The following is a 144179-nucleotide window of genomic DNA, read 5'->3' as shown; positions in this document are numbered from 1 at the left end:
TAGCATGACGCTAAAGCTAAATGCTAGCTGTGTTGGTGCCTTACATGATGTAAACATATTGATTTTATGTACATACAAACTACAACCGAAGTGTAGAACTTGTTAATTTCCAAGTTGTCTCTCGCTGAGCTGCACAGATATGCTGAAGAGAATTAATTAGACGGCTGAACAGCAGAAAGTGAAGCGTTATGGCAACCTATAAAAATGTTTGGAAGAGCACCTGACAGCTAAAGCTGGACGGCAGCAGGGAGACGGAGCCGTCGAGCCTTGCCAGCTGGCACTACAGCAGATTCAACAACACAGCCTGAGTGAAGGCTTACTTTCAGTGTTGCTAGACGCCGACTGTAAATGCGCTAATGTGTCGACGAAGCTGAGCGAGCGAGGGGAAGGCAATAACATGGGCAGATATAGGGTGACGTCTCAGACCAAATTCAACCATTTTAAGGTAAATCAAACAAAAAGAAATGATGTTAAAATGGCCTCTTTAACTGATTAACCCTGAAACTCTCACTGTTTTGTCTTGTTTACTACCAGCTATATTCTTTTATGTTTTATGCAAGCAAACCAAACTTGCATATACATACAAAATCATTAATCATAAACTTACATTTTGATCTGTAAATTCAGACTCTCTTCCATTCATGTGTCAATCAAGTCTTTCCTCATAAAGTGAGACAGGTTCATTGCAGCCTATATGATTTCCAGCAGGTTGTGTGACCAGCTGCAGGGTGAAACAACGCTGAAAAACATGGAGGAGTGAGTGAAGTCAACAAGGAAAGTAAATGAAAAAAAACCAAATTAATATTATTTTTTCTAGCAGTTAAACAAAGCAGGAAAACACGATGATCACCACTGCTGCTGTTCCAACTCTGGCCACCTGGGCTACAACCGCACAGTTACTCGTCTTCATTGGTGCAGCACACTCACCAGTGCTCATCATTACAGGCGCTGCCTTCTCCTCTGTGGACAGGAGGGGAAATATCAAAACACACTTAAGTGTTGGTTCAGAGGTAAACCCGCACGGCTGCACCTCAGCAGTCGTTTGGCGTGTTTTTCGCTCGCCTCTGAACACAGATGGAGATTCATCTGTTGCCTGCTCCCTCTTGACTCGTTTTCCCTTTCCTATTCCCGTCTTGCACCTCTCTTTCTCTTTTCCTTTCTCTCTCTCTCTCTCTCTCTCTCTCTCTCTCTCTCTCTCTCTCTCTCTCTCTCACACTCTCTCTCTCTCTTCCCCCCTCCTCTCAGGAGCCTGTCTGCCAGCAGAGGCCCTGTACCTCACCGTGCACTTATCAGACAGTTTATCCTCTTCCTGTGGGCGCCGTCGCCCATCTGTGTCCGTGACAGCCAATCGCTGCGCCGAGGGTCCATTCCAAGCCATGATTTAGTCACGCAGCCTTGCCAGCGCTGCTCTATCACCCCCCACCCCCAACCCCTTTCACATGCAAGACACTTGGTGTTTATTCTGCCTTTCCCTTAACTTCAACACCGGCAGACAGAGACATTAATTTGTTCTTCCCCATCCATGAATTTTTCCATACAGAAGAAGAGAGGTGAATTCCTGTGTTCATTCAAATAGCATAAAACTTATAACACAAGGGAAGGATATCTTTAGGTGATGTCTTGCAAGGGTCTGAGGGGAAATTGTGTGCGTTCAACTAAGAAGGACATACAAACATGATGGTAAAGTCATCAGCATAGAGTCACAGTTTTATTATTGCCTCTGGCTTCTGAAATTGTGCCAGGAACACAACTCTGCAGGCTCCAGACGAGGCAGCTGTGCCAGTTAAGGAGTCACTTTATTAGCCAACGTCGCCTAAACCGACTGGACTAAGCGGACCTACTTCATTTAAAATTAAATAATCACCATAAATGTCACTCAAAAACTGAATCGCCAAAGGGACTTCCAGGCTCCTTCAAATAAAACCAATAACCAAGACTGTCCACCGGATGGCGCAGTAGCACAGGCCCTGTGGAGGGAGCTTCTTTAGAACATTATCATACAGATATTTTTGCTTCACTTTAGTAGATTTCAGTAAAAGTGGTATTTTGCCCTCCGAGCTTTAGTGGTTAAAAGTGCGAGGGCCAGAGGAGCTCATTGACTTCACTAATAGGAGTCCTCACACTCCATTACTATTGCGCTGCCTCTATTTTATATTAACGTATGTGGGCGCTCACATAAAAACAGCTCTCTGTACTTGCTGGAAGAGCTGGGGGAAATTAATCCACCGTATGAAGGAGCCAACCGATTGATCTCATGTGATCACATCCCCCAAGTGCTTAGGCTCTTCTCCCTAATAGGCCGGCTCTCGCAAACATCCTATTTTACTCGGCGGAGATAGTAAATAAGAAGCGAGAGAGGGAGAGGGAGAGAGGGAGAGAGAGAGAGGGAGAGAGAGGTTGTCTCCAGGGTGTCAGCCTCAATTGCCTCCTCATTTTTAACTTGTCAAGCCGGCTTCATCTGTTTTATCGCCAATAACTCTGAAATGCACCAAAAGGCTACGGCGCCTCAACGGAGCAAATACGGCTGACACCAAATTCCGACGGGTGCAGCGATAAGGAGATTTCAGTCAAACGGCGGTCATGCATCATCCGCCTACAAAAAGAGGAAAACAAACAAATGGGCTTTCATACCAAACTGCGCTAAATGGCATTGATGCATGGCTAAATGGCGACACAAACAGGTGCGCGCTGGCTGTGACAAAATACAAGGATGAGCAAAGTAAAAACTGAGGGGAGGTTGAAGTGCAAACTCCAGTCCCAGCACAGCAGGTGAGCGGGAGATAAACATTTGTGCAGAGTCGGCTGGGTCTAGTCAAGCGGCTGCTGCTCCTGGTTCATTTGCAGTTGCCAGCGATGTGTTAAATGGCCATCTGCGACTGGGTGAGAGCCCCTGTAATGACTTCCTGTCTGGGAAGAAGGAGTGGCGGGCAGGTGGGGGAGGGAGGAAGGAAGGATGAAGTAGGAGTTTGCAAATAGGAAAGGGTTGATGGCGGTTTGGACGAATCAGAAAAGAGATCTGGAGAGTTTCAGATCTGCTGGTATACATTCTGCAGAGGGCCGACACATGTATGAGAATATGAGCTTTTTAATCTAAAGGCAGGGATGAGAATAGAATTGCATTTCCTCTCATTAGCATATCACACTCATGCCTCTCAGCAAGTCTCCATCGTTTAAGAAAACAGACGCTGCCAACACATACGCGTGGGCGATGCTGCCGAGCTCCACGTGGCGTCCTTTTAACTTAACACGCCAGAAGAAGAAAGTTATGATTCTAACTAAAGAAGGCTGCGCTGTGATCTAATATTCGCTCCAAATGGGAAACCATGGGTGCAAATTGCTGGAGTTAAAAAAGATTAATTTGTTTTTATCGCATCCCAAAAATATGCAGTGTGTTCGTTGTCGTGAGGCGTTTGTGATGATCAAACGCGTCAGATGATGTTTGAAGAGCTGATTTGAAAAAAAAACACATTTTTGTTCAGTGTGAACGGCCGCATCAATCAAGCTGATGTTCCCTCCAGAAAGAAATCGAAATTAACTTGGTCAAACACAAGGACAGTTTGAGTGGATTGACCTGGAATGCAGAATAAAATATATCCAATCCATCATTACATTACGATCATTTGGCAAAGGCTCTTATCCAAAGCGTCTTACATTACATTACCACCCTTCGCAGAGGGGGGTTAGAGCAATTGAGGGTTTGGTGCATTGCTCAGGGGCACCTCGGCAGGGACTTCAACCGGCAACCCTCCGGTTCCCAAGCAGAAGCTCTACCCACTGAGCTACTGCCTCCTCCATGTTACACATGTATGTTACACATGGGCTACTTTCTTTCTCCACTCCTCTCTCTGGGCGGCGTAATTGCCCGTAATCATCTTTTCACCAGCGCTGGCTGTGTAATTTCTCTCTGATTTTTTTGTGCTGCGTTCAGCACCGTCAGCACTTCCGGGTTCAGATTGTCCTGGCGGTAATTTAGCTTTCACTCACTGTGACTCAAAGTGGAAAAACGGCAAATGTGATTGACGGACGCTGACGCTTAAAATGGCACAGGAAGTAGTTATGGACGTGAATTTATCTAGCTACACTTCCCAGCAGTTCTTTTAAATGTGTTAATGTTTCTAACTTCAGCAACCGATTTTGACTTTTTTATAATTTATGAACGATAGAATATAATACATAAGGTAAGATCTTACTTTGTTTGTCCAAAATTCACATTATAGATAGATAATAAATATTAAAAAAATTAGCAAAAGGGACGTGGCCAATATTAATGGACGCAGGTAGACCCAAGGAAAGAGAAAATGTTGATTTATGGTTTCAAAGTGCTGATACTATAAACCTTGAAGTGATAATTACAGCGCCACCATCAGGCTGGATTGATAGTGACCGTTCTGACCCTTGACCCTGACAACGTGACTGATTTGATCCAAATCGTATCACAGATGTCGCTGTGACGGACAGATCAGATTTTCACTCTGTTTTCCGTTTATGCTCACTGACAAACTTGAGTGTGTTTGTGTGTGTTTATGTGTGTCATGTGTGCAGCAGAGGCGGCCGGGGCGAGTATATTCTCTGAGAGAGAGGCAAAGTGAGGACAGGCAGGCTTCCCACTCAGCCATGAAAACGCCATCAGTGTCCGCTCGCCACTGAATCAGACGCCGCTAATGGCACATGACCCTGGAACTGAAGGGGGGGTGGGGGACCGGCCGGTGGCTCACCTCCATCGCTTTAAGCCTCCTAATGGTCGCCATTACACGCCGCCCTCCTCTGACTTGCTTTCACACACACAGCAAAAACGGCCAAATACGCCAGGCGCTCACCTGTGGGGCTGCCACTGTTAGTGAGGCATTCTGGGAGATTTTGAGGATTTTTGATGTGTTTTCTGCAACATTATTTCAAGAGGAAATGAGACAGGAAGTGAATGTTAATGAACACGCCGAGTATGGATGAATTAGCAGTTCCTCTAATGGCCACTGGATGCTCCGGGGCAACATCAAGTGCACTAAAGTCAATGAGACCACAATCAAACGTTTTCCTCAAAAAGAAAAGTTCCCAGCAACCTAATTTCACTTTCGCAGCATCGATTTTCAAACATAGTTGCTTTACGACCAGAATGTTGCATCATGGCCTCGTCAGTTTGCTCAGACTTTGTTATTGTGGCTCAGTGCAGATCCTCTGTCAGTCTGACTCCAGAATGCTTTGAAAACCTCAGAACCCATTTCTGTTTCCGCCTTCCTCGTTATTTTCCCGGACACAAGTAAGTGCGTAGTTCTAGCAGAACAAACCGGGGCCACAAAAAGACAAACAGAGGAAGAAGCACGTGAAGAAGAAACTCAGCGACTGCAGCTGGCGAGTACGAAACACAGAAGCACTTTGTCATTAATAACTCACGCATAATTAACTTCCTCTGTATTCATGAGCACCTGCTTGAGTTTGACCCCGGGAGCAAACAGAATCCGCTCCCATCTCCAGACGTTTGCAGGTTGATGGCATGAGATTTGGGATTTTCAGCGTCTTCCCCAAACGCTCTGACATTGTGTGTGAAACAACAGCAGCGTATTTGTACGGACGCGTTACAACCTTGATTACCATATCTATTGTTTACTTTGTGTAACATCGTATAAACACAGGAATGAGGCTGAAATCGGTGTAAATCAAAGTCAATGTCAAAGTCAATGATTTGAAATGGATTCATTCACATCTGTGCAGATTTGGATTCTGACTGCGGCTCGTTTTGGGGGATTTGATGGAGCTCGCTCGTTTATCTTGACCTTTTGCCACAGCGCAAATTGCCTCGCTCTTCTGTAACAGAACACCTCTCCACACACACTCACACACACACACACACACACACACACACACACACACACACACACACACCTGCTCTCACACCTCAAACCACCTCAGCCAAAACGCCGGCTTCATCCACCTTTGTAGAAGAAATGGAAAGAATCCAGTCGCCTCTGATTACATTTACATTTCCAGACCACATGCTGGAAATTAAGTGAAAAGAAAGAAATCATCTTTGTAATCTCACACAAAAAAGTCAAGATATGCAAATGTATCAATATTAATGACGTGGACCCTGACTAAACTCACTAAATGTGACCTTTTCACGCTGCAGTAATCTGTGCATCGTTGCTTCCCAAATCTCATTTTGCAGAGTGTACTCGCTCTGTTAGCTCAGTTATCTAATTGGCACTTAAAGGAGACGTAAGAGTTGAGATTGGGGGGCGGGGGGCAAAGTAGAAGGAGTTTGTGTTGAAAGCTGGAAGTGGAGGTCGTTAGAAATGCGTCCAGGACAAACTGGTCGTCCCTGAACTTCCCTCACAGCTTCGTTTGGATCAGTTTGTTACTTACCCTAAATGTCAATAAGAAGGTGGAAATGTGAGCAATATGTCAATATAACTTCCAACAAATCAAACGACAATGAGGTTAAGGAAGGAAAACCATAGTTTGGGGGGAGCTAAGGGTTAATTTAGGGTACAGCTGAGTACTATATGGAGAGATCGATCTCAAACTGAAGTACAAGCACATAAAACTATACAGCCTGTCTCTAATATTTTGGCATCCTTGCTCCTGGTTTTAGGATTCATCATATATCAAGGTTTTCTTTGAGACTTGGGCCCTGCCAGACTATTCCGCTCGTGTACAAACATTCCATCATTCCCTTCCGTCTGCTCACAGCGAGACCTCCTTTAACTCGGTCATCCCCGGGACCCGGCCCTCCGTGTCGTGGCTCTGTCCTCCTCCAGGCTCGTTCTTTATGGTTAATTAGGTTCACCGGGGCGTTCAGGGCAGCCAGGTGTAAATCAGCTCCTTATTAGACGAACGAAAGCAACCGAGAAACAGCTGGGAAACTTTAAAACGGGAGGGAATTAGTGACTCCGAAGCTACGCCATCAATCTGTGGCGCCTGACGTGTTCCTGGAGTTATTTCCGGCTTTGGGCGATTTTTTTTCCCGGTGCACCCACTTTCCCCTCTTCGTCTCTTTACTTCCTCCATTCGTGATTTCCTACAGTTCCTCAAACCCCCCTGAGAGCCGGGTGCAGACCTGTGTCCCACTTCAGGAGGAGCTGCTTCTTCCCAAGTCTGGCATCTCAAAACTGAACACTTGGCCAAAGCAAAGTTGTGCTATCTTAGCCGTGCTCACAATGGAGGCTTCTTTAAGAGCCTGAGACCTTTTCACAGGGGTCGTTTCAGCCAGAAGGAGCCCTCCTGCTTTCTATCCTCCCTCCCTCCAGTATGGCTAAGGACCTCTTACAAACCCTGCAACTCAATTTGAGAACCATTTGCTGGACGAACTCATCCTGGGTGAGAGCCATTTGTGGCAGAATCGCCTCCAGTCCAGCGGCTGAGCAGTTACAGAAGATACTGTGGGGTGATTTTCATGTTATCGCTGCGAAATTTCAGTAATGGAGCCACATTTTTGGTATTAGAGCTCATTTGCTGTAATGGCTCAAACAAACACTTTCTTTCTTTCTTTCCTCTGTAATGAAAGGCAACAATGTCACCGTGACACACACACACACACACACAAAAGACAAAACACACAAAAGAGGCTCTGGAGGGAGGTCGTCTCATTGTGTAGATGTTTGTGTTCTCTTCCCGGTCTGCAGGTCTTTGAATGGAACCTTATGGATCAACAAACTCCTGTTAAAGCGTCCAAAAGCTCCTCTCCTGGAAGCTTAAGTTTACTTACTGTACAAACAAATGTGTTCATCATTGCCTCAGGTGTTTTCCTATGACCTTTGACCCTGACACCGTCATTTTTTCAGTATTTCTTTTTTAGAATTAAGTTTGTACTTCTTTGATTTCTCACGCTTGTTGATTCTGGCTTCTTATTTGATTGCATTTGTATTGTTTTTGTCTTTGCTATCTCTTATTTACTTTGTCCTGATTTTATCTCCACAGTCATTGGTCTCTGTCTGTTGATGTATTTAAACTTGATTTTTGGTTGCTCTGTGGTTTTTATGTTTGTTTTGTCAATAAAAATGCTCCTGGAAAGCTTGTCTGTGAGAAAGGTGCTACATAAATAGAATTTGATTGATAGAAACTCAGAGATACAGTAGAAAAGGAGCATTAGAATCTGTTGAGGCTTTAATAATGACACTAAGTTCTTCCCTACAGAAACGTGACTGCTCGTCTTTTCAAAGCTTCTTACCGCATCACTATCTCCTCCGTTATCTCAAAGACTTAAGTGTTTCAGAATTTCTTTCATGTTCAGTCAACAGGGCGCCATGGCAACAGCTGGGATCACAGCATCCCTCCCTCACCGACGCTGGGTGCAGGAAAACGGTGCAACATGGGCACCACCCCGTGGCAGAAGAGATGTAACTACACACAACACTGCAAGAGCCAACCAGGATTACAGCTTTGCATTTACCTTTAAAATGTATAATTTAAAATATGTGTATAAAGAGGAAAGCTACAAAGCTTCATGTGAGATCTGCGTCTGTCGTTCAGATCAAAGGGATTAGAACTATTTCTCTTTAATCTACGACATGGGAAAAAAGCAGGTGTTTGATATTTATGACTGCACAGAGATCAAGGAGGTGAGAACGAGCCAAACGCGGGCGGCGACAGATCACACAGCCTCTCTACAGTACAAAGTCAGGACTTTATTTAAATTAGGCCTCGATTTTATCAAAACATTTTCAAGTTTTCAGGAGGAACAGCAACAGTGCAATCAGTAGTGACAGGGACACAAAGCTCTCATCACATAAAACAGGCAGCGCTACAAACACACGCACGTGCCGCCGCGGCTTCAAGTATAGAGAACAGCACCGAACGCATCAACGCGGCCGCACCAAAGCCACAGGAAACGCCGTTTAAACGCTTCAATTCAGAAATCTCATCAGTGAATCTAAAAAAATATACAAAAATCTTCTGCGTTTCTGCATGCGGTGACTGAGTGAGACGTCTGGAGGACAGAACATCTGTCCAAACGCAAGAACACGCCTTTTTTATTTTCACCAACCAAATCCAAAATGTAAATATCAAGTAAAGAGTGAAAATATTTCACGTAAAAGGTAAAAATGTCAATATTCAAGTTAATTTGTTCACATTTGGCCCGTGGTCTTTGCAGCTATGACATCATTGGCTCCTTTGGAAGAACACTGGAGGTCTGACCAAACAAACTCGCCCGCTGAACTTTCATTCATTCATTCATTCATGGATTCAGCCGAGCAGTGAGCTCAATCAGGGAAGTAACCAGCGGATTAGTGTTGATTTTCCTTTCACTTAGTGTCCATGGAAGAATCCTCCACACGGCCCACAATCCTTTGCAGCTCTTGAACGCAGGGTGCGATGGACTGGCTGTGGACCTGAGCGATCTTAAACCTGCGGGCGGAAGCGGAGGAAACCATTTCAGTGGTGTTACATCACTCAATGCTGCATGAACGCAACTCTGCTGCAGTGGTTTGAGACATGTCAGTGATATCTGTAACTATCATCTGTTACCTTCTGAGGAGGTCACGCCCCCTGCTGGCCTCAGGGTGGTAGTGCTGCAGGGCGGTGAGGCAGTGGGCTGCCAGGATGTTGTAACATTGCTCTCTCAGGGCGTTGTGGCTCGCCGTGTCCCACTGCGGTAGCTCACCGGTGTAGCGCCACGCCATCAGGGCGTGCTCCAGGGCCGAGTCCCACTCCTTCCTCCTCAGGAGCACCTGGCCCCATTCCTGACACGAGACCTGAGGGGGGGCAGAACCAGAACGAGGGCGATTAAGACACGGATCAACTTGAGGCAGCGGCACACCGGCAGGTCACGTGACTCCCACACATACTCACTTTGAACGCCAGCAGGTGTGGATAGGCCTTCCTGTAGCAGTGAGCGTCCCTGTTGGAGCCTAACCGGGAGTAAGGGATGGACCTGTAAACGTTGGACTTCTTCAGCTGCAGATCCTCCTGGAGGTACTTCAGGTCTGACGTCAGGATTCTGGGCTCTTGGCTCTAGGAGAACACATCACATCATGAGTTAGAGCACATAAAGGTCGCCTGAGCAACGCAACCTTTCAGACTGGCTTTAACGTCTTTATCTCCTCATGATGGTCTGTACCTGTTCCACTAAGATGATGGATCTGATCAGCTGCACCAGCTGCTGATTGGACAGAGGGGTGTGCTGCTCCTCCATCTTCTCACACTGCTCCTCCAGCGTGCCGCTCCACGAGCCGCTGATGTCCGAATCCACTGCAGAGCGACAGGATTTCACCTCATCATTAACACTTCTTTGATTGGATTTGATTTGTTTGTTTGTTATGATCTTTGTTCCAGTTTCTTATCAGCTCTTTATAGCAGGACACTGAGTTAATCAGTGTGTCTGTGTGTGAGTCTTTAAGGCCCAAACGCTACAGAAGCAGAGGTGATTGTGCCCTTTGACCTGGTTAACACCCACAGTGACTCGGTGAGTAGATCAGGTTCGGTACTTACGGGACTGTGCTCGCCTTTGGCTCGTAGCCGCGTTTCTCGCCCTAGGGAGCGGGGACGAGGGAGACGTGCGGCCGCTGAGGATCTCCAGGTAGGACCTCCTCATCCGGGCTGCAGAGGGACAAACGTTCAAACATGAGCAACAACCTGGAATTACTACACTCCTAAATGCTCGACTCATATGTGACAGCGGTGGTGCATTCAATCGAAACACAAGGAAGAAAACAAGCTTAAAGTACTAACACCAAAGTTGACACAAAAAGGAATTTAAACTGTATTAAGTTGATGCGCGGCTAACAATCTTAGCTCATCTTAGCTGTTGTTAGCTCTTCACATCAGAGGCGCAATTAATGACAAACTGGCGCCTGTTGCACAAAAACAAAACGACTGGTCGGTTTAAAGTAACTTTTTTAGACATACCTGCGATTTTAGGTTGCGGTGCAGGGATCTCCACCAAGGCGCGTCGTGACTGGCACACAGCTGCCATTGTAGCCGAGCTAATCAGGCTAGAAAGTGGAGCTAACTACCTGCTAAAGTAGCTCCGAACGCTACTGAACTTTAAACCCCGCGGGGCGCCCAGCTTGGTTCGATTCCCACCGTGTTTGTGGGCTCTGGCGGCTTCACTCGGGTGCAGTTCGCTTGCTGAAACGCACCGACGCCGTTTCAGAGGTCGAGTTCGTGGAGGAAGGAGTCAAAATAGCTGGAATGAAGGGGTTTGAGCGTCGTTGAGAAGTTGTGTGAAGTAGCGAAGCGGAAAGTGACGAGAGGGGAGCTGCAGGCGGCGACACAATGCAGCCGAGCGAGCGCGCGACGCGAGTTGCCGCGCGGGCGGGGTTTGGAGAATGTCTTGAAGCTGATTGGAGGAAGGCCGGCACGCGTCACCGCGGGCGCGTATTATGCAAATAAGGCGGCAACGGCGCTGAGGGAGGACAATTTTACACACACACACGCAACACAACACAACACAAAAATAAGGTATGTTCACTTTCCTCTCTCCTTCTCTTTCCCTATTGCTCTCTCCTTTCCTTTTATCCTCCTTTCTTACTTTCCCTCTTTTTCCTTCCTAACAATTATACACACACACGCACACACACACACACACACACACGCACACACACACACACAGCTATGATAGAAATCAGCAAACTAACTGACAAACAACTGACTGCACCCTGGCAGTGAAAGACACAAGGAAGGAGACATTTGTGTTTATGTAAAGTGTTTAATCAGTTGGTGGACAATTGAAAAAAAGGGAATTAAATGTTTTCTCATGACATAGCTGCATCTTGATACATAGTGTGGAATCATTAATCATTCAAACACAAAAATAGAAAATAAATAGATATAACACAGTGCTCAATCTTTTATGCTCTTTAAAGAATAAAAAAAAGTCAATTATTTATTTATAGTTTCTGAGGATTTATATAATATTATTTACGACTCATTTATCTTAAAATATTAAAACAACTAGGATGATAGAATTATGATGCAGGGTAAATGCAGTGCAAGATTAGTGCCACTGTAAGTTTACCATTTCTGATGCGAAAGGGATGAAATTAGTTCACTTTATGTACATTTTGTTCTTACAATTTTCAGGTTATTTCAACAGTTTATTATTATTTGTAATTATAAATAACTATAATCACTACAGTGTAGTGAAACTGCACTTTACTTCAGCCCTGTTCAACGTCAGCGCAAACTAAGCAAAATACTCCATGGCTTCTCCAAACTGCTACAGCAAATAATATAAGTATATGTCTTTATATACATTATATACATTTTGAATAAGACATATAATGCACAGGTCAAAGGGTGTCTATAAGGTTCTATCATATTACAAAGTTCTGTGACTTTATGGCTTTGTAAATGTATATTACAATATCATCAGAAAAGCAAGTGCAGTTAGTGAGGATTGACTCTCAACATCTTACTCATGTTTTTGAGTTTAAATCTGATGTAACTTTAATGTATAGCGTCTATAACTACGAGTCTGACACGTAATTGATATGTAAACAGTCCAGATTTTACAGGAAATGGCCTCAAAAATACTAAGATTATTCAAGACAGACTTTAACTGACTGCGTGAGCTTAATAAGTATAAGGATTTGACTCTACTTGCTAAGCAGCGTTTTAAGGGAGCGGGTGAGTGCGTTAGCAATGGCCGACATGGTGCTTGAGTGGCGGACCAGGGCTTTGACACTGTGCTCCCCAGGTGCTCCCACGGTGGCTGCCTCAGCCGCTTTGAGCAGACAGATGTAATTCATGACAACCTCGTCGACCTTTGCCACAACCTCCCTCTGTTGGTGTGAGGCTGAGGGCCCAAGCCCTTGAACCAGACACATGCACGCTTCGCAGAGGCAGCACAGCACCTGGAAGCTACAGGTGACAGCGAGCAGCATCTCCTCTGGACTACCGTGGGCCTGCGCCATCCTCCGGCATGCCCGGCCTAATTCTTTCGATTCAACAGAGAGAAGCTGCTTGAACTGGGATACGTCCTGAAGATGAGGCATCTGGACTCCACGGTCGCAGCGACCTACACTGGATCTCACCAGCGCAATGAGTTCACTGGCGTCACGGCGGACATCTGTGAAGCCGGCTGGGAATCCATACATTCGGTCCTTGAGTACATTGATTCTTGCCAATTGGTCGCTCAAGCTCATGTTGTTGAGTACCTCCCTGAAGAGCTGCTCGTCAGAGGTGTCTGCTCCTGGGCCACAGGGCAATACAGCTAATGCAGTGCCACCCCCACTGTCTGGAGCATTACCACCATGACTCCTACCAGACTTTTCCAATTCCGTCTCATCCTCTTCACCCTCGCTCTTACGCTTAAAGAAACAGTAGCTAAAAGGCCCATTGCATCTCCAAGCATTGGGGTCTAGTTTTTGAGAGCCCTTTATGTGTTTAGAGTCCTTCTGCAATGGAAATACTACAGATGCTCTTCTGCCGTCTGCCCGACTGCTTGCAGACCAACATGTCTGAGAGGACACCGAGCCTTGGGAGTAGCTCTTCGAGAGCCGCTTCCTGGTTGGCCTCCGCTGGGCTTTGGTGTCACTTTGTTGTGCTACAGATGGTAACAAAGGCTGCTGGCTCCGGCTACGGGTGGGCTTCTCAAACAGAACCTCCACACTGGCAGAACTGGCAGTCACACTGCTACAGCTGCGCTTGAGCTCCCGGCCCCGCTGGAGGGTATTGCTGAAGTGATCCGGAGGAACCAGGGTCTGGGTTATAGCCTGAATGTGATTTTGATTTTGCCGGGTCTGGGCAGAAAGGATGGAGTCCTGCTTCGGAAGAGTACTTGAGTTGCTGGAACTTTTGTTGGTTTGCACTGAGAGAGACAAAGCAGGAGGTAGAGGCGGTGGTGGGAGTAAAGATTGCAGGTTGGTAGTTGGAGATAATCTTGTGGTAACAGATGACTGACTCATAAAGCCTGATGGGTCTCCCCTTCTTGGTGATACAGTGTTGGGTTCTGGTCTTTGACCCGTTGCAGTGGGGGCAGTAGAGAAACGAAGAGAATCATTAGGATGTGAAGGAGGAGACAGGCAAACTGCATGCTTTACCCTGCTCTGCTCTGATTTCACCCAATCATCTATGTGACCACCAGGCTGGCTTCGCGACCGAGGTGGGGGACGGTGGGTAGCACCCATACCATCATGGTTTCTACCTGTGTTAAATCCCCCATGCTGGCTGACACAGCCTTCTCCCAGTGATAGGAAGAGTCCTTGGTCTCTACCACCGTCTGCGGAGGGAAAGGAACTTCCCTTATCAATGGTTGCTGATCTAAACCCTGTGCTGACACTTGATTTCTCAGCAAGCATAACAGGACTCCTCTTAAGTTTGGCAGGAAGTGTGGCTGAGTGATATGTTCGGGGATTTTGGTTTGCCAGCTGCATGGTCCCTGCACTTGTGTTGGCTAAATTCGGGTTGAGAAATGGGGATGATGATGAGGAAGGTGTACACGGGCAGCGAGCAATGGTGTTTCCCCTCTTCAGCATTTCCATAAGCTGAGGGTTGCTTGTGATGTAGCGCCTACTGTCCTTTTTCACTGCCCCTCCCATGCCTGCACCATGGAGCTTCCCTCCCTGATGCATCTGGCTGATTGTTAAATAGTTTATTAGTTGCTTATAGGCGTCACTGCCTTCCATTTGGTTTAGTCCCTTAAAACAGGCTTGCTGCCTTGCATTCAGATCATTGTGGAGCCTCTTGGTTGAGGCGCCAGAGGCGTCTTTATGCTTTGGGAGTGTAGCGGAGGAGGGGCGAACTGGCTCAGCTCCACCAGCAGTAGAGTGGATGTTGGGCAGCATCTTCCGTAACAGGGTAGGGTCTGCATACTGGCGGAGGTCTCTCCCCTGAGCAGTCTGGCCAGGGATGCTGCGAGAATTTCCAGGCTTGGTATCCTCACAGTTAAGCACCCTGAGTAACGAGGAGGAGGAACTGGAAAGTGGGTGCCTCTGCACCTGGTGGTGTTTTGACTCAGGTGGACCCTGGCCGAGGGGTGAGTCAGTCGACGTGGCACAGGCGCTGCCGTTCATGCTGCCACCCCCAGCATCCAGCGAGGAGCAGACAGAGCTCTGCAGTGAACTCTGGGCCTCTCCTTGTAAATTTGAAATCCTCTTGGCGAGATGGTACTCACAAAGCCGCGCAACACTCTGCTGTCTCGAAATCATTTGATGGTCAGGTTGTGCATCTGAGCCCTGGTCAGACCCCCCCAGTCTGGGTTTTTTGGTTGGGGACACCAATGATGCCACGGCCAGGTGTTCATCTGGCTCAACGGCTGAAGCTCCATTATCTGAATTGCATTCCCCCGAATTATGAACTTCTAACAGGCGATCAGAGGTTGAGGATGGGGGTTCAGGACTCCTGTTGTGGTTTTGGGGATAGTTGCTTGCTCCAAAGCCTTCTGCTATAAAACTTTCTCTCAAAAAAGCACTCTGTCTGCTTTGACCCGCCCCTCGCTCACAAAATGAGGTGCGCAGCTCTTTGACAACATGGCTCATGCTGCGACCACTCCGGTGTGCATCCCTCGTGCTGAAGGTGTTGTACTTCCCATTGGAGTCTGCAGACTTTTTGTGGTGCTTGCCTCCTGGTGTGGTGGAGTTGGGCCGTACGAGCGTGGCTGAGAGGTTGGTCTGGGGCCTCAGCTCCAACCTATCTGGTCCGATTGCCAAAGGGTCAAATTGGGGGCTCGGTCTCGGAGGGACTGGTGGAGGCTGGAGGAGTCGTGAAGGACTACATCTCCTCTGTATGGTTCCTGTACTGGGTGAGACAGGGAATTCAGTTTTTTCCTCAAGTAGGGGTTGATATCCTTCTCTTGTGGCCACCAGCAGACGCAAGTGGCTCTCACTGAGCCTGTGGCTAGCAGCTAGCTCACAGATTTCAGTCATTTCTGAGGAATTGGTCTCATTGCCGGAATCTGAGGAGGACTCTAGGCTAAAGCCTTGAGATGTAAAAACACCTAGAAAAGAAGAGATGGAAAGGCAGATATACGTCAGTCACTATGTGTACACACTCAATAGACCAATTATTGTTCTATACTGCGATTAAGGCCTAAATACAAGTAAGACATACACATGGACAGACTTTCTAGAATTCTGTTCCCGGCGTATAATGCTTTGTGTAATTGCAGAATGAGTTAAGGAAATGCATGCAGAGATGGTTTACTACCGACTGAGACGTTTACATGCCTGATTAGATTTGCGATCGCATAATCAAAGTCTGTTAATCCTTACACACCTATGAAACTGATATCAAAATAACACAATGTAATAACAAGTACATTTGATAGATAGATAGTGTGATTGAATGTGTAAAATAATGTTTAAGTAATACAAAACTTTTCATAGCATTTACAGTATGGTTGTAAAACAATCGAAGAGAACACAGTGATTTCTGTCTAAAAATTAGAGCAGTTCAAACACAACTGATTTGTTTGTGTGGACTACATTTCACTAAGTCCCTAAGTGGCATAACTGAGAAGAGTTACTGCAAAATCAATACTGCCAACAACTGGAGACAGATTTGATCCAATCATTCAAACTGATTGTGTTTCCAGTAACAATGATCAAACCTGGATTGTGGGTGCTGGGCTGGGGCCGGCGACGCCTCTGCTCAGATACCGACAGCGCCTCCAGTGCCTGCAGGGTGTTCATCACTGTGTTGTCCAGACTTTCCTCCTCTGCTCCCCTGCTCCCCTCACCTTCCTCCTGCGTCAGTACGGCATCGATCAAAGATACAGGAATATCACTGTCGTTGTCATGCATGTTCTGTGGCCTCGCGTCAGGAGCCACATCCTCATCTGAGCTGTCCCGAAACCCTGGAGGTGGAGCGGCAATAGCGAGGTTCAGCGTCTCAAACAGTGTGTCGTCTTCGTCGTTGTCGGCCGCTTCGTCTCCCTCAGGAGGAGGCAGCGATGTCAGGTCGATGATGTCATCAGTCGAACAAGACAGTGTGAGGAAGGTGGCCTGGCTGGCTGCGGTGGCTAAACCCTGGTTACCACAGTTTGCGTTTCCCCCTCCTCCTTCGTCACCCACTGGTGTCCCCCCGGTGGAGTCTTCTTCACAGGAAGCGTCGTCCTCATCCTCTGCCTCATCTGTCGTGTCAGCGTAACAAAGGTCTCTTAACAGCGGCTCCTCTCCGCTTTGCAGACAAATGTTACTGTACACATGTGGTCGACCACTGTACTGAAACGGTGCCCTGTCTTGAGGTGGATACTGGGTGTTGTGCAGGTACGGTGGTCTGTCAGGCCCATCAGGGCTCTCTACCAGCATCTTGTAGCCTAAGCTCTTAGCCTTGTTCAGAGGTGGGTCACCCCCGAAGATAAATGACACTTTGGCGCTCCGCGGCGAGTCCTGAGGTGTGAGTCTGGTGGATGGAGGAAGAGGGCTTCTCCTACCCCCAACGTCTCTGTCAGGGGGTTGGGCTTCGTGGGAGAAAGGGGAGGAGCTGTTCTCTCTCTGCCCGTTGCCCAAACAGTTGTGGCCCTGGTCGTGGGTGCCTCCAGGGTTGTGCGGCGGCTCCTCGTTGTCCCCCAAAGACGAACTATACGGCCACTCTAGCGCGCGATCTGGACCTGGAGGCAGCAGCAAGTATGAACAGTATTACATCATGTGTTTTACATTTTTTTTATACAATTTGAAAGAAATGGGATTTTAGTGCTCTGCTTCATGACAAAGGTCATTCAATGCTAATTATCATCTACAAAAGTGGTGTCAGGCAAATTGAATATAATTAGTAATATTAATGTTTTCATGAATATTTAATGATGAATAGAGATTGATAACTCACTAGTCTCATCCCCTGCAGTGCTGTTGCAGTGAGCCATGCTGAAGATGGATCTCCTTGAGTCCACTAGGAGGCGATAGTAGCCTGCTGTCAGACAAGCCAGGTTCATGGCGTCACTTGAATCCATGATCAGAGAGATGGGCTGTGAACCGGTAACAGAAGGAAGTGGAGGAGGAGAGAGAACAGACGACATTCAGGCGGGTGTTTGATTTGACATCGTCTCATTCTGGTTGGTGTCCTGCACTCTGCTCACCCTCACGTCCAGAACGTGGAGCTCCAGCCGCACGTCTGTCTCGTCCTCGGTGAGGATCTCGATGCGGTTGACGTGGCTGAAGTCCGCCAGCAGGGCGACCAGGTTGGTGAGGGCGTTGATAACATGGCTGATGCCGTAACGCGGGCCCACCAGAAGTGTCACAGCCGTCTGCTTCTCTCCTTGCTTCAGAGGAAGTGTGTGTGTGTGTGTGTGTGTGTGTGTGTGTGTGCCAGAGAGACAGGACAGAGAATGAATCATCTCACACATTTGTCCTCACGAATAATTTAAGTCATGAGAACGCAAACTCTCTTATTCTCGCTGTCGGCTTACCACCAGTGTGGATTTGAACTCCCTGCCTCCGTAGAGTTTGAGCTCGCTGAGGTAACGCAGGTAATGCACCTTGGCCTGCAGAGCCGTCAGCTGCACAGAGAGAAGTGAGCTTCATCATCATCATTAAGTCATCTTAAACTCAAAACTAGAGAGATTTTAAAGAATAAAGACGAATAATCCGTAGAAAAAGATCTCAAAACGACACAAGAATTAAGTTGCTGTGAAGTTAAAAGTTGTGCAAATGCTTTCCTGTTTTTCTAAGACGTGAAGTTGGAACAGAATGTGACGATGTAACTGTGATGTAACTGATGAAGAGGAATCTTCATCAGTTACCGGTAAATTTGACCTCATCAGCTCCTTTGACAGATGTGTGACTGCCTCATGTTCAGCATTACATACAACAAACACACACACACACACTTCTTAATGTACTTTTTGCCTCATCTGCAAGAGTTTGTAATTCAGTTTTGGGTGCTTTGGGCTTTTGCAGAGACAACAATAGCACCCCCTACGTTTCTAATTGTCAAACTGCCGATCGGTTGGAGCCAAACCCGATTTGTCTGACAGCTGATTGTAAATCACCCGCTAACGTTAAAACCGGCACTGCGGCTAACTCGCTGCTGATTAGTATGTGACAGCGATGTATGGTGAAAGGAGTGATAAAGAGATGAGAGGTCCAGACTGCAGACAGACGCCTTGTTTGTGTGAATTATTATTCACACGGCAGATTGCGTGTTGTTATTTACATTAATATGCACGGTTCGTCTTGACGAGGGGTCTTAGGGCTGATGACAAGGGCAGGGGAGCTATTTTAGGAGGTATCAAAAGAGAGAGAAACAGATGGACCGTGTGTGTGCGTGCATGCGTGTGTATGTGTGTGTGTCAGGAGTTTATTAACAAGGGCAAAGTGAGACCAAGTGCGACTGCTTACTTTCTTCCCTGGAGGCACAAGGTTCTGGTTGGTCTTGAGGATGTGCGTCAGGGCCTTCTTGATGTTTTTCTCTTTCATGCTGGACAGCACAGCGGGGGGCAGGAACAGCGGCAGGCCCCACTCCTTTCTGCGGAGAGAGGACACACTTCAGCAAAAGGACTCAACAAAGAACCTGCAGTTAAATACTATTAAATCTAGTGGGAGACATGGTTTGGATGGATGGTTGTCAAATATCCTCACACACACACACACGCACACACGCACACAAACTCACTGGATGTATTTGAGCGAGACCTTCTGGGTCTGCTTGGTCGTCACGGTGAGGATGTACATCTGCAGCGCCGCCAGCCGGAGCGCAGCGTCGTACTTCAGCTCGGAGCCGAAACGCTCCAGGACCACATCGTTACAACTCTGCCAAGGGAAACTTTGGTGAGAATCGAGCTGGAATGAGTTTCTCTCAGAGCGGAGACGTGGTCATGCCTCCTGGTGGACAGTATGTTCTACGAACAAATGGCTCTTAACCTGAATTACACAGAAATTGACTTGAAAGCTGAAAAAATACAACATAAATGAAACTTTTAGTGATACAAAGTAGTGAGTTTTTCATTCATTTTCAATAATAAGTGTTTCCTTTTTGCTGTTGTAGGTTCTATCTGGGCATTTTTATCTTAATCTAAAAGCCCTCTAAGCTACAATCAACAGTCACAAACACGATTAAGAGGCTGTTTACTCCTCATCCTACTCACCTGTACGTAGAGGTACTCGAACGCCACTGCGTCTCTCCGCAGCAGCTCCACTGGGTCCCGCGGCACGAAGCTGAGCCTGAAGAAGCACTTGGTCTTATCAGAGCCGGGCCTCTGGGTCACCTGGGGTCACAGTGGGAGGAGAGTATTTTTATTAGTAGTAGTAAAACTTTAATCCTAGTAGTAGATCTAGCTGGTGCAGTAAGTGCTGTAGTTGTGGCAGCAGTTGTCATTGTTATTCAGAAATGAAGGACATGAAATTGTGTATTTAATAGGTTAAAATGTTTATTTTGGCACACTTTAGACCCTCGTTTAGCCTAAAGTTCTTAATAATCTGACTTTCATCCGCTTGAGCCTGAGGAAGAACATTTTATGTTTTGCTGTTATTTGTAATTTAAATGATTGAGCGTAGTTTAAAAATACTTTTATATCCATGTGTAGATGTGTGTGTGATGAGTTGTAGTTTTGTGATTTGAGATGTGAACTTCTGGGTAATGTTGCAGAGTGTTTTGTGAAGAATATTAGATTAGAGATTCTGCCATTGTGCACCCTCGCTTCACGTCTGAGCCGTGCGGTGTGAATGTTAAAATTGTCCTCCTGTGATCCCTGCAACCTCATTAAAATGTTGTGTGGAGCTGCGGAGGAGTGCGAGTGTGTGTGTGTGTGTGTGGGAACGGAGGTGTAATGTGAGCTGTCGCCCCTGCTGTGCCGGTACTGATAAATGACACTGGGGTCCTAAATGCTGCCTGAATACTGAGTAGAAAAGCGTGTATGTCTGCAAGGAAAGGTAGAGTGAGTGATAAAGAGCGAAAGAGAGAATGGTGTGTGTGTGTCCTATGGAAAAGAAGAAAAGGAGGAAACTTCCTCGGGATAGGCAATTCCTACCTTCATGAGCATCTCCTGTTCGTGCAGGAGGAGCATTCTGCTGCCTGAGTTCTCCGACCGCTGCTCCAGCACGAGGGAGAAGTGCTCGATGCATTTAAGGGAAAGCTTCTCCTGCAGGGTCAGGATCACATCCTGGAGTGGAGAGCCAACAACAAAGGTACACGTGAAGTTGTGTTTGTTCCTCTGGATTGGACATTTGCGTTGGTTCAGAACTGACAAAAGCTGCCAAAGCTCTGTGGCGTCTTTTACAATTTATGAGCGGGTGCAGTGGTTGAAAAGCTCTGGGTAGGTATGAGGGACACCCGGGAGTTATTAAGCTCTGAGGATCAGAAGAAATACCGCTCTAGATTCTGTTCTTGTCTCAGGAGCAGCAAACACCTGACACACACACACACACACACACCTACTCAGCAACACACTGGAGACAGATTGTGGGATCCCATAATCCGCCTAATTAAGTTTATAGGCTCTCATTTGTGTCCACTAGACTGCCAGGTGTCCCGTTTGTCATTTACGAGGTCAGAAGGTGTCAGGCGAGCCTCCCCAGCATCCTCGCCTTCTCTTGGCTTATAGGGAATTAAATGTAGCTTTATGTGACACACGAGCACGCAAGAAGATCATGGTGCTAAATTTTCCTTCATTTCCCAGCATTCCAGACACACACACACACACACACACACACACAGACAGACAGACAGACAGACAGACCTTGATAGAGGTGCTGCTGTCAAAGCGGAATGATTTCGTCTGCCCGTTCTCCAGGTAGACCTTCAGGACGTTTGGCATGAACAGCAGAGAATTGTCCTTTGCCGAGTTCTGCGAAGGAGAAAAAAATCAGAGTTTATCTTTCCCTTAATTTCGTGCACCTGGGTTCACTTTGATGCAGTGCATGATGGGAATTCGGACTGTCATTCACAGAAAATGACAGCTGAGTGACTGTGATGCCGTCCTGTGATGGTCTCAGCCTGCTGGAGTCCATTAAAGTGTGTTGAATGGTAAGTGTCCGCCATCTGGTGCCGGCAAAATAGGTCAAACATAAGTGTTTGCCTGTGTGTGTGTGTGTGTGTGTGTATGTGTGTGAGTGAGTGTGTGTGTGTGTGTGTGTGTGAGATACAGATCTTACGGGGACCTGGCCGTTGATGATAACCTCCTCTGCAAATCGGACTTTGACTGGGTTGGACTTGAGCTTGGCCTTCTTGGCGGCACTGATGAACGCTGACTTAGGGGACTGAGAGAGAGAGAGAGAGAGAGAGAGAGAATCAATACCCTGTTTGAGATGCAACAGATTTATGTACATACTGATTTATACCTCAGGGCTTGTATGGTCTCTGTTTATCAGAGAAGCCAAGAATACTTTACATATAGATATTTACTACATATTTATATATTTTGCTGCCAGATCACGATCACATCATCTCTCTCATCATTGCACAAACATTTGGTCGTCGGGCAGATTTGAGGACAGACTGAAGCTACAGTACAAGACGGTGCAAAGCTGAAGCGAGCAGACATTCTGCAGTAGAACTTCTATTACATGATCTTTTACACCCTCTCCAACCAGTGGCACCATTAAATAATCGTATATTACAAATTAACGGTAAAGTGTAAATGGTACAACTTCCAATCATCAGTGATGAAGTTAAGATTTCAGCCTCAGCACATTTCTTTATGGTTATTACATCTGACAGATTATTTATGTATAAATATATTAGATTGAATCCTCCTGCAGTGAAGCTCCCTCATCTGGAGCTCTGGAGATCTATAGAATGTTTCCCTCCACAGGATTTATAGCTCAGATCTCATCTACTCACGGGATACGGCTGCACGACAGTCAGCACGATGGATTCTTTGCAGCTCCTGAAGTGAGACGACAGCCAATCAGAAGCCACCAAACATGAACAACCCCCCCCCCCCATATAGGTAAACAAGATAAACCACAGGAGCTGGATTAGCTGGGATGAAGTGAGACGAGACGCCCCCGGCTAACACAGTCACACACACACACACACAGCCACACACACACACACACGAACAGTCATAGTTTATTAGTTTTTAATTTAAAAAACTTGCAATGGAGTCTCAATTGTAGCAAAAACCTCATTTCACTCATTTTGAATATGATAATGTGTGTAGAAGCTTATTTTTCTGTATTTTATGCAAATCTGGCCACAAAGCATTAAAAATAAATAATTGGTAATAAAAACACAGTTTTATGCAGATCTGTGACAGTAATGGGAACACACAATGATGAGTTGGATTTTGATTTTTTTCTGGATTTACATAACGACAGCACCAGAATCCAAAGTGTTTGTGTGTGGGTGTGTGGGTGTGTGAGTGTGTGTGTGCTGTGGGTCTACCTGACGAGGTCGATGACGCGCTCTCTGGGGGCGGAACTGACGGGCTCATCGTTGATCATGATGATCTCGTCGCCTGGCAGCAGGTTCCCCTCTGATGGACCACCTGCAAACACACACACACACACACACACACACACACACACACACACACACAATCCATAGTCTACCAAAAATGCAGGACGCACTGGGTACAGATCAAGGGGGAATAGATATGGATATGTAACTGCACCTGGTGTTACGGACCGGACCACCACCGGTTTCTCGCTGCCCGCCACAAAGCCGAAGCCCAGGACAGGGTCTCGCCTCATTTCCACCAGACGGGGGACCGGGGGGACGGCGTCCAGGTGGACCTCCTCCAGGGAGCTGCTCTGGGACACTTGACTGGACGGTGGAAGAGAGGAGGAAGTGAGAGACTGAGATCAGAGAGTGTCTGTGCAGATCAGAGTGTCGGTGCAGATCAGAGTGTCGGTGCAATGCGGTGGGGTGAGTGAGAGACACACTGACTGTCAGGGGGCTCAAACCTGTGACCTCCTGCTGATCAATCTCTGCTTTGGCTGACATTTTCTCATCAGCACATTTATGCCTATAACAGCCTTTTATAAGGGACGCTGCAGGTCATAAAGTCACTAAAACCCTTTAGAGCAGCAATCTGGAACCACTCTCCTGCTGACTTAACTGCAGATGATTTCAAATTAGAGTTTACTAATTACTAAATCAAGATCCGTGGTTTTAACACTGAATTTTCTCCTCTATTCCTGCTGCATTTGTTGAATTACTAATCTTTCATTTTAGAATTATTAATCTTCTTCCTTGTTATGATTTTTCCATTGATCTGCTCTTTCCTGAAGGCTTCTGATGTATTTCCATCTGATCTTATTGAGTCCAGTTCCACGTCTTTCATCTTAATTAGCAGATTATTACACCCTGTTGGTCAAAAATCATCATTTCTGCCTCATTTATTATTGCATCTATAGATTCTAGAGTTTAGTTTCTTGCACATTAAACATTGCAAAGTTTTCCTCTGAATGTAAAGTAAGAGCACGGAAATGCGTCATAGGCCTCCTTTAACACGATTTCCTGGAGATAAGAGTGCCAGGAAGATGCACGAGAACTTTGTTAAGCGTAATTCGAGACTCTAACATCGTCTTCACACTTCAGATGTCTGTCTACAGAATGCAGAGTGCCTGTTAATGCAGAGGTGATATACAGTTTCAGCAGGGTTAACTCATCCTCTATCCATTTTCTCTCTCTCTCTCTCTGTTTTGCCGCTCTTCTTCGATGCTTCATCCCTCATTCCCTTGAAGTTTAAAAGCCTCTCACATAAAATCGAGTACAGTGCGTCCATTGTCGATCGAGCCAACATGCATTCTCAGATTTTCTCTGTCTCTGCAGGCCACACAACACTGTTTAGGAACGTCTCTATAATCCTCACACAACGTTTGGCTCGTCTGAATTTTCCTTCATTGAAGCCAACAAAGGACCGTATACCTGCAGCTTCTCCTAAATCTGCCCCCGATGATGAAACACAACAATCCAGGATTCGCCTTCATCTCCAGCCAATCCGGATCAGCTTCAACCTCTGCCCCTCCTCCTCTTACACTTCCTCCCCTCTCTCTCTCTCTCTCTCTCTCTCACTGTCTGTCGCTCTCTGTGAATCTTTAGCGCGTTGCTTGGTACTCTGACAGTAAATCTGTCCGTAATGAAGCATGTTTCCAATCTAGGATGCGTGGTCTCATCTTCCTCCTATCAGGAGCGCTGGGGTTAATCCCACGAGAGGGCAAAGCAAAGAGCGACGGGGGTCAGGCTGAAAACACAAGGTCACGTGGTCGTTGGAGAGTTGTACACGTTAGGGGTGAAGAGAGGAAACTGAAGAACAGGGAGGGCTGAGATGAGATGAGATGAAAGGACAGCAGGGGAAAGTCTTCTCTCTAACTGAATTTGAAGATTTTGTTTCATTTAGTGTGAAACAAATAAGAGAATTTGCAGATATAATTGAAAAGATTTGGACATTATTTTAACGCAAACTCCATTCTGAGCAGCATCTCAGGATATTGCCACTGGGTTTAATACAATTACACGTAAAAATACAGCACAGACTGTTCAAATAAAGTCTAATTACTCTATTCCAGCATATGATCTCCTAAACAACAATTACACAAAAGGTTTCAGGAGGAGAATACGAGTTTAAAGTAATGTGTGTGCATGTGTGTGTGTGTGTGTGTGGATAGGCTTCTCACGGTCACATTCCCAATTAAATTTTATATTCAATATTTGTTTATGCTGTAGAAATGTGCATCCCGATACTAATGGGAATCCGTGTGAAGCACCCGCACTTTGCTGACTGATCAGGGGCTGAAGCCAGGAATGATCAGCATTTGGAAAGCGTCCGAAGAAGCAGAAGGAGGAAACGGTGTCAAGGAGGCCAACCGGAGAGAACGGCAGAGCGATGAAGAAGAGATCAGACCAAAGAAATGTCAAGGAGAAAATGGAGGAGAGTAGAGCCTGCAGAGAGAACACTCACGAAGAGAAGAGGAAGCAGGAAAGGAGACTTACCGGGTAAGGAGAGAGGGGATGATGTAATGATGGGTAATAAAGGGTCATTTAAAAAGAGAGGAGGACAGGAGAATGTGAATAAGAAAAGGAGGAGAGTTTGCTGTGTCACGGTGTGTGTGTGTGTGGTGCGTACTTGCTGAAGCAGTCCCGCCCCTCCCGGCTGTTGGTCATGCTGTCCCAGCAGAAGGGGGGCCCCTGGAGGCCCCAGGAGCCGGGGCCAGGGGGCGGCCAGCCTGACGCTTTGTTCTTATGGCTGAAACACAAAGACACAACGGTCAGGATTTTATCATTAGGTGTTATTATTATTGTTACTTGCGGGGAAATGCCCTAACTGGTCTCATAATCTGAGAATATAGACAGAAACTCAGAATATGGAATGAAAATTTGTAAATATCGAATATAAATCTAGGAATATTGAATAAAAATCAGAGAATAATGATATTTCAGCAGATATCCAGCTTCCTTTACGATCTTGAGCTTCACTGTGGAGCCTTTCTGACAGTGATCAGCGGCTGATGATGAGGGGCAGATCATAACGCGCCGTAATTCTAAACAGGAACCATTGCGAGCGAAGAGAGAGAGAGAGAGAGAGAGAGAGAGCTGCTGGTGGAGCCAGAGAAATGCCACTGCATGTAAGAGTCTAATGCTGTTTGATTTACTCCGGATAACAGCTTTACTTCCTTCCACAGCCATAAATCCCACACAAGTTTATTATCTCCACCTGCAGTCTTGACCTGAAGTATTTGTCACACAGAGCTACGGGATCAAGGAATGAAGAGAAGTGTGTGATGTAGCAGATTCTCCAGAGCGGCTCATTCCTACAAACAGATCATTTTTCACTGCGCGTCCCCGTTAACATCAATCAAAGCTATCAGCTGTTGTGTATGAAATACAGCCACATACTAGATGATGACGTCGAGTCCCATATTGTGCCGCCGATGGGTTGGAAACATCAGTCAGAGCTTTGAGTGCGTGTGTGTGTGGAGAAGCACAACTGTCCTCGAACACACAAATTAAAAAGTGTGTGTAGCATGAGCCGATAGCACATCCATTACCACAGAAGCTGCTTAGTCAGCCGTCACTGAGGAAAAACAGTTGACCAAACCCAACACACTCACACACACACACATACGTGACTGTAATGAGTAAAGACTTGACACACACACACACACTTCTGCTTCAGATGGGAGCAGCAAAGCCTTGGGAAAACTCTAAAAATGTGCAATTACTGGGATCAAAAAGTCTGACATTCCAATTAGAAGGAACAAATCCATTTTAACGTTGTCCCGTTAGATGACTTTGAGAAATCCAGATGGCGGCAAATGAAACAGGTGGATCCTCTGCCATTCCAGAATCCCAATCAGTCTCCTTATGTCCCAAAAGGTGCCGGAATCGCAGCGTTAATAGATTTCCTAGTTTGCCAGGGTCTCATTGTGCTGCTGAAGCTTTGGTCTGAACTGAACTAAACTCGCCTCCTTCATCCTATAATCCCTCTCATCAAACAGAAAACAAATCCACGCCGTGTGTGTATGTGTGTGTGTGTGTGTCTTTGGATACGTGTGAGAGAGAATACGAGATGGAGCGGCTGTGTGTGTGTGTGTGTGTGTGTAGTAAGAGGATTGTCAGAGAGAGCGACAGTGTGTATGGTATGGAAACAGCTCCATGTTAGAGCACGAGCTTCACAGCAAGGGGGAGGAAGAGGAAACTCATCCATTCATCCATTTTCCACTCTTTAGTTTAGTTTGATTGTAGGATAGACATACATACATTCAACCTAATGAAGCCCTGATTAAAAATACAAGTTTCATTCTTCATTTGGGCCCTGTGATGTGTTTAGGCGCAGCAGGAATCCAGATGTCTGCACAGAGGGAGACGGTGGCCTGCTTCCGTTCACCAGGTTTCTTTTTGCTGAAAATGCCAAAGCGGCGTTGACGTCAAAAAGTACTTTTTTCTTTTATTTCAAAGCGATTGATTAGTCTGCCTTTGAAACCCCCCCCCGAAGCTACAGGGACCGATTTCTCTGTGTCACACTGCAGCTCCACTCAGGAAAAGCACCGAAAAGTCACTGGAAGCACAAACTCCATCACGGAAACAAGAAGACGATTAATGAATGAATGCTGATAAATGTACGTAAAGGCCCCTGAATGCAACGCATGGAGGCTTACATGCAAATCTGAATGCGCAATAACTCTAAATTCCTGCTTAATGTGGGAGAATTTCATCCAAATGTGGTGTTTTATAGATTTTCTGACTTTTTGACCGAGATGTCCTGTTACTTTTGTCTGTTTCTTGCTGTCGGTACAATAATATTTTAGCCTACTTAAGCGATTATTGGACTAAATTAGAACACTGATGTTTGTTTTCTGTGTAAAAAACCTGCGGTGGCCGGATTGATCCATCATGGCTGCTCCTTCATAGACCTCCATCACACATATTGATCCTCTCCTTCTTTTCATTAGGTTGCTTGAATCCCTGAGATTGACTTGGGGTAGCGTATTTCACGTCTACCAGCACCGTCAGCGCGTGAGAGCGACACACACGATGACACAGGCAAACTGTGCATGTGTGTGTGTCAGGTTGATTCTCTCACAAATGCAAAGATAATGTGGATCTGTGGTTATTTAACCCTTTAGATAGATGCTGTGCAAATGAGCTGTGATCGCTGAAAGGTTTTGGCCGAATGCTGAAGAAGTGCCTGACAGATTGAAGCCTGAAGGCCTGAAGAATGTCCAAATGGTTTCTGTACATGAAGAAATGAAGAGGTTCCAAGCACTTGGACAGTGACAGTGACAGCTACAGCCAAAATCATTTGAACCTGCCGATTGTTTGTAAACAACAGGTGCAGCCAATTAAGCAGAGACACAGAGCTGAGTTTGATGTTTGGATAAAGTCTAGGCTGAAAAAAAAGTTGTTGTTTTTAAAACCTACTTAAGAAAACAGAAGAACACTTACAGAAATAATAAAAAACAATAATACAGTTTGTTTTACATACATTCAAGATGAGAATTTAAAGGAATATTTCTGACCTTAGCTGCCATTACAGTCAGGGGAAGGAGAATACGCTTGACTTGTTTTTTAGTATCTACACGCATGGAGGCACATGCAACACATTAGATCTGGAGAAACCCCCTCAAGATCTTTACCCAGACTGACTGAATTTGCACAAAAGCAAAAGAGCTGTGACACAAAGCTTTAACCTACATTTCAATAATGGCTCCACAGGCCAACGACCAGCAGGCTCAGGACTTCCTTTATGCCTGCAGTAAATCTACCGTTGTGGAAAAACTATGTGTAACTTTTCTGTTCCAAATCCATGTCTGGGTGTTCTTTGTTGTTTTTTAAATTAAAAAGCCCCCTAGGGATAATAAAGACTCACTTGTCTTGACTGCCTGGTGCTCTAAGGACCTCGTCTAAGTGGCAGCCAGAACATTGGGTATTATGAAAAGCTTCCCTGACATGGAAGTGATGAAATACGGCAACTTTCAAGGTAATATCGGGTAAGAAAAAGAAAGAAAGAGGAGCTGAGAAAAGCTGAGTCTGAGTGGATTTCACAGTCAACCAACTTTGCAAACTCTTTTTGATTTACGGACCAATGGGAACAAGGCTAAGGCATTGCTTTAAAGTCGAATATACAGCAAACAGACAGAGCGAAGAGTTGAAATAAAGACATAAAGTCAGCGGTCACGCCCTGTAGAACTCAGAATAGATCTGATAGAAGATGATGTCTGCTTTATTAATTGTTATTACAGTTAAAGCTCAAAGTTAAAATGCAAACACTGTGCCGCTTCTTTCACGGGATGTGGCCTCACAAATTAACTGGATTTGTGCTGCTGTCATTAAAGCGGGATTATCCAGCCGGGCATTGATCTGTCACAAGAAATGTTCTAATTGGCCGGCTAATGGAGCTCCGTTCGTCTAAGTGTTCCTCATTAAGCTCAATAAAGTTCCAAGTTATCGCACTGCAAGCTCCTTGCCTCGCCGTCCTCCTTCTCCCCTCTGCATTCTCCCTCCTTTCCTTTTCTGTCCCTCATTAATGAAACATGGCGAGTGCTTTTACTTAATATAGCTAGAATAGGTCAAGAAAACACGCTTTGGCTCTTCACATGCACACGTGCATGTACACAACCCTACACATGTTCTGGGTGCTTTTAGAAGATCCCACAGAGTGAAGACCGCTGCGGAACGAGCACAAAGGACAGGAGAACGCTACGAAACCCGCACAAGTTGCTGTGAATTCCTGTTTCTATCCTTTTACCAAATTCTCACATGTATCATTTGAGACCTGGTCCACTTTACAAAACACGTTGCAGAGACAGGACGGTTGTGAAATGTGTGTAGAGTTGAAATACTGAACATACATTCATTTATAAAAACTGAGTTAAAATGAGCGCAGCTATTTTACTTTTCTGTTGATTGGATCTAAATTTGGGCCTAAACTAAAGGGAAATGTCTGATTGTTGCTACCTTGAGCTTCACTTTGTGCTCTAAACTCTCCTCTTGTGCTCTCCGGGATCATAATAAAGACTTCACTCTACTCCAGTTGATTAGCCAGATTCAGGTCTTGGTATCCTTGGGAGATGAAAGCCTCTCTGTAACACACTTCCTTCTCTTGATGATGTGGAATCGTGCCAACAACAGTGCGCCCGTGTGTGTGAGATGATGGGATTAATTAAAGGCTCAACGTAATGAAAAGCAACTTGCTGAGAAGAATCAAAGCGCGAGTGCAAGTCGCTTTCATTCACTGTCTTCGCTCGTTATGCCACGGAAGGATCTGTGACTGTAACATATCCAGGCACGGAACATTGGCGTCCATGTTTGCCAAGAGACTTCAGGCAAACCCTTTAATCCCAAAGGTTGTTGGATTTGTAGAGTTGTTCAAAGTTAGGATCATAGTAAAGCATGATTGTACATTTACTGCTCTTTTGTTCACAGACAGCAGTATTTAATCCTGTGGAGTGTGTGCGTTTCGATGCTTCCGCTTTGGAACGAATTCTGCGCCGGCCCTGCGGGGAGCCGGCGAGTCCTAGCTCCGATTGATTTGTGATTGATTAACTGACCGGCCAGGCGTGATGAAAACAAAAAAATAAATGAGTATTATGACCCTCATAACGCTGTGGTGTTGTTCGGCTGGAAGTACTGCGTGGTGTCATATATCAGCTTTAAGTCTTTAAGTGCTCGCTAAGTGGCTCCAATTGATGATTTCACATTAGTCTTTAGATTATTGGAACTGTTCTGTTTATCCAGACAACATTTCTAGACAGTTTTGTAGCTATAAAATTTTAATTTGTTGTTTCTGGTTGAATAATAAAGCTAATTGTAGTGATTCAAAAGGAAATTATTCATCGACGCATGTAGAAAAGCTAAATTACCGCTAAATTAGCTGGATACTGTTGTTCTGCCATAACCAGTGGTTGATAAAGTAGTGATTCTGTACTTGTGGTGCTTTGGTTGTGGTGGTGTTGAATACGGTATATCCTCCTGCTTGCACTCGTCCTAAAGTACTTGTTGGTTTGGGTTTTCGACCTTTGCAGCACAGCAGCAGTTCATCTCTGTGGGAAAACACAAACCTGCAGTGGCGCAACGTTTCCAACGATTCTTTACAAATGTCACCTGACACCTGCTGGAAAATCCAGCCGCGCAAAACACAAAAGTGCAGCGTCATAAGTGGCGGGCTACGTTTGTGCGCGATGTCACGTTGCTTGTGCGTTGGCTTAAGTATCTCCATCTATTCGCTTCCAGTCAATCGTAAAGGTCAAAGATCGGCCTGTGTGTGCATGACTCTGTTTTGCCGTGTAACATATGGAAGAAACTCACCACAGCTCCAGTGTGTGTGTGTGTACGCTTGTCAGGTCAAATGCACACACACACACACACACACACACACAGTCTTAGGTACAGCTGGAAGAACATCTGCATACATTTGGAACAAGTGAAGCTCTAAACGAGAGGAGACAGGGACATGCTGATCATTGGTTCGCGTCTCCCCCGTTGAATTTGAATCTCACACAAACAAAGCGTTACGTCTTTTCATATCCCAGTCAGTCTTCGCTAATGAGCAAATTAAACCACATCGCCAAGGAACTCGAGCAGGATTTTCCGGACAAGGTGGTTTCAGAGCACACTGAGTGAAAACACACGCTTTATTTTTGTATCTACTGTATCTTGTGTGTGTGTGCTTGACGGAGTGTGAGTGTGTACGTGGCGTCTCTTAAGTATTGTGCGGAGGTATTTGGAGCAGAAGTAATTCCTTCGCTTCCTGTAAGCAAGCGGCCGTTGCCTTCGCTGTATGCTCGCCAGCTGGACCGTGACACGCTTATGAATGTAAACCATGAAATATTTATCCACCTTTTCAACCTCAAAAATATAAGACTGTGGGTTGTACAACACATTCTGTATAAATACATATTAACTGCAGGGATCAAACACACACGTTTGGACAGAAGACATTACTGAAGACTGAAGACTTATTTGTCTCTGTCCTGTTGTAGACCTCAACTGAGATCGAACGAATCACAATCTTTGAGCAAAATGCAAAATGAAAGCAAAGAAAAAAGGCAATAGGTACTTCCACATTTGATTCTTCGCTCCTGCAAACCTCAACCTCTTCCTCCTTTCCTCTAACACGGACCTGTCAATCAACCAATAATGGACTTTGTGTTGACTAAGTTTAGCTAAGTGGCCTTAGTTTATGGATTCCTATCAGGATGTCAAGATGTTTTCAACAAATTGTACAAGTAAAAAATTCCATACTGCAGCTTTAAAGGCAATTTTTACAAAATGTAAACATTGATTCACAAAAATGAATCAACTGTAACCAAACTTGGTGTGACCTCACTACTTGTGCAAAACATGAAACATCAATTAACCTGATAGTGGTATAAAAACATCAACAGTTAAATTTTGTCAGTGACTCTGGAAATTTTTAAGTGAAAATTTAGACTGAGATTTGGTCTTTAAGAGCGTTTTCACTCAACTCAAATGTGACAATCCTGCACCAGTATGTCGAGGTTAATGGATTTGTTCCAGTGGGTACTGGAAAAAACCAAAAGGATGTCCGAACATATGGAAATGTCTAAAAATGGACCCTGTCACAGCACTACAAGGCATTTACCCATCTGTGCTATAAAGGCCTGCGTAGGCGCCATTAAATAATGCAATGAGCAAAGCGTCCATGCAGAATACATGAGACAAGAACATGTTAACGGATGTAACAGAAACACACTGCACGTCAAACTCTCTCAGCGTGTACACAACCTGCGACACACACACACACACACATGTGCAAGCCACTGTATGTGCGTTGCCGTCGCCTTATAGTGTAAATTAAGAGACGGCTGCTCGGGCTGAGAGCTTCATTGTTTTTGCCGAGCAAAGACGAAAGAATGAAGGAATGAAGGAAGGAAGCAAGGACGGAAGGAAGTGAGGTCTCTATATCGAGCGGGAGACAAAATGGGCTCAGTTAAATTTGCGTCGTCACAGGCGAGCGGAAGCATAAAGCCAGAGTCGACGTCATAGTCACAACAAAACAGAATATCAGCGACGCAGTGGAAACGACTCCCAGAAAAGACACAGATGAGAATGTACGACTGATTAGAGCATCTGTGCTTAATAACATCATTCAGATTACACACACACACACACACACACACACACACACACACACACACACACACACACACTTCTCTCTCTGCCAGGTCAAAAATAATTTCAATGTGTTTCTTAGTTTGGCTTCGAACCAAACTTGCTCTTCGCTCCTTGAAGGAAGCCGAACCTGTATCCTGCCCTGGAATTCATATTCAAGGGATGAACAGACTATACTCATTTTAGATTACACGCTGGGATAGAATGATAAGTGGATGGATGGATGGATGGACAGGTGAGGGAGGGAGGGAGGGAGGGAGGGAGAGAGAGAGAGAGAGACATGTGTTGTGATTTGATATCCTGAATGAAACGGGCAAAACCAAGTGAAGCCATGTGCAGTGATCAGCCGACAAATCCCTTAGGAGGATTATCCAGTCAACTTTAAGGGACATGGGGGGGCTGGGGGGGAGAGAGAGAGAGAGAGAGCACCACATCTCTCTGCAACATAAAGCTTTGGCCGTCATGGGAAATTCCAACTCTTACAAGGTGCCGAAAACATAAAAAGCTAATCTGTCCTGACGTTTGCTGATGAACGCGCGATTGCACCATAAAACGGCGAAGCGTTCCTCCATGAGGACGTACGGCCCGGGGCACTCGCACACCTTTGGATTTGCCAGCTTGAATTTGTGAAATATAATCACATGCAATTTTCCCCGTTTATGATCCTCAGACACTCAGTTTGTGAATCTGAGGGTTGTTAAAATGGAGAGAACTTCATTCTAATGACAGAAATCAAAGATATAGGAAATTATGGGAGAATTGTGCGTAACATCTAATAAATTTCAAGTGGATGTAAGGGTGAAGTCAATAGATAAGGACTATTTGTAAGCAATATAATGGGAGCATCATAGAAAACTTCCTTTTATAGTTTCAGGGCATAAATGAAGACTTAAGGCTTTAATTCTCAGTTAGTAAAAGGATCACAAACAGAATCTCGAATACTAAACTTAATTTTAACGTTGCAGTTGAATAAATTTTAGTAAATACATTGGTAACATGGAAGTTGACTTTGTTGAATAAATGTATTATAGTTTGACACCAGCCCTGCAGAGCGCAGCAGCAGCAGCGTGCAGGAGGAAGCTTGGCGAGCAATCTGTCATTCTAACAACGCAAACAAACCTGCTGACCGGTGTCACTGCCAAACCAAACCGTGACACGCCGTAGCCAAAATACAACAAACACAGAGCCCCGATTCCTGCCTCGCCCGCAGGCTGAAACGTACTGGAGAGTGTCGTGTTAACGCGCGGGCGCTCACGGCTCTCCTGAGGCTGCGGTTGGAGTAAAAGCGGTGAGACGTGGCTGACCCCTCTCACACAGCCGCCTCACCGTTATTGACCATCATTAATCTTACAAAAGAGGCTTCATTAGGAGGATTAGATGATGATGAACGAGCTCCAGTTTCTCCAGCATTCCGATATGTAAAGTACTTCTTGTTCCTCTCGTAGTAACAGCGGGACAATATCTCATTCGCAATTCATTCCTTGACCTTGGAATGTGAAAGCAGCTTGAGGTGTGTGCTTCAGGATGCGAGCTCATCTCATATTTAGGCTCTGAACAGATCGTTCCCTGTGTTTAACACGTCGCTCTCTCAGCACGTAGTCATCGACAAAATATATGAAAATCATGCAGGATACTTATAAAAAACGTTTTTCTTGCATAATAAACTGTGGTGATGTGTTTTTTTATTTCTGTATTCTCTGTGACCTTGGAATTCTCATTATAGGTCCTTCCATTCCTTATTTCCTCTTTCGTTTACTTCCCAGCTTCTTTCTGTCTTTGATCCCTTACTCTCCTTTCCTTACTTCCTCCCTTCTGTTCTTCTGTGTTCTCTTTCCAACCTCTCAAAGCTCACGGAGCAAAAACAGAAGGCTCTGGAATTTCAGAGAGAGAGAGCTCATAGTTAAACATCCGTCGATGCCAAACACTGTGGGCGTGGCTTACGTTGCAATGGAGAAGACGGCCGAGTCGCCCCCCTAAACTTTCAGAATAGCAGGAAATTCTATACATCCAAATCAGTAATCGAGGAAACCTGCTAACATTCCTGTGGAGCAGACTGTAACCGGATGAATTCTTTCGCTCAGAAACGTGGCGAGGGTTTTAAATCCACTTACGCCACGCCGTCATCTGTATCAATATGCGAGGAATGATTTCGGAACGCTCATTGAAATTCAGCAAAGGAGAAAAGTCAATTAAAGGGGGCTTTTAGAACGCTTTATCTCACATATGTAACAATTGAAGGGAAATGAGCAGAGTCATAATCGGAAGGGAAGAGACAATTCTCCACGTGGCTCTCAAAGGATTCTGGGTATTAAAGGCGCCATCACAAGCAGAATGGAAAGAGGGAATTACGTTAGAACACATAAAAACCTGAACCACGACAGGCAGCTGCTCCGCCGAGCTCAGTGTTAGTGGGAAATCACACAGACGTAGAGACCAGAACGCCGACTGATTACAGCGCCACCATCAGGACGAAGTAATGCGTTCTTCCCTGGTTCTGGTCCAGAGGCAATAATCGATCAATGTGAAACTTTACATGCATCAGTGCCGCTGGGTTGTACAAAAAAATAAGATGCACTCCAGATGCTAACCTCTGTCTGTGTGTGTGTTTGTGTGTGTGTAGATTTAAAAGATTTGTCTTGAGCCATGTGTAGTGGGCTTAGCAATGTGCCCCCACTCGTTAAAGATCATCCAAGCGTTTGTGTGTGTATGCGTGTGGGCGCGAGCGCGTGGGGGGGGGGGGCAGGGTGAGCGGCGTGTGAACTCACAGCCAGCAGGGATTGTGGCGCACTGAGCTCTTCATCCTTCCCTCCTGTCTTGGCGTTTCACTTGTAGAAGAATGATTCAATGTACACATAACTTGACTCAAAGCCAATCGAATCAAAAGTAAATAAGACGTCTGAACTGTCGTTTTTCTATGGGTTAGAGCATTCTTGGCGATCTTTGCCAGGTCCATAGATCCATGAACACTTGTCAAAACCTCTATAACCTCCTCTACATGAATCCATATGTTTAGTTAGATATATTTAATCATTCACCTATGATCTGTGACCCTGAAATCTCTGTATGTTTTCATGGATCTCTATCCTATAGTTACTTCCGGGTGCCTTCTGCGAGTCATAACATGAAGTAGCAGAGAGAATGTTATGGGGGATATAAATGCAGGGGCGTGGCTGTGATCCAAGGTACTGTACGTCTTCAGGTTCTGCATGTATAGTTTGCTTTCCGTCCCTGTTGTTACGGCTGTCACCGCCCATATCTCAACCGCGGCGAGGTCGATACCTTATTGATCCCGTCACGGTAACATTTTACACTCAAACCTTGCAGATGGCATAAAGGAAAACCACAATCAGGACCTCGAGCTGCTCACACAAGCTTGGGAACACTTTAGATACCACAGATCGAAACGCTACTGTACACCACATAAACTCACAACTACTCTGTTCCTACACGTCTTATTCTTGATGTAAATCTCAGAACCTTTCCAGTCTCAGTGGAGGTCCAGTCCTTTCACCTGAGCTGTCACTTTGTAGTCACTTTATCCTGAAGCATTCCTTATTCCCTGGCAGCCACTTCTTTACAAATCTACAACTGAACAGGGGTTTGTTTTGTTCTAGCTTTTTCCCCCCAATATTGAATATTCTGAAACCGTTTGATTGATAACAAATAATAATCAGTCAATGCAGTATTCAACTTCCAACCCAGGGGGTTAATGGGCTCTGGTTACGTTTACAGGCGAGCTGCGATAGGCTAGCAAATGCAGCAATCAGGTGGGGATTGTAAGCCAATAACTGTAGCCATGTTTCCAACATGTCCGTGTTGCTGCCCTGGAGTCAGAAACAAAGAAAAGAGAGTGACAGCTGGGTGAAACAAAAGATGATCTACAATGATAAGAGTGGTAGAAAAGTGTTTGATAATCACTGAGAAGCTTCAGTTTGTTTTCCACAGACACAGGAGAGAGGAGAAGTGAGGAATCGTCTTCTGATTGGACAAATTGTGGACGCATGAGAGTAATTTATGCAAGAATCTCTCTCCCTCGCAAAGTTCCAACTCTATTCTTGTGAATTCTGGTCAAAAATGTTCCAGGGCTTTTGTTTGGAAAAACCTGGGAAAACCTGACAGACACATGACTGAAGGAGAGACAGACATCGTCACAAAGCTACATGCATACATACTGTACACGCTTTGACAGTTTGGAGTTTTCAGAGTTCATTGGACTGGAGTGTATTGGACTGGAGGCTAAGTTACACAGCATTTATTGCTTTGGCATCATATCTGGGTTCATCAAAGGCAAACACAATTTGTCCACACAAAAAACCCCATCCGGAGTAATAATTTTGTACTTTTGTACCAACACAACATACCAGAAGAAGACACACACTCACCCCGAGAGCTTTGCCACCTTAGAGAAACCAAACATGTCCATGCGTCCTAAGGCTCAGCCACTCCAAATCCACATTCTATCCCACATCCGATTCCAAATCCTTTCTGATGCCAGTCACAGTTTCAACCCTGATCCATATCAAAAGTCAACAGAAGCCATTTGAAGGACAGATTCCTAGTTTGTACAGAGATAAACTCAGGTGGCAGGTTCACCCCTGTTGACTGTCCCGTCCTGTGCGCAGTCCGTCCAATGTCCCGTCATCCCAGGATGCTGCGTTGTTAAGTGATGAGAGAGGCAGTGAGGGTCACGTCCCACCCATCAACTCTCTCCCTCCCTCTCTCTCTCTCTCTGGGACAAGTCAGCCCTTTCTGTTGCTCTCTGCCGGGATCGGTGGGGCTGCAGCGAGCCCTCTGTGTTCCCTACCCATCACAATGATGAGAGGAGTGCAGCGATCCTCCCCGCGGCAAGCAGGGAAGAAGAGGAGGAGGAGGGAGAGAGGGATGGGATAGGGAAGGAGGGCGGGACGGATGACGGATGCTCTCTGGCTCCGGCTTTGCCTTCCGCTGATCGGCGTTGCGGAGCACAGGATGGAGGGGAGGGAGGGGTGTGTGAATGGAAAGCAAGGATGAAAGAGGAAGGGGACAAAAGGGAAGCAGAGGAGGGAAAGAGAGGGGGAGAGAGAGAAAGGGCAGAGAGAGGGGAGGGAGAGACAAGAGGGAGAGAGAGGGAGCAAGAGGGAGCAAGGGGGGGGCAGAGAGAGAGAAAGAGGGGGAGAAAAGAGAGGGAGAGAGAGAGGGATAGATAGAGAGAGAGAGAGAGAGGGGGGAAAGGGAGAGGGAGGGAGTGGATGGGAGAGAGGGAGAGAGAAGAAGAGAGAGAGCAATGACGGGCAGAGGAAAGCTGACTCTGCAGAATGGGATGCTAGTGGGAGCAGGACCCTCTCTCAGTTTTATTCCCATGTGCACGCACACACACACATACACACATACACACATACACACACACCCCCATGCAAGCGTGCGTCACACTCCACTATGTCCAGAATGAACATTTGTGGCTTTGCGGGCTATAAATTTGATCCCGACTGATCGAGTGAACAGAAAATCTTCCGTTTATCAATGTAAACAAGTCACTGAATCTTCCTTGAGAAAGACTGTCTTCATGTCCTGACTTAGAGAGAGTGTGTGTGGGAGTGTGCGGCAGATGGCTAAGCCTTAGCACGGTGCTGCTGCGTCCTGCTGGCCGTCTGCCACAGAGGCCAAGGTTTGGACCAATCCTGAACCTCCGTGCTGACCAGGAACATTCCGTCAACGCAAAGCAAGGACGGCCAATAACACGTTCCCGAGATCCTCATAGAGATCTCCAGTAAAAGTCTTCTTAGCTGACGCATAGTGATGTAATGTATGTGTTATATGTTCTGTAGTGAGGCACAAAGCTGCGTCACGTGATCAATACATTCAATATTCCTGCTCTGCTGCCATTCAGACAGACTGATGACGTTTAAGTGAAGATCTCTTTGCGTTTATCGATCGGAGGATCCAGCCCCTCGTTCAGCAGAAAGGGCCGATTTTACGTCAGCCAGTGGCGAAGGCGGCTTTGATGCAAAAAGAGTCTTTGATGACCTTAAACTCCTCACACCAAAGCACGAGAACACGCACGCACACACACACACACACACACACACACACACACACACACACACACACACACACACACACACACACACACACACACACACACACACACACACACACACACACACACACACACACACACACACACACACACACACACACACACACACACACACACATCAAAGGGCCGCCCTCTTATAGTTTCACCATGGTTTGGTCACATCCTGTTGATGAAGACAAATGGGTGAAGATTTGTTTTCTCATCAGCGTTTCACATATGAGCGTTTTTCAATGTTTCTGCGATTGTTGAGCTAACAGAGGTAAACAGTTACTCCACCAGGCGGCCCAAACATGAAACACACCTGTATGCCGTGAAGGGATATGGTGTGATATGGTCAAATGTAGCCAAAAAAGGTCAACGCTAATGCGCCGCGGCAGCGAGCGGCGGGGCTGCAGCGACCTTTTTAGTTCGGTCCATCTGATTTAAAGCAGCGGCACTTATGACGGTGAGGACGGACAGGAAACGCTGCTGGCATCTCGCCGCCAGTTTGTGTCCCCGTGGAGATAAGAGTGAAGTGAAGGCAGCGTGCCCGCCTCTGTGCACCCATGAATAACAATGCAGCCCAAGGTCAATGTGTGCGTGAGTGTGTGTGTGTGTACGCCTATGTAATGGTTGACACACACATGGAGTAAATCATGAACCTGCATGTATATGTGTATGTGTATGTCTATGTCTATGTCTATGTGCATGTGCGTGTGTGTGTGTGTGTGTGTGAGTGACGAAAGAACATGTCAAAAATACTAAGTAGCATATCAACGCCTTTCAGAATAATACGCTCACACACTTGAAGAGTACAAACACGGGCGATAATAAAATGTGGAATTTGGCTCTATGGCGTTCCGTCTCCTCATGGTAGCGCTTCGACATAAATCACTGTCGCCTTTGCTGCAGTGATTTATTGCTCGGCGCCTTGTGCGCTTTGCACAGTCAGACAAACGTTTATTTGGAACAGGCGAACTTAGTGTCAGAGCATAAACTGAATAACGGCGGCGGGATAAACGCGAGGGGTCGATTGCACTCAGCAGAATTCTGTTGGACAGGAACGACAAAGAGACACTTCCTCACGATGTAACAGAGTTATAAAACGTCCAGATTTCTTACATTATTGTGGCAAAATAGCTAAATCAGGCTGTTGGGCTTCGCTGGAGGTGTGGACTCTCTGAGTGAACTCTAATAACTCAAAAGTACCTGTAGAAATTATGTTTGAAGTAAATATGAGCAAAATTGCACTTTTACATCGGCAATTGGCTCTAATTTAGTCATTTAGTCTTTTATTTAGTTTTGTATGTTGCATTTATTCTGTGCCTCTGCTCTCTCACACACAAACACATGCGTGCCGATTCAGTTTGGTGTCTTCATAGATGCCATCATGATGAATGAATACAATAAAACCTTGATTCAGTCCACACGGCCCTACCGTTTCCCAGAATTCCACAGTGTGCAGCGAGACGTTCCTGGCCGGCTCCCAGCCATCGCAGAGGATAAAACCAATGCTACCCTTGACTCACACACACACACACACACACACACACACAAACACACACACCACCTTTATGTGACTTGGTTAAACAATGAGATCATAGAATTTCATTCCTACACCACCTTTAATCCCACCAGCAATCTCACTCTCCCTCCCTCTCCCTCTCTCTCTCTCTGCCTTATCACACGGTCCTAATCCGCTAGCTCAGACAACCCCAGAGCGAGGGAGAGGGGGATAGATGGAGGGCGTGAGAAAGAGGAGTGTGGACAAGATTGATAGAGTGGGGAGGAGGGAGAGATGATGAGGGAGGGAGAGAGAGAGAAAGAAAGGTCAGGAGGGATAAGTGTATGGAGAGAGAGATGGCTGCGAAAAGTGTCGGGCGTGATGTAGGGTTCGACGTGCAAACAGAGGAGCGAGGGATTATATAAGTGAGAGGAGAGAAGAAGAGAAGAAGTGAGGGCTTCTGCTTCTCAATCAGGTTCTATTCTCTTTGCCGTCAACGATCAGGACAATTACGTCACATTTGGAAATAATAAACTAAATAAAAGCAGTTTCGGGTCATTCATGACAAATTAGGACGGATTGAGTTTCAAATTTTAATATCTATTTGGTATCTCAGCTTCATGTCATATTGTCTCACATCGTAGTGTCTCTTCATCATATTTCCGTTGTTTGTTTTGGTTCGTGTCGGCGTCCAGGCGGTGGGATTTGCCGTATCAATGCAAGCACAGACAATCACAGGGAAACATTTGCGAGCGGATTTACTTGCATCACAGCGACTTAAAGTCAATAAGAAACACAAACAGAAAACGTCTGAGGAACTCCAGACGATAAACCATACAGGAAAAATGCAATATCAACTTCATCTACTGACATTTCCATGAAATATTACAAAGGGGGTAAAACTGACCCTCATGTTTCATATGAAATGTTAAATTTTATGATTCTTCAATGACATTCAAGGCCACAAACTGGCACACTCATATATTTAAACTCTAAGAAGGCGCTTTCAAGGACATCCTTTACATTCTTTTTCATGCATTTTGTTTCCTTAGACCCATGAGATCCCAGATTTGATCATCTATAGCAGCTGGGTTTGAATCTAAAGCACCTGGCATCATTAAACGCGTCGACTATCCCAAACAGGGTTAAAACAAACAATAGATTTGGCCGCTCCTCTTCCTCTCGTCTCCTGCTGTCGGCTCGCTAAACACTCCCCCTCAACAATGCGGCGTGCCATCGCTCTCTCATGAGATAAGGAGCCATTTGTCACCTTGCCTGCTGCCCTGAGAGCGACCCCCTTTTTGGTGGAGGCCACGCTCATGTAGGTGTGCATCAGCTGTGAACACGCACAAATAAACAACACAAGCCGCTCGCCAGTTGCATATTGAGCGTGAGTTCTCATCAAGCATGGCGTGCACGCACAGAAACGTCTCAAGGGACCCTCGTAATGACTGAGCCACCTGGCTCAAGGCTATTAGCTATTCTTCAAGTGGAGTGTGACATTTGATTACACACACAAGCACACAGCTCCTCTCCCTTTAAATAATTTCATTACTGTCAAGAAAATGCTACATTGCTTTACAAATGATGAAATTTAAAGATCAAATTTAAAGAGCTGGTGTTCCCTTCATGAAATATAAAATGAAATAATTCTACAAAATAAATATTAATCACAAATTCTGCTACTCACCGATTGCAGGGACGTATCATGTGATTGATTGATTGCCGGGCCAACGATCGATCACTTTTTGCACAACAATGGGATCAAACTCTTCTTGCTTCAGGGGCAAAGAGAGTTCCCTAGAGAAACTTGGGCGGCGTTCCCGCTGACGCCAGGGAAAAGCTGCAGAAGGTGAGAGCAGCACTAACAAATCATATTACAGAAGTGGAAAGGCTGTATCTGTATTCCCCGTACTTTCCAGAGTAAATTTCCCTCCTCTGGATCAGGACTCAACTGTATTTATCCAAATCAGCTCCTTTGAAGCCCCAGATTGTTTATTTACAACAGGTGCAGCCAATAAAGACAATAAAGACACAGACACAGAGCTGGGTCAGTCTCATATAGTCTGAAGAAAATTTGATGATACTTGATGAGCTTCTATAGGGGAATTTTCAACTGACAAATGCTGAATATTTCGGAAAATATGAACGACATAAACACCAAAAGTCATCGCAAAAATGTCTTGAACATTTTAATGAGGTGGAATGGTGTCGGTTTAAGTATGCAGAACTAGCTTACTGCCAAAAAAATAACAGACGAAAACAGAAGATGGAAGAAATACATCAATTAGTAGCTTTTGAGAGTTAGTAAACAAAGTCAAAATCACACCTGATGCTACAGTGCACTTTGTTGATAGTATCCAGTTCGTCTAAGAGGAGTAAATTCAACAATGGGAGTGTAATTTAATAGTAATGTGTATCTCTGACTGCAGCTAATTACTCCAGAGCTTTTGTTTGCTGTATTTATTCATTTTTCTGGGCGAGTCGCCATTTTGCGCTCCGTGCCAGCACACTGGGATCCTGTCCAGAGTTTCACGCTGACGCCATCAACCAACTGGTAACAATATCGCTTCGGCTCGTTCCAGATTTGCCGGATTTAGGTGAACAAATAAGCCAGCATGCTAATATTCACAGCTGTGGGTGATTAATGTAGAGATTCAAACCCGCATCTCTTTCATCTCTTTTATCTCTTCGCCCTCTGTGGGGAAATCTGCAAAATCCACACAGGATCAACCGGGATGGATGGATAGATAGATACATAGATGGATGGAAAGATGGATGGATGCTCTACTTTGCAAGTGACGTTATGCTTCTCTGGTGTCATTCATTGACATGTCCACTGGGGGCAATGTGTCTCTTATTTGTTTATAATGTATAGATATGTACATGTACGTATATGTCATGATGTCATCAAGCGTGGGTTAAGATGATTAGTTCACTGCTACATCGCTGCCATACATTCATAAGTCATTAACGGATTTCAGCTTTACACGTTTATGAAAAATCTCAGACTGTTTGCAAATAGAGGACGGATTTGCACCACAAATCCCACTTAGCGCAGCATGTCTGGTCCATACACACACAAACCAACACTGTGTGAGTGTGTGTGTGTGGATAATATGTGGTATCGATGTCGGTTGATGTTGTGGTCAGCGCTTTCAGTGGTTGTGTGTTACGAGAAAGCTCTTGTGTACAGGATGCACACACACACACACACACACACACACACACACACACACACACACACACACAGCTAAGGAAGTTGTACAATGGTTTGCTTTTCCGTCTGATATTGTGATTTTAAATTGTGTGAGAGGACATTGTGGACCTTGTTATGCTAGAGAAACCGTTCTTGTTTCATCTCTTTCATTATAGGAAGTTTTGGCAGGTTTGGAATCGTCCCTCGGAAACCTCAGGAATACAGCTGTCATGACAGTTCTCGGAATGATGAGCACTCTATGCTGATTCTGTTCTCTGATTGTAAAATCTCTGTATTTTTAGTAAACTGAGGCCAAATGTATGCATTTCATTTGTGTGTATTGGTTTGGTTTAGGAATTCCTCAGGCATTCACGGGAGCAAATGCACCGGAACATCAGCAGACAGCAGCTGACAGCCCATTTCTGCCGTAGGCCTCATCTACAATCCTGTCGTGTACCACTGAGCAAACTATATGTACATACAAAATTTGAGAGATGACAATTGAAAGGATGTTGCAGTGTAGATTTCACCTTGGAGTCGCTGAAATCTGAATTGGAAGAGCGAGCGAGGCGATTGTCACTTTCCATATCATTTCTGTTCCCCTTCTCATGGGCTTCTGCATTTTCACGCTCTTTCTATCAACACACCATTTTAGTTTCAAAACAATTTACGATCTGGGATGAGGAGGAAGAAGCGGAGGAGGAGGAGGAGGAGGAGGAGCACGATGACCTGAGTTTGAGTCCCTGCCTGCCAGCAAACGAATCAACTTCTGACCGCGTTCCAGCTCAACGCAAACAATCCCTTAACGCAAAAGTCCTTGAGCAGGAAATAAGCAATACACACAACTTTTAAGGCGTGATTATGGACACACACACTGTCACACACTGTGCAGCAGCCGGCGAGCTAAACCCCCTGAATCTATGATGTAATCACTGAGTGTGTTCAGTGATTTGGCTCCTCTGCTTGGAGGATCCTTGGCCTTATGTAACCACCCTGAGAGGTCGTCTGCTCCCGACCCACGGCGAGGCGACAACAACTCTACACAAACCACCAGTGTCTGCCTCAACCCCATTCGGTACAGATGAGCCAAGATGAGGATGAAGGGAAAATGTTTTTAAAGCTTTCTAGGTCTTAAATGTAAACAACCAGTAGCATTGTGGGATAAACGGTGATTACTTCATGTTCCTGAGAGGAAGAGGAAGATGGAAGAGGAAGATGTCCTGTGCCCTTCCCACTAAAAGTCCCACTTCCTGTGAACCTCTGGGACAGAAATCCAACCAAGTTCTAAACCAAACTCAATTTTCTGTGTGTCTGTGTGTGTGTGTGTGTGTGTGTGTGTGTGTGTGTGTGTGTGTAAGTGAGTGTATTCCTATCTTGGTGCCAAATGTTCCAGCTTAGCGCTCTCTGTGCAGCACTGCTGGTGATGGATTTAGTCGGGGGCATCTGGGCCAGCGGGGATAAACTATATTCACACACATATACACACACACACACACACACACACGGACATCAGCACACACACACACAAACGGAGATTGGAGGCAACGCTCTTGGGGACAATGTGGGAAAACCTCCCCCAACAAAGTATCATTACACACACACACACACACACACACATCCACACACACACACACACACAAACACACACACACACACACACACACACACACACACACACACACACAGTGAGAGGGTGATGAGGGGATGACAACATGTGTGATATGTTTACGCGCACAAACAAACTCATTGCACATGAAAGAATGGATCCATGCTGGAACAGCTGTGTACCAACTGTGGTCCAGACATCAGTAGCCATACTTAAATCGTGAGTGTGTGTGTATTTATTTTGGTACCACAGGGCAACATGAGTCTATGAGTCATACATGGATGGGACAGGATGTGTCTTTGTGTGGGTGTGCATATACGTAGTCACAACACAATGACCTTACTGCTCTACCTGAACACTCCATGTAGGGTGTGCGCATGTGTGTGTGTGTGAGCACTCTGTGAGCTTTGGCGCCGTCCCACATTGCAGGTCAGAGGGTCACAAACACACGCACATGTTACAAATATGAACACAAGGTCAGAGTCTGCAACATTGTTAGAGATTACACATAAATCTGGATTTATACTGCAGCGAAGGTAAACTACAGCGAGGAGAGAGAGAGAGAGAGAGAGAGAGAGAGTGTGAGAGAGAGAGAGAGAGAGAGAGAGAGAGAGAGAGAGAGAGAGAGAGAGAGAGTGACAGTGACTGATTCAAGATGAGATCGCCGCCCTCATTCCTTGTGTCCTCCGCAGTCGCCCGTAGTGATCGAGTGCGTCGTCCTGACACCTGTATTTGAATCTGTGCATCCCAGAACATTTACTACGTGTTTATCACAGAGGACCCCGGTTCCCACGTCAACATCTATCATGGTAAAGTGGGTGTTGTTTGTTGTTCGTGTTTTAACGTTTCTAGCCAAATGTTTGCGTGTTGTGGCCTCGATTTAGAAACAAAGCTTGGGCCCAGTTTGCCTGGCGCTGCGATGCCACCTGCTCCCGAGCCACAGCCAAGTCGCTATCTATAGCCACCACGCCGAGAACATGGCCGATGATTTGTACACTTAGGTGACCTGCGTGTGTTACATCCTTTGGGGTTGAGGATGTGAAATCAAAACCACTGAAACAATAATGGATGGATTGGTTAAGAGAGTCAATACTCGCAAATGGGGAAATTGTTGCATCAAATTGGATGATAGGCAGGAGTGAGAATGCAAAGTCACCGCACAGACAATAATGGATGGATGGAGAAACGTAAACAGGGAAGGAATGAGAAATGGACGACGGAGGAGCAGATGAGTGCATAGACGAAGGGAGGGAGAGGAACCACAACAACGGCTCGCTGCACCATCTGGACCAATGTAACATTGATGACACTGCAAACCAGATTATAAATTGAAGGAGGGTAGGTGAAAATGTGCGCGTGTGTGAGATGTGTTTGCTTCTGGGTTTAACACAACAACTTCCAACCAGCGATTATCTGATCATCTGCAGCGGAATGTGCCTGGTTGTGTAGCTATGATGGAGCTGCACCAGAACTCTTTACTCTTTCATTACAAACAGAATAGAGAAGCGATCCCTGTCTAATTGCTCCCTGGCCCGTAGGTCCTGACGCAGCCTGACCTGAACGACCCGGCTGGAAGAAGTTTGTGCGCTGGATGAGTTTCTGCGACACTGCTGCTGGTTTGTATCGTGTAAACTTTATGAATTTTCTGTACACTTTGTAAACTTTTCTCCTCGTCTAATTATCGCCTGCTGTAGTCTATGAGAAGCTCTGCAGGGGTCTGCAGTGAAATTTCAAATCCACTTCACACTGGCAGGTTGTTGTTGTTGCTGCAACAAACATGTAGGAACATTTAAACAGAAATGTAAAACTGTTCTAAAATTTTACTTTTTTTTTTACAGTCCAATTAAATAAAAACATATATTTACGAGTATAATCTTGTTTTATAATCTAATTGAATTAAAGGTATTTTTTTCAGTTTTACTTTATTCTATTCCAATTTAACTACTATTCTTTTTATCTCATACAATATTTATTTTACATTAATTTGTATTTTATCTTGTAGTATTTTATCATTTATTGTTCATTCCATTTTAATTATTTTTATTTCATTTATATTTTATTTCCATTTTTATTTATCTCATCCAATATTTATATTAATATTTATATAATTTTAATATATTTATATTTCTTTGAGTTGCATTGAAGAACATTTGATGGATCACTGACAAATAAGAACAAGCAGGCGGTGACAAAGCTGAGCGACAAGCTCACAGATGAGCGACACACTGAAACCTGATGTCAAATCTGCTCTGAGAACTCTGAGGGCTCAGATCAGAGAGCCTCCTCCTGCCTGCCTCACACTGTGTCCGTCTGGAGAGACAGAAACAAGACCTTCTGCTCGCATAACAAGACAGCCGAACAGACGGAGTCAAACTAAACCACAGAAAACGACCCACATCTCTGGATCCATAAGTGGGTGAAGTGGGATGGAAAGTTCACCATGTCAATATGAAGAAATGAACTCAGCTGATAAATTAAGTCCCTCTTGAATAAATGTCAAAGTGTTAAGAATGAGGACAGTAAAGAGATTTTTCCATATTTCGTCAAGCATGTGAAGCTTTGAAGCTGCAGGCGTGACACGGCACACACAGTTAAGACAAGCACAAACATATACACATACACACACACACACACACACACACACACACACACAAACACACACACAAACACTGTAAACTCCTCCATACTCACAAACCTTATCATCACATTGCACAGAAGGAGGAGTAGTCAGTGTAAATGAAACATTCTGTCTCACCTCATGATTCAGAGTGCCATCCTGCTCTGCTCCGCTTTGCTCTGCTCTGCGTGTCTCCGCCTGACTATCTCCTAATCCACCAGGCTCCGACGGCAAACAGCACAACTGCAGCAAAAATCACTCTGGGCTTGGGTCGGTGGGGGTGGGGTGTGGGTGCGGGGGCGTGGGTGCTGAACGCCAGGATCCCATACATGCGAGCGGGGAGGGAGGGCTGGGCTCAGTGGTGATGGGGACACTTTGGTTCAGAAACAACTGTAATGTATCCATTTATTATAGATTTAATGAGGGATGGTGTGGTTGAGCTGGTCTAACCTCTCTGGCCAATAGGGTTTAAGCATACTGGACACTGGGCACACTGACACTTACATTCTACTAATCTAACAGAAACAGATTTGTGGTTGCTTGAGGCTGATTTTGTAACATTTAAGTCCCAGAACGTTACTGGATCATGTTTACGTCTCCATCTTTCAGATCTGATGCGTCTGAGGCTGACTTTTTGCATTCTAATATTCAATCCTGTCTGAGGACACCAACAAGGACACATCGCAGATTACACACGGGAACGACGGTGCAAATGCTTCCTAGGTTAGTTATTGCTAAACTTTATCACTGTCAAAAGGACGGCGATGAAGTTTGGGGCTGAATAAAAAAGTTTTGCTAATATTAAACGTCTTGCTGATAACCGCCGCTTCCACTCAGCGACTCCAAATTGACGACAACAACACAGGAAATGACAGAGAGAGAGAATAAAAGGAGCGGAATGGATTTTTATTCCCCAGTCGAGGTTTAATTAGCGTTCGTGTGAAGACGCTGAACACTCCTCAGTGTCTGCGGAGGCAAGGCTGTGTAAAGGTCACGGCGTGAGGAGGGAAAAAAGGCAGGAAGCGGCGCTCCGACACGATAAACACACACCTGGGGTTTCTCGCTTGTCAGAGACTCAGATTCCCCTGAAGACTTCCAGAAGCAGATGTGATTTATAGCCTCTGTCCATACTAATGCGGCGTGTGTTTAATCCTCTCTCACTATTTCGTGTTTGGGGAATCGCAGACTCGAGACAGATAAATGTTCCCGCGGCGCCGTGGAAGATAAGCAAGACTGTATGTTTGGTTTCATTTCCAGTTTTGTGAGTTTTCGCTCATCATGAAATTTGGATGATGTCAGATGTCAGCACTTTTGATTGGAAACCAGAGGTGCAGTTTGAGATGTGGGTCGCACCCACTTAAGAGAAATTGATACTGGTATAATCCATAATCAATGCCTTATGCGTCGATGTTGGAAGTGATCAATCTGCCTCATCAGTCTGCCGTCGACTGAACAGGCGGCATATTCGGCATATTTGGCACTGATTGGCCCACAGGGAGTCTTCATCAAGGGGGGGAAGCGACCATGATTACATTAGAATTTAATACATACGGACATGAACGGGTTTCATCAACACGACGGGCAGATGAAGATGAGCGATCCAGAGCCAGACAAGATATTATCTGATCTGATTATCCTCAAAAAATCCGTACAGATTCAAACACAAGCTTAAACACAACACAATATGGCTTGTATAAATGTTTACAGAAGAAGCGTACTTACTCATCATCTCCGAGGAAAGACGTCTCCTTCCATCCCACTTCCTTGGCTCGCGCGCATGAGGAACGTTTGGACGAGGACTTCTTTGGGTTCAGCTCCTCCGGGGGTATGGCGCTGATGGGATCTGTGAGCGGTGTCAGGATGAGGTCAGAGCCAACCGAGGTGACATCGGTGCTGATTTCAAACGACGCCCAGGAGGAGTCGGACGAGGCGGACGGGCTGGAGTCCAGCACCTTCTGCTCCCCCAGTGCATCTTCAATGTCAGCGGGGCAAAACAGAGTAAACATGGAGGATGACAGTGGGCAAGTGATGAAGAGAATAGCGCAAAGTGATGCAGGTGGAAGGACAAAGGGATAAAGAAAACCACCAAAGGGATGGAACGGAGGTGTGCATGTACTCCTGCCTCCTTGGACTCGACCAGTCTTGTCACTCTCCTTTCCTTCTGGCTCAATAAGGTGGAGACTTGGATGGAGACAAAAGACCAATCGGAGGGAATATAAGGTAACAGGGATGAAGAGCAGGAGGAAGAGGGAAACAGGGAACACAAGGGTAAGCGGAGGGGGTGTACGAAAACAAAAGAAGTGGTTGAATCAGGTGAAAGGTGCGTGGGGGGGCAGCAGCACTTATGAGGTGTTAGCTCACATCTCATCCCCCCCCCCACGAGGCAATTGAATCAGGTGGTAAGCGGATACAGATGGGAAATCGATTGGAGACGTGTGGGAGGAGGTGGGACGTGTGGCCTCTGCGGCTATGTGAAAGCAGCCAGGCGTCTTGGGTTGCACTGATAAGCGGTTCATTAGCAGACGTCTACTCTCAGCCAAACAGCATTAGCACCCACCGCTAAAACCTATTAGCACCCTTACACGGTGAGGCTAAGTCAGCTAGCCTCCAAAGGTACTCTGTGAGCAGACAGAGTTCATAAAGACATGTAAGTACACAGGAAGGGTACATCACATTACAGGAAACGTCAGGAAACTAAAGGTTCGTGTTTAGATCTTTGACGCTCTTGAGTACATTGAGTGTAAACGGATTTTGGCCCGGGTGTAAAGTCCCTGCATAGCTGTTAATGGTCGTATTTCCTGCATCCAGAAGACACAGTTCATATTATAGAAAAGGTCAATCCAGAACAAGAACCAAGCCAACACTTCCATCTTTTTGGAAATAATTGGGTAAATTCTCTGAGTATTATGTTTGAGGAAAATTAAGGGAAAAACTCCAGTAAGTTGATCCCTAACACGTTTTGATATCATCCCAATATATGTGTAACATATAATACATTATTGCTTAATTCAATCACAATAATGATCTGAGTGGAATTAGCAGAATCTATGAATTTTAGAACGAAAAAAGCACTACAAACTTTCCTTGAAACCTTTCTCAGTGTAAACCGTTTCTTAAGTCCAACGATTGACACAAAACAAATTTGATCCATTACCAGACAGATCCTACAAAGCACGGATGGTGTAATAACATCAAAATGACCTCTTCCAAAGTACATTTAGTCTATTTTGGTTGGAGCTCAAAGGACGTCTCTGTGGTCCTGTGGGATGTCTTGACTTTTGGGGGACAGAACAGCGACTAATGCTGAAATACAATTAGGGATGTTTTACTTTCAGGGTCACGGCCCCTTTCAGAAAGGTTCCTGATCTAAAATGGCAGTCGCAGTGTATAGCTTTCCCCCGTGACACCAGAATCCCTCGACTCAGAGGTGTTTGGAGGACGAGCTGATGCTGAAATGTTTTGCCTAATCGAGAACGACGGATCAAACCATCGTCTCTGCCAAAGAAGTGTCAGTCTCTGCTTAGAACAATGAGCCTTAGACCTCCCCATCCATCTTTCAGTAGATGAGGTTGTACAGATTAAATCAAAGCTTGCTGCCCTCCAGGGGGAAGACGATCATAATACATCAACGTTTAGCAACTTTAGCTTTGATTGAGGTAATTTCTTAACGATCTGGTATGCAAAATGTCAGGAACTGTTTTTAAGTAAAGCTGTGGCTCAATGTTTCCCGTAGCAACAATACAGTAAAGCTTCAATCAATGATCGTCTGAGAAGATGTAAGGTCAAAGTAGGAGATGAAATGTCCTTGTCTTGTACTTTTGGGAGTGTGTTCTGGTGTTTTGGGGCAATTCATATCACTTAGTCCTTTCCATGCCTGATTGATCTTTACAGCTGTGAAAAGGTACAACGGCAAGACGCCAGGGGTAAAGCCTCCAACGTCTTCTAGCTGATTTATACTCATTTCCGCAAGGACGGAAACAAGAAGGTTAATTAATGCGTTAAAAGCTAAGCGGAGAGGCGGAAGCAACGGATACTGAACCGATTAGGTTTCACACGCATGAAGTAGTTTAACTTTTCTATATACATTAAGTTGGCAATCATTCACAAGTATTCACTACATCTCATCCAGTACTTAAAGACCAATGCAACGGACCAAAGATTCATCAGAACAAACACGATGGGGTTCAGTTTAAACAACAAAAAGTAGTTCTCTTTATTATCACATATGTACACACGGCACTTATTTGCCTTCATTACGCAGCAACAGACAGTGACCACAGTTAAGAGGCAGAACAAACACAGAAGAAGAAACAAACACAGATCTTGAGACGTTTCTAGACATTTAACATCAAAAGGAGGAAAAGGGGGAAAAAGACAAACAGTCCCATTAAAGAGAATGAGCGATAAAAGTGTTCAACTACAAACACATATACAGAGAAAACAAACTTTCCGGTCAGAAAGCTTTCAAAAAGTCTGCAAATTGAGGAATTGCTCTGCAAAAGCAAACGAATCGTCGACAGAACAGCAGATCAGAAGATCCTCGGTTTAGAGGAAACATCCAGGTGATGTGGCGTGGGAACATCTAGCCACCACGGGAGGAGACGGAGCTTGGAGCTACCAAACAGGCAAATTTGTCTATTTACTGCATCACATATCCCAGGTAAGGAAAAGCGGCCAAAGTGAGGGGTTAGTGGATGGACACGACAAAGGTACAGGTCCAGCTTATGGACATCATGGGACAGATGGAGAGGGGTGAGGAAGGAAGCTTCGCCCATGAACTCACCCCAGATTAAACTGCTTTTTGAAGCGATACACCAGCAAAGATTTCAGACTTTTCAGGAAAATTGCATCCCGTTTAGGTTGCTGATGCTTTTTTTTTTAGGGGAGATTTGGCATTTACCTCTCAGGTCCGTAGGCTGTTGAATGTACCCATTTAAATCCCTCATTTTTATTTCTTTATTTTTGTTTCTATAGGTTATGCACGCCACCGCTTCCTGAGGCAACGGTGAACATACACTACCTGCATCCAACTAAACTCATAGCTTCACATAGAGGAGCTTGTGGAGGCTTTAACATGTGTTCACGGAGTCCATTCTACTGTGTACGGGTCAAGGCCAACCTGGGAAGCAAACGCCAAATATCCCTGGAAATGCTCAAACAACTATTTTTTTCAAATCGCCAGAATATATGTTGGAAGTAGTGAATCAAAAATAGCAGAGGCGGACTGGAAAATGGAAAATCTAGTACAGTAGAGGCAGAGCTCAGGTGCCTCATGTGGCTCCTAAGTACTACCACAGAGCGTGGACAGCGGTTAGTAACATGGTAAGAGCGCCTGGTTCCATGAGGCCACAGCAGGAAAATGAAAGTTAGTGGAGGAAAGTACATATCCGCCGAAACCGGCCACAGTAAGTCAGTCAGAAGGAGAAGCGGTCGGTCAGGGTGGAGAGGAGCGAAAAGCTAAACGCTGACAAATTTGTGCAGTTAGCTTCAGTAAATGGGCCTCGGCTGCTTCATGCTGTAGTGAGCCTCGGATGCCGACACGTACGCAGACTCGGGGAAGAAGTCCTCCTGGAACTCTGCCAGAAACCTACGAGAGGTCAAGAGGAGAGAGAGAGAGAGACAGAGAGAAGGTCAGGCGCTTGCACGATGCAGCAGCGCGGACGTGACAGACGACAACCGAGAACGCTTGTCAAGTGTGGAGTCAAAGTTCACAATGCCTTCTGGTTTCCCTGGATATCCCCGGGTGATTCCACATAAATCCTTGCCCTTTGCCCGGTGGTGCACGTATACATTCCTATACCGCCCAACGCTATGACAGAAGGACCGCAAGCTCGGGAACGATCGTCCAACGAGAGCGAGACCCGAGGGGAAAATCCCCCTCCCATGTAATCAGTTGTGGGGGAAAACTAATCCGGAATCTTCTTAGTATTCACTACTCTGGCAAATCCTCTAAATCTTGCCATCTCATCTCGGCTCCAACGGCCTTCCTGAATCTCAACACAAACAAATTATCCTCATCAAAGCAGAAATGCGAAAAAAAGACCGCTTTGGCGCCAAGTAACAAACAAAAAACGTGATGCGGCAAAAGGAGACCACCTGCTGTGACGAAACGCTTTAATTTAGCTCGTCAAGATAATTCAGGGATTTTAACTCAAAGGCACTTGAGTCAAATTGTTTTCAGCGTTCGGTAATCATGCTGTCATGTAATTCATGACAGCAGTGCATTCAAGTTAGAGAAGGAGCCATCTGAATTCAATCAATTAAGAAAATATGACTATGATTTAGCTTGGGTATCAGTTGAGCTTTATTTGTATTTTGCCAGAAATTGTATTGAACCTAGAAGACAATTACAACATTGGAACCTCAGTCAGTTTTATTTTACTTGTACGTTTGTATAAGGTGACATGTTGTGTTTCCTAAGCAGGAGCCCCGTGTGCGTGAGCAACCTGTCAGATCCATAGGAGTGTGTTGCGTTGCCCCACAGCACTCCTTGGTGGCAGAAGGAGGTACTGCAGGTTTGATTAGAAACAGCGGGCGGACCTAAATCCCCCCGAGGTTTGGGCCCGGCTGAGCTGAAGATCGGCGTGGAGGATTTAAAGATTAGACTCTGAGCTTGTGTAACGCTCTCTCATATCCCTCCCTCCCTCCCTCCGACATGTGCTCTTCAGCACTCTGCTTCATTTCCTTCCTCTTCCTTCCGTTGTGGAGGATATTATCCATCCATATTTCTTGAGCAGGAAAGTTTCACTTAAAAAAAGGTATTTACACCTGAGATGGGTATTTTGTTAATCAAATGTCTTTCCTCCCTTGTGCTGATGAACGTGATCTTTAAGTTTAAGTTACCTGAGAAAGAGCTCCAGGTGTTTGATCAGGGCTCGAAGACTTCTCTCAGGAATTTGCATCTTCCCCAGGATCTCGGGAAGTTTCACTGGAATAAAGAGGTCGTACAGAAGCAGAAGTTCAGAATCAAACCAGTCAGATCAAAGCGAAGGGATAACGAGCAACACAATAAAGGAAAGGGGATCGATTGGCTTTGGAACAACGCACCAAAGAGTCGGAGGAGGTGCTGTGATCCATAGAGGTAGGAGGGCGGTGGAGGCTGGTCGTTCAGCGGATAGTTATCGGGAGTCAGCTTCCAGCTCAGCACCTGGAGACAGAAAATACAGCCAAATCTCAGGTCAAGATCAAGACCCCAGGTATACCTGCGAAACAGACAGCGTAAGCCTTCAATAACTAACGACGACGCAGCATCGTCACCTCGTTCAGCTCGTTGTTCCGTCGGCTCTCCAGGCCGTAGAAGGGCCCGCTTCGCTCTTTGCTGGGCGTCGACGGAAGTGGAGAAGACGAACCACTGTGCACAGGGGTTTCTGGGAAAACAAACAAACAGAACATGAACTTACTTTGCTTTTTCTTGACATGCAGCTCCTGAACACTTCACAGCATGAATGAGGAGGATGGGACACAAGTAGAATTACACCATCTAGTGGGCAAATTGGTTAATACAAGCACAAGCGGGTTCAGGCCTGCATTGACGGTATAAACACAGAAGTTTGTTCACTCAAAACATACGTGTAAGAATTCTGCAACAGAAAAGAGCGTTTTCACATTTTCAATCTTTCATATTTTCTAATGTCAGCTGGGGGAAACCTGAGTGCAGCAGTGAAGCGTCGGTGCTGGGAACAAACCCCACTAAAAGCAGCCGGAGAGGTAAGAACGTTGATCAGTTACACTGCCATAGCCCCCAAAGCTTTATGTGAAGTAATTACAGTAATGGAGCGGTGTCGGCTTACTCTTCTCCAGGTTGAGGAAGAACTTGGGTTGAGATGATGAGCTGTCCACCAAGCGGCGTTTGAGCTGCGGGGACGCCGTAGCACTGCCCCCACCTGGAGAAGGAAATGTGACTTTTGTTTACAGCCAACTCGCATGTCGCCTTATGACAACATTTAGTTAACATCGACATCTTCATACCTCCACTGCTGCCTTCAGCCGGCCGGTCACCCCCAGACGTGTTCCTGGTGGAGCGTCTGAGTGATTGCGACTGGTACGAGATGCAGTCCATGTCGGGGTGGCGCCTGCGCTTGGGGGCGGGGGTGGTGGTGGGCGTGGTGGTGGAGATGTCGCTCAGAGCCGGCTGGCTGTCGGTCGACTGGGGAGTGGGGGGGTTGTGCCCTGGCGGACTGGGGCTCCGCTCCCGCTGGGCGCTGGAGAGAAGGAAGGAGAGGGGGATTTATGATGGAAGCCGTTTATGATAGAGAAGCTCTTCCTGGCTTTGTGTCAACGCTCTTACTGGCTGGAGCAGGGCGAGCTCTCGTTCATGGCGAGGAAGAGCCTGGACGAGCTGACCTTCTTGAACTGCGCTTGTTCGCTGGGGTAGAGGAGGATCATGGGTAAAGTGAAGTCAAACGTGATCCTCAGCCCGTCGACCATTTCTTTACACAGCTCCTCGCTGCAAAGAAAGGCAAAGTCCTCAGGCCTTCTCATTCATGCAGTCACGGGATGAAAGCGATGTCACAGAAACGTGGAGAGTAATGCCTGCATACTCACTTCTTCTCTGGGGGGACAGGCTGGGGGCTGCTGCTCTGCGTGGTGCTCTGCTGACGTCGATACCTCTCGTTGGCCATGAAGGCTTTGTTGAAGGCAAAGTGCTTGACATACGATTCCAGGATGTGCACCACATTCGTCTGACAGGGAACCATCACCAGCTGGGAACAGAGAACACTGTGATTTATGGACATGGAAGGGTGACACAACACACTAAACAACGCCATGCTCGCCCCAAAGCACCTTCTTCCTTTTGTTGATGTAAAAGCAGTCGTCCTCCAGTTTCTTCTTTAGGATATCAGGGATGTTAATGTCCACGTGCATGACCTTCTCCTCGCATTCCCTCTTTACGTTGAGTTCAGCTGGCTCCATCCTCTGAGACAAAAAGAGACATGAAGCGACATTCAGGACAGTGTTTCATACAGACAAGATCTGCCACGGGGAGATGAATGATCTGCTTCACCATTTTGTTGATATCCTCAGAAAAGGTGCTGTCCCCGCTATTAGAAGAGTCAGGGTCAGAGTCGTCCTCGTCGCTGCTCTCTGACGTCGAAATCAAACCTGGAGGTGGACGAAAGAAGGGAAGGGTTAGTTTGTTCTGAAGGGGGCAAAGGGGGGAAGAGAGGAAGAGAAAGAGTTTCCTTACGTACATGCGTCATCACTGTCGTCCTCCTTTGGGAGAGTCTTCAATGTCGATTTAATATCAGACTGACGACGACGCCTCTTCACCCATACCTTTCTCTTCCTGCAGAGGAGAGGAAACAACACACACACTCTCAGTATCAGCCTTGTGTACAGATCAAAGAGCTAAATTAACCATCTAACCAAAATCGAATCAAATTAACATCTTTCACATCAAAATACTCCCAATTTCAAACGTTCAAGTACGACTGAATGTCTTTAGGTGAACTTACATGCGATCTGCAGCCCTGCGTGCCAGTTTAAATTGTAAGTTTCTGTTTTCCTCGGAGTCTCTGAGAACATGATCTTCTGCAGCCCAACGATCCCAGCTATGCACAAAGACACGAGTAGATCAGAGTTAATATAGCATCATTACTTTGCACAAGATAAGTCTACACATCTATGAGCTGAGCATGTTATCTGACCTGCTGTTCCAACCGTTGAAGTGAATCAGGTACTTTGGGATTCTCCTTCCATGCTCATCTGTACTAATCACCACATCAATGACCTGTGACAACAAAACACACAATAAATACACAATAGACACAGATTGAGTAAAGGGAAACGTCTTGTATGTATTCCTTAAGGTTTTCAGAGTAAACCAACGCTTTGCCGCTTTTAATAATAATGTTTTCTGTGTATTTGCTGGCCCTTTGTGTGCTTCTTATTAATGCTACATAAAATGACGGCAATAACAGAGAAAATCAACAAATATAGAAATGAAAAAAAACCGAGCATGACACAAAAGTCGAAAATGACATCTTAATAAAATCAATGGAGGTAGAACCTTACCTTGCTGTCAGTCGATCTGCTCTTAGGCTGTTTACCTGAATAGCTAACTGACGTGCTAAGCTAACTAGCCTGGCGTTTGCTACACACGTACACAATCACATAAACACGCATTTATCAGTTGTCGTTGTTCACGTTAGCTGGCTAACCTGCTGCTATAACAACGACACCGCAATTGGCCGTAAACCAAAACGCGACGTCTCGTGCGCGCGCTCTGCTTCGCTCTCTCCGATTGCGTAAACAGCTAGCTAGCCTAAAACAACAACATCCCCTCACACAACAATGCAGTCACCGCTAGCCGCCAGTGTTAGCAAGCAAGCTAGCTGAGCAGCCGCGCGTCTGGTGCGCTCGATTTAACAACAACAAAGTATCACGATTAAAACGTTTCGGTCGCACAAGCACGTTTCCCCGAAATGGTTGCACGTATTTGCCATTAAAAAAGCGCAATGTTTTTAAGTTTAAACACGCTGAAGAGGCGCGTTGGTTGTAGCTCTGGCTAGCGCAGCATCTCAAGACATTAACTCCAAACATCAAAGGTAAGCGGCTAGTGCGCGTTTCGTGCTAAATTTAGCATCGGTGTGTTTAAATTCAATCGTACCCGGAAAAGAAGCAACAAGTCGTGACGAGTTAAACAGTTACAAATGCGTTATTATCCGATGCCCGGGTCTATGTCGCCTTCAGAGACGGTTCGTTTCCATACATCTTACTGAAACAAGCGCATTTTAAGTGTAAATAAGTCGTTTGTGCGAAAGTGAAACAAGCTTGAGCAAAAGTGTTAATGGTGGCCAAACATTACCTTAGCGTCATACAACACTTTAGCCTTGGTAGGGTCGGGTTCGAAACACAAGACTTTCTCCCCTGTGTGAAATTGATATTTAATTCCACGCGAATTCATTTGTTCATGGCGACGCATGTGAGAGTACGCATCGATCTGGACCTTAAACGCACCGTAACCCTTTCGTTGCCAAGAACTTTTCATTGAGTAGTCTGTGTCTTGAAGTAAAACGCAGGGGGCGACAGATGGCGCTGTTTTGCTGTAACCCAAACGCATGGCGGGTTGCCTTCATGTCCTCGGTGTCATTTCCCCGTTTCACGCATTAGAAACGGCAAAAGCTTGCATTCGATTACTTAAGGTCAATTACGGTAACAGTTTCTTCAACATTTTGTGACATTTCCAGAGAAAATATGTGATGTATAATAATAGCATATTTATATATCATATTTTTAGAGAAATTAGGATAAAGTTGTAATATGAAAGTATTTTTACGTGAACCAATGTGACATTTACGGCAGAAGTGAAACAAATTAAGCCGTTGGAAAGGTCTCCACAATAAATATATGTAATTTAAACTTTGGCCACTAGATGTCCTTAGTTTTCTATAATGCAACACGACATTGATGAAAAGTTCCCACCAAATATTTTATTGTTTTGATGTGTCATTAGTTTGTCATCACTCCTTTGTCACCGTGAATAGTAACAAACCTGAATAGTGTGTCTGCCAAGTCAGAGTATGGGTTAGATCATGGATGTGTTGTTTTTACAAACCGGTGCCATTAAGGACCCCTGGCCCTTTAGGGGGGCTCCACGTAGTCTCAAATAGTCTCAACATAAGCAAAATCGGGTCCAAGACCTGAAAGTGATGAATATTCTCTTGGTAATGGCCTCAGATGGAACTTTTCAGATCATATTCCCAGATTATATACGTGTATTAAACCAGCCTGTCCACATTCAGTGACCTGGGTGTCATAAAGCTCCTCCTCTATGGAACTGTATATGTTGTTTTGGTATCGACCTGACGTAGCTTTGGGATCAACTCCCCCCCCGCCCCCCCTGAAGCTAAAAATGCAGTAAAAGAAAATTCAGCATGTCTCGATAATCTAATTTTACTCTATATTGGAACAATATGGTGGCGCTTAAATATATACAGTATGTGGGTGTTTACATGTGCAGCCAGGAACACGTGAAAAGTTTGCTCTGATAAAAGCATTGCCAGAGGGTGTGTGTGTGTGTGCGTGTATGTGTGTGTGTGTACATCAGCTGCTGGAATTTCAACTTCAAAAATGTTTTCAACTCTTAATAACTTTCTCAAATTTGAAATGTCACAAAAAACACGTACATAGCAACGTAGGAATGTTTGTCCTCCTTCAGAATACGTAATTTGTTAGACTGTAACTTGTAGCTTTTGCTCATTCTGCCTTTAAGCGACAACTGGTCCTCATCAATGCATTGCTCTAATCAGAATCCTGCCACGTTTTGCCAAATGAAGCACACGTGTTACAGTTTGTGCAGATTCCTTCCCCCGCTGACAGCTTGCTGTGTGTTACAGGAGATTTGTGGTGCTGAGGACAAGTGAGTAGAAAATGGACACACACGATAAACACAATAAACACAGCTTTCATTCATTTAGTCTTCCTTTTATCTGCTGTGAACCACTCACAAACAGCATTAATTGTGTGTAACAGATACAAATACAGCTTGGTACAGCACACTTAGATCATAATCTGACCTCTGACCTCCATACGGTGAAACAATAGAAATATTTTCCTGCTTAAAATGGTTTCAAGGAGGGCTGCTGTAGTAACATATGACCAAATATGGAAACAACGTGTATGTAACGCTGAAACGTCGTCTCTTGTGGATTTGTTCCACCCACCGTGACCTCCACCATGTCGGACATATTTTGACAGCAAAGTCAAATGATCGTCGGTCCACATGAAAGGTTTTCTCCACGGTTACACATTAGTAACCCGAGGAACGTCTCAGAGAAAAGTCAATCAATGGCTGAGTTATCCGTTCTACATCTGTGGCGAGGTGATGGATTCTATTGTTATTTAAGTTTTGCTGTCCATCCACCGCCAACCGGGTGAGCTGAGCAAGTTCAGTTCCCACTTCATGTCTCTGCTGTTTTCTGGGTCTCGCTGAGAAGTGACTGTATTTGGGTTTGGAACCAATCTCTGTGAAACAGAACAGAAGCAGAACATGGAACATGGAAGCTCCACACAGAAAGGTATGGAGCAGGGCTTTGAACCAAAGAGCTTTCCGCGAGGCAACAGTGTAGCAAAATGTAACCTGTCCTCCCCTGGGCCCTGTGCCACCATGTTGGTTCATAAAGTTTTGGACAAACGGGATGAACCTGATGCGAACACACAACTCTGGCTACTTTGTTTTCCTCTGCAGACTGTTTTTAGACAGCTCAAATCTATCTCAGCTGTTATCATTGTGTCACGTCACGCTGTGCCTTGCTGTGTGTGTGTGTGTGTGTGTGTGTGTGTGTGTGTGTGTGTGTGTGTCATGCAGCGAGGCTTCATAAGCTCCTTTATCAGACCGTCGGCACCCTCCTCTCCGGCCCCCTGCTGTCTCTTTTCATTTTTCCCATGCTTTCACACCCGCACACACACATTCCCTCTCTCACTCTCACACACACACACACACATATCTTAATGCTGCGTGTGCACATTCCAGCATCTTAACACGTTATACTGGCCGAGCTTCTCACAGAGCGTCTGTGTAAACAAAGAGCAGCTATATTGGACCGGTGCACAGGTGTGTGACGAAGGCCATTAATCCTGCAGCTCACTTATTGTTTAGCTCATAATGACGGACAGCAGGTTTCACTGATTGGCCTGCTACACCCAGACGGTCAGGTGGATTAATGTGAGACAGGGATTAATACTTCTATTTCCATCATGTCTGTCTGTCTGTCTGCCCGTCTGAATGTATGTCTGTCTGACTGTTGAATCTGCATCTTTGTCCCCACATTTTGCTGTTGTTTCCTTCAGTTTGTCAGTGTTTGTGTCCGGGTGCAAGAGGTTAAACTTTTCCACGTGCAAAGGGCCAAGGAAATCAAAGCACATCATGTCACAGCTGTGTGGGAGGCATTCAAATGTGTTTACACGTCAAATTGTGCTGAGACATTTCTAACTCACAACTAGAGTTCTTTTTAAAATTGTTTCCATTCCAAAATCCATAGACAATATTTTAACACTTTAACACTTATTTGTAAGTAGCAAAAAGGAATTGTAAGGCTTTAAACCTTTAAAATGTTCACTAGTGCTCCTAGATCAATTGTGCAAAAGCGCATCATGATGACACACACAGTTTATAACTTATTATGCATCATATAAAAAAGCATGCATTTCATTCCCATCCCCAGGCTTCCTCTCATAATAATCAGCAGTATGTAACTTGACAGTTCATGTGATAGTATAATAGTGGAAGTTCATCATAATAACAGCGTTTTCAGATGCATAAATCCCTGCTGTAACAAGTGAGCTGTTGAGCGTGACAGCTGACAGCAATCACACTGATTTACTGCAGGAAAAAACTCAACTCATTCAGGGGGGGAAATGTTTTGAATATGAATAATTATTTATTTAAGGATCATTGGTTTCTATCTGTATATACATATGTAGCACATTAGTCACAATGCAAAGTAATACAATGGAACATCGGTAAATCAAGACTCTCTCTCCCTCTCTCTCTCTCTCTCTCTCTCTCTCTCTCACACACACACACACACACACACTCTCCGCTCCACTTTGGGGATGATAAGCGGAGGAGTAGCTGGGAGAGCAGGAAGCTTCGCGCTCTTCCCCACTTTGCGTCGCATTCCTCGGCGCGTGTGTGTGTACGTGAGACCCCCGCGCGCTCCTCTTTCTTTCATGGAGGCTCCGCGGTCGAACTCCGTCACTTTGACAGAGACGCGCCGGACCTCGCGGACGTGAGAGGGCCGACACTTCGCGCAGCCATGTCCGCCGCTCAGGGGCTCCTCAACAGCGTCTTCTCCTGCTCCTCTCCAGCCTCCAAAGCCATAACCAAGCGGAGGTTACGCCAGACCCGGAGCCTCGACCCCGCTATTATCAGACATTGCGGCACCGGAACCGACGTAGGGACCGGCGCCCCGTTCCCCTTCGGCGCGGCTCCGGGGGACTCAGGTGCGTCCCAGGAGCGCTTGGCTGCCAAACCGTCCCTGCGCACCAAGTACCCGACCCTGAAGGAGCCTATAACGCCGTCCGTTTCCTCCCCCTCCATCCCTCTGGACGTCTCCCCGTCCTCCAACTTCCACTTCGACTATGACACGGTGAGGTTCGCCAAACGGAATACCGCCGGGGACCTGCCGTTCCTGGTGAGGGGGATCGTGCCGTCCGGGAGCACCGGCGCGCTGTTCTCCCCGCGGAGGTGGCTCCAGAAGAAGGTCCAGCCGTCAAGCTCGCGCGCCTACGTGGTGTGGAGGTCAGAGGTAAGAGTCCTTCTGCTCCTGTAGGTCCACTTAAACCAACTTAGAGCGACTTTAACAGCTGCAAAGGTGCTATAGAAGCGCCCAGGGGAGTCAAGGAGGTGCTGGGCTCAGGGTGGGGTGGTAAAGTGGTCAGGACACAAATCAGGTCTCCCAAAATCTCCATTAGGATCCTGTCCGTTTAGGATGCATGTCACATCTAGAGTTTATACCTCGGCCAAGCACCAACTGTCCTCCAATTACGGATTGAGTCAAACTTTTGTCCTGTTCCAAAGTTATTGATAAAATGTGTTGTTGTCATAGTAAGTCAAAATCGGCTCAATAGATCAATTGATTGATTGTTTCATTAAGTTGTCAATCAAGTTGGGTGAGAGTTGACTCATTTATTCATTAGATGCAGCACTTTTGGAAGAATGTGCCACGCCCACTCAACTTTGGCAGCCAATGACCGCAAAGCAATGAGTGTAAAATTCTGTGAAAATTGTGGCCTAAGGAATCCCGTAAAAATTGTGATTCTATGACTCACGCTTCAAACGTTTTAGGTGTAAACGTGAATGTGGTTGTTAACAAAATTTAAGCAGTGCTTGCCTGGATCACATCTAACCTGGCCACCAAGTGTGATGAAAAATTTCATGCAATGACATCATGTCCTTGGTGGAGGTATTGATGCATATTTGTCTGAAAAAGAAGAGTTTTGTACGTAAGTCCAACCCGTAAGTCCAGTTTTTACTGACACATCTGTTGACAATCTCCCAGTGGTGAACTTTTGAGTCTTTGCTGGTAGAAACCTGCCTGCGCGCGTTAGATTCCCGCATCATGCATATCGAGACTCGGGGCAGGGCGGCCTTGGCTGGAGGTTGTGCTGTGGCCAGGACGCAACTGGGAAAATTTACGGCCGTCGGGAGCAGGAGCGCTGACCCCACCTGAAACCTGCACCTGGAAAACGTCGAGCAGCCTGTTATTGACCACTGGAGCTGTCGGACGGATTGCCTCCCCTCTCACATTTTGCCCAAAGGCACTCGGTTCACCTCGCTAACCTGGACTTTTGGATTTCTCCCAGAGTCACGCCTCGCTAAACGCTCTCCCGGGAAAGCTAAAGGAAAGCTCCTGGAGATTTTGAGGATGAAGAAATTTCAACAAAAGGTGTAATGGAGTGTGCAGATAGTTTCCTCCCATTGTTGCCTTTATGGCGGCTGAGCTTTTGTTTTCACGTGGGCTTTCACTAAGACGAAAGCTGCCGTGTATGAAATCCTTACCAAAACATACTTGGAGGACTTATTTTTAGCGGCGGCGCTTTATAGGCCGCATAGTTGGCGTGCGTCCACATACGGCTAGAAAGGTACGATAACTTCCCCTCCCTCTTTTCTGGAGTTTGTTCCAACTCTGTCTCTCTCGCTTATCTCAGTGTCTTTGCTGCCTGGTGTCCGTGTGTGTGCATACAGTATGTGTGTGTGTGAACCGGCGCTAGGGTCTTGAGGACGCACGTCCCGGGACTCGACTCGGTTCTCACGGCTGCGAGCGGTCACGGGGTCAAAGCCATGCGGCCCTCAAACAGCTCTCCCATCATTTCCTATTACAAAGAACAACTTCCAGCTTCACCCTCTCTGTTTCCAGTTCTCTCTCCCCCCCCCACACACACGCACACTCACACACTCACGCAATCTCTTCCTCTCTAAGATGTTGAGAGGCTCTCGCTCGCTGCAATTTTCCCACCGCTGCGAGCCTGTTTTGCTGGTTGTTTTCTCCCCCTCCCCCTCCACCTCGGCCCTCTGAGGATAACATGAGGCCATCGGTTTTGGAGTCATTAGTACAATCTGGACTGTGGAGTTATTGCACCTTAGAGTGTTTATAAAAATACTAAGCCAGGACGGGCTGCTGCTCGACTGGTATGTTTCACACTCTGCCAGCTCTGAAGTCAAATCTTGGGATGAATTCCAAGCTCCAGCCTCTGTGCGTTGGGAATATAGGGTAGATTTTGGATCCATTCTGGCTTCAAGGCAGTGGATTATGCTTCAGAAGTGTTTGAGGTAGATCCTGTTTGGTGTAAGAATCCATCCTTAGTTTCAGGCTATCAGACGTTCTGTTGCGGTGAGGTAACAAACTCTGAGAGCGGATGGAACCCTTTGAAACTTCTATTCATTTAAATGTTACAGTTTAGGGAAACGAGAGAGGATATAGGATCTAACTTATTTTCCTATCGCATCATCCCATCACCATAAACAAAATTTACGACCGGGACTTCAGCTGATGTAAGACCATCGATACCAAAATGTTTGCACGGTTAGACATCTGACTGAGCTGTTCTGTGTGTGTGTTTCAGTGTGTGTGTGTGTGTGTGTGGAGTGTGTCCTGTGCTGAGGAGTCTCATGCTTTGCCTTTTTAAGGATGGCATCGAGGAGCAGACGCAGAGACGAAAGCGACGTCTTGACAGCTATATTGGCCGCTATGGCCTTATAGCTTTCTCATTTAACGCGGGCGTGTTTTGACGTTGAGGGAGCGCAGACGCAGGAAAGCGTGAGAACACTTCCTGTGTTGTTACAGCCGGAGGTTCATCGACTCGAATAGATCCAACCTGTCGAGTGACTGGCTGTAAGGTTGGACGTCATGGATGTATGTAAAAGTTATAGAACTCAAGCAAGCGCTGAAATGTGTATTTTTAATTTATGTGGGTTAGACGCTAAACACACACACATACTTTTTGGTCTTCCCTGCAGCCCCTCTCGCACACACACACACACACACACACACACACACACACACACACACACACACACACACACACACACACACACACACACACACACAAAGGCCCAGAGAGGAAACTGGTCGGTCTAATTTAATCGTGGTTGCTTGTGGTGCGCCAGAATGTTGACATTGTGTCGTCTATTTTTAGGAGCACTTACTCTAATGCTTTAGAAGAGCGAGCGAGCGAAGAAAATTATTCACACCAATCACATCTCCACCATCTGACGTGTAACTTATTTATCCGTTATTACAACGTGTTTGATGAGCTGATGACTTAACCACTTAAGCCCAGCGGGAAAAATAATACTTTCACACTGTCTGGCATGTTTCTTGTTCTGCTGAGCTCATTCTGCCAGTCAGCACTACAGACAATACATCGTATTCTACGAGGCCCGTAAGGCAAAAACAGAGACTGAAAACAAAACCTGGAAGTCCCATAAATCATCCAGTTCTTTTTTCTGTTTATAGCGATCATTCATATTTTAGACGCAGCAAAAAAAGACGGCATTAAATCCCCGGTACGCTGACCGCTCGAGGCGCGACCGCTGACTGGTAAAGGTATTAATTATTTCAGCCATCAAATGTGGTGAATTGAAACAAGGTAACATCATCTGCAAAGGATGAATTGGTGGCTTTTGTGCAAATCAGCCCTTTAAAATGTTGAACCTGAAAAATCGCTGTTTTGGCTGCTTGGCGCCTTCGAGAACACTGGGATTCAAAAGAATTCCAACTCGGGTTCCCATTTGAGTTTGCACTGAATCATCTGGCAGTTTTCAGTAGCTAAGTTTACATAATGTCCGCTGCGTGCATTTACATTGCGTTGAGTTACGTCTGCGTTTCAAGGCAGAAACCAGCTTTTCAACGAGGGATTTCAACTCGCCGCTATAATGGATGTTAGGCTTTCGCAAATAGACGTTTCCCACTTTCCATCTGTCACATTTTCCCCATTCCTCCCTAAGTTTGTCGTATCATCATGAGTATTAAAACATTTTTTGCACAACACCAGAATAACACAAGTGTTTACACACTCTCCTGGCTTGGAGCGCCGTGGCCTCTTAACCATCGCTTCTTAGAGCTGCACGTCACAGTGGATGAAACTTATTGTGAAAGCAGAAAAGTGCACAAGGAGCCCCAGTCCCAGCTTTAAGAAGACAATTCCAGAGTTTCCTGTATTCCAGATCTAGTTTCGTCCTTTCTTTAATGGTTTTAGCTGAACTCCACTGGCAGGATCATTCAGAATGGATTTTAAAGAGCTTTTACTGGTCCGCAAGGCTTTAAAATGGTCTCGGTCCAGCTTCTCGAACCTTACGTGCCTTCACCATCACTCACATTCCTCCACTGCTGCTGTTAGAGCTTCTGAGACCCAAAAATCCCCCAAAACACCAAGGAAGCAAGCACAGTAGACATATTTAACAAACAACTTAAAACAATTAAACCTTTCCGTCAGCTTTTAAGACTTTAGATTCTTAAGTATTTTATCTCCAATGTCCAGCGTCTTAAATGGCTTTTTATCAGAGTTTCATCAAGTCTTTAGTAGGTCTTCATGGAGTTCTGCATCTTATACAATGCACATCTGTTTCCATGTCCTCATGTGTTCCTGGATTGTCTCCCCAGTCGGAATCATACACCTGTTCAAAACCCGATCAGGTGACCTACATTTCGAAGACCGGTGAAAGGGTGACAGCGTCTCCTTTAAAGGCAACGTTTGCGCCGTTCTCTTGTGTTAATAATCAAACACAGCTATCAGCATGATGCAGTAGACTCGTACGTCTCTATCAGGCTTCAGTTTCACTTGGTCACTGGCTCAAATCTTCTGTGTAACTTTCCCGTGATTTATTATACTAGGATCTCCCGCATGGTATGTGAAATATCCAATGAAAAACATTTCTGCTTCAAGCTTTTCCTCCATAAAAAATATTTTTTCCCCAAGCTGCTGACGTAAACTTTGATTTAGCAGACATCACAATTTCGAATCCTGTCCCATTTTTGGGTGAAATATTCGAGTATGAAAAGTGAGCTGGTCCATATGTTTGCAATTGTTTATGCAGTGAGCTGTGGGGTTTGACACCGGCCGCGTGGCTCCCTGCCAGCACGACAGCAGTTCTGTTTTTTCTGACCAAAAGTGTTCCAGGTTGAAGTGTTTATAACAATTTGCACAGCGAGGGTTGAGAAATATATCAAATACAGCACACACACACAGTAGGCGAATATGGCAGGAACAGAATGTGGCGACACGCTGGTCCCCTGCTGCGTCACGCTGGTCCCCTGCTGCGTCCTCCAAAAACCTGCTCCCTCCTCCTCCTCCTCATATTCCCTCATAAAAATCATAACAAACCATGAAAATGTGACAACCGCAAGAAGCAAGGCCATGGCTGAAATTTGTCCTGTACAGTGCCTTGCTCAAAGGCAACCGCAGAAGCACACATGCACACGTGACTTTTAACCTCTCTATTTGTTCATGGAACTCAATCCCATAGAAATAGAAAGTGCCTTCTTGTGCGATGTAACTCCATAACGTGAAGTAGCTGAGAGAATATTGTGGAAATATACACACAGGAAAAAAACATAACCAAACAATGTTAAAACACCAGCATGTCACTTTAAGAGACCTGTGCTTGGTTGCAGATCGATACAAAAAGTGAATGTGTTCTTCCCAGGTCTATTCCCTCAATCTCGGACAACAGCAGGGACATGGAAGTCCATCCCTGGTTACATATTTGACACTTCCAGCGGTTACACAAGTTTCCAAAGCGTCTTCTTCCTCTGTTGTAACACATTATCGTGCTGTAACAGAGAGACGTGAACCCGTGAACCGCACTATTATCCATTTTGCTTTCCTCCCTCGTTTCCTCCCCGAGTTCATTCAGAGTGAAGAGTGTGCGTCGGAGGCAAAGGACCTTGACGGTGAGACATTTTTGGAATGCTCTTAGCAAAAACACACCGCAGAACAAATCCATGTTCTACCTCGGACAGTTCAACTTGGACATAAATAATCGCGTGATTGATGCTTTCGGCCAAACATCTTCACAGCTTGTGAGAGTTTTGGACTGGGTTACCACATTTCTGAGGAGCCGAAGCCCAAGCTGAAGCCCAAATATTGCAGAAATCAAGGAGTTGATTCTGAAATGTCATCACAAAGCTTTAATAAATTGTTATCGTAGATGATGTCAAACAGGTCAAGACACTGAGACTCATCTGCTTGGCTTGTAGTTGTATTTTCTGTTTCTTATCCGCTCACAGTTCTCTGTCTTCAATCAAAGTCTGCTATTCTTATCTGTAGTTTGTAAAGAGGAATATTAAAAGTGTGAATGTGGAAAACCGCAGCATCCGTCTTAATGTTGTGATCTGAAGTTGGTTTTAGGGTGGATTTGCTCCTGGCATGATGGAGACCGGATTGAAGCAGGGTTGGTTTTAGGGTGGATTTTCTCTGCTGTCAAAAACTCATAAAACCAAACCGAAGATCAAGATTTAAAATTAGAAATGAAACCTAAGGAAATTACAAGCAACCACGTTTTACCAGACATCTAAACTTTGACAAACGAACAGCTTTCCCTTCCCATTTAACAGTTTTATGCCTTGCTCCAAGACAATGGGAAATCGGACTACCAACAAACCTCGCGAGCACCCGGAAACACTTCACAGAATGGACCTGGGCCTCAAACCCAGGACCTTCTTGCTTACAGACTGTTACTTTAATGAACTTAAACATACATTAAGTTTGACCTGACCTGTGGTTTCTTGCTTTAGGTGACCTCTCTCCGTGTTCTGGAACATTTCCCACCTCTTGGGACAAAGGATTTATGCGTAAGCCTCTGCGCGGACCGTAGTTTGATTATGCTCCTCATTAAATTTAATGGGCCTGCTTGTTGCCATGGCCGCGCTCACAGCCCCACTCGTGCAACGCGTAAATACGGCAACAAACAATAGCCTCGCCGTTTCAGCTGGAATGGTTTAATTGAACTTTATTTGAACAGTGCTCGAGTGGAAAATTAGCGCTACTGCCGGGCTAATAAGGAATTATTAGGTGATAGACGCGCGACTCATTTACATCCCGTTGAGACATTGAGTGTGACTGTGGGATGTACAAACAAACGCCGACCTCTGATTTATGCCGTAAAGCAACATCACCGAGAATGAAATGCATTGTAGAAGCTGAAGAGGCAGAAGCTGTTTCAGGTTTCATACAGGTCGATATAGATTCGACTCACATAAGCACCTGAGCCAAAAAACCTCCAGAGATAATGCCTACAAAATATTTCAGACCTCCTCTCGTTAATGTACAGAAACCCAAGACGTCGCAGGGCAATTTTTGGACAAGTTTGCATGATTCGGCCTTGAAGAGAACCATATGAGGCGGCGGGGCGTGTGCGCGGCAGTGTTTTCCTTTATCAATCTCGCGTCTCCTTTGGGATGTTTTCTCAACAATGTGGGAAAAGAGAGCAGCTTGAAATAGAGACGCCTGGAAAGTAAACATTCATTTCCGCTGCCAGATCTCGCTGTCTGTTGCCCATTAAGCCGCTCGTCCGGCGAGAAAGCCGCGGCGTTGGGTTACTGTTTGTCTCTGTGCATAGGTTTGTATAGGAGAGGATCCCGAGGCGGTGGGCGGATGATCTAATTGTGCGTGTTTGAGGCTCGCAGGCCTACGAGTTCACCCCCTTGTGTATTTGTGTGTACATGTGTGTTACAGTGACCCTCATGTCCACTAATGTTCTGTCTAATATGGTTTGTCACGGGCCAGAGGGGGAACATGGGCAGGATTCACACACACACACACACACACACACACACACACACACACACACACACACACACATCCTCTGGCAGACCCCATGGTGCGTTCACTTTACAGCTCCACGTTTATGTATTTATCTCAATCAGAGTAAACTGCGGCGATATGATACGGCACGCTGGGTGGACATACTTCACGTCGTCACGCACAGACGAGCCTTTGTGGAGTTCCAGTGGCTATTTCGTGGGAAATGTGAAAGATGAGAGAAGTACAAACATTTATGTTATCATACATACATACATTTGTATATTCTGTAAGGGGTGGAAAACGTTTGTACTTTCAATGCCTTCACACTCGGATTTAAAGAGGAAAGTAGGAAGTACAAGGAATTCTTTGGAGTAAACAGTACAAACAAGGAGTTGTGCAAATAAATGGGAAGGTGTGTGTGTCTGTGTGTTACAGTGGGGGAGTTCAGATGGTAATTTTTTGGGAATTCCAGGTCAGATCACACAAAGTGATGCATTGACAACTAAGTAACCCCTCTTCTCTTCTCTCCTCTCCTCTCCTCTCCTCTCCTCTTCTCTCCTCTCCTCTGCGCTCCCTCTCCTCTCCTCTCCTCTCCTCTCCTCTTTGCGTGTGACATCTTGGCTGTTTTGGCGTCCCGTCCCTCGCTCTGGTCACATTTCTGTGGAATTTCCTGTTGATATTTGAGGTACACAGAGTGCGAACAGCAAGGCTTTTGCTGACCACCTGATCTCTCATCAGAGTTCAGACGGTTGTGGAAATGTCATGGGATTGAGATGTTGTTCCAGGCCTGGAAAGTCCTGGGAATTAAATTTTTGCATTATTCTGGTGAAAAAAGTGGCCACCGGGTGCCAATGCGTGCTGCTATAGTAACGTCCTCTCAGTCGCCACACACATGTTTAGTCAAATGTGACAGTAAACATCCTTATTATGCAGATTTAATGCGTTGGTTAACTGTGACAACTCAACTCTTATGTTTGGAAGTTCAGTTTAAAGCCAACAGGAAAGTGGTTTTGTCTGCCACTGTCGTTTTCCAATTATTAGCATTAAAAACAGAATTGTAATGACCGGACAGAGTTTGTTTGCACTCACCAGAGGATGAACCTTTTTCGCTCTGGGAGCTTTCCTATCCTTGTTGTGCCATCTTCAGTCAAACATGGAAACTCTGCCTACATATCAAGCAAGATAAGTGTGTGCTGAGATCAGTCAGGCCTGCACATTGAATGGAGCGTAACTGCACACACACACACACACACACACACACACACACACACACACACACACACACACATGCATCCTGCATCTTATCTCCTCTCTCCCCACTCCTCTCGGCTTACGGGAGTCTCCATTATCTGCTGGGAGTGAGCTTTTGCTTAAACCTTTGGGCAACGCCGCGATTAAAGTCACAGTGTGACGTGAGGGCGTGGCCAAAACCCACACTGGTTTGGGAGGCAGGCGTGAACCCCAACGTTGCATCATCCAAAGCACCGGTTGTTGTATCTAACTAAACTTATAACTTCATGTAGAGCTTTTAGAAGTGATCCATCAATCCATAAGGGTCGATTCTATGTGAATGGTAAGTGAAAGCCAAATATCTCCAAAATGTTCCAACTTGTAAATCCAGATCAGATGTAATTTTCCCGGTAATTACAGTTTGCTTTGACTGACGCGGCAAACCTCCTTGGATGAAACTCCTGGTCATACATGTATATATACTGTAGATGTGCTTCAGGGGATTTAGAGCAAAGGACCTCCCGCCCCCCTCAAATCTGTCAGGCGAGCGAAGAAGCAAAACAGAATGAGGGAGCTCTGGCATTTCAGACACAGCCGGAGCTCCACGGCTAAAAATAGAAAGAGCAGCTCAGTGGGGTTGACGCGGGAGGCATGGGAGTCCTATTGGATGCAGGTGTGTGTGTGTGTGTGTGTGTGTGTGTGTGTGTGTGTGTGTGTGTGTGGGGGAGTGTGGGAGTGGGTGTGTGTGTATATGGCTTTGCAGTGAAGCCGTGTGAGTTTTGGCTTTTTCATGGTCTTGGTGTTGTTGTGGGGAAACGACCTCAGCAGCAGCCAGCAGCTCTGGGCCTGCAGCATGAGCTCATCAGGAAGGCATTAGGATTGTTACGACTCCGCTGGGCCCCAGAGCGGAACACATCAGCGTCATCTAGTGGGGGTTTGAATGCACGACGGGGTTTGTTTACTGGCAGAGAGCACGGATCGAAAGCAAGTGCAGAGAGCAGATTCAGCCAGGAGGGGGTGCTAGTCAGCTTTGAAGAGGCTTGGGCAGCACTAACTCGCTCGCTCTCTCTCTCTCTCTCTCTCTCTCTCTCTCTCTCTCTCTCTCTCTCTCTCTCTCTCTCTCTCTCTCTCTCTCTCTCTCTCTCTCTCTCTCTCTCTCTCACACACACACACATACAGAGTGATGAATCAACAGTGAAATGTGGGTGGGCTGTGCTGCGACCGCTCACAGCTGCACACATCTGTCTCCGCGGCCTCACAAGTATCTTACGAAAACATCGCAAAAGCCGTTGCCAACTGCGCACAGGACATATTTCACTACGCTGGGACTAAACAAAACCTGTGTGCGTGTGTGTGTGTGTGTGTGTGTGTGGGCGCGCGCTTGTGTGTGCGTGTTATCGGGTGAGTCAACAATTTTAAGAGTTGAAAGAGGACATTTCTACAGGCTGATAATGTGAAAATATTTGCATATAAAATTCCCTGCTGATGGGATTGTGGGTTGCGTTATCTTTGTTATCTTTTCCCAAAGCGCTCACGCAGATAAACTGCCATTATATACTTGTACATTCCCTTTAAATACTCCTCCTCCTCCTCCTTACCGCCACACCAATAAAATCTTCTGGTAAAGGCGGCCCTCTGTTATGGTTACACACTTGCAAAGTATGCTCATAAGGGATGTCCAGCCGAGTGGGGTTGTTTGTACTGTCACCATCACCCACGTATCCACACACACACACACACACACACACGCTCCGGCAGACACACACACACACACACACAAACACAACAATGTGTGCTTGTACTGCTCTGGTAGAGAACAGCGTCACTTCCAAGCACGGATCCTATTCCCTCCTGCAGACTACCTTCCCAGAACATAAATGTGTGTGTGTGTGTGTGTGTGTATGTGCATGATAGCATCTTCTGCCATCCAATTTTCCCACGGAATGTTGGTTTAATTCTTGGATGATTTAAAGAGGATTTAGATTTACAGGTTGGAGAGGATTTAAATTCAGATTAAGAGTGAATTTAAGAGGCTTTAATCCGTTACTTAAGTAAGTAAATGTATAAATGTGCTGTGCGGATGATTGATGGAACACCGTAAAGTTTGGGGAAAAGCTTTTACGTTCGCTTCTCACAGCACCTGGCGTCAAGTCGGTGTTTCCTGGAAGAGTTCCACGGGTACAGGAAATGATGTGTTTCACATTTCCAGCAGCGGCAACAAGAGTTTGTTGGGGATAAACAGAAGAAGAACTGGGTCACGGACACGGGCGGCGGCGGCAGGGTTTACGTGGCTGGACGGAGGAAGAGCGCCACCTAGAGACAGACAAAAGGTTATGGTTACAGCTAGCAGATAGGTGAGGCCTCAGCCATCATGTTTGTGCCTCCCTGTCCTCTCCCTCCTCTTGTCACCATCCTCTCTCTCCCCCTTTGTTTCGTCTCTCCGTCTCATTATTCAGCCTCTCGGCTCAATGGGCCACAGATGCTTTTGTCTTTTTTTTAAGGGACAATTTCAGCTCTGCAGCTCTGCGTCTTCTCCTGTCTGCTCCTTTTGTCTGGGCTCCAGGGGCTTTAAATGAAAATTAAAGGGGACCAAAAAAAGAACCTCACACAAACAGGTGTTTAGCATTAATTAGCATACGTAGAAGCCGGGATGATTGTGCTTAATGAGATACGCAGCAGAGGTGAGTCGCTTTAGTTTCCCTCTGAGAGCTGCAATTTGCCTCAATTTGACCTAATTGGAGGATTTTGCCGACGGTTTGGAGTCTTTTGTTGGAGCTGAGGTATCATTGACGAGAGAGAGAGAGAGAGAGAGAGAGAGAGAGAGAGAGCAGAGGAGAGATGGGGTAAACACACACACACATACACACACTGACACACACCTGGGTTGGATTAGTTCTGGCCAGCAGGGAGGCTATTTGTTAATGGAGACTAAATAGGCTCTGAAATGACTTAAGTGCGGTCGCGCGGTGTGTGTGTGTGGATGCATGTGTCAGTGTGTATTTGAATGGCTCCTTTCTTGCCTTTTGGCTTTACAACGGCACGAATATCTTGGCGTTCTGCAGCATAATACCTAATATCACAACATTACACATTATCCAGAGGCTAATAATGAACTCGACATTTTGTTCAGCTACACATGGATTGTTGTACTTGTGTGTTGGATGAAAATGTGGAGTAAATCCTTCATCTTGCGTTATCAATGTATTGATTTGGAGGAGACGTCCGGAGAGCTGCCTGTGATCTCCATCAGAGACGCTACACAAACTTCTGTCTTTCTGCCTGAAACATTTGCGTTTGGAATGGTTTCAGACCGGCCAATCAGAGCACAATGGAAGGCGGCCGTCCGTGTGTCCTTCTGTCAGGTAAGCCGCTATCACTAGAGGACGTAGACGCGTGTCCGGACTGAGCCTGGAGTCACTCAGACGCGCTCACTATTCACTTTCTTGCACCTTTTGTTTTGCCTCTGTGCTCACTATTCGTCAAGGACTCTGACACCGTCGACACTCCTCTTCCTCGGCTCTGTCTGTCGCCATGGCAACAGCCCGCTGATGTAAACACAGCGCCCGGCCCCTGCTTGTAGAAGCGAGAACAAAGGAGGCATCCTCTTCCAAGCGTAAGCATTCGGAGATGGTTTACACGCGGCGAGGCTCTGACGCAAACGGCAACTCGCGATTATAAACCTGATTATAAAATTGTGTACGATTGAAAGCAGCAACAAAGATGCAGCAACCCCTCACTTCCCTCATAACTTACCTGACCTCATGACATCATGTTGCTGTTCTAGGAGCGAGTGAGGGTGGAAATATCTGGAGTTTACTTTGTATCGTAGTAAATCGTAGCAAACGACGTGTGCTTGTGTTTAACAGGAAAAAAGTGTGAGTCATCGTTAGCTTCCCGGCTACACTAAATGTTTAGGCTGTCATGGGAGGAATTAGCATGTTGTGTTCTTGCGTTGCTTTCTTTCTAGCGTAGCTGTAACTTCTTCTTCTTCTTCTTCTTTGTGTAACCGCCATAGCAAAAAGTCTGGTTCCCGTCACTCCAGCTGGCGGAACAATTTTTCCGCCATATTTGAAGGTTTTCCTGAAATGTTGCCGTTTTCAAGTTGTTGCCTGAAATCGCACTCAGGGCACAACAACACGTCTGAAGGCTTATATCCTGGTAAAGTGGCTCAACAAGAGGAGAGACAAATGCAGATCCAACCTATGTATGTGTGTGTTAGTGTGTGTGTGTTGCCTGAAATGAGGTGGTAGGGATGTGGGCGGGGCCAGCAGGGGAGTCAAGCTTGGATTCCAGCTGCATTCCAGAAGGAGAAAGCAAGATGGGATGGATCTGTCAACCTCCCCAGCTCACATCTTTGTTCTGCCTCTTTCTTCATCCTTATCCATTGGCTCCACCCAAACACACACACACACACACACACACACACACACACACACACACACACACACACTGTATGTTTTTACTCTGTCCAGGCTGTATTGTCATGTGGTTTAACATGAGCTCCAGCAGGCAAACCGAGTTTATGTGTGTTGGTGTGTGTATGTGTGTGTGCAAAATCTTGAGTTTATGCTTCTTTTCCAAATTTAGACATTTTGCTTGTTAAACTCAAATCAAACAATGTAAATGTTTAAAGTAGTGAGGAGTCGTTAGAACAAACTGCTGAAGAAGAAGAAGTGGAACATACTGCAAAAACCAGAGAGTTTATTCTACTACACCCCCCCCCCCACACACACACATACATACACACACACATTCTCCTGTCCTCCTTATTCTCTTCTTTTCCTCCTCTCTCTCCCTTTATCTCTTCATTCTAACCTTAAATGAAAATGACATTTAACACATCAGTCATCCCACTGTCAGACTTCAGACCCTAAGCAGCTCTTAGCCGTTAATAGACATTCACTTCAGATCAATATAAATGTTATGACTTGATTCTCTCTTTTTCAATGTAACGTTATCAATATCAGCGATCAGTTATCAATACATATGAAGAGGCATCAGCACCGTAGATCTGCCTGGGATAAAACGGATCCTTTTGGTTTTCCGTGCTGTCAAATCCTTACACAGCTACTTAAGTGAAAACCAGAAGCTACCAGAGGCGTCAGATTATTGAACATGAATCAATGTGATCGATAGGATTTCAGAATAAAAGCAGGCGGGAGGGTTTTTTTAGACAGCGCATTCCTCGAAAGGCCGCTGTGTTTATACTGCGGACTAAATATTTAGGCATCCAGGCTGTTCAGTGTGATTGTGATAAAGGTTGGATGTCCTACAGTACACACACACTCGCACAGTCACACACACAGACACACACACACGCTCAAAGGCTGTGTGTACAGCTTTGCAAAACATATATGATACAGAAAAATGTAGAAACAGATAATATTGGGGAATTTGGAAAATGTAAACACGCAGACACGCGCACACACACACACACACACACACACACACACTAGCGCACGCACACACACACACAGCCTGTGGTGGTTTGTTATGTCTATAAGGGTTCACCTGAGTTCACAAACCTGAGCAGATAGATGGATGGACACATTCAGTATGTTGGACCAGCCAGCAAACACACACCAAACAAACAAACACAGAACTGGAACGGTCACAACGCAGCGAGAGAGTTTGACACCTCAGCAGCCGATGTGCTCGCCGTCACACCGTTCGCTGGATGTGACATCACTGTAGGTTTGCTTTAGTTTGGAGGCCAGCAGCTCCAAACCTTCCCACCTCAGGCAGAAGAGGGAGAAGACGGTTTATTGGAAAGGAAAAGTCTGAACCTTCGTTTGTTGTACTTTTTATGTGGGAACTGACACCTTGGGCGTCGTCGTTCAAAGCAATTACACACAGAGCGAAACTGTGATCACAAACCGGCTGTGATTGTGTTCGATTCCCATTCCGAGATGTCATTATCCCTCAGGTTTGGACCTTATTCAGGGAGATTTATGCGCGACTTCGTTTCTGAAATCCGGCCTCTTAATCTCACTTTGCTTTTGTCTGTTTCCCATTACGATCCTGATGCGTTCACACTGCTGCTATGGCAACGGGCGAGGGCTATTTTCTGCGTCGCCACTGCCAACAAATGCATCATCGCGCAGCATTTAAAACACAGAAACCTCATATCTGCACAGGTTTAACTACCAATACCAACACAGAATGAATAATGCATTACACTTCCCGGGCGGCACTTGTGTAAAGACGCCCGCCGTGTTATCCCGCGGCGATCATGCAAACACACCCACATCCTTGTTATTCTGCTGTCCACCACAGCTGGCGAGCAGAGACGCCATGGCAACAGTTGTGGCAGAAAACAGTAAGGAGGCGTAGGAGGTGAAGGACCCTCTGCTTGTGTGTGTGTGTGTGTGTGTCACGTGTGGTGGAGGACCTGAAAGACTCGCTGCCCGTACGTGAAAACCGCCATTATTAAACAAACAAGAACATTGGGCCTCACGTGCAAATGAAACAAACCCTTGAACTCCTTTTGATGATTGATGAAGACGATGATCGACGCAATCGCCAATCATCGTTCAGCAGATCAACTCAACAGACCAGGATGTGATTAAACACTTTCATTTCCTTAATTACCTCCTACATCCAGCTTGGCTTTCGTACATTTCAGAGTAATTGTGTTTAAATGAATGAGATAGAAGTGATTGCAATTGTTTGAAGCGCATCTGCTCTTGTTTTCGTTACACGTTAAAGAATCCTAAAGGTTTCAAAACCGAATGGAAATCCTAGATGAGGTTCATGTAGACGCCGTTAGCTGTGGTTGTCACACAAATCTGTTTCGGTTTGTGATGCGTCACTCAGATGAAGAGAGAGAGAGAGAGAAAGAGAGGAGCTGACAGAGCACCAGACAGGGAGAAGGATGGAAGGTCAGAGGTCAGGAGGTCACATGAGCAGCTGAGATGAAGATGATAAACAATTTGAGCAGCAGACAGACGGACGCAGCAGCACAGAGCACAAACAACAGCTCCAGTCTGACGTCACTAGAAGTCAGGTGATGAAAACATAAGTCTGCACACACACACACACACACACACACACACACACACACACACACACACACACACACACACACATATATATACACAAGCTGCCGATACACATATGTGCTGGATTCCTTTTGCCTCATGAGGAGAAACCCTTTAAACTTGGCTAATGTTGGATTTTTGGATGGGTTTAGTGCCTTGCTCAAGGGTTTCATCACCAGGAAAGAGTAATAGTAAAAACTAAAATTTTATTGGACCAGGACAATAGTTGTGGTAATGAGTTGTTAGTATTTGTAGCAGCAGTATTGCTGTTGTTGATTCACCACTAGAGGGCGAGATTCTGACCCGTCCGTCAAAGTTCCCCCTATAAAAATAGATATATAACCACAAGCAGCTGATGAAATGTTGGACATTAATAAAAACGTACATTTACCAATTGAATATGAATCACTTATGAGGCTGCTGCTCATTTATAAGCAGAAAGGTCTTTGTTTTGGACCAATGAAGCCAAAGCGCACCGTAAATGTACTGCGGGTTTCTGCCCTTATAATTTAGTAGCTGGCAGGTCGGGGTCAAGCGGTTTCTCTAGGAAACGGCCGTGACCCGCCCGCCGCTTTACGCACGGTCTGATGGAGATGGTATGGAGATGAAAGCCATGCGGCCGAGCTTCGCCTGGAACCCACATTCTTTGCTTACATCCACGTCTCCTCTCTGTTGGCCCTAAGGACGCCGTATGGAGATTTAGGACGAGTGGGTCGGCCTGTTGATAGAAGCCTCCAGATAGAATCCAGACCCACGCTGTCGTCACTCTGAGTGTGTTGGTTTGTGTGTGTGTGTGTGAGAGAGAGTGTGTGAGTCCTGTGTTTGATAGATGTTGAGTGATTGGTTACTCCAAAAAAACATGCCAGAGCGTTCCTGCAGGTCACGGCTCAGACGTGGAGGCGGACGATGGTCAGAGACCCTCGACCCGGGCGTGGCTCCTCAGTAATAGTGTGTGTAAGTGTGTGTGCGTGTGTGTTTCTTCTGTGTGTCTGTCTGGCTCTCTCTCACACACACATTCATTCTCCAGTCATGAGGTCATCCCCCGATGCTGCAGTGTGTGTAGCTCCCCTGCTGTAACTTTGTTTATGTGCCCCCCTCCCCTCCTCCCGGTTTTCTCGGCCCCACACTCTTTCTTGTGAAACGGAGGTCAGAGGTCAGAATCTCACAGAACGAGAGGACGAGGGACAAAGTGACGGAACGATTTGCTGGTTTCGATGCTTCTTGTCGCTGATTTGTTCTTATCGCGGCGCCTTTGTCACCTTTTATCCATGAGCAAATATTAGATTTTTTTAGCTCCGGCGGCTCATCAGCTGGGGAACCGGCATGGATTGGTATTTATATTTGATCAGCTGTTTTTGCTCCACTGCATCTCTGCTCAAGCAACCGGGTGGCGATTACATATCAGACATATGATCAAATATTACTATTCATTTTTAGATCATTCGTACAATATTTGTGAGTATAGAATATATATTATAATACATTATTAGTGTAGAGATCACGGCTTTCTAATCCACCGCATTACAAAGAATTCCAGCTTCCCACAGGTGCTGCAGTTGTTGTGAAGGTTTGATTTATGAGTTTCCCGCCTTCCTGATCTTCCTCTCGTAGCGATGTTGTGATCGTAGCTTTGTGTTGCTGCTGTTTATTAAACGGTTGGTCGCCCGCGGGGGATTTTTCTCTGTCATTTACTGGATCGGCCTTAAAGCACTTTGGCAGAATACTTTCCACTCAGCCAGGGTGATTACACAACTCAGGCATTCGGCTTTTTGGAAGGAGGTGCCGCGGCTCCATGCTGAGCGATGTAAACACTGGACGTAAAGCTGCGGCTCAGCGTCTGGGCTCCTGTGCAGGGAGACTCGGGGGGCGAAAATAAGAATGGAGCTCTAATTACGCGTCATTCTGATGAACACGAGAGGCTGCGAGGTACAGAGGCCTGTGAGCTCGGCCAAGTTCAGCAGTGGAAAATCCTCCGCCTGCTTTGAAATAGGAAACACGATCACGCGTAGCTGTACTTCCGCCTCATTTTTAACAATTTCAAGATGACACGAGGCGCGGCGGCCGAGTGGAAGGCAGGAAGGACTCGATGACTCGATGACTCGATGACTCGCCCATTTAAGACTCGGGGTTTAAAAATTATTCACTCATTTCTCCATGTTGATCTTTCTTGTTCTTTCTTCCCTCCTTCTTCATCCACTCCCTCTCCCCAGGCTCTGCTACGTGTGTGTGTGTGTGTGTGTGTGTGTGTGTGTGTGTGTGTGTGTGTGTGTGTGTGTGTGTGTGTGTGTGTGTGTGTGTGTGTGTGTGTGTGTGTGTGTCACACTGGGACCACTGAAACACCATTTTAGGAGACAATGGGCTCCTCCTACAGGGCTGTAAAACACGACTCCTGACCTTATGGTTGAACTTCAGCGTCTATAAGGGGGAAGAGAAACTCCTTCTCTTCTTCTCTTCCTCCTGCTGTTCTCCCTTTACATCCTACAAAGAATGCAGCTTCTCATTCCTGTCTGTTAAATTTCTTGTTGGATTCTGCACATATCCTCTAATAAGTCTGCAAGTCTTGCGAACCAAAGGAACCAAATGAGAGGAATGACCCTCGGCAGGTTCACGGCTTCTCGCTCAGCCTCATTTTTGGGATATTTGAAGGTTTACACTAAGCATAGTCGAAGTTTGCCCTCATAGGGTTTTTGGGGCCGATGTTTTCTCTGATGCATGCTGGGGAAAAAAGCTCCAATCTCCCTGTGCATCGCTTTCGCCCAAACTTTCAGTCTGTTCTGAATCCAGCTGAAACTTTATAACAGCGCCTGCAGAAGCTTTGATCCTGTGTCACTCTCTCTTTCTTTCTCACACCCACACACACACACACACACATGGTCACACGTCTAACTGGAAATATGAGAGAAAGTAAAATCTGTGTGTCATGACACATGTCAACACAAACAGCCTCCCCGCCACATTGAAACACTCTCGTTTTGAACCAAGTTTTGCCCGTTGTAACACGTGGACCTATAGAATCAGAGGTTTAGATTGGAGGAGAATGATGATGTCATTCACCTCATATTTCAATATTTCAATATCATTCATTTATTTGTAGTTATTGGGTGTCGGGTCTTTGCTGGCGGCCACACACACACACACACACAGCAACTGCTTTATGGCTGCAGTAAGTCGTCAGCAGTTTGTTTGTTATCAGTGCATTTCATTGTAGCTGCACCGCCGAACCTCTCAGCATTCTTTAAATGGTTACACACCTCCATCCGATAAGCAGAGGAACCCTGTATCACAAACACACACACTCAGAGGGAGAGAGAAACACACACACACAAGTAATTCACTAGTTCATGAGGAGATAAACTGAGAGGTGTGTGTGTGTGGTTAGTTTGCGTGTCTCTCATTAATCCCACTGCGCTCATGATTTCGCTGAGCCAAAGCAAACGGTTTTCATTAACTCTGGTGAAAAGTGTGAGTGTGTGTATGTGTGTGTGTGTAGCTCATACATGCAGACACAGGGGCCTTGATAAATCTGGGTCGCACACTTCTGTTTTTTATGAGCTTGGACTGTTTTGACACCAATTGCCCAATACTCGTTCCACGTTGAGTTATTACGCAACCGGCACAGCCCCGAGCTCAGGCTGGATCTTCTAATCTCGGTGGACCATGAAGAGCACGTTTGAAAAGCAGAAAGCTCATAAACCAAAATTAGGAGCGACTCTGCAATGGAGGCAGTGGATCATAGTTTGGGCGGTGAGGTGAATGTGGGTCAGCCTGCAGAGAGCCAGAGAGAATGAGGGACTCTGTGGGGCTCTGAGGGTCTCCATGGTCTACTGGAGTCCAAGCTTAATGTGGAATAAAAACGAGCAAATCCATCGCAAAAATTAATGAAAGTAAATAAATGAATAAGGGATTATGGAGAGTAGGATGGATGGAATATGAAAAATCAAATAAGTGGTTGTAAAGAATTAATGAGTGGAAATTAAAATGATCTACAGTCAATCTCTTGTTCCACTCCATAAAGCGCCATAAACAAACAAACATGCTGGCGCTGCTCTGTGGGTCACTGAAATGAAAACATCTGATCATCAAAGCGTCTTCCTCCTTCAGCTCCGCCTCCCTGCCGCCTCTGTCAAGTCGGACGGACGCTTCCAAAGTAAGACTGAGGAGTAGAGGAAATTGCCTTCAAAATAAAAGCACAGGATTCGTCACTTAAAGACCAGCAGCACGGTGAAGCAGCTGTGAAATGCAGTGTGCCGGTTTGAATCTGGCTCCAGGTTAGAATCAATGTATTAGTTTCCCTACTTCAGCTCAGGATTAGACTGACATTTAAACTGTAATCCAAGCACAATAATCATTCCATCCCACATCTACACATGTTTATCCTGTTCAGGGTTGATTCTTTCATATCAATCAAGTTAAACTCACTCCGCAGTTCAAACTAATGAGAGAGTAGACCAGACTAGAATATGCATCACTATTTTCTGTGAATGTCTTTTGGATGGGATGCCGTATCCCTGCTCTTCTGCTAACGATCAGGGCTGCAATCCACATGATTTAACCCTCATGACTTCATCTCAGTCTCAGGAAAGATTAGAATTAATATTAATTTCTCTTAAATGACTTGAAAACACTTTTCATTGTACCATTCTTAAATATCTGTTGGAATACAACGTTGCTCAAAAGTGTTTTATTTTGAAAACCGGTACCGGAATCTGTTTTTGTGATTGTCGCCGCCTTGACCTCGCTCTCCCCTCTCTCCTCTGCGGCTCAGCATCTGTCTCCACAGAGCCGCCGAGCCGCAGTATGGACCCGTTACGCGTTACGCACCGTGGGCTCCTTCCTGGCACGGAGCTTTGTGACACGCGTGGAGACATCAACTCTTAGACTCTGACGCCGATTTACTGTCTTAACACACACAACCGCACACACACATACACACACATACATCTGCGTGTCTTGATTGCAGGAGAGACGCAGCAGAGACTTTCCAGACGAGTCCGCACTTTTTGGAGTTATCATTTTCTCTTAGGATTTTAGTTTCTTGCCCCATTTTTTGTGTTTTTACACACATATATGTGGATACTTGGACCGGGACCATGGGAGACTCCGTATTCCTCGACAGGCACAACTCTTATCTCGTAAGTACTTTCTGGGTTTATTGGCAATAAATTAACTGAGTTGGGAGTTGACGTGTAAGCGCGTCCACGTGTATGTGTGTGTCTGAGTGTGTGTGTGTTTGTGTTGTTGTTGAAACGTTAATTTGCTGTACGATGATGATTTTGATGCGATTTTTCATTCGTTTTGTCAAGTTTCCCCCTGAATGTGTGTGTTAGAGGAGCAGCTGCAGCCTTTCTGTCATCTTCTGTAGTGAACGTTGCGTCATGGTCAAGATATGAAGTATAAGCGATCTCATCCTCCTCTAATCTGCGATTCTTTACGGTTTACAAGTAAAACAATGAAGTTGCCAGGTTTAAGAAGATAAACGTCTGCAATTATGTGAAACAAAGGGGCTTCAACATGCACTGACTTCCTGTGATGGAACTTTGAGAGGGTGTGTGTGAACGAGAGAGAGAGAGGGGGAGTCTGTGCAGTATGCAAACGCACACATGCACACCACCAACCAGCACATTTCCTGTGTTAAAGCGGCAGACTTATGCTGTGAAACTCTCATGTACATGTTTGACACTGGACACCTGAAAGCACCGCAGAAGCATGAGGGCAAAACAGGCAGACGGGGGTCAAGGCCGCTGTGACCCCGGGGCGTTTCTGAGTGTCTTCAAGACCAATGCCTCAGCAGGTTTAGGCCGGATTTTGTTTGTGTGTTTGGCTGCATTTCTGTCATCGATGAAGCTGCCACGGTGCAGAGAAGCAACAGGTTGCTTGCAAAACAGGTTGCAGCTGATTTAAGTGGCTCTCTACCCCTCCTTCTCCTCCTCCTCCTCTTCCTCCTCCTCCTCCTCCTCCTCCTCCTCCTCCTCTCCAGGTTGTGAGTAATCCTCTGCAGAGCGCTCTAGCGGCTCATTTCTGTGGCTGGAAGCCCTCGTAAAGCTCAAACCGTTAATTAGAAAACACTGCAATTTGTCTGTTTTTCTTTGCTTTCTCCTGTAGTCCAGTGCCGCTGTTGGTTTTTAGGGGCCCCAAGCAGACTTTGAAATTGCCTCTCCCCCCGACCCCCAGCCCACCCTGATTGCAACAACATTACGTGGCTTATTACGTAGAGACAGCACTGCTCTGGTTGTCTTCAGCCTGCTGCTAATGTCATCATGATGGCATCTAAAATGTGCCCAACACACCCACATGAGCCTTACTTACTTACTTACCGTAACTGGCCAAACGTCGGCTTCTTTTTCCGATGTTTAATTTAAGACTTTTCAATCTTGTCAGCGCCTTGTGACCACAGGAGGAAATAGTATCGCCGCAGACAAGCGAGCGAGTGTCTAACATAACTTCAATGACTTTTCTATTCAACACAAATGAGTTCATCCCTTACATCCTTCCTAATAGAGCAATAAAGGGCGATTTTTTTTGGGTTGCCAGGTTGTGAAAAAGGCTGTTGGCAAGGTGTGCAATCTGCCTCCGGTGTAACTCGTTAAAACAGTTTGACCATTTATTAAAAGAAACGTATTAAATGTAAGACCACAGACTGGCTTTATTATTAAAGAGCCCTGTATTAACTCGCTGCAGACTTGAAGGTTTATTAAAATGTGAGACCTTTGATGGCCGACCTGCTGTAAATCATGAATAAATTATTTACTCCCCATTAATCAGCAGCAGACGCAGCTTCTTCGGCCGCTATTAATGGCGCCCCTATTAGAAAGTAGCACCTTGTTTTATGTGACGTGATGATGTAACTATGTTATCTTTCTTGTGAACCCTTAACTCAAGAACATATGGAATTATTTACTTAATTTAATAATATATAATGTATCATGATTATTCTGTGATATTAGCTTTGTTAAAGTATTTGTTTTGGACTTGTTATTAAGTGTAGTTTGTAATTACCTCAGCTATGTTGGTAATGTTTTTGCCGGTGTTGGTTCGTTTGTCTGTATATTTGTCAGAAGGATTGCTTGAAAAGTTATGAAGCAATTTTCACAAAACTTGGAAGGCTTGTTGGACGTAATCCAGGGAAGAGCTCATGAGATTTTTGTGCCGGTTGGCCTGAAGGTGGCGCTGCAGTGCCCACATTTATGTTGTATCAGGTAACTTTTGAACCAGTCATGAAGGCCACACCCTCTTTTGTAGCTCCTCTTACAATTGTAGGACAATTGACACAGAAGTTTACATGACTCACGTCTGGACAAGTCATCTTTGTTTGTTGATTTATTCCACTATTTTGCTGTAATTGCCTGTCAAAGTTGAGTGGGCGTGGCTCATTCATCAGACAGTGCTGCATCTCATGAATGAATCAGTCAACTTGAACCAAAGTTGGTGGACGTGTGACCTCACCCCTTGTGCACAAAAGGAAACATCAGTCGATCTGATGGTGGCTCTGTAACAACAACAATTCTTAACCTTTGGTGGTCAGACTGAGACACAATGGGAAGACTGTTGGGTCTTTATTTATGATTATTTATTATAATTTGTTCATTGATGAAGTAGTGGCATGAAAGGGTCTCAGCAATCTATCACCTGGATGAGTTGGTGGGTATCAGGTTTGGTGTACATGGGTGTGCTGAAGCTGCCTCAACACGTCTGCAAAGTGTGTGTTGTTGATGTCTAAAATTCACCATGAAGCAGCAGAATTTACTCAGAATTTCAACGTGATTGAACTTTAATTGCGAGGGTCCAATTTCTGTACTTGAGACAGAGTGATGAATGATGGTTTAGCGGCAGAGAAATGTTTCTAGGTTAGATTCTAGGTTAGCAGACAGGGTCACACACACATACACATACACATACACACAAGTGGAAAAGCGATAGAGATGTGTAGCAGCACCTCGAGGTTGCCAGCGCGTAAAGGTTTAATCCCCCCTCCAGGCAGCCACGCATTTCGCTGCACTTGTAGTGGCGCGTGAGGTATTTCACTTATGGCATCGCAGCGTTTCACTAATGGACTACAAGCGGCGCAGGGAGAGGATACTGCATGAGTCTTGATTGACTACAAGAATGACATGCAGAGCAACAGAGGCAAAAGAGCAATAAAAAAAGTCAATGGAATAAATCAGTCGTGGCGTAACTCAATCAATCAACAAAACTGACACGCAAGAACCCCATTTGACTAGTAAGGGTCACTGCCGCGGCAACAAGGACACGATCCTACTTGCACACCTGAGTTTGTACAGATGTATCCAAATACGTGTACATCTACGATATGTGTGAGACACATTTGAGTCTTTTGACTGCATGGAGCTTTCTGTACATGGCGGATTGAGAAAGTGGCCCACTGAGTGTCGAGCGAAGTCCCGAGTGCTTCGTCAGGAAACGACAGGAGTTCAAACCTGACAGGGGTCACATCAGGAGGTTGTCAGCTGATCCAAATGAACACAGATCACTCTGACCTACATCGATCACCAGGCCTTCTGCTCCTCCTCTCCTTCTCCTTCTCCTCCCTCGACCTTGTCAACAACACCTTTGTCCGACCTCAGTCCAACCAGTTTTACTAACCAGCACCGCACTGAGAGCTCAGTCTCAGGTTATTTTGTGCAAAGAGGCTGCGGACAGAGATGAAATGAATGAAGGAGGAAGTTGTAGAATGCAATTGTGACGTGGCGGAGCTGATTTTGGAGCTCTGCCAGGCGGAGCTGAGGTTGTTGCCAATGAGGCGATAATGGACGCCTTTGTCTTCAATACACGTTTACTGCTTGTGGATGTTGGCAACTCGAATGCTTGTAAAGTCATCTGTCACTCAGACTGGTAATTCATCTGGAGATTTGCACCTTCCTGCCTTTTCCGCATTCCCGACTGACATAGCCGTGCATTTTGCTTTACAAAGGACGAGTGTTGACAGTGTGGAACTAAATTCGTAACACATCACAGGTAACGAGAAAAGCTGGAGGGTTTGAGAGGAACCACGTCTGGCCTTCATGTTTGAGTTGAGTTTTTGGCTGGTGTGATACATCACAGTACACCAAGTACGGCTTAGAGGCTTCTGATCATCAGTAACAGAGGTGAAGCAGGGTGCCAACCAGAGGAAGCACATGACCGCAACTTCATTTGAGTCGCGAATCACGCCACCGGTTTGGTTTGGCAGGCAAAGCGCCGAGATTTGATTGAGTTTTGAATCGGCTCAAGCCATCGCCGGATTGGAAGAGGCGTCGGCCTCGTCGCTGTCGCGGGAGAGGCACAGGGAGGGGAACACAAAGAGAGGATTGGCGAAATGATTGATTGAGCTGCTCTGCTCGCTGCTTTCATCTCATGTCATCGGTCAGCTAACCAGAGAGCGATCCGTCTTCATCCAGGGACGCTTGTCAGCTCCAAAGTCTACTACCTGTTTAGACAGGTAGCAAATTCTCCTCCTCCTTTTCTTTTCAAGCATACCCAAACCTCTCTCTCTCTCTCTCTCTCTCTCTCTCTTGCCCTTCACAATTCAGAAAGTAAACAGTTTGTCGTCTCGGTCGGTGATGTGTGTGTGCGGTGTGTGTCTGTGTGACCTTGGTGTGTTGCAGTAGGTGTGTTTGCTTTACTCCCCTGCCGCTCCCAGCACAAACACGGCAGAGCGCAGCAGTAAGAAGCACAGATCTGTTGCTCGTATGCAAAGTCGATGGCGTCCTTAAACAGGCTGGACGGTCGAGTGTATTTGCATAAGAAATTAATTGATTTTATCAGACTTGCTGTAGTTGTGCTACACAAAACCTCCATCTCTGGTTGTGAGACGTACGTAATCACTCAAAATGAAATGAAAAATGTAAACAAACGTGCCATTTTATTTTGAAAGCGTTGCAGTTTAAATACAGCTTTAGTTACTGCAATGAACTGCTGTGCTCGTGTGTGTGTGTGTACGTGTATGTGTGTGTGGGGGAGGATGGCACCAACCATCCATGCAGCTTCTTAGTCATCAGCACAGCGAGTTTATTTACATTGATCACAAGTTTTCCTAAGCACAGTCTGACCCACAGGAGAAGTCAGCAGAGTGGACATTCTGTTCACAGGACCACACACACACACACACACACACACACACACACACAATGTCTAATATGGTGATAAGTATTTCTTTATAGTAGGTTGTTCCCTTCCATGATTCCTTCTTCCTTGAGCGTTTCCTTTCTTGTCCCCCTTTCTGCCTTCCTCCTGTCATCTCTTCTTTCCTTCTTTCTCCCTTCCTTTTTATCCTTCGTTGCTTCCTTCAGTCTCATTTTAGTTCCCACTCTTTAATCACTCCTTTTCCATTCCCCCATTTCCTTCTTTCTTTCCCCTCTTTTGTTTTTCCTTCCTAATGTAATTTCCTTTTTCCCTTTTTTCTTCCAGCCCTAACTTCTTTCCTTCCCTCCCTCTCCAGTTCCCGCTTCCTTCACCTTCCTCCGTCTTTCCCCTTCTTTTCTCTCCTCCTCTATTTCTCTGTCCTCTACTACACTTCCACTTCGTCCTCCTTTTCTTCAAACATTCCGCGGGCCTCTTCGCTCTCCTCGGTCCATTCCTCGCCTTTCTTTCGGGACCGTTGTTGGGGAAAGGCACTTGTTTTATTATCAACAGCGAGGGAGAATTCCGCCCTCCTCCAGACTTGTCTTTTTATGGAGACGGGAGGACGGCTGGGAGCACAACGGAGAGGAGGAAACACTAGAGAGAGAGAGAGAGAGAGAGAGAGAGAGAGAAGTTCTGGCAGGATCTGATCTGAATGTTTGTGTAGATGTTGTTGAGTTGAGTTACTGGTTCTGGACTCATTCTAGGGAATAATGAAACCTGTAGATTTGCTTTGTAGTCTTAACTTTGAGCAGGAGATCACTGGAGCATTACAGCGCCACATGGGAATTGGTGGAAGAGCTGTAACAACGCGCTGGCAATGCAAAATGATGTAATGGGCTGGAATGTCGACTGAAGCGATCATGGCCGCCACCCTGGTCACACAGAGAACCAGAGGGCCTCTCAATACACTTCATACCTCCACCAAGGCCCAACAGGTCCTCCGATCCTGTCTCTGGGTGCAGTTGCAGACTCTGCTCCGGGCCCCCAAATTGCTGGAGCTGGCCCTGCTCGGACACACAGATCTGAGGCGTCGGGGTAACAAAGCGTTTTCCCAAAAAGCAAAAAACCACCCGCTCCGTTTTCGGTTCTTGGAAGCAATACGGGTTCGGTCGAGGTCGCCGCGGGAACAAACTGTCCGTTTGAGCATTTCCGTGTGTGTGTAGGTCAAAGGGCACAGAGCAAAGTGCTTTTCCTCTAACTGGGTACATCTGTTTTGAGGGGATAGAGATGGAGTTCTGTGAATTCTTCGACAACTTTCATACCTCACCCTTTGGCATTTATTGTTGCATTTATCTCCACACTTTCATACACACCCACACACGCGCACACACACACACACACACACACACACACACACACACACACACACACACACACACACACAGTGGTATCACAAGCAGAGTTACAGATGTGAGTGTGCAGTCATGTCAGGTCAGATGCGAGTCCTCAGGTCCGGGCCGTTTCGCTCTCGCTGTTGTGACGATCGTTGCTTGTCAGGGATCAGCTGACCTGGATGGAGGCTCACACTCCGCCAGCCATCACTCACTCACTCTACGGTTTAGTGCAATGAAGCGGAAATCAGGAGCAGTCGGGAGCGCTGTGTGTGTGTGTGTGTATGTGTGTGTGCTCCTTCTGCAGCCGGTCTGCACATTAACACATTCACGTATGACGCGTGCCCATGCATTCATCTCGCATCTCATCAATTTGTGTGTGTGTGTGTGTGTGGGTGGGTGTGTGTGTGTGTGTGTTTGTGTTTGACCCGAGTTCAAGGGGCCTTTTGACTAATACTGGATTAGCTGCTCTCAGGGCTGCATGCTGGAATGCGAGGCTCAACAGGTCACACACACACACACACACACGCTCACTATTTACCTTAGCAGTCTATTACCCCCCCCAACCCCTCCTTTCTCTTTTGTCTTATTTGTTTTGGATGTCTTGCGTCGTGAAGAAAGCTGTAGCGTGGAAGAGGAAATCATAACGGGTTGAAAAAATGTTATCGGGTCATAAACTTGTATGAAAACACCCGAATGGATCAAACAAAGGAAGTTAAAGCGAGATTTAATGAGGGGATAGAATGTTGGGATTGGAGATAATATTCAATATTGCCTCAGTAGATGCAAAACCCCTAACATTAAAATATAAAACAATCAAATCAGAAAATTTAAAGTTTCATTTAAAAAATAATACAAATATTTTAAACAAACAATGAAAATGTAAAATAAAATAAATTCAAAATAAATCAAAATCAGGTGAAGATTGCTATATTTGTTATTATGCTAATATTATGAGAGTGTGTGTGTGTGTGTGTGTACACATATTACAGAAGGAGCAGATGAATGATTGATGGATGGTTTCATTTCTCTATATTTATCTGTTCTCTTGGGCTTCATGTATGTTTTGTAAATAAATGTTGCTGATGGTTTTACTTTGCTGAGGGTTTGCCATCTCAAAGTCTCTGCTAAATGGAGAGTGACTTTGTTGACTTCCACTCTATGAGCTCTGATTGAAAACACAGCCGTCGTTGCCGTCTGCCCCTGAAGGTGTCACGGCGGCGCTCTTTCACTAAACTAAAGCCCGATGTTTGCGGCCGGGAGAAGAAGAGAACAAACTGGGGCTCTGAAAGGTAAAGAAACTCCTCAACATGTTTGACAAATGTTGCGCGGAGATCAAAGTTTGGCTGGATCAGGAATTCCAGGAACCAGCATTTGCTCTTATTTGCGTAAACGTCCATGTTTTTTTCGTTTAAAGTCGAGTTTGAAGCTTTTTGTCTGAGTGACTGCAGGGATGCTACAAACAGAGAAGAAATATCTGCTTTCAATAAGTTTTACATTTCAGTCAAAGTCACTTTCCCCTCATGGCAACACAAATAAATGCACTTAATATAATTCATGGCAAAAGTAAGATGGCTGAACTATGAGTACTATCAAGATCTATATCTATAGATCCATAACAAAATGACTCATCACTGGATTAATGCTGCTGATAATACAAAGACAATTCCATGGAAACTTCAAACCTTACTCTTTTATCTTCCAGACCTGTCTATATTTCAGACTTACTTCATTAAAAGTCACAACTGTAGCAGAGAGCAGCCTGCAGCCTCCTGAGGCTTGACTGAAGCAGTAACAGGCCTGTGCTGCCTTCAAGTCCTCACCGAGCCTGTAAAGTGAAACGACGTCGTCTTTGGTCTGAACCCATCATCTGACTTCTCACAACAAAGCTCCTCATTTACATCACGCCGCCAACGCGGGTCACCTCATGCGTTTTGGAAAGAGTTCAGTCGCGCCTTTGAAGTGTTTTTTTTGGGGGGGGATTGCGGCGAGACTTTTTATTGGTTTAGAGCGAGTGAACTCTCAGCTGTACACACACCATCACCGCTCACACTCACGCTCACCTTCACCGCCTTTACTCTCCCCTGAGCGCCGTGCCAGCAGGGAGGTGATAAGTAGTTTACCGCCTTCGTTAAACGCCACATTAGCGCTTATCGGCCTCTGCTTAACGTCTCACACACCACAACGTCGCTGCTAACTCGTAAATGGAGTCCATATATCCACAGGCTCATTTACTGTATATAAACGTTATCCAATCATAATAAATCTGCCTGTTGTGTAGTATAAGTGTAACCTGACTATAGTTTCACACTGCACACACTGTTTTCTGCACTCTAACTCAGCTGCATGAATGCTCCCTCCTCTTCATCAGGCGCCACCAAACACAAAACAAGTTTGGGAAGGACAGCGGCACACTAAAGCGCTGTGCTCCTGCCTTTTCCGCTCAGAAATCAATAATAGACCAGCTGACCCGAATGTGACCCTGTGTGTTGCATGTACGCACACACACACACAGTCACACCCTTCACACACACACACACTGTCACATCCAGTGTCCTGAGGGAACAAAGCGTGGCCGGGCAGCACCGGGGTGTGGTCGGGGTCTCCAGGAAGTCACACTTCCTGAATCAAAACAAAGCCAATGACTTTCACGCTCCACTTGATGACTTTGGAAATACTTTGAAGGATTAATTTGTTACCATATTTTGCGTTTCAGTGCTTCAAGCTTCCTAAACTTGCTTGAATAAATATAGAAAAATCCCACAGTTGAATTGCTGTGAAAAGTGTAACTTTATCCTCTGTTGTTTACAAAGTTGACAGTGGAGAATAAGCGGGAATGTCTAGAATTTGAAGATGTGGGCGAAGGGTCGCGTTGGGATTTGAACCCTGGATGGGTCGGATGGAGAGAATGTGAAGGAATGCAGCGTTGCCCCGGGGCCCGACCGTCTGCAGAGAAGAGCTCCTCAGTTCCTTGACTGTAGAGCAGAGGTAAACCTGGGGGGTTTAAGATTGCCGCGTCTGGGCCCGGTCACGCATTCCAGCCCGGTCGGCGGAAAAGCTCTCAATCTTCAGCGGAAGCTGCTGCCCAGTCATTCCAGACTCCGCCCCCCTGCAGCAGGAAGAGCCCCGAGGTACAAAGGGGGCCCAGAGTTGTTTAGGGGTCATGTGAGCGCCTGAACAGCCTGAAAATCAACAAGGAGGAAGAATTCCCTAATGTTCCCTTTACTTGCATCCCAAAACTCCGCTTCATTTTCCAGCAATTCCCAACATGCTGTGCTTACTTGCAGGGTCTGTCAAGCACACCCAGCACATTCAAAATGTTCATAACCACCGCGGCTCAGCTCTGCTCCGTCACCTTCATCACCCGCCATCATCCGGATCGCGAGCAGCGGCCCGGCGTGTCGTAATCCTGCCTCACAGGATTAACCGGTGGGGATCCGGCACCCACGTGGGCAAATAAAGAGACTTAATGGAGACTTTGCTCGGATCCCTGCTGCGTCAAATGGAGGAAGGAGCGCGGCCAGAATGCGGCGCACGTTTTATCAACTCACGATCTCGCCACCGGTGTGAAAGATAAACTCACCGCTGGCCAATAAGATCAGGGCGCCCACGCGGCCACATTGAGGCCGCATTGGGATAAACAGCATCACATCCTGCGTATAAGCGTGCGTTTCCCACGGAGTTTCACGGCGAGGATATCGGCGTCCATCCACAGGTTTCTGTAACGGAGGCCAGACTTTGGTGAGAAAGTCCCGTTTGTTATGAGTTTCAGCACGGCTGTTCCTCTGCAGCTGCTGCGAAAGAGACAGATTTATCACATCGAGAGCAATCTGATATGTACGTTTCAATTCCTCGGATATGTGGATTCATTATGCCGTTTGGACGCATTGAAAGATATCCAAACTGTCTGTATCTGTGTTGTTGTGGTTGTGTGTTCGTTTGTGTGTTAGTTCAGATGTGCAGCGGGAAACTTAGGAGTTTTCAGTGGGCTACTAGAAGGGGTGTGAATGGGGAACGTGAGGAAGCATGAGAACATTTGTAAGGGTCCTGGTATGTTGGAGTTGGGTCTTAGGAGAAGGCGTGTCCGCGCCACATAACCCGGATTCCTCCAGAACATCTGAAGTCCGACGTGTTCCCGGGCTTTTTGGCGCAGATGTTGACTCTAATCTCTGGATGTATTTTTGAGAACATTCCAAGACTGATGGAGTGGTGCATTATTGCTCTGGGAGTGGTCGTGTGTGTGTGTGTGTGTGTGTGACCCCATTCTCACGACGCTGACATGGTGGAGTGCTGAGGCTGCAGAGGGTTCGATGGGAAAGGAATACCCACCGGGCTACTTAGCTTACCGCTGTGAATGAGTCCACAGGGACGCGCGTGTGTGTGTGTGCAATTGTAGGGGTGCGGTCACGTTTGTCTTCAGCCCGGTGATGTCATGTCTGGAGCTGGTGACATGTTGCACAAATTTGCACATCAAAGGTCAGGAAAGGTTAGGGTTTGACTTTGCCAGAGGTCCCATCAAAATTGATTCCTTTGCCACTGGAATGAGAACTTTTAGCATTTGCAGTGCAGCTGTGTGTGTGTGTGTGATGTGATGGGATGTGAGATGTGAGAGGATCCCTCGGCATCATTGCGTCTCTACGGTAACAAAGCACATATCGCAAATTTGTGTACGTTGCTCATCCTGGAGATAACGCCTTTGACTTAAAAGGTTACATTTCTTATCTGGAGTTGGATTGCAGTCAGATGGAGCATTCCATTTCCGATCTGCAACTAATTTAGATAGATAAACATCTGCATGATTTAACCCTTAAGCTGTTGCTACAAGCAGAAACGCTTTTATTTTGAAAATGACGCATTCCGTTCCACTGGAATCCTCACAGTGAACGTTTGCTCAGGTCTGCTGAGGCGTGACCTTGAGTATTACCTCCTCACACTTGATAGCACACATCAAGACACACACAGAGGCAAACACGCACACAATCAGTTTGCAATCAATTTGTCACAGTTCGAGTGGAGCAGGAGAGCTACATTTCCACTTATTTATGCTGAAATGTATATACACACACACAGACACACACACACACACACACACACACACACACACACACTAATCAGTAAAAACGCTCCTCACTGTATTGCCAATGATTAACCGGCTTCATTAGCTCAGCTGGTTGCCGTGGTTTTGAGAGCGAGGAGGGCGGATTTACTGACGTGTACACTGTGGAGATTACACACATTCCTCGGGTAGGTTTGAGTGTGTGTGCGCGTGTGTGTGTGTGTGCCCAACAGTGACCTAATGCGAACAGATGGAGATGAAAAAGTGAAAGACAGGAAACTGGCAGTGGAGTGAGGATAATGGATACAGGAGAGGTTGGAGGGAGGAATGAAACAGCCGGGAGGGAGAGGTGTCTCCTGGAAGCTTCCGGGCCGTTGAGGAGGTTCCCAAGCACGTAGGCAAATAACTGGTTTGCAAAGCAAAGTGAGTGCAAGGATTGATTCCCAGGATCCCAGAACGGCCGCAGCCCACGACAATATGAACCTGACTTCTTGCTTGGACGGAGGAGCGAGGCTCACAAAGTTAATTCTGTGTGTATTTAGATGTGTATGTGTATGTTTAGTTACATAGTGACATAGTAGTAGTAATACTAGTAACACAGTTTAGTAACATAGTGCTTTTGTTTTCTGTGCAAATAAGAAAGTCCAAGAACTTGCTTTAATTTTATGAGGAAATGCTTGATTTGCACCGAATTTGACTTTTTCTTTGTTTTGTTGCAAATCTGGCATGTCGACATATATATTTGCAAAATTGCTAAAAAAGGACGATTAACAGTTTGGCGTTGCTGAGTGACAGAATGAGCTGAGAATTATGCAGGTTGAGTAAAACCTTGTAACGTCTTCTTTATTGCACAGAAAAGCAGTTGACTCCTGCAATAAAGCAAATGTGGCGACATCTCCTTCGAGGGAGAGGAAATATTAACTTGTAGATTTCGCCATAACAGTGTTTTCCCCCCTCAGCTGCCTCCAGTACAAAAACAGAGATCCTTGAAATGATGTAATATTTCTGACATGAAATCAAACCTGCCACTGTCGGGCTGAGTAACACCCTGACAGATGTTTGGAGGGTCTACAAGCCACAGGGTGTTTAGTGCCAATGCCACACACACACACACACACACACACTCACACACACACACACACACACACACACACACACACACACACACACAGCCTCAACCTTTCCTTTTGCTATCAACCGCCGTGTTGACACAAACCTGATTTGCTTTGCTTTCGCAGCTTACGTAACTGTCATGCAAGATTGGAAGTCTTCAAGGTCCTGCCTCGTTACAGCCGCGGGGCTCTCATATTAATCCGCCTTTAAGATGTTAAAGTTCACCTTGGGGGGGTGGGGGGTGGTGGGGCGCTTTCAGATGTGGCTGGCAATGATTCCGTCAGAATATTTTCAGGGAGTTTGTTTTCTCTCTTTCCTGGTCTGGAGCCAGGGAGCTCTCATTAAATGCAAAAGTAGGGGGGGGGGAAACAATGCACGGTGAAAGCTAATACCCACGTGTTTGCTGGCGTGAGGATACGAGCTCTGTTACGCTTTTGTGTTCATTTTGCGGCGACCCCCCACGCAAAATGAATCACGGGGATTTACAGCTCAATGTATCGGAATAACAACAATTAAAATCGCAATTACGGGCCAAAAGGGGGAACATGAACCAACCATAAAAGAAAACGTAAACAAAGTGAGGAACGCGATGAACCTAAACTGAACGATTTTCAGGTTGGGTTGAAGTTTTGTAACCATTGTTGATGGAAAACAAGTTCACAGTGTGTGTGTGTGTGTGTGTGTGTGTGTGTGCGTCTGTCTGATTGTATGGCACACATGAGCCTGATGGAGTTCAGTTTGTAGCACGACGTCTTGATGGAGCGTCCCATTACTCGCAACCTGTCGTGTGTGCATTTGAATTGTCTCGTCCTTGCAGATTTAACTTTGGCGTGAGCGATTCCTGCACAATCTGCACGTATCTGCAGTCATGAGTCATATCAATCACAGCTGTTGGAATGGATGGCACGATAATGACTTTTACAAGCCGTCCCAGGCTGTTCTTCTCAACTAACACTTCATCCGTATGACGGCTCATACTATACCCTGATAACCTCACGCTTTACAAGCATTGATAGGCCCAGCGGTGCCTGATTACTTCCCTAATGATGGGTTATATAACATGCTGCCTCTTACTATAAGAGGGCGCCAGATTCTGGTGGATTTCTCTTCCCCGGGCACGATCAGGGACAACCCAAAACAGGTGGAGAACCCTATTAATCGTTAGCGTGTGACAGGTACACACACACACACACACACACACACAGCAAGCAACAACATGCCAGGGTGGTCAGTAATTACAAGCAGATGTGAACCCTCGGGAGGTTCCAGGTCAGTGAAAACAACTCATTACATACAAGCCAACCTGTGAAAGACGAAGCGATGGCAGCGATGGCAGGGGTGACGAAACACATTCGCGTGAATTCCTCCAGTTCGGCCCCCGTAACACAAAAACTCTGCTCAAGGGTGGTTTACAGGAAGGAGAGAGTAAAATATGACACATATAGGGGTGTTTCTTTAGTGTCCGCCGTCCACATAAACGAGCTCCACACAGCGTTCCCTAAATGTTTGTGATCCTTTATTGTAGTTTTAGAAAGAGAGGCGGTGTGATTTTGTCATTAACTGTGTGTGTGTGAATGTGAATGTCTAACTTTCTGAAAAGTCCTGGAATTCTGAGAGGAATCGTTTTGATCATTGTCGTAGGGGCCTGGGCCACATGTGTCACAATAGTGAGTAGTCATCTGTAGGCCACATGTAGATCCAAACGACGCTTTCTGTTTGACAGTAAACATCCTTATTATCCACACACATTTACCATCACAAATCAATCCATGACGCATGACTCATTGATGTTATGTAAGCTGTATATTTGTGTTCATTAGTCAAACATGGGCCTCAGCACAGCGTCTCATTCTCCAGCGTGTAGAAACACACGTTTGGGTCCCTAAGTTTAGTTCAAATGGTGTGGAGCCTGCTTACATTGTTGTCATGCAGTTGGCATATTTCCAGCTGTACTGTAAGCAGCACAGGTCCTCGTATTCTCTCTCTCTCTCCCTCACACACACACACACACACACACACACACACTCATATTTACACAAGTCAATGCCATGTCACACAGCTTTATGACTCTCTGATAGATGGTAAACGTGGTATATCGGTCGCTTGCGGACTTTTGTAAAGCCTGTGCTGTCAATAAGCCATCAAGGACGAAGTGGATCCATAAAGGAGACGGCCATCAATACCCATTGACGTTTGTGGATGAGCGGACAATATAAAAACATGCAGGAAGCCTTTTGATCATTTTAGCGCTGTGACGTTTCATTCCAGCGCGTCATGGCTACAGGCGTCCCAGTGCCAGTGCGTCCGAGATAGGTTGCCATAGCAATGTTTCTCTCACTTCCTGGCCCCTTTTGAGTGTCTGTGTATGTGTTGCCAAGGAAACTAACATATTCTTTTGCTTCTGCTTTTTTTATTATGCCATTTGTCCATTTTGTCTGAAATAGAACAAAAACCACATGCTGCAGAGTTAGTCATCAAACGGCACAGTGCCACGCCGGCCAGCAGCAACGCCAACAACACAACATCACAACGCAAACTTTGCTTCAAATACGCGTGACTTACATATTTGATACATTTATATAGAATATTGAGTCTTTCTATCCTGCTTTATTTCTCACTTTCTCATCCAAATGACTGGCAGTGTCCGGGAAGCTACAAGCTACTTGTGATTCGCTAAAGTAGTTTACTACACTACAAGTGCCTTAGTAACGAGTAGATTACTACATCGAAGCTAAACACTGATTTCTATGTCTGAAAATAAGTAAGGTTACCGCTAAACTGAACAGTCTCCACACAGACTACATTTACGAGAAGGCTAAGCGAGATTAGCGGGAAGATCGATGCATGCTGCGATACATTTAAGGGAGTAGCAGTGCAGGTAGCGCTTCTATTTGAGAGTTCAGCGTGAGTGTGTGTTTTGTAGAACAGTCGTGACAGTTCTTGTCTTTAATGGTGTAGTTTTTGCTGAGCTACGCGGCGAAATGTGTAAGTTAGTGGAAAAGCTTCTGACTAAGCTACTGAAAAGGGCCGTTAAGTTAGCGGGTAAGCTACTTGTGGCAAGCTCATCCCCTGCATTGCTGATTGGTTACATTTGACTCTGTGTGTCACTTGTAAGCATGCAAAGTGTCTACTAGCCATGATTTTCTACAGCTTATGGAATTAGCTGCAGCAAAGTGGCAGAACATCTCATCTGTTAGCCTCGTGGAAGATCTGATTATGTCCGCGCAGGCGTTCCAGCAGGCGCTTGTGTTGTCCTAACAAATACCGAAGAAAACTGATGATGGCGTCTGAGCGAAGGCGTAGCAACCGGCTATTTGGGAGACAAAACACTCGATCGTGACGGCAGATTTGTCTCCATACAGTCTGTGCAAACAGTGAGGCGTCTTACTGAGCGTCACGCGTCACACAGGTCATCATACTGTCCAGAGGCGCTCAGTCTCACACTGGCTCCTGGCTTAAAAAGTGAGTTAAAGTTGATCTGTTTGTCCTATAAAGCGGAATTAGCTCAAAGGTTTAGTTTGGCTTTTTTTAAATGGCAGAAGAGAATACGAGCTTCTGATTGGATGTTCAATCAGTGGGATGTGAGCAGTTTCCTAAAATGGAAACGGGACGGAGGAGGTTGGGCGCCAAAAACATGTGGCATTGTGTGGAGGAAGACATTGGAACAGTGGACAGTTTGTCCTCCTTGAGTGTCTCATCAGAACGATTCCTCCCCATCGCAGCAAGGTCTGTGTGTCTATGTGTTCACTTTTTTAATACGCACGGTTTTCAACATGTCTGTTGAAACTTGATTACTAATTGGTTACTTTGTTGATTCGGTTCCAGCGGATGATGATGGGACTATTTTTCATGGCATAAGCTTATAATTACTTGCATGCATCCTTTTAAAATGAATATGTTGTGTGAAATGATATTTCTCTGGTAAGCAGCCGCATAATAAGCAGCATAACAAGTGATAAATGTGGAATTTACCCCTTCAGCGTTGCTCATTGGCCTCCTGATTGGTGGTTTATTCCACTATAATCCCCACTGATGATACCGTTCCCCTAACATCTATACATTTAATAGACACGTTTATACATGTTGGCTCCTTCTATATCAAAACATACTGCATATTAAAGTGTAAAGCAAGACAATGAATTCACGCATGGCAGCAAATCACAGTGAATTGTTTGCATTCTAAAGCCTGGCTGGTTTTCAGCTCACTGTAGCTGGAGTCCAGCAGCGACTCTAGCAGTTATTTTGCCCCCTCAGCCTTTGATCAACATTCCATCGCAGTTTCGTGGGTCGACACTCGAGAAGCGAAGCTCATCCATCCCCTTCACAGGTCCTGCTGGGCAGCACCAGCTCCAATGAGGAGGGAGGGGCCTCTCATTTAACTTTTCCAACTGTTTGTCTTTTCTTTTGCAGTGTGTGTGTGTGTGTGTGTGTGTGTGTGTGTGTGTACGGCGGGCATGTGTGCACCCCTCAAGCTGTGTGTGAGGTCAAGCAGGAGGGGAAAAGGTTTTTCCTCAGCCAGCGATAAGGAATGGCGCACACACAAACAGCGGGGCTTTGACTCGGCTTACCAAACGCTGCATTGGACTCTTTCTGCACAGCCAAAGAAACGTGACCGATTCTCTCTCTCACACACACACACACACACACACACACACACACACACGCACACACACACGCACACACACACGCACACACACGCACACACACACACTCATGTGGCGCTCCAGGCCGCCTACGTCCACATCTTGTTTTCCTCCATTAGCTGCATGATGGTTCTGTTGCGTAATCACGAACGAGTTTGTGCAAATCTCGTGGATAATAGTTGCGTTGCTGTGGTTATGTGATCGTCATTAAGTCCGAGCCGTCATCTGAGATTTACTCATTTCGATGACATACATCAGTCAGCAGCTGTTTGAATGAAGTGCGGCTAGTAAGGATCAGCTGCTGCACACTTTAAAGACACTGTAAAGGATGTGCATAAGTGTCTCTACATGGGCTGAAATATGACATCAAGGGTGCTGAAAAAGGTCCAGTTTGAACTCCTGAAATTATTAAATTATTATAAGTAATTATTGCAGTTTGCAGGAGTCGAGATCGTACCCTTGAAGAACTCTTCAGGGAGGGAAGACGTCATTCAAGAAGCATTTTGTCCATGATTTAAACATATATTGGCTGCTCTCTCTCTCTGCAGGCAGGTCGCAGGTTCAGTTTGTCTAAACACAGACATGTTGGTGTACACTTGTAAGCCCCGTGTCTGGATAAGACATCAGATGAACTGAGAGCTGCGTCTCCTCTCTTCACCTCTCCCTCTTCCTTGACCTCCTTCTCCTCTCCGTAGACGCACAGGAATGTGTGACCGCACATTCATCAAAAACAGAGTCGGGAATCCGCATCTAAATTCATTCCGTCCGGTTGAATTCGATTCCCGAGCCGCGCAGCAAACAAGGCCCTTGTCTCTCCGTCTGTGAGACACCCAGGCTCGACACTAACCATATCTCCTCCCCAACATGTGCTATGCATTCGTACGCCTATTCCTTTAAGTGTGGAGATTGTATTGTATATTCATCAGTGTGAGGTCATTGGAGTGCTGGCGGATGTCCTCGGTTGCCCCTCACAGTGAGGACACAACAATGCATTATCTCTGCCTTATATTGGACTGTTCTATAGGTTACAATGTAGAATCCTGGAGACCACCAAGATTGCATACATTTTTTTGAAAATTAACCATTACTATTCAATTCATGTGGGACCAGGAGACATTTTGGTGAATATTGAAACGCCTTGCACCTTCACAGCAGCTGCCAGCAGATGTTCAATGTTACATAACCTGTTATCTCTCCTTATGTTACGCTGGAGACGTGTCCTCATACATCTTAACCGTTATTTGATCTTGTCTCCTCAGGGTGATTTCACCTGGAGCAGCTTGTCGGGGCGGAGCGTGCGTCTGATGCCAGTCGCCATCCAGAGCCTGTCGGAGCTTGAGAGGGCCCGGCTGCAGGAGGTGGCCTTCAACCGCTTACACCAGGACTATGACCTGGGCTGTCAGATCACCATGCCAAAAGGTGGGAACCCGCGTGTGTAACACAGAGTCCAGCCGTGTCATTTTATGTCCGGATGGGTAGGATTTACTTCTACAGCGCCGTCCAGCTCATGTCAGGCTTTGGTAGAATTTGCCAAAAACAATATATGTGACAGCTGAAATCTGCAGCTGCTGCGATTCACTAAATCCCATTTGCAAGCTAAAATACAGATTCGCTGCATTTGCATTAGACCTCTTGAAACTCGTACAAAGTGTACAAGGCACGAGGTTTCTGACCACATCCCTCAAGTGTATTTAAGGGAACTCATGTGGACTGTGTTTAGGGAAGTTGTGACAACACACAAATTTTGGATGTAAACCACACTTGACAGAGGGATCGGCTGCTTCCTGTGCGGCCGCTTTCTCCTAACGGCGCGCGACTCCTTTTCCGCTGCAGCTGAAGCAGAGGGCAGTCACCCCGCCGCTCGCCATGGACACAAAATCAGAAGTGGCTTTGAGATACCGTGTGCCCTCAAATGCCCCATAAATCTCTCTCTCTCTCTCTCTTTTTCTATCTATCATGTAAATACTACAAATACATAATCCCACTCAATGTTGACCAACTGCGTGGCTTTATTATGCTCAGTTTGTGCTTGAAGGAGAATGTATAGTACAGGGTGCAGCCTTTCTTCACCGGACCATATAGAAGTGCCTTGCATTGTGGTACATGCAACAGCCGGTGGAGTATCCAGGGCCTTGCATTCCATCTGAAGGTTAAACCTCTCCCCAGCATGATTTAATACGCACTCGTCTGTGTTGCTTATGAATTCCAGAGCCCCTGACGGCCGCCATGTGCGAGCGAGGGAAATATTTCAAACCGCGTGTGCGTCGCGAGCGGCGTTTCAGAGCGACTAACGCGGGCCCCCTCGCCCCGCTGCTCCTCATATTTGCCAGTGAGATCCATCAGGGGTCAGTTGCCGAGAAACAAAAGCGTGACCGCAGAAAAGGGAAGGACGAGAACGGGGGCGCGAGGAGACGGACAAAAGCAGCAGAGATTCGTCAGACGGTTTTCACAATTGCGAGGAGTCAAGGCGAGGAGGTTTAGAGGGCCGGGGGATTTCCGCAGGGCTTTGGGAGCCATCTGTCAAAAATCCAAACCATTTCCTATCCAGGCTTCTCCCCTCTCGCCCTCCTTCTCCCTCACTCTCCATCATAACATCTGCTTTCTCTCTCACTCGACCTCACACCCCCACACACTCACCCTCCTCACTCCCTCTCGTCACAGCTCTCACACTCCTGCTGCCACCGCACGTTTCTACCAATAAATTGATTATTGAGAGAGCGTGCTGCTGCGTTTCCAAAGCGCAGTGTTTTTGGAGATGGCTCCACACGTAGGGAAACTCAACCTGCTCCTTGACGTAAGCGGGGAGCGCTTACCACAAAGCAGGTTGTGGGAGCTGGATAGAATTTCCCTGAACCCCACAAGTGACTCATTTGATACAGCTGAAAGGGAACATCTGGGGTTCATACTGGGGTTGCTAAACCAGAAGATCATGGCAAAGTACTGGCTGAACCAGTTGAAAATGATTTAAAGACTTCAGCTTGGTCGCATTTAGACGCCTTGGACATAACGGCGAGCGCGTGACCAAAGGATTAGCATTAGAAGTCACTGAGGTTTCCACCGGTTTGACGTTCCTGGCCGGAGACGAGACGGTTTCCTGTCTCCTCTCTGCTTCTGTCTGTCTGCCACGTCTTCCACGACTTCCTGGTCATTAATCAGCGAATTCGAGAGCCATTCATCATGTTGACGGCTGACAAAGTGGCGTTCCTCTGCTCGTGACGCTCACGGACGGCATTTGGAGGGCAAATGGTGTTCTTGGTTTCAATTTTTGCCGATTGTGTTACATCAGGTTTGTGTGTTTGGAGAAGGCGAGGGAGACACAAGATGAGTGCTTTATAAAGTCAACACTGATGTCGTTGCCCTGTGATCCCTCAGGATTGAGAGGAAATTAGAGGCCATCAACTATTGGCTGCTCGCCGGTACTTTATATTCGATGACTTATCTGCATTTATTTAACCCTTTGTTCCCTGCCATTGTCACTGCTGCATCAGTCCCGTAACGTTACGCAACTAAGGTCCAGCTGAACTCAGAGATGTGTATGAAACTGATTGAAACTAACTAATAAATCAAGCGTGAAAGCTGTTTAAAGTCATATTTACACATTGAAATGATTCTCCCTCGTAGCAGTGCTCTTTTATGCATTTTTACTTACAAATTCTATGGATTTCCAGGAGTGTCTGCTGCACTATGAGCTGTATTCTTCTTCTTCTGATATAATAGCCAGGTGTGTTTGTTCCAAGGTAATTGTCCCCTAACAATACGTTGTCCCGTACTTGTTGACATCCACCTTTTCTTTCACATGGAGGCCAAGCCAAGAAAGTCTATAGATGTCCAAATATGGCCCAACAAAGTCAATATTTGCCAGTATCCACAGTAAGTCACAGCTGCTCTTATCACGTGTAGCCACTGTAGATAAAGGGTGTAATGATTTAATCTGAATATTTTAAGGTTGACTAATGTGACGGCCTCGATTTGACTAATGTGAGTGGCGTTTGGGTAAAACGGATTTGAGTTCACATGGCGACTTTCCCCTGTGTGTAATTAACGTCTGCATTCCCGACATGAGCTTATTAGATAGAATTAGAGCGATAAGATGCAGAAGATTTGACATAATGGAAACCATATTTGCTCCTCACCACTTCCTCGCTTCTTCCTCTTGCAGATGGACAGAAGAGGAAAAAGTCTCTGAGGAGGAAGCTGGACTCTTTAGCCAAGGAGAAGAGCAAAGACAAAGGTACGGCCAGTTCTTACACACCACAAGCTCACATTCTAATAGTTCACAGGGTTCTCCGTCTCTCTCTTTCTCTCTCTCTCTCTCTCTCTCTCTCTCTCACTCTCTCTCTCTCTTTCTCTTTCTCTCCTCTCCCCTCGCTCTCTGTCTCTAACCAGTCTCCTTACTCTCTCTCTGTGTTTTTCTCGTCTTTCCCCCTCCCGCTCTCTTTCTGTCTCACTCTCCTCAGCGTTTGTCTTATGCTCTCTTCCTTCTTTCTTTCTCTCATTCTCCCTCCCTGCGTCACAGTCAGGAGGTCTCTGTGGTCTCAGCCCCTCTCTCCCTCTTTCCCTCTCCTTCCCTCTCTCCTTCCCTCTCTCTCTCCCTCACCCTTCCTCCCTCCACTCTCTCTTCCTTCCTGCATCACAGACAGGAGGTCTCTGTGGTCTCAGCCCCTCTCTCCCTCTTTCCCTCTCCTTCCCTCTCTCCTTCCCTCTCTCTCTCCCTCAACCTTCCTCCCTCCACTCTCTCTTCCTTCCTGCATCACAGACAGGAGGTCTCTGTGGTCTCCTCTCCCCTTCTCTCCTTCTCTCCCTCCCTCCTCCCTGCGTCACAGACAGGAGGTCTCTCTGTGGTCTCCTCCCCTCAGGCAGGTGAACAACGAGGTTATAAAAACACTTTTCTGTTTGCTGGGCTCGGCCATCTAAATTTAGCTGAAGTGGAGCTTCTCCTTGTAAGGGGACTGAAGCAGCAAAGCACAAAGAGAGAAAAAAGAGAGAGAGAGAGAGGGACAAGAGAGACAGACAGACAGACAGACAGACAGACAGACAGACAGACAGACAGACAGACAGACAGAAAGACAGAAAGAAAGAAAGAAAGAAAGAGAGAAAGCGAGACAGAGAGAGAGAGATCAGAGACAATCAGTTTTCCCTATCAGACTCATAACAAAGCGGCTGCTGATGTTACAGAATGTGGGCATGTGAGAAAACTCTCGTGCTGTAAACAAAGATGATTCCTGCACAGTTTGCAGTTTCTCCATTAACAGACGGACGACGATGAAATGTTAAGAATGTCAACCTGTGTAACGATAACAGAGTCACACGAAAGTAGAGCTTTTTTAATGTAAAAACAACAGTAGGCTGCTGAGGGATTATGAGGGAGGTTCCTTTTGTGATTTCTTATAACTCAAACTAATGGCTTTGTCTATTTTTGTCCAGACTTTCATTTTTGGGGACTAAAATTAGATTAAAGGTCGGATCGGGCTATGTAATGAATCCCTTATGGTTTCTTAGAAGCAGCTAGTTTTGCTAGTTCTGAAACGGTCCCCATATAAAAACAAGTTTTTACGATCAACTGAAATATAAACTGAAATAATAAGTAAAATATGATAAATAAAATATAAAATGATAACAAAAAATATGGTAAATGAAATAAATACAATAATAAATTAAAATAGAATAAATTAAATAGAATGCAAAAAAATAAAATACAGTAAAATGTCAAAAAAAAGTACAAATGTGGTAAAATGGGAAAAATGTTAGGGTTTTTTGTTGTATTCTTCTTACATACGTTATGTAATAGACCTGTCCATCACTTTGGTCACGACCTCTATAAAAACATGTCCCCACAGCTATGAACTGTACCAGGGTTCACTTTGAAGCTCCGGCTCACTTGTTTGCTGTGTGTCCTGAGTGTTGATACTTCTCAAAACGATCAGAACAATAGAGGAAAAATGCGTGTGAAAGCACACTAAGTGTGAGAAGATCCAAAGTGCGGAAGGAGAGCAGTGATTAAAGGAACATTCTGTGCTCTTTGATGAAGCCACAGTAATCTGAGCTGCACATGTTGTAACCAAACCTCATTCAAACTGCAGTAATCTGCTTTAAGTACCAGATTATCTCACAGTATTGTATAAATTGTCCTGTGCAGTAAACTCCGCCCATCTGGCCCCGTTCACGCTCATTAAAACCAAAGTTTGATGTAAGAATAATTTACTGCTGAACGGACGGAGAACTCGTCCAGCTAATATAAACACGCTGTGCATACGTGGATAAAAATGGTTATAAAAAAACAGCGCTGAAAGCCACAACTATTGTTCCCAAGAAGCTTTATTGACTCAAAAGGCCAGAAAAATGTAGATTTATGGAAGTCTGACGTTGGTGAAAGCCAGATTAATGAGGTTTGGCCATGACTGCGTACTGGATCACTCTGCATTATGTCAGAAAAATAGCTTTACATTATGCAATCCAGATATACTGTGTGTGCGTGTGTGTTACATAACCCAGCTTGCGTTGTGAGGTGGCAGAGCAAATTCGTCTTGTCATGATGTTAGCAGTCATGTCGTTCACGAAACAAAATGATTCACTTGTGGAATGCAAAAATGCGTTTGGCCTTCTCTCACCTACGCGCACGCACACACACACACACACACACACACACACTGTTTTTTCTCATCTCTTGGCTGGAGCGTTCAGGCCACTATGGTCTTGTATGACACCATCTCTCCTCTCCTCCACCCTGCTCTGAAGTTCAGGTCTTAAATCAATATGTTGCCAACTTCAGGTGTCAAGAAATGTACATCCGAACTTGACCCTTGACCCTAATGATTCAGAGGCCTTTGCGCTTTGGAAGAAAAGGATCCATAGACTTGTGGAGCTGAACATTTACACCAAGTATCTCCAGATTTCTCCAATTGACAGCAAAAGCAATGTCAGCGACCAAGTTTTCACTGAAATGTGTGATGTTGTCAGCACCATAGCCAGCCCATCTCTACTTAGCGTGCACAGTGGTGCTGTAGAATAGAATCTACGTGTCTTTTATTGCACATTAAAGCACGCAGGTTTGCTATAGATCCCTGATTGAAATCAGACCATGGGACCCTTTGTAACGCGTCCCGTGCATGGAAGACTTCGCTGACTGAAGATGACATCATTTTGTGCTTCAGGCCGGCATTCATCAAAAACTGTAAATCATCAAAAATTCAATTAAAGGCTTTTATCCGCCACATCCATCGCATGTCACGACCGTTTTGCTCCAATCTGCATCAGCAGTTGGTCGTGGTTTTGCTCGACCACATTTTCGCCCTCCCAAAGCAGAATAGCTCTTATAACTTGTCACCAAAAACATCAGCGTTCTGTCTTTTCTGGAAGCTTAAACAAGGAAAATGTTTGTATGAAAGCGACTTGATGTTGCTGGTGGATGGCTGTCATCAAAGCTTTTGGAATGTTTTGCAGGATCTCTGTGATGTCTTATTTTGGAAAACAGCTTTATGTGCTAAGCTTTCAGATTTCTAATTGAGATGGTAAACATGTGTGTGTGTGCTTTTATGGTATGGGATAGAAGGTTTTAATTGGAGGCCTGTTGATGCTTATTTTTTGATGCTCCTTTCTTTCATTTTGACCCCTTCCTCCTCCTCGTCTCATCCTCCTCCTCTTCCCTCTCTCTTTCAGAGTACAATCCCCAGGCCTTCAGTATTCCCCTGTCCCAGGTCATTGCGAATGATCGAACCCACCGGCAGCGTCAGGACAGTTTTCGCCAGGACCCCCCGCATCGCGAGGAACACAAGGACTCCTCTGACCTCGTCTCCTCCATTTTACAGGTACATCGATTGATCCATCTATCAATCTCTGGGCTTGTCTGTCCAAACTCTCCCTTAAACTGCCACTCCTTGATCTTCTTTCTCTGCAGTTTGCCACCAAGCGGCCGTCCAACAAGGAGCTGTCGAGCAGCAACTCCTCGTTGAGCTCCACATCTGAGACGGCCAATGAGTCGCCGTCGCCCAACACACCCGAGGCCGCACCACGGGCGCGTCGCAGGGTGGGACTTGTTATTACTGTTCATCCCTGTCATGTCACAGCTAACACAGATTCCACTTGTCATTATTGTTATCCGCTACTTGGTGTTCGTGGATAAGTCGTTCTTCATCCATAGAGTTAGTTTGCATGGTTTGGTCAGCCAGGGCTGCACTTTAAAGTCGGAGACGCGAAAAAGTCACCGCTAAAACAGGACAGCATGATAAAAATTGAGATAATTTGCATTTCTCTGTCTTTATTCATTGCTTAATGTGTGGAATGAGAGCGACGTGTTTGTGTGGTCAACTGAAGCCGATTCTGCTCGTCTGGAACACGTAGTGATAAGAATCCTTTGGCTTCTAGGGCGGCATGTCAGTGGACTCCATCACAGACCTGGACGACAACCAGTCCCGTCTGCTGGAGGCGCTGCAGCTCTCTCTGCCCGCCGAGACGCCCAGCAAAAAGGAGAAGCACCGTGACAAAAGGCTGAGTCTCAACCCCATCTACCGCCAGGTGCCCCGGGTGGTCGACAGCTGCTGCCAGCAAATAGAGAAACACGGTGAATACAGACACACACATTACTGCAGTGAAACTGTTTCAGAGTTTCTGTCAGAAGGATCCTTTCTATGATGGCCCCGACATAGAGACACTTCGGTTTAACACTCATTCATATTGAACTTTTGTTTGTTTGTTTTCATCAGTTAATCTTTAGTTCCTTGTCCTTGCTTCAGGTTTGCAGACTGTGGGGATCTTCAGAGTGGGAAGCTCCAAGAAACGAGTGCGACAGGTGAATGTTCTCTCACTTCTTCGTTGACATTAAAACCTCAAAATGTTCCGGTAGATCAAGAGATTCCCTCTTCCATTTGTGAATTCAGCAAAGTCAGATATAAGTAAGCATAAGTGGAATGCTACGCCTACTGTTTATCAATCAACACAAAGTATAGAAAATATGACTGAAGCATACATATAAACAATATATCACATGCATTTATACATATATGCATGTATACACAGGGGTAAGGATCATAGAGTTTATATAACCTGCTGCTCTGTTTACACACGTGCAGATCCTTAACTGTGGCTCAGTGGCAATGGAGGGAAATTTGCAGGTTTATTTTCACACGGTAGTCAAGTTAAATCAGGTCAAACTTTATTTAAAGTGTAAAGTCACACCGAGGTGCCTGGACACGCTTTAAAATCCTTTTGTCCGCTTTGGATTCAATATTAACACTGATTTCGGCTACAATCAACATTTTTACCGCACGAAACCTCTCGAATCGGTTGGCGGTGTTAGCGTATGAATTATACTCTGACAGTTCTACCTCCGTGTGTGTTTATAACACAACATCTCTGTTGTAAACTGCCAATGAAACAGTTTGTGTGACAAATGAAAATCTCCATTTTGCGTTCTCTGCTCGGCTCTGTTGATACAAGCCAGCATCAACATTTATACGTTCGCCAATTGAGCTTGACATAAGAATTTATTAGCTTAATTAGCGGCGTATGCGACGTGAAAAAGTTGAACAAAAGATCGCTTAATCCTGTGGAGGTCGTCCAGGGGTCAGATTGCAGATGAGATGAAGATTTCTGACTGGTAGAGCTGGTTTGAACTCTGGGAGTGTAGCGGGTCACTTGGTGGGCCAACAGGAAGTGCGGCGGTGTGGGTGTGGGTGTGTGGAGAACATAATTTCCATTGTTTTGTGCAGAGGGTGTGTGTGAATCCTCCTCTTCCTCTCTTTCTTCCCTCCTTCAGCTGCGCGAGGAGTTCGACCGCGGGGTCGACATCCAGCTGGACGAGGAGCACAGCGTCCACGATGTGGCGGCGCTGCTCAAGGAGTTCCTCAGGGACATGCCCGACCCCCTCCTCACCAAGGAGCTCTACACCGCCTTCATCAGCACCACCTGTAAGCGTCCTCACCCCTCTCCCCTCTCCCCCCTCCTCCGTCCTCGCCCTCCTCCTCCTCTCTCTCATTGGACCACTTTGCGTCTTTGTTTCAGTGTTGGACTCAGACGAGCAGCAGAGCGTGACTCAGCTCCTCCTCTATCTGCTCCCAGCATGCAACAGTGACACTCTTCACCGCCTCCTGGAGTTCCTGTCCACCGTGGCCGACCACGCTCACGACCGGCAGGAGAAAGAAGGACAGGAGGTCAGTGACTGTCCTCGAAGTGAGGAAGAAACTTCGCCACACGTATGATAAGATGCAACTAACAGATAGAAATGCCAGTGCGCTGATCAGTCTGTGTGTGTGTGTGTCACTGGTATGTACACACATATTTCCTCACACTTGTCAAGCCTTAAACGTTCACAGCTGAAGGTCCTCACAATCCAAGTGCGGTGGCTACGGCTCAGTGCGTTTAACTTCTAATCTCTAATCCGTTTAGGGCAATAATTTGGGTTACACCATTAGTGTAAACGATGTAATCCAGGATTCAAAGGTTTCATTTGTCACACACATGGTTACATGTGTGCAACGTGCAGTGAAACAACTTTTCTGGATTAATAATAAATCAAGCAATAATAAAATAAAGAAATCAAACAGCAATTGGTGAATTTAACTTTAAATATTTAAATCAATAAGGAATAAAAACATGTAGACAACAAGAAGTGCACAAAATGTCCACCTCAGTGAAAAATAAAGAAGTTTGTGGACGTTATTAAGAGTTGAAGCTGAGAGTTCAAAGTCTGAAAAACCCTGAATGGTTGTCTGAAGGCTGAAGGCCGGAAAAAATGTTTGAATTCTTTCTCCTTCTGAAAGTATGAAGAAGTTAGAACGACCTGAAGACATAAAGTGCCGGAAGGAGATTGAAAGAGGTTTGAATGGGCAAAAACATCTTGGTGTCTGAATGGTGTCTGTAGGTGGAAGTATGCGGAACTAGTTGAGTGCCAAAGAATCATACAGACGGAAACAAGAACAATACAATCACAGTTATTAATTTCCAGCAATCACAGTAATTACACAGTACACATAAAGTAGCGCTGGGGTTGTCATGGAATCCTTAGCAGTGCACAGGGTTAGACGTGTTTACATACCTGTTCAACGTGACTATGACTGAGACTGTAAACCATCTGCATGTTTTCCTCACCTGCCGCACTTCCTCTCATGAACAGCTTAATCCAAACTCACAGGAACTCAGCAAATCCGTCTACACGTCTCACTTTCCAGACGAAGATCACAGTATAGAGTGACTGAATGAGGCTGACTGATCTACTACAAAGGCTTTGAAGTCGCTCTACGGAGGCCACTTGTTGAACTCTGCAGGATCGTTAATTTCTCTGCTCTGCTAAGAAAGTTTCCGCTTAATATGTTGTGTTGACTGATCAAAACAGCACGAATAACATCATCATCATCATCAGTGATCACAGCGCTGCATGGCCTCAGCGATGTCGTGCTTTACCTCCTTCCTGTCCCGTACACTCCCTTTGGCACGACTGTTTGCGGTTAGAGAGTTGCGTGTTTCTGTAAGTGCGTGGGTGTGTGGAGATTTGACGATCTGCCTTCAGCGCTTCATATCTCCTGTGTCTGCGTCCGAGATCGTGACAGGAAGTTTGAGCGATCGGCACTCGGGGCGTGATCGGCGCTTTCTTGGCATTCGCCGCTCCCAACGCTCCGCTGAGGCTGGGAGTGGAAAAGGAGGAATTTGGGAAGGAATGAACGCAGATTTTAGGCAGGGAGAAGTAAAAAAGAATGCTATGGAGGACGCGCACCATCGCCCAACCCTAGCAGGTACGCTAGGAACCGGCGGACACTGCGATGTTTGGCGTTGCCCTGTCGCAACGAAAGGGTAAAGTGAGAAGAGAAAGATAAGGAGGAAGGAGAGGAAGTGAGGATGAAATGTGAGAGAGGCGAGGAAACGTCTCAGCGGGTTGTGTAATTGCGGCACAACAGTGACGTCTCTTGCCTTCCCTGACGCACAGAAAGTTCTGAAGTATTTTTAGGTCCTGAACAAACACAAAGGTACAGAGAATAAGGAATTCTGACAAAGGAATTCTGGGCCCTGAATAGCGACCTCATGCTTGTGGTCTTACTGAATCCATGTTTTTCCTCCATGTTTTTTGCAGATGACGGGGAACAAAATGACCTCCTTGAACCTGGCCACCATCTTTGGCCCCAATCTGCTCCACAAGCAGAAGAGCTCGGACAAGGAGTTCAGCGTGCAGAGCTCGGCACGGGCGGAGGAGAGCACCGCCGTCATCGCCGTGCTGCAGAGGATGATCGCCAGCTACCAGACGCTCTTCATGGTCAGTCACGAGCGAAACGATGTGAGAAGGTATCTGGAAGTAACTAAAAGACAGAGATCCATGAAAACATACAGAGGTTTCAGGGTCAAAGGTCACATGTAAACACTTCCGAGGCGGTGGTGAACATATTTGTATCTAAACTGAGCGTAGAGCCTCATATTGAGGAGCTCATGGATCCATCCAAGGATCAAAGACCAACAGACCTGTAAGAGAAGCTCAAACATCCAAACAATCAAAGTGACAGAGAGAAGAAAGATGGCTAGGGAAACAGGAACAGACAGGAGCAACAAAGGAAGCGTGAAAGGAGGCCAGACGGCGTGAAAGAAGACAGATGGACGAGTAGGAGTGTTTTTGTGTGGGAGAATAGAAGCAGAGAGGCCGTAGTAAGCCAGCCGTTTCAGATATTTGCTAGTCCTACGCGTCGAGGAACGCCATGAGCCGGAGCCAAAGGGACTCACCGGCTCGAGGTAACGCAGAGTAATACCTGGAATATGTCGCAGAGTTAATTGGACTAGAAAGGTGGAGGTCATTGCCGTCATCGTCTATTACAGAACATCGGATTCCTCTCTTGTTCTTCCCGAAAAAAGTAAAGCGCAGAAGTCCGGGATGAAATCTCTCAGACGGCGATGCGTCAGAGGGGGTCAGGATCTCTCAGGGATTACTGCCTCCTTGCTTGTTTTGTTCCCGTCTTTGTTCTCTGGGAGTTTCTCTGCGGTGAAGACAGGCGGTCCAGGTCAACTCAGGTCTGAAACCTTATACCGAGATGTTTTGTAACCTGCTGCCTGGGGGGGCAGGGGGAGTGTGTGTGTGTGTGTGTGTGGGGGGGGGGGGGGGGGGGGGGGGGTTGACATTCCTACAGTAAAACCAGCGCAGAGCCGTAAATTGCATTGAGCTGGATCTAACTCTCTGCATCAATGGTGAATAGAAGCAGATGAAGTTACATGAATGAAATCTCAATGTTGTTTTGTAACTGTCTTCATGCTCGAGATTGATTGATTGGTTAAATTTGGGGGTTTAAAGGTTCATAGTTTGATCGTAAAGCTGATTTCACTTCACAGCAGAAAGGTCCTGGGTTCATATTCCTTTGGTCCTTCCTGTATGAAGATTGATTGTACTTCCTACGTCTGCCAACTCAATGCTCCTGCCCTTGCCCTTGCCCAAGCCCCTGAGCCAGAGGGCCCTGCAGGAGGAAGTAGACCTGGACTTGGTTCTCTGCCTCGGCATGGCTGCCGGTTAAACGCAGAGATTTGATCCAAAGCTTCATTTCACCTTGAGATGTCTTTGTTGATTTTCAGGTGCCTCCTGATCTGCAGAATGAGGTTCTGATGAGTCTGCTGGAGACGGATCCAGACGTGGTGGACTACCTTCTGAGGCAAAAAGCATCGCAGTGAGTTGCAGACATCCTAATTGACTCCGCCCACTCTACTCCACTCAACTCCACTCAACTCCACTCCACTCCAGCCTTTCAGCATGTTCCCGTCTCTCATCCCTGGTTTTGTCCACGCTCCCCCGCAGGAGTCCGGACCTGTTGCAGCCGGAGGAGCCCTTCGCCCTGAGCGAGCGCCGCTCCTCCAGCGACTCCAACAAGGTGTCCAGCGGTGAGGTGTCCCCGTACGACAACAACTCCCCCGTCCTGAGCGAGCGCAGAGGAGAACTGGTCCCTGAGCAGTACACGGTGGTGGGACAGGTGTCCGGCTGGAGCAGCGAGCACGGCGCCGACAGCTGGGCTGCCAAAGGTGAGCCGGAAAGGGTTAAAGAGCTGAAAGAAAAGGCCGTTAATGATCTCAGTTGAACAGGAAGGACTTCATCTGGACTTGGCTGGTGATTCTTGGCGTAATGTGGTTTCTCTTTGGCCTCCGTCAGACTCCATATCTGAGGAGCACGCTAACATTTGGGGGACGTGGCACTCAACTCTGAAACCAGCATTCAAGGACCAAACTTATGCAGGTAAATTGATCCCAGGCTGGAGGGCTGCAGGTTTCTGTTCCTAAAATAGTCACGACAAAGAGGACGGATGGTTAAGGGGACTTCCAGGTCCTCTGCAATAAAGACCAGAGAGGCAGAGCGGCAAACAGAGCTGCTCTACTGGACCGGACTGCTAGAAACCACAACACAAACACCTAAACGCCTCGTCATCACACTCTGCGGTTGTGTTTTGTACAATTTGTAAAGCAAAGAAATGTGCAGTTTGATTCCCATCCCTCTGCACATTTGGTATTATTCACAGTTTGTCAATAACAACAAGCACACAGAAGTACGAGTCCACAGCACAGCATGTACCGGCTTTTATCAGTGTGTAGTGTGGAGCTGAGGACCGGAGAGCAGCATGAAGTGTTTAAGGTGAAATCTTTAAGTCGTTTGGTCCTCAGGAACCAAAACCCTGCAGGTCTCCATTCATCTTCTTCCATCTAATGAGACATTCATTTGCACCTGGGACGCCAGTTGGAGCTGTTTAACTGTAATTTACTGACGGGTTGGATGGAAAAACCAGGAGCTTTTGAGATTCGGGCGTTGGGCAGCTGCTGCAGGTTGCAGCACTTTACCTCACAAAAGCAAAAGGAGTCATGGTTTGATTTTATTTCTGTGTTTTGATGAAACCTCAGTAAAGATGAATATGTTGGAGCTTTTCTGCTTGTTGACGTCATCACGGGGAGCAGCTTGACTCCAGTACTGTCCATGCTCCTTGACAATGTTTTTTATGGGTTCATTAAAAATAATGAATTCCACTGCTGTTGTTGATCTTCTCTTTCCAGGTTCCCATGGCAACATGTCGGAGGGAAGCTCCCGCAGCTCTCAGGAGGGTCTCGACGGGCTCCACGGCGATGGCAGGCAGCAGTCGGCGGTACGACGGACTCGGACTGTGCCCGGCAACACGGAGTATAGGTCCCACCCGCCCGTGACCCGGGTGTGCACCAGCCCTCCCGCGGAGAAGGAGAGGCCGCGCCTGCAGCTCAAACTCCACCCCTCGGTGACGTCACACCTCAACAACCAATCAGGCGGACCCATGTGCGGCACGCAGGGCCTCCAGCGGGGAAGCTTCCAGGTTCCCCCCCCTTACAACGCCCAACATCGCTTGGCGGGTTCACAAACATCAGCTGTCCTGCCCCCCCTGCAGGCCACCAGGCAAAACGCAGCACAGACAAACTCGGCCTCCACCACGGAGGCACACATGACGCCGCTGAGCCCCGAGTGGCAGGACTGGCAGAGGGACCGCTGGCAGATCTGGCAGCTGCTGTCGTCGGACAATGCGGACACTCTGCCAGAGACGCTGGTGTGAGCGCGGACCAAGAACTCTGATGTCGAGTGATGCTTTATTCAAAATGTACCGATTCTCAGGGAAGTTACATCTAAACTAGGTCACTGAGTCCAGACCAGGTAAGTGGACAGCAGATGTCACGCCAAACTTGTCAGAGACCTTATCCGGGTGTAATTTCCCCCAAATTCTTTACATTTTGTTAAATCTCCATCACTTTAAGTCCTCTTTGGATCAGAACACGTTAAACCCCGATGACAATCACTCCTTCTCACCTTCTCCTTTGATCAACCCCTCCACCTCATCTCTCCACCTCCCTACATCCTCTCCCTCCCCCGTCCCGTCTCTCCCTGTGTCTTATCGCTGCGGTGTTTGTTTACGTGTGCAGCTGCTGCCTTGTACAGACTTTTACATTGAAGAGCCACTAGTATTTTTGTATGGACGCTACAAATTCCCCCTACGTGTTCCCAGTGATGTAGTAAACAAAAAAAACCACCCTCGAGAAATACCTCAACGCTTTCTTTACCTTTTCCTCAGAATGCTACCGTGGCTGTGCGATTGCTCTTCACACACGTGGCAGATTATAGGAAAACAGCGTTAGTTTTGTCTGACATTTTCATTTTCTCCGATATTTGCGTTTGACCGCCCCAACGCTAGAACGTACGCATTGGTAATTGCTGCTATATGAGTTTCTGTGTGCGTCGCGGTCGCATAGCTCAGCCACAGCCGCGCGTGAAGATCAAACGTCGACTTTTGGTCAAGGTAAAGTAATGTTTAACTGTTTTGTACATATGCATACACAATATATATGTAAATGTACATGTAAAGTATATACTTTGTGAATCTACCTAAAAGTATGTCAGTCCTTTAACAGGCAGTCGTGGTGATGTTTGTGTCAGACTGCTGTTCCGTCTGTTATATTGAATGTAAAATGCTTCACTTTCTTTAAAATACTTATGGTAAAGCACTCGGCTATATGTTTGCTTTCATGTTCTCTTGCCAAAGTTTGTTTCCTTTACGTCAGGATATTTATCGTACAGCTACGCGGATTCCATTCAGAATTCGTGTTTATGAAGCATTTCAGCTTTGGAGATTTATGTCCGCGCATGCGCATGTTGCGGTACCCGAATAAACTCTGGGGGCAGTATTGTCAACGTGAAAACCGTCGTAGTCGCGCAAAATGGTGTGATTTGTGTTTGTGCACTCACGTTGCCCTCTAGTGGATACGTGATGTAACGCACCTTTGTCAAAATGTGTACGTAAAAATGGAAGTATAATCTTGGCCGCACACACCTACACACACACACACACACACACATTTCTCTATAAGTTAAGGGAATGAAGTCTTTGCATCATAAAGTTGATTTTAAAAAAAGAATCACACATCTGTAAGACTGTTTTTTTTGGATATTTGCCAGCAATTCATGTTTAAAACCAACAAGTTTGCATTAATCAATCTATTATCTTATCCTCTGACGGCAGTAACTCTGCCCCAAAGCCTGCATTTGGACACCCAAGATGGTTAAAATGATGTATATGAATTTCCTAATATAGCCTATTACCCATGGCGTCTTCTCTTATATGGTATTATTGTGGGTATTTGCTGGCAAATATTTCACATTTCCTCACATCGTGTTGGGATATTTGCTCGTTTTAAGTCACCTCGGTGTTAAATGGCTATAATGTCACACATCTTCTCTGTGTTTTGTGAATTTGAGGGAACAATGGAACCGCAAGCGTGAGAAAGCTTGTGGTTAGGCTGTGGCGCCATCTAGTGTACATCACGCATAGTTTCCATTCACATGCAAAACTCGAAGCATTCTAAGCACCTTTTTACGTGAAAATGTGTAAATCTAAAAAAAATAAAAAATACCAAAACAGTTTCTCAACACTCAAATTAATGAGTTTGTTGTATTAACTCTTATTTTGTGAACATATTTGTATCGCTTCTCTGCTGAGTGTTGTAATATATGAATCCCATGAGTTTCTATTCAAGAAAAAGGACACAAAATCATTCACGATGGCCTTTGTTGACCCAAAATTGTGTCTTTGTCTGGCTGATGTCACTATAAATCGAGCCGGCGCCGTGGTGTTTTGTTGATGTATTTGTGGGGTTTTAACTGGGTCCAAGCTGTAATGAATCGTCATTTTTGCTTTTGTACTTGTGTGTCATCATCAATATGCTATGATGGAATTAAAACATGATAAATGTTACACGTACTCTTCTTCTATTGTAGTGTTTGAACATTGTAGTAACGCACAGTATGATCCAATGTAAACGTCTCAGGGGAGAGACGTCACCCGCTTGACCTTTGACCCCGTCAGATGTATTCCTGGCTGGAGATGTGAGGCTTAAGTGGCTCCGTGTCTCTGACTCACCGGCCTGTAAATGTCAGAATGGAGAGAGCGAGCCGGGCGTTCCATCAGAGTCTCTCCTCCCAAAAACCTCAACCTCTTATTATACCTGAAACGTACGACGTCTGCCAGTGAAAACAGCAGAGGATGACTCATCTCTTCCTCTTCCTCTGTTCAACCAGACGTGGCGCCCAGTCAGCAAGTCTGTGCATCCGTTTCCCTTTAGAAGAGGAAGATAACGGGAAATAAAGCTGCTCCCATCGTGGCGTCTAACATTTCTCGCCCGGAGACACGTGGGATCATGGAAATGACTCACGAGCATGAAACTCATACAAACCATCATACCGTCATTTCTTAACCTAAGTGTTTCACAGAGGTTATGGGGTTCAGTGCCAGAGGTGGCAATTTCCAATGACCGTCATCAAAAACGCAAAAATGATGGAATTTCATATGGAAAATCTGTCTCCTGTCCCTCTGGGGGGAACGGTTTCAGTGGTCCGTGTTGGCTTGGCGCGATATTAAATGAATTATTGTTGATTTTCCAGAGTATCTTTTTCATTCCGTGAGCGATTTCCCTTAATTAAATCTGTCTGTAACCTTGGAAAGCCTTTAAGCAGTCAGATGTGGCATCCAGAGCTGTGTAATATCCACACCAGGCCACTAGAGGTCAGCGTAGAACCTCAGATGGTCGCTGAATGAAACAGAGAACATGGAGCTCCTGAGCTTCTCCAAGCTGCAGGAACATATTCCCCTGCTCTTCCTCCTTTGTTAGAAACACACTCGACCATGCCGATGAAGATCACACAAGCTATTTGGCCTGCAGGTGACAGGTGGGAGCGATTCTGAGCTGGAAAGAAGCTTTGAAAGCCGGAGCAGGCGGTGATGCAGACCACCCTGTGACGGAGAGAAGAAAGGGAATGGAATAAAAATGTCCGGCGGCTTTAGTGTTTAATTCCCTTTAGTCTCGCCTGATAGCTTATTAAATCACCTCACGGACCCCAGAGAGCTGGAAATGAACCGCCAACGGACCATTAGACATATTACAGAACGGTAATGGATCAGTATTCAGGGTGTGTAAGGACAGATAGACAGAGATAATCACTGAAACAGAGACAGTGTGCGATATGAAGTCCGTCCTCTCGGGTGAACTCAGGGAATAATGAGGATTTAAAGTTCATTTCGCTGGAACAATAGGAATTCTCCAGACAGGCCTTCGGGTTATGATGGCCCGTTTTCCTTATCCGGGGTTCTGATCGGCCTCACTGTGCCGCTCTCTGAAATCCGGAAGAGAAAAGAAGAACAAACAAAAGATGGAAAGCGACTGCTCTTCCTCCTCCTCTTCTTCTTCCTCTTCTTCTTCCATATCACACGTGTTTGTCACATTTGTGCAACCAGAGGACCCTTTTCATTATTTCTCAACATTTGCCGTCCGTCTGTCCCTCGCAGCAAAACCAATTAATCGCCCAAGTTTGAAATGAAAATGTTGCGTTTCGCCTATTAAAGAAGCTGTGATTAATAGTAATGGGTGCAGGCGAGGAGGGAGAGAGCGCCGACTTTTTTTATCGTTGAGTTTTATTGGAAGGAAGCCCGATTTTTAAATAGAATTTTGTGGAGCGAGACGGCAAAACAAAGCTGCTTTATTCCAGCAGCTAACGACTTTGGCATTTGTCAATTTGAGTTACTTTTATCCAATTTTGAAAGTTGTGTGTAGGCAGTGAACACACACACACACACACACACACACACACACACACACACACACACACACACACACCATCCGAGCGGAATGCTGTCCCCACGAGGTCCTCATTAACGGGCAGAGTTCATATTCTTCATGTGCCAGAAACCAACTGGGCTGAATCAAAACATCAGTGAAGGCAGAGAGGCTGGTGACCTGAATTCACCCCGAACGCTGACAAACTAATCACCAATCATAAATCACAAATAAACAATAATAAACTCATCTGGATCTATTTGTTTACTCCCAGCAGAACGTGCACCGTCTACAATGACATCATTATTCTATCTATCTTCTCTAGATTACAGTTTCCATTGGATTGCAATGTAAAACTGTGTCCTGTTTTCCCGTCTTTCTCCACCTGTCCACTAGAGGTCACCCCCCACGTCCTGAAACCCTCACCTGTTCCCTATCCCCTCGTTGGCCTCCTGCTCTGTTAAACCCCCTCTGTGTCTGTGTTGTTGGGCTCTGTCTCTCTCCACCTCGCCCTCCAGACACACTTCCCTCTACTGCCACCTGATTCTGACAGTAAGTCGGCCTCCTGGAAGTTTTAACCTTAAATATTTACCTAACCCGACAGTTTTGCGCTCCAGATTCCAAACGCTTTTCACCGTTTTATGACACAACTTAAACAAAGCTATTTCTAAACTTCTATTTGTACCATCCACATATTCCAGTAACCGATTTAGGGCATCGGATCCCCCAGATTACAGAAATACAATTGAACAACTCTCATTTGGGAATATGTTGGTTGAACTAATCTCCCAATAGGATGATAATATTCTTATTTTTTTGCTTGAGTTAGTTAATCAGAAGTTCAAATCAATAATGTAATTTTGTATATAAGTAAAATAGTATTACACAGGGAGTAAACAAAGTCTTGTGATGTCCGTTTACTGCTTCATTTGCTCTCTTCATGTGCAGCAGAGGGGCAGAGTTGGGCTTCTTCTTATCAGTGTGTGTGTATGTGTTTGTGTGTGAGTGTGTGTGTGTGTCAGTGTGTGTGTATAAGATGCATGCAAGTGTGATGGGCGTGCGCCGCCCAACCGACCGTGACGTAAACTGATCTTCCCTCAGGGGGGGAAATAATGCAGAGGAATGCTCCACACATGTTCACCACACACACACACACACACACACACACACACACACACACACACACACACACACACACACACACACACACACACACACACACACACACACACACACACACACACACACACACATAATTGGTCTTCTGTCAGTTTGTAGTTTCCGTTCAGCTGCTGCTTGAGATTTCCAAGGGCGAAGCTGTGTGGCTGACGATGAGGAGCAGAATCAGGAGTGCAGATGCAGCTCATTACCAATGAAACACACAACACTATTGGTGTGTGTGTGAGACAGAGTTTGTTCGTCATTCATATATTCAGCTGAATGATGGTAGCTGAATCAAACCTTTTCAGTATGAACAGCAGATGAGAGTTAACATGTGACGGCGTGGACGCTTACGTGTTCCAGTTTAGATAAATACGCTTCCATAAAACTCATTTTACCAAAGAACATTTCCCAGGACTTCTGACCCAGACTGGTTCACCACAGCCCGACCACAGAGGCTCCACCCAAACCATCCATAACCATGGAAACCATGGAAACTTTGCTCCTTCACGCACATTTGAACTTAAACGTCATTTCTAAAGTTGAAACACACAAGTTCATCCTTTATTTCTTCTCTATCCTCTCAGCTTTCTCTCTTTCCTCACTTCCTCCTCCTCTCATTCCTCCATTTTCTACTTTTCTTCTATGCGTCATGTTTTCGTTCCTCCTCCTCTCTCCTCCTTACTTGAGCCATCCTTCTTTAATGCCCTCCTTCCTTCCCTCCTTCCTTCCTCCCTCCCCTCTGATGCCAGTATCAGTGTGTTGGTATTGTGCTATTGACCTCTAGTGATTGTTCTATGCTGACAGTGATGGTTAAAAGGATGTCATCACTAAAATGCCTTCAGATCTTGAAATTCTCTCTGAACGTTATGTTGTCTTGACTGTTGGGCATCAGTGTGGCCTGGAGTCACGTCCTGACCCTCAGATATGAGTCGGCGCTGCATTATTCAGCGTGCTTAGTGTTATTAGTGAGGCGAGGAGGAGGCTGGAAATACCGGCGAGATCGAAAAAGATGCAGAGGTGGACGTTCTGAAAGGTTTTTCTTATCTGGGGTCGAGTTTGGGAAAGTCGAGTCCCCTGTGTGTGTGTGTGTGTGTGTGTGTGTGTGTGTTGAGAATGAAAGGGAGGGAGAGAGAGAGAGGCTGAATAATGCAGGTCTTGATCCCATTGTTTGGCGAAGGCCCTCTGCAGCTCAGGACGCATTGTTAAATATTGATTCATTACTTTAAAAGTTGTTGTGGTTTGGTTCCTTTTGCTTCCCTGGACTGACTGAAGACCAGAAAGACACAGCGGCGTTCAAGCGGCGCTTCAGGTCTCTTATTCTGAAAAAATGCACACACACACATGAACCCCAAGAGAATATAAGGAGGAACAGACAAATAGGAGGCTGCAGGAACAAATAGGTCAAAGGTCAGCTCCTTGTATAAGGCGCCGGGCTGGTTAATATGGTCAAGGATTGTCTCTCGTCTCACTCGCCGTCTGAGTGACTGAAACGATTTCAGTTTCCAGTCTATCAAAATGAGTCCACCGTCCTCCCATAGGTGCCAAAAATAACCAGGCCGTCTGTCCCAGCGTCCCTGCAGCAGACTTCATACCATTTAGGTTTAAACAGAAATTACAGAATAAAACTTAACTAACTAAACAATTTTTTTCCTTTAAGAGAAGAGAGATTTTACTTTGAAAATCCAATGTCCAATAGTTTTAAATGATTTTTTTCAACATTTTTCTTGATTAAATTGGATGTAATTTGATGAAACTCAACATTTCAATAGAGTAAACAAATAGAAATGTGTCTTTTCACAAGTCAACAGAGACTCCAGAGGGAGAAGAAGCTGAAGCAGCATCAGCAGCATCAGTCGTCCTGCTGCTTTGTACTTCTTCCTCCTGAAAAATGAGACGCCTGCATGTGGAGCTAAAAAAAGAAGCAGCAGGTGAAAGCCTGAGATTTGTACAGGAAAAAAGAAAGAATCTCATCTGAATTATGCAGCTTAGAGGAGCATTAAGAAGGGGATGAGAAGGAGGACATGAGAAGGAGGACATGAGAGGTGGAGGACATGAGGAAAGGAGATGAGGAGGACTTGAGGACGATTCAAGGATTTCTTTTGCATACTCCTGGCATCACATCATTCCAGAGCTGATGAAGTGCTTCCTTCCTTCCTTCCTTCCTTCCTTCCTTCCTTCCTTCCTTCCTTCCTTCAGTCCTCCCTCGAGTTGGAGGTCGGGGCTGGTGCCAGTATATAGATAGTGCACTGATATCGATTATCTGCATCATCAATGATGGCTTGTGATTAGTTTGTCCCTGTTGTCTGACCTCCCTGTGCTTCTGACTCCATCCTTCTCTCTTTCCTTCCTTCATCCTTTCTCATGATGCAAACATGAATCAAGTCTTAATCTGTTGAGAATGATACCAGAACGCTGCATCGTTTATGTCCCTCAGATGTAAACGTTTGATCAATGAATAATAAAATCATATTTGTATTTTTAGCTGTGGTCCAGCTGAAATTCCCTGCGTCCCACGGCAGTGTGTGTGTGTGTGTGTGTGTGTGTGTGTGTGTGTGTGTGTGTGTGTGTGTGGTTGAGCAGGGCGTGTCCGCGCACATGTGGTCAGGGACGAGCCCGCCAGAATCCGGTGCAGCGGTGCACAGCTGTCTCCTTGTTTTCACCACGACCGTGATCACACATTGCGTAACGTGGAAAGTGTCAAACATTCAGGCTGTCAGCCGCTGAGACAAATGAGACGTGATGGGACGCACTCACATCTGACATCCATTTGCACCCGCCGCGCTTTTTCTCCCAAGACCTCCATTTGTCAGGTTGAATCTGTTTAATGCAGCAAAAACAGGAGAAGCCTGGAATTTTACAGCAATTTAGCGTTTTTCTGCAACAGTTAGCGAACGATTCCTGAGAAAAGCTGTCATGGAATAAGATTTCGCTTTCATCTTGGATATGTAGCGCTGCATGACCGTGGGTAGGATTACTCCAAAAGTGATCAAGCAGCTTTCATGAGGCTTTGCTTGCAGGTTGGTGGAGATCCTGGAAGGAATCTGTGAAAGTTTGTTTGAGTTCTGAATCTGGATTTGAACCCAGGACACTTTCATTAACAGTGTGAAGGCAAACCAGGCAAACAAACCAACAAGGTGATTTTAGGGAAAAGGGAAGCAACAGGAAAAAAATATACTGTACTCAGAAAACTTCACCGTTTGCCCTGGATTACGGAATGAAAACGTAGGCGGAGTAATGTGATCGTGCAATGGTTTGGCTCACAATAGGCTTGAAATGTGGCGTTTAAATCATCAGGCTACATGAGACGTTAGCGATGTGATGTGGCTGACCGGACCGTAATCGTTCCATTTAGGTAAACCGGGCAAATTCACCGCCTTCATACTTTCTCAGGAGGCAAAAACAAAAGGAAGCATTCATCCTCTAACGCACGCAAAACATTGACACGTCCGACAAATGGAAAGCAGAGGACGAGTCAAACCTCCGACATTGTTCACCCAAGTGTTTAAGATTTCATGTGGCTTTCTATTCCAAACCCCCCAGACCCTGAACGCCTCCTAAGAGCCTGAAGGCAGCATTGTTCAGAGCGGCTGGGCCCCGAAAGTAAAAATACTTATTTACACAAATGTAGAAATACAGTGAAGGAATCGGAGAGCGTTAAATATGCATGTGGGGAAGTGGAGGCTGAGGTTCGGCTTTTTATGAGAAAAGCTCTCAACATGATCTCAATTGGGAATTTGGAGCCGATAAAGCAAATATAGAAATGTTCTTTTATGGTACAAATGGCGGAACACCTTTCTGCTTTCTGAGGAAGAGGCACCGTCTGCCTGGATGCTCGGCTGCTCCATGCACCTTGACCGCGATTTCTTACGCAACCAGACCGCGTCGGAGTCTGAGGGTTTTTGGAAGCAACGCCAATGAGGTCACACCAGGCGAGGAAAGAGAAAAGTCGAATCTGGGCTTTTACGCAGCCCGGATTCAAAATAAATGACATTCTAAGAGCATTTGATGCATTTTTAATCGTACACAAATGACCTGTCCGACTCCCGCAACATTACAGGAAATAACTGACAGAAATAACCAACATGGGTGTTTATAAAGTGCTCCGGCTGCCTGGAGGATAAAAGCAGGCAAGGAGAAGTCAGAACACGCAACAGAAAGCAGATGATGGAAAACTGCAATACTGTGCGATGTGTGAAAGCGTACAGCGCACGCACAAACACACACACACACACACACACACACACACACACACACACACACACACACACACACACACACACACACACACACACACACACGTATGACTGGATCTGAAACGAACAGCAACAAGAGCAATGCCTTAAGTTTAGCGGGATAATTAAACATACACATTACAGTTAACCTCCCACTCAGTTTGTGTGTGTGTGTGTGTGTGTGTGGCCTATGAGCAGGATCCATGTGGGTCATGTTGAATGTATTAGATCGTTTAGATTTTGTTTTATGAGTCTTTCAGCTTGTAGTTACGGTATCAGAAATGTATTAAATTTGCTGAAAATGTAAAATATGTTTTGGTGCTGATCCAAGTCTATCCATTCTGGGATGAAGTAAATAGATTCCATAACTTAATTGTATCGATTGCAAGGTTGAGCGAGGATGATTGATTGGTTGTTTGAAGCGAGCCGCTCCCCATAAATCCACCTTCTTCGTGTGAGCACTAAAGGGTTAAAGCCTGTTGTTATGTCAGTAATATGGACGGTTGCTCCGCTCTGGCAGAGTTTACCGCCTCTGTCATGTCACACATGTGTGTCGAGTTCAGGCGTGATGAAGTGTGTGTGGGGCCGAGGCCAGATTCACATTTTCTCCCAAATTAAACATTCATGTGGGTTTGATACGGCCGTCACTGACATCATAGATGACAGATCACTGACATCATATGCCTGATGTGTGTGAACTGCATTGATTACCGATCTGATGTTTTCACCCATCAAGTTTTTTGAGTGTATTGATCGTATTTATTTATTGGCTATGAATGAATCAGTTTTATTGTTTGACTGGTCTGATCCTTTGTCTGCCGTCTTCGGTTACAGAGCTCTAAAGTAAAAAGGGAAACTGTGTGTTCTTTCCTGGAGGTCGTGCTTCTCTTCTCGCTAATTAACCTCGTTACACTTTGAACTGTCCTCTGGGAGCCCCGAGCCACAGCTCAGCCTGCTAATAACCCAGAGCCTTCACACAGAAATCCCAGCCTGCCACGTCGCCGGCGTGAACGCGGGCGACATTTCAGAAGGCGACGCAGACTCCCGAAGGACGACGGAGCTGTGTCTCAAACCGTAATCCGCCTGAACAGGAACACTGGCGTTCAGATTCAGGCGTTATTCAGCCCAAATCTGAGTTTTAGGTCACATTTTTCAAATGATCAGATGATGCAGATCCTCCACCTCCTGGCTCTCAAAGTGCCTCAAAGACACACAAGAGTAAAAGTAGAAATAAATCCTTAAATACTAACTTTGTAAGTAAGTAAGTAAGTAAGTAAAATTCACCCATTACAAAAAATACTTGACTCATTTAGCCGCTGATGCTCATTTCATTGTTGATTACCAAATGTAGGTATTGTTGGGATAAAAACTCATAAGGATTAAACATTCGGCATTTTTCTTGAAACATTCCGACTTCTTTACTTTGTCCTCAAAGTTGAAGCATGAGTAATTACATGAGGGGGGGTCGGGGGGGCAGATTTGGCTTTTCAAAATGCAAATGATGTGTTAGCCACGAGGGGACGAAGGGAAACGTGCAGCAGAAGAGTCGCCATCTTATTAGTTATGTTGGTTTTGGCATTTGCCCTTTAGAAAAGTCAGTGGGCTTAATTAAATTACCTCGCTTGGAAAAAGCCCCGAAAAATCCGACCTCGCCATGATCCAGCCGCTTATCTGATGAGGGCGGGATCATCCGAGGTCTCGGAGCCTCAGAGGTCTCGGAGCCTCCTCAGCGTTCCTCTGTTACTGTGGTGATGTCTGCATTTTGTCTCTGAGAAAAGCTGTAACATGCCGAGAGCAAAAGGAGACTGAAGCAGCTGCCTTGTGTGTGTGTGTGTGTGTGTGTGTGTGTGTGTGTGGATGTTGGCTTGCTCGCACACGGCCAACAAGTGTAGGATGGTGATGACGATGATGCAAGCGATGCTTTCAGGGCCCTGTAAACCCCCACGGGCCCCCCAGAGTACAGGCCTGCTTTTTCCAGGTCAGCTCGTGCGTTGTGCTCCTCGCAGCTGAGCTTCGGCACAGACGGGATAAGCAGAGGCGGTCGGAGGATCGAGAGTTGGCGTGAAAAGAGTAAGTGGTCGTGAGCCTTCCCACCCAGCCGTCCCCCCCTGCACATGGTCGCAGGCCCCCGAGGCATTGCTGGAGGGGATGGAAGTGGAAAAGAGAGGCAGAGGCAGATGGGGGCAATAGGACATACTGGTTAACACTGGTTTCTGATGTGGTTTGGCTTTATCTGGTTCCAAGTGGAGCAAAATTAGCTGGAGGAGACTATGGGAACGGCAGAATATTCCAGACCTGCTGTATCGTCCTTGTGGTTACATCTGATCAAGCCCCCAAATCACAAATCATTGAAACAGGCAGTAAAGAGATTTTTTACCGCCTGTTCTTATCGTTCAGCTCCAGACTGGAGGTAAAACGTTTCACTGTTCCGGCCGCTGTTTACTGATAACCACCTGGAAAGTCGTCTTTCCGGGAACGATGCAGTTTAGATATACAGTCAGTCGTGTGAATTGGAACAAGGCTACAAAGCTCACAAAACTTAAAGTGACCTCCAAACTCCCCAAACTGGAGTTGCTACCTGTAAACACTGCGCTCTCTTTTAACATTTGACCCAGAACTGAGCTGTCCTGCTGTTTGTATGATGACTCGTAATGTTGTGGAACAGGGAATGGAACCGCAGACCTAACACAGATGACACGGCCCATCTGGATGGCCCCTGAAGTCAGATGAATGTATATTTCTGCCTTCTTCTGCCGTGCGTTGGGGCTAAATGGGTCAACAGACGGGGGATGTGTGTCAGTGATTTCGCCTCTGGTGCCGAGCTGAACGTTCGCCCATGGAGATGCTGATGCTCGCTGAAACGCAGATCTGACCCGTTTTGCATTCAGCCCGTGTGCATGTTTGAGCAGCGCGGAGATGAGTTAGTGCCTCGCTCGAGTGCATATCGACCTCGGCAACGACCCTCATTGATTTACTTTACGGGAAATGAACCAAACAGCCGTATTAACCTGTGCCCGGACGCTGTATGGGGTTAATGTCGCATTCTGTTCTCATCAGGAAGCTCCTCATCTCTTTTAATCCACGATACATGCAGATGTGGTCCAGTTGGGTTCTCAATCACCCGTCTGTCCCAGTGATGGAACATGGGCTCCAGTCCCCACATTGATCTGATCTGAACTGAAGAAGCCTTTTGGATGAACGGCGAAAAGTCCAGCGTGAGTTTTCAGCTGCTTAGTCTTGTATACATGATGTGTTTATGTAGCAGTGTAACTACAGGAAATGGCTTATGTACCTCAGGTCTGTAATAATAAGTTCCATTGTAGCGAGCAAAGAGGATAAACTTATTAAGACGTGCTGGAGGTCGATGTGGAACACATTAGGACTGATTCTACAGTGTGGGGGGGTGGGAGAGTTGGAGACGGCATCAATCCCCCACGAAAGCAAAGCTACGCAAGCTCCGAAATGTCTTTGAACGCCTCACGGGGCCGTGCGTTCGCCCAACACCGACGATTCCCCTTCCAGCGTTCGCTCACACTCTCGTAGTGCCAAAGAACGGCTTAGAAACTGAGCTGTTTTCCTCCTTTGAGCAACAATCCCCAAATGGATGCACATGCATAATCTGATTCCGATGATAAACAGGAAAAAACGAAGGCCTGCTCGCAGGCGGCGGTAAGATTATCCTCTCCCGCTCCCCTGCCAGGCCGGCGCATGTTCAGATTATCTCCCCATGTGTCCAGAGGCGTAACGCTGAGAAGATGCAGACAGGTTTGAGAATCGGCCGTGCGTCTGTGGAGATGAAGCAGTCCTCCCTCCACAAACGCAACAGCCTCTTTAATCTGAGGATCTAACAGCCAAGGCGATGATTCAGAACGTCTGCGCTTCACACGGTCCTGGAGCATGATGGGAATATCCCAGCCTCCCATCAGCTTCCAGAGGGCTTTAGCTCCGTGTTCATGTGAGATTCATTTGGTATCGTTAATCTGGTTTGGTTTGCTCCGTTGTTTGTGTGATGTTGCGAGGCTTGGATTTGATCTTTGTCGGCTATGGAAGCCTCGAGAGATTCTAAGTATTGGGGATGAGGTGGGGCGAGATTAAAACAGAACATTAAACAAACGACAAACAGACCTCATAACTTTATGGACAAATATTTCTCTCTATTAGAAGCAGCCCTGCCTGACGCACAAACCTACAGCCAGGGAACAGAACAGAGCACATACAGCCACGTCTAAACAAACCAAGACTGTGAGGATTAAGCGATGACCTCATTGACGCAAGACGACGAAAAGCAGTCATTCATATGTTCCGCAAATGCTGTTGTCGGTAAACAGAAGGCAAATGTTCTCTCCGATCAAACTGAATGAGACTTCAGACGGCCGAGACACAAATATGACTAATACATCATACTGTTAATGTTTTAATCACTTTTGACATCACAAAGACGTAGAAGAGACGTGACATCTGCAGAAGCGACTGTGACTGTGACATATAAAGTGAGTTTTCTCAGGGTGGAGCCTCTAGTGGCTGTTTGGGAAACTGCACCAAAAGCTGCAGAATGCGATTTGATGATGCCTTTTTTTACCACTACCAGATGGAGCAATTTTTGGCAAATTTTTCTTCCACCGTGACGAAATCTGGGGCAGATCAGGTGGACGTAGGCACAGGTCAAGTTGATTGTCTAACAGCCAGTTGACAGTAAAGTATGTATCCAGCATAAACAGTGGATTGATGGTGGTTGTAGTAAAGTTAGATTCTGGAGCAGCTGAAGCTAAACGAGACTGTGTGCTGTTGTCTCCTTAAACCGCAGAGCTTTAAAGCTTTAAACATGCAAAGATGATGAAAAATGGAGGGAGTTTGCGTCAGTATTCTGCAGCCGACGCAGGATTTCGTCTGTTGTGCGTAATCAGCAAACAGCCGCTCAGCCAGAGCTCTTGGGTTTCACAGGATTTGGGTGAGGCCGCGGGGACGGCGTCAGGGATTTTCCAGGGCTTTGATCCTGTTGACTCACGGCGGTTTGGTAGCACCTGCACACACACGACTTTGGAAAGTGATCATCCATTCCAAACATGTAGGGATGAAGCCCAGGAGGAGCCCAGAAGTTCCAACTGTTCCACATGATGGAGGAAGTGCCACTTTCCCTGAAACCGCTGCGCAAAGCGCCGGGTTTCCTCAACCACACTTCACGCTTGCCCGAGCCTGAACACATGATGAGAGAAAGCCGAAGGCACGAGGGGAAGGGGGGGAGGAATGGGGGGTGGGGGGGTCGATCGGTCAAAGCTGAAGAGTAGGAGGAGGAGGAGGAGGAGGAGGAGGAGGAGGGGAAAGACCCTAAGTGTTTGGATTTGCATGTGCGCGCTGTGTGGATGCATCTCCCTCTCTCTCTCTCTCTCCCTCTCTCTCTCCCTCCTCACTCTGTTTTCCCAGCCTGGAATCATCGCGCTCCTCTCCTCTCCTCTCCTCCTCTGTCGTCTCTTTATCCGTCGGAGGACCATGTGATGCTCTCAGACGTAAGTGCCTCCTTTTGTTCCTTAATTGACGTTCTGTGGGAGCGTTTCTCTACAGGGCGGAAGGTTTAGGATCCACACCCCCGCCTCCTCCTCTTCCTCCTCCTGCTCTCCCTCCTCCTCCTCCTTGCTACAAAGACATGTCACACATCTGAGGGGTGTGTTGGGTTCGGGCGGGTGGGTGGGAGTTGATTGCTCCATGTGGTCCGAGCCTGAGAGCTGAACCCACGTGTGCACAGCTGCTTCTGCTGCTGTCTCGTTTTTCGTGCAGCTTTTGACTTTCTCTGCTTTAAAGTGTGTATTTCTGTTAAGAGATGTGAAATTAATGTCACTTTGTTGGGAAATCTAGTCATTAAATATTACCACGCTCCTATGGTAATGCTATAATTCTTTTTAATGCTATTTATTTTCTCCCTGTTCTGTATGAGTGTTGTTGTATCTCAGGCTGATTTAATATTTATGCCTTCAGCTTGTTACAGCTCGCTTATGAGTCGTACCCTGCGATTACCCAGAATTCCTTTGTTTACATATCAAAATAGCATCTGGGCCTGTGGAGGCGCCGTTTGTTTGGACTGCGGCGCTCCAGATTTAAGGTGGAGTTGTTTTTAAGATGTCATGGGCCTCGTTTATGTGACTGAAGAGACTGAAGAACTTGAGTGTGAGAGATTATTTATAAAAGGCCAGAAACTGTGAATTTGAAAGATTCTATTGGTTCTAAACTCAAGATCTCATCTCCTTACAGTATTAATATCTTTCAGTCACACATCTTATGTAGATTTGAATGTACTTTTCTGTCAAACTTGGTTCTTTTATTCACATATTCACTATTTCCCGACCAGACTTTTCTCAACTTCATTCCTCCACATTGCAGCATCTTCCTCATCCATAACCAGTTGGACAGTACAGGTTTACTTTTATAACACTTCCTCTTCCTCCATACTTTGACTTTGACTAAGCCCGCAAACTGAAGCTCCAAATCAACATCTTTGATCACAAACGAGATCAGTTTATCTCGATTGCTGCGCCTTAATGATGATTCGGTGGCGTTTCAACCACATTTTGCAAACTCCCTGTATTTGTTTGTTGATCCGTGTGAGGCTGCAGCATCGTTTTACTGCAGGGCGACGCAGCAGCACAACTGACACGGCGGATGAATAATACAAACAGTATATGAACGCCGTTATCAATTATGGACAAGTGTGCTAAGCTGAACACAACACACACAGAAGCTTTTCCTTGTTTTCAAACACATTCTCCCTCTGCAGTCACCATATTGTTAATGTAGCTACGCTGATCATAAATATATAGATTAGCATCACGCGCTTGTAAATTGTTAATGTGGTTTAGTTTGATTCGAGTTTCTACAACTAATTGAACTAAATCAAACATCTGTGCTTTGGATTGAAAACCACTTGACTCCCAAATGCTCTTGTCTCACTTTTCTTCTTCTTCCTCATCTTCATCCTCTTCATGAGGTCTGCAGCGTGTTAGCAGATGCTTATCTCACATGCTGGTTGACCTTGCTGCTTCAACATAACGGTCAAAACATTTCATTATTCAGTTCCAGCTGAGCCGAGGGAAGCTGGCGGGGGGAACGTTGACGTTCTTTCTCCCATTATGAGATCCCACACGTTCCCTGATCTCTTATCAGTGCTGACATGTGGAAGACAACGTGCGGGCGGGATGAAGCGGGGATGTGACATCGCGGCATGTGGAGCCACTGAGCTGAAATGACGCAAAGCAGTGTGTGTTGGGAAAGGTCTAGTGACGTGACCCTAACTTGGGCCGTGTGCAGATAGAGGGAGGGTTGTGTGTGTGTGTGTGTGTGTGTGAAAGCAAAGGTATGGGTGCATATCAAGCATGTTTTTGTAGTACGTTTACATGCTGTAAACTTGATGATACTGCGATAAAAGCAACAGATACTCTTTGTACAAGATGCAAACTAGATTTAGTGATTATAGTACAAGTTAGATATCTTTTCTGAAGTACAGTACTTTGAGGTACTTTGTCCACCTCTGCTCATTACTGTAGATCTGTTACACAGGGACACAGTGTTCTTACTTAAAAACTTTGAAAACCACACGTCAATGTGTAACCTCTGCTTTAATCATAGTCTAATCAATCAACGCTTATACAGACCTAGATTATGGGACCGTACAATTGATTTCCCTGCATTTCGCCTGACACATACAAACACTGGCAGTATTCAGTGCATGTAAACCCACTGGGTGCCCACCTATAGCTGGAGTTATTTAATACCCTCCTCGCTGTACTTGGATCCCAGCATGCTCTCAGTCTTTGGCACCAGCCGCCGCCAATGTGTCCAATCTTTTTCATGCCCAGCCAATGCCCCCCCCTTCCCCCTGCCCTCTACCCCCTCCCCTCCTCCTTCCACATTCCAGCTCTAAAATCCCGTCTCTCCACTGAGGACCCGATGAGAGCTTGGCACCGGAGTTTTTTCGCTCCCGGGCAGCAGAGCGCTGGCACTTGGCCACCTCCTCGCCACCTCCTCGCCTCATGAGATTGCACAAGTAAAATTAAGAAAACGAACAGGGGGGGGGGTTTGTATAGAAGCAGGGGGAGCGTTTAATGGAAGAAGTGTTTTGTTTGTAATGGCCCCCTTTCATCCACCCTGAGGGCATTGGATGGCGTGAATGGGCCGGTTTGTTCTGCGGGTGACTAGATGCGGCTCTCCAACGTTTATCCACACAAAGACAAAGCCTGAGATGGCCAAAAACACACGCTGATGAGATGGGCCGCTGCGTAGTCAAGTGTTCTGTCCTGTTGTGTTCCCTCTGAGCCGAGCACTGAGCCACTTTCAGGGTGTTTTGGTTTCCAGCCCCTGCAAAGCAATCGGGGGTTCCAACTATTGTTCACGTTGTTGGGAACCTAAAGTGTGCTGAACAGAGACCATGAATACTGATGAAACGGATGCAGCCAGGGCCGGACGTAGACTGTTTGGGTCCAGAGTGATGATTTACCTTTGGGGGTGATATGCAGGCAGTTACGTCTTCGCTTTCTTTGTTTGAAAGTTGGATAATTTTTGCTGATATTTTGCCTCACTTACCTGTAGGCCTTTGAATGGACCCTTGAATCTTTTGTGTCTAACCCAACTTGTCGATGCTTTCACAGCCTTATCGTTGCGTCTCTGGTTCATCCTAGGGACAAAAATATTGAACTTGTGAAGTGAAACCGTCTCCAAAATCAAACTATTTCCAAATCACTGGTGTGACTTTAATCCAGGCGGGCATGACATCACCTCAGACTGAAAGAGTTTCCTTGGGATGTTTTGTTATCGGCCCTCTCAGTGTGCATAGAAGTGTCAGCTTGACAGTGAAGCAAACAGAATCTTAAACAGTATTTTGCTTCTGAAAAGAAAAATGTGCCTCAGGGTGAAAATACTCAATATTGATTCAATAAATCTTGGATGAGATCATCTATTAAACATCTCAAGCGGCTGCTCTTCCCTCTTCTACATCTGCATTTGTTCAAGAGTGATACTCCACCCAAAATGTGTCTTTTCAATATTAAACCTTAAACAACTTCTTTAAACTTGGATGATGATGATGGAGCTTCATTTCCTGGTGCGTTTACATGAAGACTTCACTTGTACTCAGATAAAAAGAAGAAAATAGCTGCTTAGTTCAGGTGACAATGCATGAATACAAATGATAAAATATGATCTAAATGACAACAGACAAACAAGATTGAATGTTACGACTCTACAAACAAAGATCCTTTCACGCTGTAAGTGCTGACACCGTTCTTCTCGTGTTTGACAAACTCTTTGTGTCAGTGAAGCTTTGCATTGCATTGATTAAAGCTGCAGTTTGACCGTCTACATTAATTGGCTCTTTCATTAGCCGCAGCTCGCACTTGATGGCCGCCCGGCGAGCTCAGAAAGATCAATGAGACGCACTCGAGGAGAATTTATAAAGCGGAGCACAGAGTTGGACCTTAGACATGAGGGGTTTCTTCACGGTATCACAGCGTTCCATCATGATTCCCTGTGGAAGGATTCTGCTTAATAATGGGAAACAGGATTTCCAGGTGCAGCGTTATGATTTATAAGCCCAACCTATTCTGTACGTTATGGTAATACTCTTATGAGCGATGGTACTACCCCGAGCTGTGTTCAGGTGCTGCCATTCTAGGAAAAACTTCCATTTCCCCAAACATTGCAGTGTTTGTAGAGTTGTGAGTCAGAAAATATCATCTCTCTCTGCATCTGCACAAGCGCTGCTGCCATGACGACAAATTTTGTATGGGCAACAAAAGATTATGTCGTCCAAACATCCAAAGCCAACCTGCTGACTTGTAAATGAAAGTACGAAGCGTAAATTGGTTTTGCCTGTTTGTGTGAGACAAAGCGGAGCGCTGGATGAGATCGAATTTTTATCGCTTTTTCGCATCCAGGCGAGGCTTTTGAGGAAAACCATAAAGGGACGCAACTGCTGAGCAAGCTCATAACTATTGTCTAGGAAAATTGTACCCTTGTGTGTCGACAAAGGGTGCGGCTCTCTTCCTAACCGAGGCGCTGATTGTCTTAAACGCTGCCAGTCATTGTGATGGCCGAGCACGCTGGGCTGTAATCGAATCAGCCAATCAGGGTGCGATCGATGACGCCGTTGCCTCAATGGAAAACCGATTTGTCTTTAACGTTAGGAGTCGTTTGAGGTTTGGATGCGCAGTACAATTCATCTGTATACAACTGAGGTGTGTAGTTATTAAAGTACGACACCACCAAAGACTGAAAGAGTATCAGCGGCCATTATTCATTCAATGGTGATAGAAAACCTCACTGCAGCAGCTTTGCACGGTTCTCTCTTCACACCTTCTTTGAATCTATAAGTTCAATTTAGTGAAAGGGGAGGCGACACAGACACACACACACACACACACACACACACACACACACACACACACACACACACACACAAAGCACTTCTGAGCCCTTAATAATAATGGATTCCGTTGTGTAAATAGAACAAAGCTGTGCGTTCCAACATTCCAGGGAAGAGTAATGTAATATCAGTAATGGCCTCATAGATTGCTTTGTTTGTTTTGGAGGGCGGCAATGGGATACACACACACACACACGCACACACTTCTAGAGCCGGCTTTGGGAAAGTGTTGCTGGTATTTTATTGATTGAGCCTCTCTCTCTCTCTCTCTTTGTGTGTGTGTGTGTGTCAGTATTTCTCTGTGCCGACGTCAGGGGAATAGAGACGAGGTGTCTGCTAGTCCTGAGGGGACAGCTCAGGCCGGGCGGAGACACTGGGAGGGTAGGAAGGGCAAGAACCTGTGTTAGAAGCGAAAGACGTGCTGCCCTAAGGAGCTTCGTCCCCTGAGGACAGAGATTCTGTCCAACTGTGACCTCAGAGGGAAGTTTGCTTTTAGAAATCCTAAAGCATCTCTGCCTGAGAGGGTTTCAGATTCGTGTTTCCCAAGAATCTGTTTGAGTTTCATCTCCAGGGACCAAAGATAGCAGAAAATTAATACAAAGAACAGTTTGAAGAGGTTTAAATTAAATATAGGACAAACAAACTAGACTTAATGAATCCATTTCTATCGATCATGTCTCGCTGCTTTAATGCTGTTTCAGTAAGGAGACTGTGGCGAAAAATATGCTGTTTTCACTCAGTGTGTACAGTGAGCCTGGAGCAATGTAGGTTGGATATTATAAACTATATATGTTTGGTTTAAAATATGTTTTTGTGTCTGACTGTAACAACATTGAGACATATTAATCATTTGTTGAGTTATATTTAGAATATTTCTTTTCTTTGTAAGTTTTCAAGTAAAAAGATTTATGTTTGCAGTGCAGATTTCTGTCACTCTTTATCTCTTCGGCGAAGATGCGGCTTCAAAAAGGAATATCAAGTTAGTGAGAACAATTTCCCTAAAAGCCTCCTTTCTATTTTAAGTCGTAAACTGACCACACAGATGATTCAGTGCTGTTGTAATCCATTACCGTGCTCATGCCTCCACCAATAGCCTTTATTAATAATTTAGTCTATTAACAATCCAACTGAGACCATCATTTATTCCATCTATAATTCATCGCTGTCATAGCTGCGGTCGCACTGAACCCCCCCCCCCCCCCCCACACACACACCTCCCCATGCCCACGCTCATACAAAATGCATGGCGTCTGATTAACGCTTCGGCTTTCGACTCCTCTCGTCCTCGTCCTCGTCCAGGTCCGGCGCCTCACGCTTCTTAGAGATGCATCGCCAAGCGGAGTGAGGTGTTCCCCTCCATTTAATACACCTGTGTGCACTTTGATTTATGGACCTGCCACCGCCGCTGACAGACAGAGTATTTCCTCACAGCCAGGTGAACTTTACATTAACCATCACATTAACACACACACACTCACAGACACTGCAGGGGCGAGAACAGGGGAGAGAGTCTGACTTCCACTTATAACTTATTCATGCTTCACACAGTCACTCAGCACACCTGGGGGGGAAGTCAATTTACTTTCACAGCGTGTTGGCTCACCTATAGCGGCAGCTTGGGCGACTCCTCATGTCACAGCCAACACAGATTCTATGATATTTGACAAACATTTTGCATCATAAGACAAACTTTTGTCTCAAAGTTAGAGGCACTTGTAGCTGCCACATTCTTTCCAACATGTAAAACATAAATGGCTGTACAGTGCTTGTATACAGGCCGTCGCCCTGGTTACGAGTGATGGTGGTCCTGTTGAACACAGAAGAAAAGTCGATTAGGGGGCCTATCGAACGATTTTCCCTCATAGTGGTGCTGTTTTATGTGGTACAAACAGCTGATCTAGACCTCTTGCTTGCTTCCAATCGCACTAAACTCAACAATACCCTCCGGTGGCTCAAGTGGGTCTCCAAAGAATTGAAGGAAGGAATCAACAAGAAAGGAATCAACTATTTTCACTCACTTAAGTAAAACACTTACAGTCTAAGTTCAGATGGAGTTTATGCAAATGAGGGTGTTTATGTTGTGGTGGTGTGTGTTTTTCGTGGGGATTACTGACAGCCTGCCAGCTGGTGTTGGCTTTGAGGGGTGAGTGTAAAGGACGTGACTCCGACTGTGACAGTTTGAGGTCGCGTCGGCCCTGCTGACAGCTAATGATGATGCTGCCTGACACCCGTGCATACATGCTCGTGTGAGCGCTACTGTATGTGTCTGTGTGTGCGTGTGTGTGTGTGTGTGTGGATATGTGAGTGAGCCTGAAGAGCTGGAGTTGCAGTGAGCTTCTTTCATGTGACAGAAAACGACCTTGAGCTGTTGCATGCGTGCGTGTGTGTGGGTGGGCGCGTGCACGTGGACAGTATGTGCGGCGCTGTCACTTGATTCGCTCCACTGTATCTTCACCCTTAAAGGCAAATGTGGTGGAGGGTATAAGGTGGAGGGGAGATGATGTTTGAATCGGCGCCACATTGACCTTACGGGTGAAAGACTCCACAAATCTGTCGCACAGGCTATCAAACCTTTGAACTGCTACGACACTTTTAGTACGTGTTGATGCGTTCTTTAGCATGATGTATGTATGTAGGTATGTGTGTGTGTTAGGCTGCTTATTTGGTTTACATTACATTACATTACATTACGATCATTTGGCAGACGCTTTTATCCAAAGCGACTTACATTACATTACCACCCTTCGCAGAGGGGGGAGCAATTGAGGGTTCGGTGCCTTGCTCAGGGGCACCTCGGCAGGGGCTCGAACCGGCGACCCTCCGGTTCCCAAGCGGAAGCACTACCCACTGAGCCACTGCCTCCCTTATATGCACATGAAAGCTTTGATTATACTGGAAGAGCTTTCAGAGGGCTTGTGAATCCATAGGGACCTATTTTAATGACCGATATGATTTTGAGGATATCTCTTTAGTCATATACAGGCATAACCTAAAGGATGATGGACAGGACAGTACAGTCCGTGGAGCTGAGAGAACATCAGGCAGTGACATCATCTCTCCTTCCTCCCTGGCTTTACAGGCCAGCGGCGCTTATCAACCACAAATATCTGTTTCAAAGGAAAATACTCCAGCTGTATACAATGTTTATCACTGAGACGTCTCAGTACCCCCCGCTCCCCCGGCCCCCCATCCGATTGGCTCAAACTCAATTTACAAGCTCTTCCCTCCGCTCTTCTCGCAATCGTCCTTCTCCTGCTCCTCTTCTTCATCTCCCTGTAAACTTTGTGTTTCAAAGCATTTCTCCCTCAGCTGGTTCCAGTTGCCCGGTGTCCCACACACGCACTCACTCACACTTACACACACGCACACGCACAAACACACACTGATTGAAACCAGAGTTCTTCACCACCCCCATGTGAACTGAGTTAGCAGGGTCAGCAGGTCAGCGTCAGGGAAAACGTGTTCAGAGTTGGGAATCTCAGAGGGCCAAAGATGCGACGACCAAGATGTTCCGAAAGGTCTCACACACACACACACACACACACACACACACACACACACACACACACACACTTGCACATTAGAATATCATACACCATTAAAGTGCTCTTCCTGTAGTTCTGTAAGTAAGTATTCGTCCGTGTGTGTGTATCAGAGGCAGTAAAGCGTCCGAAGACACTGCGTCTCCCATGACTCAGGCTGTATGAATGCATAGCTAATGTCTCAGATTGCGATCGGTGACTGCGGAGGTTTTTAAGACGCTGTATATCTGAGTCATAAAACCGCCATTGGAAGATAACCTGCTGGTGTGTGTGTGTGTGAGTGTGTGTTGGGTACAGATGCTTTGTCATTTGGTTGGGAGGACGTGCCTGTGTACAGATGAAGGCTCGCGTTGGATGGATTGTTTCTGTTTCTAAGCTGAGTGAGAGCGCAGCGAGGGAAGTTTTTGCTTGTTGCGGTTCACGCGTGTTCATCAGCACACGTATGTCGCCGTGAACCCCATAAATCCCGGGCTCCCCACGGTGGTGGTGCCCCTGTGAAAGGTCGTGGTTGTAACCCTGTCACGGTTTATCCCTGTAATGGTCTCACCCAGGGAGGGGAGACGGCCTGCTCCACATTCCGGTCATTCCAGGTCGGAGAAAATAAGAGTCAGAGGAGAAATGGAGGCCGGCGTTCTCCGAATTCTAAGAAATGGACGATTACAGCGAGATAAACCACACGTATCGAACGGCACCGGGAAGACGGACGATTCAGAGGACCGCGGCTTCGGGAGCTCACCCTTAAACCTCAGCCACAAATCTAGAAACATTCTCTTCATACCACAGCAGCACAAAGAGAACCCGACTTGTGCCGTATCTTTTGGCCACATGGCTTTGAGTTGCAAAGGAAAAGGAACTGATGGTGCTTCTTCTTCTTCTTCCACTTTTATTTGGGCAGACGTGCTGAATTGTCGTCAGCCTCCTCCTCGCCTTAATTACAAATTATTACGGCAAAAGTGGACAAGTACGGCTCTGAACTTGATTGGGGGCAGAGGTCAAGTTACGGTTATCCTACAGCTGACAGAGGAAGTCGGTGTAAGACAGTAAGAGGCCATGACGCCAAAACCGACGATGCTTGAGCTGTCGCGTCTGCTGAGCGGCGCGAACGCATGAGTGAAGACGAAGGCTTTGTGCGACCGAGCATTCATGGCTCGCGGTTGTTCTGCTGGACGAAAACCAAGCTGTAAAATAAGTAAAAACACACTAATGCACTTTGCAGTTCCTCCCCGCTAAGTAATTACCTAATCAAAGCCAAGCTCCTTGCTGACTTCTCAGCTGTCCGCCCCTCGGTGAGGATTTGCATTAATGGAGGGATAAACAGTTGGGTTTGTGCTTTAAGTAGAAACAGAAGAATCGGAGGCTTATAGCTTCTGTTCTGATTGTTTGAATGGGAGCTGTCGCAAGGACTTTGGGTGCCAAGTACAAGCCAATAAAACTCTGACATCCCTTCCACTTTCTTAAAGTAGTCCAAGCGTTGCCATACCCTTTGTTCCTGATAAATGTAGGCATCATCATTCAGTAAGTCAAAACTTTGTTTGAAAATACTTGAATGTCGACGGTGTAGTGATTGTAGAAGTCACTTGGCGTTTCCAACATGCCTGTGTCACTGCCCTGGAGGCAATAACTAATTATTGCTCCTCGATCCATTGAAGGCCATGATACTTTGTCCACAAAAACAAATAGTAGTAATTTTCTGCATCATGCTGACATGTTTGGCTTTGAAGTACACATCACATTCCCTCAAGCTGACGGATTTATGTGATGATTTATGCGAGCGCTGTTCCCCGATGGAACCAGCAGAGCATCCCAGTTTGAAAACTCCACAGGGAATGTTGTCCATTTTGTCTGCAAAAACGCCACCTGGGAATCGTTTGAAAGCAGGAGCACCTTTAATCTGTTTATTCCTACGTTTCTCTCTGCGCGGCCGTAGCTAGGGGAACGCGGCTCTCACGTCCAAGCGGGATCGGTAGAAAGCGAACTCTGCGGAATCTTGGCGGCCTCGATACCCAAGATGGAAACTCTTTCCCTCGTCCTTCTCCAAAAGAACATTCCTTAGCGGCAGTCTCACCCCCTGTCTGATCCCGATCCAACTGCCAGGAACACGGAGCGAGAATCCCCAGCACAGCATGGGCACACACACACACGCACACACACACACACACACACACACACACACACACACACACACACACACACACACACACACACACACACACACACACACACTATGCTGAATACTTTGAGTCTCAGAAAAGCAGACTTTAGTAAGATCCTTCCCTTTAATAACAATGTTTGTCATATTAGTTTGCGTTATAAGGTAATAGAGGAGATTAATGGAGCCGGGAATGTTGCCTCAGGGATCAGCAAACGAGCCAAAACCGCTGTGCATGTTAGATAACAACACTGTGGCATGTGAGGAATAAAAACTTGAAATTCGGAAATTATAGTAATTTTCACGAAACAAAGCATCTCCTTATTGAAATCTTACACAGTTTATGGGGTGAGGGGGTCGCGTCCCTCAGCAGTCAGCGGGGTTGTGAAATCGCTCCATTGGAGGTGTGGGGCTTCAAACCCCTTAGACTCATTGAAACATAACAGAAAAACATTCTGATATTGGAGCCAAAGTGGTAATAAAAACACATCTTAATCGCCTTTTCAGGAATTCCAAAACTGTTATTGAAATCTGTTAGCACTCGTAAATTTCCTCCATTTGCTTTTCTGCAAGAACTTTAATCAGACGCATGGAAGTTCATTCTGGGCTGGGGAAACGTTTCTGCTTCCACTCTGGGATACAGAGTGGAGTTAAATCGCTCACACAGGAATACTTCCTACACTTCCAACTACAGAGGAATCTCTTCCCAGGGGCGAAATGTTCGGGATTACTTAGGATCTAGCAAGGCAAAGAGTTGTCGGCTTGAAAAGCGTCCAGATCACACGGGCTGAATACCGTTTGAGCTGGTGGGTTTCCCTTTTCTTTCCTTGTCCTCCTTTTCCGTTAGACGTAATTGCAGGGACTAAGACTGTGAAGGCCGGACACGGTGACTCGGTGATTCCCGGCCAGACAGCTGATGAAGGGCCGATCAGAGATTGCAGTCGCGCTCCGGCGGCTGGCCTGGCGTGGGAGGTGGAATGACTGACTCGCATCTTGGAGATTAATTTAAGCCTCTTTCCCTCTGGAAGGAGGAGGGAAAAAAGGAAGGGTTTGAGTCCCGAGCCGAGATGGCGGAACATTGAGGGTAGAGGGAGAGAGAAGGGTTGCATTGGATACATAGGACAGCAAAAGAGGAGAGGAGGCGAAAACAGTGCCTATGCTGATAATAAACTTCCACAGTAATTTCCTTCGTGATAATAAACTTTCATCTTATCTTATCTTATCTTATCTATTGTAGACTCATATAATGTAAACATCCATCACACACACCACACGCACTACTACCTCTGGAATCTGTAGCAAACTCACAAATTAATATTGAGCATAAATGTGTGCACAAAGAAGGAATGCTACTTGTTTTCTTTATTTTTATAGGTCGGGCACTGAACATCCTGCCTCTACCTTCACTGCCAAAGGTCACAAACACAGAGGGTGAACGTTAAGTCAATGCACAGACGGTAGGGCGTGCAGGCAGG

The 144179-nt window shown here is 45.9% G+C and overlaps 4 protein-coding genes across 8 annotated transcripts; 1 reads left to right on the top strand and 3 right to left on the bottom strand.

The window, feature by feature from the left end:
• Positions 1-8605: 8605 nt before the first annotated feature.
• Positions 8606-11199, bottom strand: LOC143002380 (uncharacterized). The gene is made up of 6 exons (XM_076152456.1): positions 10840-11199; positions 10423-10530; positions 10052-10182; positions 9784-9945; positions 9460-9686; positions 8606-9339 (listed from the first exon to the last, which is right to left on the bottom strand). The coding sequence occupies exons 1-6, from the start codon at positions 10904-10906 to the stop codon at positions 9237-9239; spliced, it is 798 nt and encodes a 265-aa protein (XP_076008571.1). The 5' UTR covers positions 10907-11199; the 3' UTR covers positions 8606-9236.
• A 574-nt stretch (positions 11200-11773) lies between these two features.
• LOC143002395 (FERM and PDZ domain-containing protein 4-like) lies at positions 11774-25935 on the bottom strand. The gene is made up of 15 exons (XM_076152478.1): positions 25883-25935; positions 23426-23577; positions 23197-23299; positions 22651-22696; positions 21963-22067; positions 21548-21655; positions 20840-20971; positions 19958-20077; positions 19486-19622; positions 19212-19338; positions 18281-18370; positions 17951-18133; positions 17701-17839; positions 16484-17485; positions 11774-15871 (listed from the first exon to the last, which is right to left on the bottom strand). The coding sequence occupies exons 1-15, from the start codon at positions 25918-25920 to the stop codon at positions 12531-12533; spliced, it is 5823 nt and encodes a 1940-aa protein (XP_076008593.1). The 5' UTR covers positions 25921-25935; the 3' UTR covers positions 11774-12530.
• A 26619-nt stretch (positions 25936-52554) lies between these two features.
• LOC143002409 (MSL complex subunit 3-like) lies at positions 52555-59382 on the bottom strand. Of its 3 annotated transcripts, none has more exons than XM_076152492.1 (14): positions 59179-59382; positions 58019-58101; positions 57827-57922; positions 57563-57657; positions 57376-57473; positions 57156-57287; positions 56916-57073; positions 56659-56844; positions 56340-56572; positions 56162-56254; positions 55629-55738; positions 55419-55518; positions 55215-55299; positions 52555-53958 (listed from the first exon to the last, which is right to left on the bottom strand). In XM_076152492.1, the coding sequence occupies exons 1-14, from the start codon at positions 59359-59361 to the stop codon at positions 53859-53861; spliced, it is 1752 nt and encodes a 583-aa protein (XP_076008607.1). In that variant the 5' UTR covers positions 59362-59382; the 3' UTR covers positions 52555-53858. The 3 variants fall into 3 exon arrangements, with proteins under 3 accessions (XP_076008607.1, XP_076008608.1, XP_076008609.1); XM_076152493.1 differs by having other exon boundaries at positions 56659-56817; XM_076152494.1 differs by lacking the exon at positions 59179-59382 and adding an exon at positions 58386-59108.
• Positions 59383-62934: 3552 nt separating this feature from the next.
• Positions 62935-119357, top strand: LOC143002385 (rho GTPase-activating protein 6-like). Of its 3 annotated transcripts, none has more exons than XM_076152459.1 (14): positions 62935-63622; positions 102912-103071; positions 105812-105883; positions 109309-109457; positions 109547-109675; positions 110014-110209; positions 110382-110437; positions 111404-111554; positions 111649-111797; positions 113711-113890; positions 115186-115277; positions 115406-115626; positions 115754-115837; positions 116644-119357. In XM_076152459.1, exons 1-14 carry the CDS (start codon positions 63131-63133, stop codon positions 117165-117167), a joined length of 2655 nt encoding a protein of 884 aa, XP_076008574.1. In that variant the 5' UTR covers positions 62935-63130; the 3' UTR covers positions 117168-119357. The 3 variants fall into 3 exon arrangements, with proteins under 3 accessions (XP_076008574.1, XP_076008575.1, XP_076008576.1); XM_076152461.1 differs by lacking the exon at positions 62935-63622 and adding an exon at positions 84144-84522; XM_076152460.1 differs by lacking the exon at positions 115754-115837.
• The last annotated feature ends 24822 nt before the right edge of the window (positions 119358-144179 follow it).

Source organism: Genypterus blacodes, unplaced genomic scaffold, assembly GCF_046128005.1.
Source record: "Genypterus blacodes isolate CSIRO-AG114 ecotype Tasmania unplaced genomic scaffold, CSIRO-AGI_Gbla_v1 ptg000056l_1, whole genome shotgun sequence".
NCBI lineage: Eukaryota > Metazoa > Chordata > Actinopteri > Ophidiiformes > Ophidiidae > Genypterus > Genypterus blacodes.
Note: the sequence above shows the minus strand (reverse complement) of the source record. Positions and strands in the feature narration are given on the sequence as shown.

Excerpts from the sequence above, each read along its gene's own strand:
- LOC143002409 (XM_076152492.1), bottom strand. The coding sequence starts at position 59,361 with ATGAAAAGTTCTTGGCAACGAAAGGGTTACGGTGCGTTTAAGGTCCAG. Across the intron at positions 57,923-58,018 it reads TTCAACGGTTGGAACAGCAG|CTGGGATCGTTGGGCTGCAG; the intron begins GTCAGATAACAT and ends CTTTGTGCATAG. Across the intron at positions 57,074-57,155 it reads ACATCAACAAAAGGAAGAAG|CTGGTGATGGTTCCCTGTCA; the intron begins GTGCTTTGGGGC and ends CTCTGTTCCCAG.
- LOC143002395 (XM_076152478.1), bottom strand. The coding sequence starts at position 25,920 with ATGACCAACAGCCGGGAGGGGCGGGACTGCTTCAGCAA. Across the intron at positions 23,578-25,882 it reads GGGCGGGACTGCTTCAGCAA|TCAAGTGTCCCAGAGCAGCT; the intron begins GTACGCACCACA and ends TCCACCGTCCAG. Across the intron at positions 21,656-21,962 it reads TCATCAACGGCCAGGTCCCC|AACTCGGCAAAGGACAATTC; the intron begins GTAAGATCTGTA and ends TCTCCTTCGCAG.
- LOC143002385 (XM_076152459.1), top strand. The coding sequence starts at position 63,131 with ATGTCCGCCGCTCAGGGGCTCCTCAACAGCGTCTTCTCCTGCTCCTCT. Across the intron at positions 63,623-102,911 it reads ACGTGGTGTGGAGGTCAGAG|GGTGATTTCACCTGGAGCAG; the intron begins GTAAGAGTCCTT and ends TTGTCTCCTCAG. Across the intron at positions 111,798-113,710 it reads AGGAGAAAGAAGGACAGGAG|ATGACGGGGAACAAAATGAC; the intron begins GTCAGTGACTGT and ends TGTTTTTTGCAG.
- LOC143002380 (XM_076152456.1), bottom strand. The coding sequence starts at position 10,906 with ATGGCAGCTGTGTGCCAGTCACGACGCGCCTTGGTGGAGATCCCTGCA. Across the intron at positions 10,183-10,422 it reads CCAAAGGCGAGCACAGTCCC|TGGATTCGGACATCAGCGGC; the intron begins GTAAGTACCGAA and ends GTCGCTCTGCAG. Across the intron at positions 9,946-10,051 it reads CCATCATCTTAGTGGAACAG|AGCCAAGAGCCCAGAATCCT; the intron begins GTACAGACCATC and ends GTGTTCTCCTAG.